Source organism: Humulus lupulus, chromosome 3 (assembly GCF_963169125.1).
Source record: "Humulus lupulus chromosome 3, drHumLupu1.1, whole genome shotgun sequence".
NCBI classification, from domain to species: Eukaryota; Viridiplantae; Streptophyta; class Magnoliopsida; order Rosales; family Cannabaceae; genus Humulus; species Humulus lupulus.
In genome coordinates, this window is record NC_084795.1 from 67,533,384 (window position 1) to 67,677,562 (window position 144,179).

A 144,179-nucleotide genomic window follows, 5' to 3' on the forward strand; every position below is an offset into this window, starting at 1 on the left:
ACCCACTGCTCCACACAAAAAGTAGGCCTTTGCCCTACATTCTCCCAAATGATGCCTCTTACATCTAGGGCATTTAGGATGAGTCTTCCAGGCCTCGCTGCCACCCTGACGACCCATTGAAATACCACGGGGTCGCCTATCAGGACCTGGAGATGGGAAGGTGTCAAGAACCTTCCTCTTCTGATCATTGGGGCCTCCACCCCTACTAGAACCCACAAATGGAGAACCCGCTCTCCTAAACTCTCTTATTGCTACATTGTCTCGCCATATCTTATTCTCTGCACTCTCAGTTGTGAGTGCCTTCTCAACCACATGTGCATAGGTAGTAACCCCAGCCACAGTGGTAATGCAAACATCTCGGGCTAATCTAGGTTGTAGCCCTTGGAGAAACCCCTCCCTTCTGGTCCCATCAGTGGGCACCAGCTCCATGGAAAACTTTGCCAATCGATCAAACTTCAGGTCATACTCAGTCACTGACAAACTCCCCTGAAGTAACTTGATAAATTCTTCAACTTTTGCAGCCCTAATGGCATCATTGTAGTACTTGTCATTGAACAGAGTCTGAAACTCTTCCCAACTCAGGGCATTGATGTTTCTGGTCTGGGATATAACTTCCCACCAAATTCAGGCATCATCCCAAAACATATATGTGACACAGGCCACTCTCTCATTACCAGTCACCCTCATGAAGTCAAGGATGATGGTAATCATGCTCATCCATTGTTCTGCTTTAGCAGGATCTGCACTGCCCTAAAAAACTGGAGGTTGCTGCTTCCTTAACCTTTCATAGAGAGGCTCCCATTTATTTCCAACCTCTGGCAACTAGTCAACTACTGGCACCAATACAGGGGGTGCCTCAGGTACACTGGCTGCTGCAGGAACCTGTTGTTGTCTCAGGAGGCAGATTTCTTCTCCCTGCCTCAATACTATGGCCTGCAGATCATTAAACAACTGCTGCCAGTTCTCAGGAGCTGGCTATGGAATCTGATTCTGTTCATTCTCTTGACCCTGATTGTTATCTTGGCCTTGATCACCTTGGCCAGCTGATGAATCTGTTTGTCTTGGAATCATTCTTATCAACTTAAACCTTGCTCAAACAATCAATGCGGCCAGTTAAGCAGTAATAATAAAACCTCTTGCCGCCTTACGGTCCAAGATCAACAGATAATCACATATTCCACAATTATTCAGATATACAAATAGATACATGATTATAGCATTTAGCATTTAACATGTATCAAATAATAATTCACAATGAACAATACTAATGATTATGTTCCAGCAATATCAGTACTAATTAGCACACTTTTGTTAAAGATGCAGTAGTTAAGGCATAGCCTTATCAAGGTATCTCATGTAAACAGGTAAAGCATTTACACTATATTTAAGCAGTTAAATATATAACCACATAAATAGTTACCAAACCATGAGTCGAGCTTGTCTTCAATGGTCAGTGTACATGCCCAGCCAGTCTATAGGAACCCTAAACCTTGGCACGCTCTGATACCAAGTTGTAACGCCCTGGTTACTCCAAGACCGTTACTGTGAACTTTGAACCGTGCTTAACTCGCTAATCGAGTTCTTTGGTTATAAACGTGCATCTAGGTGTTATTAATAGGTTAAGGTGAAAAACCAATCAAAAAGGGAAGGATATATTTTATTTAAAACATAAAACTGTTCATGGGCCCATAAAAATGTTTACAAGTTATTTACAATACAAAATGGTCATTGCATTGTAAAATTTACAACCCGCCGACCTAAGCAGCAAAAATAGGGTTAACCCCCTAGTTCCTCCGAGAAACTCCTTGGTCGTGGTGGTCAAGCGACCGCATATGTACACATCACCACCTAAGCTCTCCACTCAAGGTTGGATGAGCTTTTCTTTCATAGCACCCATGAGCCAAAGTCCTGCAAGAAAACTCAATACTGCATGTATATAATATCATATGATGATCATGATAATCATACAGAGCTTATAGCCCTGAACAGATGAGTGAATATCACTTTGTGGTTACGTTAACCATGAAGGAGCGTATAGCTCTAATCAGATGAGTGATTTAACACTTGAGGTTCTGTTAAACCATAATGAGTGACTGACGAGCAAGTCACTACGGGGCTCAGCACCCACAGCCATGTGACAATCCAGCCACCTGGACCTTCTGGCCCTGGCACCAATCAAATGAGTGACTGTTGGTTAAGTCACTTCGGGCTCAGCACCCATAGCCATGTGACGAAGCAGTCACCTGGGACCTCTGGCCCTAGCTCTAAGTGAGTAGCCATAGCCTAGACAAGCACTTTTAGTTTTCATCGAACTTGAGGTCGATTTGGCATTAATGCTCATTTGAGTCATTCTATGTAGATGTCGATTAGATCTAATCCTTGTCAGCTTGCGTTAAACACGCTAAGACCGTTATTGACTTATTAGTCAATACTAAGTGACAAGTGTTCAGTACTACCGCCGAACTTGACTAATGAGTCACAGATTCACAGTTAATACTAACACCATTGCCAATTCTGACTAGTTAGTCAGTGCCATGCATAAGTGAGCAAGATTGCTAAGCATTTGATATGCAATCAATGTCCACATTTAAACACTGAACATGCCTCATGAATAACCATGCATGTCACATATGGGATGCAGTTTTCTTACCTCTGGTTCGAGCGAGAATTAGTAAAAGAATGACCCTTGAGAACGATCAACCTTTTAGTTCCTTGGCAATCACCTGGTCATGAACAATTATGGGATTCCATCAATAAAATGAATCACAAAAGGTTCCCGGACCAAAACATAGCCTCTGGGACATCAAATCCTACTAAACCGGGTAGTAGGAACAATCCTGAGGCCTAAGGTTTGGATCCCCAAGCCAAAAACATCATTCTGGCCAAAATGCCACTAAGGGTCATGGCCCTACACTACCATGTCGTGGCTCGCCTCCTCAATCAGAAGCGGCCAACCTTCCAAACCCCAACACGGGCCGCGGCCCTCCTTCTCCATGCCGCGACTCAACGACCCTGCAGCTCCACCCTTCCTCTGCTACAAGCTTGGGCCGCGACACTCTAGAACAGAGCTGCGACCCCACTTGAAACTCAGCCAAAAACCCCTGTTTTTCTCCTTCAAACTCATTTCAAAACTTCATTAAAACTCTCCCAATATCACAAAGCACAGCCACCAACCATTACCACAACTTATCTACCATACAACCATCAAAACCTAAGCCTTACACCAATCAAAACTTCATCAAATTCCCATTTCAATGATCAAAACTCCAACCTCAAAACCAACCCAAAAATAAAGAAAGGAGCCATAAAATGGAACTAAAACCTTACCTTAAGCTTAGGTTGAATCCTCTTCAGTGGCTGAACACTAGCCTAAGACCTCAAGCTTCAATCTCCAAGTTTGAATCCCCAAACTTGTTTCAAAATTCAAAGGAAGGAGAAGAGAAATAGATGATCTTGAGGGAGGTAGAATAAGGCTCTATTTTGGCTAACCTTCCACAGCCTTTGGCTTATATATAGCCTAGGTCAAATGACCAAAATACCCTTCAAGCTTAATTCATCCCTTAACAGCCCCCAAGGGCAAAACCGTCATTTCCCACCTATCTTGTTAATCATAATTAACACTTTCCAATTCCCATCATTCTCAAATACTAATAAAATCATATCTCATTACCCTTTAATTCCCGATAATGCTCTAGTCATCAAATCACCCCGAGACTCACCCCGAACTTTAAACTTTAACTTGTTATGACCAAACCGCTAACTTGTTACTCAAAGATTGTCTCATGCCGAATGGCTCGAACAAATCTACATTATTATGTGGCCTCAACAATAATTCACCAACATGCATGAAAATACACAATTACGCCCTCAACGGGCCAAATTACGAAAATGCCCCTATGATGAAATGTGGACCTACATGCATGCATTTAACATCATATTATAATATAATTCACATAAACATGCACGTAATCATTTAATGGCATAATAAATCAATTATGCCCCTCCCGGCCTACTAATCCAACCATTAAACCGCATTAGGAATTTTGGGGCATTACACCAAAATACCCTTAAGTCTATCTTAATCCTTTAGTGCCACCAAGGGCAATCCCGTCATTTTCCACATCCCGCTAAATCCTCGAGTGTTCCTATAAATCTCCATTTAATCCTGACATACTTAATCAGTTACTAAACCACTACCTATTACCCGGTGAATCCCGAACACCAATTTTGTTCCCAAAATACCCCTTGGCTCCTCCTGAGCCGGGTACTCGACCCCGTTGTGATTATTTTGCTAATCCGCTCCCTAGGACCGTCTCAGATCGCACACCACTAATATATCACCACACTCTTGTAGTATCAAGCACATCATACAAATATATTGCATATATGTCATCAACGGGCCAAAATTACAAACATGCCCCTAATAACCAAATTGGGCCCACATGTATATTTAATTCACCTAAACATGCATTTATAATCACATAATCATTAAATTCACATATTAGCAATTAAATCAATTATTGCCCTCCTATCACGCTAATCAAGGCCCTAAGCCTTATTAGAAAATTTGGGACGTTACAACCATCCCCTCCTTACAGAAATTTCATCGTCGGAATTTACCTGAATAGCTTGGGATACTGATTCTGTTAGGAACGAATTTCCTAATACGCAACAGAAAGGTGGTGGGGTTGGCCCAGTGTACAACAAAAATTTTGTAAAATATTTAAACTACCTTTAAATATGCGGATCCATTAATATACATACATTAATCATAAGCAAGTTAATGATAGAATTCATACCTCTTGAAGCCTATCAAGTGTCATTGCTATCTTTTCGTATTTAGAATGATCTTCCTATCCAAGCCGCTCTCAGGTAATCACACCAAGATTTTCCAAAGCGTTCTCTACACCTCAAGAAGTGTGTGGGCACTTAGAGAATGAATGATAGTTTATTTGTGATTCTACTTGATGTACTCAACACATGAGATCAAGAGAATAGACCTGAGAATTTGTTCTTTATTTTTCAGGGAGAGAAAACTATCGCTCTATTTTTCACAGAGCGAATGTTCTGAGTTATCTCGGATATCTGAATATTTTCAGATTAGTCATACTTAAAAGAAAATATTCAAATTTTAAAAAATAAATCTGTAACCAACTTACAATTTACTTTTTAATTAATTATTTATTTTATTAATGAAAATATCCAAAAACTAATTTTTTGAATTATCCATTAATTAATTAATTAATTAAATAAAAATGAAAATCCTATCCCTAAAAAATAGCCCTACACGCCACACACAGTCCATAGACTGTGTGTGCACATGAAGCATCCCTATTTTTAGGGATGTTGGTTTTTTCAATTTTTATTTAATTATTTATTCAAACTACTTTGTCAAATAAAATCTAACAACCTAATAACTAATTCAAATTTAAATTAATTATCTTTTTAACTAATTATCAAATATAATTAATTATTTGAATAAATATTAATCTTTTACATTCAAATCCAATTTGAACTTATCAGATTATTATCTCCCACTCAAATAAAGATATTTAATTAATTCTACCAATTAATTAAATCCAATATTTTCAAAAATAAATATTTAATTTATTATAATTTCGAAAATTATAATTAATTAATTATTTAATTAAATTTAAAAATTAATTCAATTATTTAATATGATTTCAAAAATTATAGAATAATTAAATATTAATTAATTTTGTTAACTACAAGTAATTTGTAATTAATAACTATTATCATATAATTGCATATTTGGCCTGAAGAACGAATTTCTTCTTAAATATGTCTTTAAACTACTTTTCCCTTCATATCAACTCTTACCTTAAATAGTGTTGATAGAGCCGCTATGGGGACCTATGGATCTATAATTCCAAGCTCCAATTAATTTAGATTATTAATTAAACTCTTTAATTAAATAATCTTAATTTATTAATCTCATAATTATTCCACTATAAATATGAGACTGCACTCTTGTAATTATAAACATTTCATTTATTGAGTACTTTATAATTATAAAGTGTCCATTGATGTAATCATTGCATACAACTTGACCCTCTAATAATGTTCATAATTAATCGAGAATAAAATTACCGTTTTACCCTTTTAATTATCTCTTGTTTCCTTAAGTACCATTGACTTTACTAGTGAAGGTTAATTCATAACTAAATTATGAATTTGAGCTCAATAACCTTTCAGTCCCAAAAGTCAACCCTTAAGAGAACCATCATTCAATCTCTTGTGAGAAGGCATAGATTCCATATCTGTATACTATGTCCCCAGCCATCTACATTAATAAGTTCCCAAAACAAAAGTTTCTAGCCTGATCATTCTGACAGACCATAACAAGTGAATCAAAGAACTCATATAACATAAACAAGAGTTCATAGTAACTTCATGATTAAGATCTATTTGTATATGATCATCAATTGATATATTTAATTAATACTTCAAAACGGTATTTAACTAAGTATTAATAAACATATCTGGTCCAGTTCTATATATTCTCTAGCCTGATCATTCTGACAGACCCTAACAAGTAAATCAAAGAACTCATATAACATAAACAAGAGTTCATAGTAACTTCATGATTAAGATCTATTTGTATATGATCATCAGTTGATATATTTAATTAATACTTCGAAACGGTATTTAACTAAGTATTAATAAACATATCTGGTCCAGTTCTATATATTCTCTAATATATAAAGCACCTCCACTAAAGTGTCCTACCACACTAGTGATCCGGATCTAGATCACATTTATTCATAATACTAGTGAACCGTACTTGCAGTAATTAATCTAAAGATTCCATAACTTTATTTTATTGCGAACTATTCAAGTTCATTTATCTCAAACACAATCCTCTCATACTAATACGTGTTTGAGATCACATATATGAACTTAGGAATTTTTCTGATATTTACATAATATTATTACATAATAATATAGTCCATAAAATATATGCATAAAAAAATCAATTCATTTATTTATTTCACAAAACAATGTCTACTACATATGCTTTCAGTGCACAATTCCCAACAGATCCCGCATCTCAGTCTCAAGCTCCCAAGTCACCTCTTCCACTTTGTTGTTCCTCCACAACACTTTCACTAAGGCGATGGTCTTGTTCCGCGAGACATTATCTTTTTGGTCTAGAATCTAAACTGGCTTCTCCTCATAAGATAAATCTTGATCCAACTCCATGTTCTTGTAACTCAGCACATGTGTAGAATCCGATACAAACTTCCGGAGCATGGATACATGAAATACATTGTGAACCACTGATAGAGCTGGAGGCATCGCCAACCTGTATGCTACCTCTCCAACCCATTCCAGAATCTCAAAGGGACCAACAAACCTAGGGCTTAACTTTCCCTGCACTCCAAATTGTTTCACCCCTCTCAAAAGAGAAACTCTGAGAAACACGTGGTCGCCTACTTGAAACTCTACACTCCTGTGTCTGAAGTATGAGTAACTCTTATGCCAACACTGGGAGGCGAGCATTCGAGATCTAATCTTCTAAATCGCCTCATTGGTCCTCTGAACAACCTCAGGACCTAGATACTTTCTCTCACCCGTCTCATCCCAATGGATGGGTGATCTGCACTTCCTCCCATAAAGCATTTCATACGGAGCCAACTAGATAATCGCCTGATAAATGTTATTGTATGAAATCTCAATCAAAGGGAGATACTTACTCCAAGATCCCCCAAAATCCAGCACGCAAGCTCGCAACATATCCTCAAGTATCTGAATCGTGCTCTCAGACTGTCCATCCGTCTGAGGATGATAGGCGGTACTAAACCGCAACTGTGTACCCATAGCCTTCTGCAGGCTCTCCCAGAACTTGGAGGTGAAGGTGGAGCCCCTGTCAGATACTATCAACCTCGGAGCCCCATGCAATCGCACAATTTCCTTAACATACAATTCAACATACTACTCCACTGTTTAAGATGTCCTAACAGGAAAAAAGTGGGCTGATTTGGTGTACCTATCCACAATCACCCACACCAAATCATACTGTCCCACAATCTTCGGTAATCCAACCACGAAATCCATGGTGATATCCTCTCATTTCCACTCTGAAATCCCTAAAGGTTGCAGCAACCCTGCTTGCCTCTGATGTTCAACCTTTACCCGCTGGCAAGTCAAACACTTGGCCACATAACCCACCACATCCTTCTTCATTCCCAGCCACCAATACGAAGTTCTCAAATCTTGGTACATCTTCGTCATACCCGGATGTAAGGAATAGGGAGTGGTATGAGACTCATCTAAAATCTCTCACCGAATACCAGAATTCATCGAAACGCAAATCCGACCTTTATACCTTAGTAAACCCACCTCTGAAATAGAAAAGTCCTTAGCCGTTCTGGCTAAGACATCCTCTATGTGCTCCCTCAACTGGGGATCCTCCCCTTATGCTTCCTTGATCCTCTCAATGAGTGTGGACTGAAGAGTGATATTGGATAGCTGACCAACTACCAATTCAACCTGCTCTAGTCATCTCCTCATGTAACTTATCTGATATCTACCTCGAACTAAATAATTGTCTTGGGTCCTTCCTACTCAATGCGTCGGCCACAACATTGGCCTTCCCAGGATGGTGTAGAATGTTGCACTGGTAATCGTTTACTAATTCCAACCAAAGCCTCTGGCACATAGTTAGATCCTTCTGAGTATAGAAGTACTTCAAACTCTTATGGTCGGTGTATATTTCACACTTCTCGCCATACAAATAATGCCTCCAAACCTTTAGTGCAAATATCACTGCTGCCAATTCCAGATCATGTGTGGGATACCTCTGCTCATACTCCTTCAACTATCTCGATGCGTAGGCTATCACCTTTCCAGCTTGCATCAATACACACCCCAAACCCGCCTGGAAGCATCGCAATGGACTACAAATTCTCATTGTGGAGCGGTGATCAGTCGCCGCTTCAACTCCTTGAAACTGTTCTCACACCTGTCTGCCCACACATACTTAGTCTTATTACGTGTCAGTTTGGTCAACGGTGTCGCTATTATGGAGAATCCCTCAATGAACCACCAATAGTACCCCGCTAATCCCAAGTAACTCTTAACCTCTGGTACACTGCTCGGCCTGGGCTAATCTCTCACTGCCTCAATCTTACTTGGGTTCATCAGAATCCCCTCCTTACTGACAATATGGCCTAGAAATGTTACTTGGGGTAACCAAAACCCACACTTGCTGAACTTAGCATATAACATATTCTTTCTCAACCATTGTAGTACCAGGTGAAGATGTTGGTCATGCTCTGTCTCTAACTGATAGTACACCAGTATATCATCGATGAATACAATCACAAACTTGTCCAAATAATCCTTGAAGACCTTATTCATCAAGTCCATAAAATCTTATGGGGCATTGATTAATCCAAAGGACTTGACCAGGAATTCATAGTGTCCATACCTTGTGTGGAATGCGGTCTTTGGTATCTCCTCCTCTTTAATCCTTAACTTGTGGTAGCGTGATCGAAGGTCAATCTTGGAGAACAATGTCTTCCCAAGTAGTTGGTCAAACAAGTCGTCGATCCTGGGTAGTGGGTACTTATTCTTGATGGTCAACTTGTTCAACTCTCTATAATCAATGCACATCCTTAAGGATTCATCCTTCTTCTTGACAAACAACACTGGAGCACCCCACGGTGAAAAACTCAGTCTGATAAATCCTAAGTCCAGTAACTCCTACAACTGAATCTTCAATTCCTTCAACTCTGTCGGAGCCATTTTATATAGTGTCCTAAATACTGGCTCTGCCCCTGGCGCCAACTCTATGACTAACTCGATCTCTCAGTGTGGTGGAAACCCTGGCAAGTCTGCTGGGAACACATCAGGAAACTCACATACTAATCTGGTCCCATCCGGTCCAACCGAAACAATCCCAGAGGTATCCACGATGTTCGCTAGGAATCTTATGCAACCTTCCTGCATTAGGTCTCTAGCCTTCAGTGCCAAAATCATAGGTACTCGTGGTCCACTCACTGTCCCCACAAATACGAAGGGTACCTCCTCTTCTGGTTCAAAGGTCACCATCTTGCGCTTGCAGTCAATCGTTGCCCCGTACTTTGATAACCAATCCATCCCTAGGATCATATCAAATTCGTCCATTGCTAACTCAATCAAGTCCACAGGCAACTCTCTATTATCTGTCTCTACTGGAAATGCTCTAACCCATTTCCTAGAGACTACCAGTTCTCCAATAAGCAACAAAGTCCCGAATCCCCTAGCATACAAATCACTAGGTCTACACAAATGATATATCACTCTAGTAGATACAAATGAACGAGTAGCTCCTGAATTAATTAATGCAGTAAATGAAGAACCGGCACTAGAAATCTAACATGTCACGACCGAGGGGCTAGCCTCAGCCTCAGTCTGGGTCAAGGTAAATACTCTGGTAGGAGTGAGGTTGTCGCTCTACTTCGGTTCTTCTTTCCTGGCTTGTGGGCAATCCTTCCTCAGATGATTGATACTCCCATAAGTAAAGCAAGCTCTGATTCTGCACTCTCCTTGATGTCGTCGGCTACACTGAGGACACACTGGGAAACTCCTCTAGTTGTCTCCCCCACCCTGACGACCACTGAAAGCACCCCCTGCCTTCCTATCTGAGCCAGGAGGAACAAAAGAATCTGGGACCCTTCTCTTTTGCTCACTGGGGCCGCTACCCCAGCTAGATCTAGTAACAGGAGGCACCGTCCTTCGAGCATCATGCCTAGCAGCACCCTCTCTCCATATCTGATCCTTGGCCCCCCAACAGTAAGGGCCTTTTCCACTACTTGTGCATAGGTGGTAGTCCCCGGGTCCAATGTTATCTTGACGTCACGAGCTATCATAATGTTCAACCCTCGCACAAACCGATCTTTTCGTGCCATATCAGTAGGCACCAAGTCCTGCGCGAACTTCGCTAACCGGTCAAACTTCAAAGCATACTCTGTAACCATCATTCGGTTCTGAGTCAGATTAACGAACTCCTCCACCTTTGCAGCTCGGACTGCAACGCAACACTATAATATTTCTCGTTGAAAATGTTTATGAATTCTTCCCAAGTCATAACTATCACATCCCTCCTCTGGGACACAACTTCCCACCAGATGCAGGCGTCTTCTCTTAACATATATTTGGCACATGCCACTCTCTCATTTCCTTCCACCCTCATGAAATCCAGAATGGAAGAAATCATGTTCATTCGTTGCTCTGCTCGTAGTGGGTCTGGACCACCCTCAAACGTGAGAGGATGTTACTTCCTGAACCTCTCGTATAAGGGTTCCCACCTATTTTCCATAGCAGGCTAGGCTGGCACTTGTGCCACAGCCTGTGGAACCTGTAACCCAATACCCCGAGGAGGGGCATGTTGCCTCAACTATCGAAGCTCCTCCTCTGTTTGATTTAGTCTAGCTTCTATTTCAACAAACAATTGTTGCCAATTCTGTGGGGCAGGTGGAGGGTCCTGACCCTCGTTGTCATCCTCAACCCTATTGCCTCAGAGTCGGATCGGTCACCGAGGCATAACTGTAATATGCCTGCAATCAATGACGCCGCACATCAAGCATGATAACAACATCCAAAAATCCACCTCTCAGTTATATCAATCTATCACAATTAACAGATCAGCACATCGCACACAACATATAATATTCAAGGGGGCCATGCCCTAGCATCATGCATATATAAGCACATTCATCATGCTTTATCTATACATTCAGGAAAATAGGGCAGCTTAAACAAGCAGTTAAGCATATAATTCATTAAATACCAACCAACCCTGAGTCGAGCTTGTCACTGGCAGCGAGCGTTCGATCAATCTCTAGGAACCATAAACCTTGGCACACTCTGATACCAAGTTGTAATGCCCTACTTCCTTAGAGTCGTTACCATGTGATTTATAAATGTGCCATTAGCTCGCTAATCGAGGTATTAGGTTAAGACGTATGATTAAAATTGAAATAAAGATCCATTTGACAACATTTAATATAAAGATTTGGACATTCATTAAAATCATAAAAGTTATACATTTGGGATCCCAAAATACTGTTTAGAAAATATACAACTCAAAAATATAATTACGGTCGACCTAAGCGACAAATAAATTTATTACAATACATTTCCCAAAATAACCCTGGCCGTGGCGGCCAGGTAGGACGAAATGTACCCGTCACTCCACACTCTCCAAGTCATGGTCGGTCGACCTTTCCTTTGCCCTTACCTACACCATAGAGCATCCGTGAGCCGAAGCCCAGCAAGAAAACTCAGCATATAACATATCACATATCAATCCAACAATATACAACAAAACAGTCAGCAAACTAAACACATAATGGCCTAAGCCGACCCAGGTCCTTTACCAGGCCCTGGGTTCGCAGTCTTCACTGAGCGGGTGGATACAGCACCCTTGGAAGGTCTCGCACTAGCAGCTTGCACTCAGTGTGCTTAACGCTGATCCTGACCCCTCGCCGTACCCAGCTTCTTGCCGTTCTCGGCCTTCGCCATTCCCATCCTTCGCCGTTCTTGGCCTTCGTTGTTTCCAGCCTTCGTCGTTCAGTCATAAACATGCATAACAAAGCATAACATTCATAGATATTCACACGTATATTAAATACAATCCATAGGGCCACACCCTAAAACACAAACAATAGGGCCATGCCCTGCTCTACGGGTACGAGAGTTTTCTTACCAATGTCCCGAGCTGACTGATTACCGCGATCCCGAGCATAGTCACCTAATCTGAGCTTTGACGTAAACCTAGTCACAACGCATCCATAATAACAATCCATCAAGCCCTAAACCAAATAATAACTTTGGAATATTATTCTAGCCTCTAGGACTTTGAATTCCACTAAACCGGGTAATAGAACCCTTCCTGAGCCTTAACATTTGGGTTCTTGAGCTTAAAAACCCACACTTGCCCTTTTTCCCTATTTTGAGCCACGACCCACCCCCTAGGGTCGCGGCCCGCTACAAGTCAGAGAGTAGAGCTCTCTTTGCTGAAGGACACAGGCTACAGCGTGTCTTACCCTGCGCCGCGGTGCCTGGGCAATCTCAGGGGCTCCCCAGATCCTTTCACCACACGGGTCGCGATGCCTGTAGAATAGGGTTTTGGCCTGAGCCCCAGAAACCAGCCATTTTCCCTATGTTTTCCTCAAGCCTAAATCCATAATTCATACTCCAAACACCAGCCAAACTTAGAATTAAGCCTAGAATCCTCATTCACACAACCTAAACATCTCAACAATTTAGAAACAATTGCATATCCTCACTAAACACTCAAAACCAAACCAAAATCCAACTCCCATGCAAGCTTAAAGTTCTGACAGAATTCAACAGAATAAACAACTTAAAATTCTTACCTCTAAGATATCTCCAATCCCCGAGCCGATTCCCAAACACAGCAAACCTTCAATCCTTCAATTTCTTAGCCTCAAGTCCTCAAAACTCAACAAATTCCAAGCACCAAAGAGAGGGAGAGAGAAAGCCGAGTGAGAAAGAGTATTGAGAGTTCCTACTTTTTGTCTTTTCTTAATTCTAGAAGTGTATTCTTTTTTTTTTATCAGTTAAGCCTATCCTCACCAACCTAAGTCCCCAAAATGCCCAAAATACCCTTAAGTCTATCTTAATCCTTTAGTGCCACCAAGGGAAATCCCGTCATTTGCAACATCTCGCTAAATCCTCGAGTGTTCCTATAAATCCACATTTAATCCTGACATACTTAATCAGCCACTAAAGCACTACCCATTACCCGGTGAATCCCAAACACCAATTGTGTTCCCAAAATACCCCTAGGCTCCTCCCGAGCCAGGTATTCGACCCCGTTGTGACTATTTAGCTAATTCGCCCCCTAGGACCGTCTCAGACCGTACACCACAAATATATCATCAGACTCTTGTGGTATCAAGCACAACATACAAATATATTGCATTTATGCCCTCAACGGGCCATAATTACAAATATTCCCCTAATAACCAAATTGGGCTCTCATGCATATTTAATTCACCTAAACATGCATTTCTAATCATATAATCATTAAATTCACGTATTGGCATAATTAAATCAATAATTGCCCTCCCGGCACGCTAATCAAGGCCCTAAGCCTTATTAGCAAAATTGGGATGCTACATGTATGACCTTAACATTTCAGGTACAAAAAGAAGATAATTGTGGCTGGACCTAAGGTGTTCAAAAATGTATGATGAGCCTAAGTTGATGTCCGGTAGGCTCGGTTGCCAAAATTGTATGACAGACTTATGTCTGGGGCTTAATTGCCACCCCTATATAAGCACTTATCTTTCTCTTATACATGTCTTGTTATTATGACATATGATTATGATTATGGCCTATGACTATGACCAATGATTATGACATCTTATGACCTATGGTTAAGATCTAGATTATGTTTATGGTTTAGGGTATTATGAACTTTTGTATGAGTTGTGATATGTCTATTATGATTACTTGTTATATGACTTTTGTTTGTATTTTCTTTACTGGGCTTAGAAGCTCACTCCTTATTATGTTGTTGTGTAGACAATTGAGGATAGAAATGTCGGTGGCGAGTGGGACCTAAGAGCTTAGTGATGTATTCGTGGGGACCATAGCCGAGGAATGATCTAGCGAGCCTATTTTATTAAAGCATTTTCTTTTAAGTTTTATTTTTATATCTTAATGTTGCTCATTTTATTTTGTTACAAACCTTATTTTATTTTTGTAAAGACACAGGATCCCTTTGCTTATTATGATTTTCTTAAATAAAGGAGCAATATTTATGTTTATGATCCAACATTGTGTTCTCAATAATATTATGAGAAATTAGGGTGTTGCAATCTAGCTACGACATATGTCGTTGCTAGATCCTTTGTTATATCAGGGGCTTCGTCTTCCCTATTTCATTTTAGACGGAAAAAAAAAACCAAAGCTTTTTCTATTCCTATAGCTCCACCACACCTCCACTGTTGATCACCCAAACTTCGGGCTCTTCCTCTTTCTCTCTGACACACCTCCTCTGTCGCACTAGTCCCTAAGGGTAAGTTTTTTCCTATAGCCATTTTTTATTTCTCACTTTCTCTCTCTAAAAATCTCTCTATCTCTCTCACCTTTGAGCGCCACCACAGAGCTTCCCAAGCTCCGAATCGACGACCACGTCTGCCACAACTAAAATCTAAATATATGTATAGATTTTTTTCTTTTTAATTTTTTTTATATGGATGAAGAAGACCACCACCATCGTCCACCTCCATTGGCCACCACCAAGGTATTTATATATAATTTAATTTTTAATTATATATTTTTTATGTTTTTTTTTATATATTGTGATTCTATTAGAAAATGTATTATGTGGTATTAGTATTTTTTAGTTGTTTTTGTTTTTATTTTTTAGGATTGAATTCTAAGTAATTAGTTAGATGTAAAAAAATTAGTATATTAAAAAAATATGATTTTGGTGCGAAATTGTATATAAAATTTAGATTATCCTTATTTAAGAAATATAATTTTAGAAAATGTATTTTATATTGTTAGTTTTGATTAGTTATTTTTTTTAGAATGAATTGTTATTGTTAGCTTTTTAAATAAATATATAGATTAGTGTCGTTGCAAGATCAGTAGGTAGTCGTCATTAGAAGTCCATGGTTATTTAATATTGTGTGATCTCCAACGATGAAAACAATACCTTCTAGCTAGCGACAACATATTTCGTAGCAACAAGCTCAGGCGATGATAAATTCGCCATTGTTGCTAGAAAGTAGCTTCTAGCGACTGATTTCTAGCGATTATATGCAGTTGTTAGATCTTCCATTGACAAAAAACTCGTATTTTGTAACGAAAAAATTTCATCATTAAATCCAAATTTTATGTAGTGATTATAAACCAATGAAGAAAAAAGTAGCAAAATTATTAATACATTAAAATTTTAGGTTTGTAATTATTTTAAAGTTGGATTTTAAATTTTGGAAAATTAAATTAATTTTTTAATATATTAGATATATAATGTAACTAATATAAAGACATTTTTATAATATTAAAAAGGAAAATTAGCAGCTAAAATCAGTAAGTGTTCTAAAGGTTGCACATAAATCACTAAGTAGTTTTTTTGTTACAAAAATCAGTAAGTAGTTTAAAATGTTACACTTAAGTTGCTAAGTAGTTTTTTTATTTTTTGCAGTAAAATTCAGTGAGTAGTCTGAAATGTTGCTCTTAAGTCACTTATTAATTTGTTGTTGCAAAAGTCATATTTTACATCAATTTTGTCTCAATTTTAATTAATTAATAAAAATCTAAAAATATATATTTCTAACTTAAAAAGAAATATTTTAAATATGATTTAAATATAAAAAATATTTTAAAACTTCTAAGATGAAAAAATTATTTAATTTTACTTAAACTAAGTTTGAATTCAATTTAAAATTCCAAATTAGTTTAGCAAACCAAAAAAAAAATCAAAATCACAAATGAAAACTAACATCTTAAATCAAAATCATCCAAAATCAACATCAAACATCTTAATCAAAACATGAAAGTCCAATCATCCCCAACCAAAAACTTGACGCCATCTGTCATCAATCAAGCTCCAAATCCACCACTACTTCACATCAATCCACCTCATCCAATATCTCGTGTCGATCTCACCATGCCCAATGCCACGGGCCGACATTCTGACAATGGAAATGCCCGTGCAGCACCTTGACTCCTCTGAGCCAAGGCCAGCCTTCCAACCATTTGAATAACAATGGGCACATTTTTCGCGCGATCGTGTGCCTCTGCACACTTCCGTCTCTCGAACAACTCTCGTTGAGTCATGTCTTCAAGAATCTATGAGTACATCTGCGCATCAAAGCTCTCTAGCTAAGATACTCACACTGTCCATAGGTTCTCACTACGACAAGGCAAATCTCAAAATTGATGCTCACCCAGACATTCGAAAGCCAAGGTAGCATGTGTGGCCAAGAGCCAACACCAAGCTGACGTACCAACACCTCTCGTCATATGCCCCATTCGATACTATCTGAATGTCACGGTACAAGGACTCTCATATGTCCATGGTCCAATCCTCAAGGCACCATGCCTTCACTCATGTTGGCAGGCCCCTGAGACTCGTTGACAGACTAGTAGCACACGCTGGACCTCTGTCCTTCTCAAGCATTGTGCACCCTTCAATGCATGTATGCTAACAAGTCCCACAAATGACTTCCCATGTCATCTCGTGTCCAGACTCGTTGCCATGGCACACCACGATATCTCTTGGAGGTTTGGGCCACGTTTGATGCAAGCAGCATACCAGCAAACCAAGGGAACCGTATTCATAAACCTCTAGGATCACACTTCAATGCACTACCGGGGTAGCTTTGCAATGTCAATGAGTACTCCTACTCATGGAGACATATGAATCCCCTCGTGGTCCTCAAATGCCCGCCCTACTAGCCCTCCAAAATAGTAGTAGCTCACTTGACGTACCTACGCCAGGGGGTGGTGGAGAACTGACACCAGGTGCTCCCCCTACAAAGAGCCTTATGAACTTTTAGCCTTCTACCAAGAACATATATGATTTTTGGTTGGGAGACATATTTGGGTCTCAGATCGTCAATTCTCTGAGTCTCGCAAATCCAATCACATGATTACGTTCATTGACCCTTCAATATAGGAACCACCAAGTTTCGTCCATTTCAGGGAAATATTGAAGATATTTACAAAAATGTCACTGTCGTACAAATTGTTGGGGTTTATACTTTGCAAATCAACAATTAATAGTCGGAATAGTTCAATATTAGTAACCCTAATCACTAAGCAAGAACTTTATTCAAAGCATGAATATAAATCTTGATAATCAAATAAACATGTTCATAATATGAATATCAATCTTGAATATAAGAAACTAAATGATGATAAGATGAACTTAGATACATTTAATCATCAATACTAATAATGAAAACACAATAGAATGACAAAATACAAGATTATAACAAAATATTAGATTATGGTGAGAGAGAGATAACCTTTGTATTGAGCAACTTGAATCTTCAAACTTGAGGAACTTCTAAGGCTTATACACAATAAGAATATTGTTGTCCAAAATCTCTATTCCAAGTCTTCCCTTATTGCTTGAAGCTTCAACTAAGTAGAATGAGATTTGGGATTTAACAAGCCTTGAAACTCATCCAAGTCAAGCAATGCTTGATGAGTTTCCTCGAGAAAACTAGTAATCTTGATAGCTATAGAGGGAGGGTTTTAGAGAGAGAGAGAGAGAGAGATGAGTGATCAACCCACCAATTAACTCATATAAACCCCTTAAATAGTATAGGACCCTCATTAGACTCAACCGATGAGATTAGAGCATTTAAATTTAAGTTTTTGAGTTATTTTACATAACTGTATAGACCTTTCATAACAACCTAGGCGACCCATCACCTAGCACCAGGCGATACGTCACCCTATACCAGACGACGCGTTGCCTGGTACTTCTCTCTTAAGGGTTTTGAGAGCCCAGGCGACGTATCGTCGATGCCTCTATAATACGGCTCCATGAGATGTCTTAAAACATCTCCAAATGCTCCCAAAATTTTTGGGTACTCTTATACACTACAAATAAACATTTTGGACCCAAAAGTTTGATTTAAAAATGCCTATACTTAAAGTCAACTTTCACATGTTGAATTTTGTGAAATCATTATTGTTTTAGCACCTCTTCGTGCCTAAACAATTCCACCATGTATTTAACCAATCTCAACATTCTCCCACTTGGTTAAATACATCCTCTCTTTTCCATCCAACGATATTAGCGCATAAAGTAAAGTACCTTTTGGGTTTTAACTTTTCCTTAGTGAAAACACTACAAAGCTTAAATCGAAATGCTAAGGTATTCGGGAAAGAATGAACCCGTCATTCCTAGTGATAAAAATCGGTAATGTCTCACACACCTCTATCTGATTACTTGTGTATTTCCACTGTTCGCGCTTAGCACTTTTAATGGCCTTGTACTCATCCATTTCATGAACTTTCCGAGGAGAAACTCCAACTCCCTTGAGAAGCGGCACCACCTTTAAGTTCACATAGGTGAAGTTCTTACAACATTTTTGCTACCTTTATAGATGCTTGTTGCACACAACTGAACTTCATTAAAAGCCCTAGGCTTAACCCTCACTCGGTAGCAACCAACATTAACCATCCTTGGATGGAACTCATGACTATGTTAGTGTTGAAACTATTCACTCAATGACTTGTTCTTACCCATTGAACGTTTGCCCCTGACGTATACAAGTTTGGAGTTGGGTTGTTATCATTGATGAATATATTATTTTAGGAGTTTCAGTCCCATCCCTTTTGAAGTGGAACTTACTAACCTCTTTGCAAGAGGTTTTGTAAATGGATTTGCTAAGTTCTCACTTGTCTTTATACATGAGATCAATATGATTCCTCCTCAAATCAATTGTCTCACATACTCATGACTTATTAGACTTATATATCTAGACTTCTCATGTCATTATAAGCTCTAGATAATGTGGCTTGTTTATCACCATTGGGATATTCTTCATGAAATCCCTAAGCCACTTGGCCTCTTTGCCATTTTTCGCTAGAGCTATAAACTCATTCTTCATGGTTGAGTGAAATATATGTTTGTTTCTTTGGGCCCTAAGAAACTGCTCCTCGTTTGAGCACAACACCCAACTGATGGGAAGAGATTGTCTCCCACACTTGATATCCGACTTGCATCAGAGTATCCCTCAAGGATCTTAGAAAACATTGGAGATCTAGCTTCTTGGTCCTCTATAGGTACCCTAGAATTCTCTCAATTTTCTTCCAATGTTCAATACTTGAATTTCTAGTAAACCTACTTAGTCTACTAAATGCAATATCTGCTCTTGTATAATGAGCGACGTACATTAGACTCCCTAATGAACTTGCATACTCAAGTTGAGTCATCAGCCTACCATTATTCTTTCCAAGCTTTATGCTTGAATCGAATGGTATATTATCCTCTTTGATTTTGAGATTACTAAACTTGTCATGCACTTTCTCGACAAAGTGATCTTGACTTAAGGCATAACCCCCACTGTTCCTTCTCACTTTTATACCGAAGAAGGTATCGACCTCTCAAAGGTCCTTCATCTAAAAAGTGGAAGATAAAAACTTCTTCGTTTCTATTATGCCTCTCATCTCATTACTCAAAATCAACAATCATCAATATATAGACACACCAAGATGACATAGCCATTACAAGCCTTAAGAGTATAAGCACTTGTCCATTATTGTGTCTACATCCATCTGAAACAATTGCTTTATCAAACCTCTTATGTCATTGTTTTGGTGCTTATTTTAAATCATATAAAGATTTAACAAGCCTATACACTTTATGTTCATTTCTCCTTAGAAAAAAACCTTCTGGTTGTTCCATATAATCTCCTCAGCGAGATCTCCATTTAGGAATGTCATTTTTGACATCCACTTCATGAACATATAGGTTATATATTGATGATAATGCAAATAGTACTCTTATAGTGGTTGTCCCAACAATCGGTGCATATGTGTCAAAATAATCGATTCATTCCTTTATTTAACCCTTTAGCTACTCATCTAGCTTTGAAAGATTGTATATGTCATCGGTGTGATATTTCCTCCGAAATACCCACTTGCACCTAATTGGTTTTGAACCTTGTGAAAGGTCTACCAATTCCCATGTATGGTTTGACATAATTGAATCCATCTCATCATTTATTGTCTTCTTCCAAAGAACATAGTCTCTCAAAGACATTTCTTCTTGGTCGGTTTTGGGATCATCCTTAACTTGAAGAATCATAGGAAATTTCCATGTGACTTCTTCAAGCTTATCATAGTGTATCTCTACTAGAGAAAATTTCTCATTTGATCCCAACTCTTTACGCCTTTGGCTTCTCCGAGGCAATATAGGTTGCTCATCAACCTTTGGATATTTTTCTTTAAGAGATTCTCCAACACCTATGGGTTTTTGAGAATTGCTATCACAATAACATATTCTCAAAGAAATCCACTTCTCTTGATTCAATTATCACATTAGACTCCAAACCTAATAGCATATAGGATTTGCTGTTTGAGGCATAACCAACAAATGCACACTTTACGACCATTGGACCCAACTTGGTTCTTTTAGGCTTCGTTCTCTTGCAATAAGCAAGGCACCCCCACACTTTAAGTAGCCTAGGTTAGGCTTCTTTCCTCTCCATAACTCATATGGAGATACATTGTTCTTTTTCATAGGAATTCGATTCAATATATGACACGCAACAAGCAAAGCTTCACCCCACAAATTATAACACAATTTTGCATGTAAAATCATAGAGCTAATCATCTCAAGATAAGTCCTGTTATTTCTTTTATCTATTCCATATTGTTGTAGAGTGTATGATGCAATACATTCATGTATAATATCATGTTATTCATAAAACACATTGAAATTATTTGAAAAATATTCACCACCTCTATCACTTCTAAGGGTCTTTATTTTCCTTTCCAATTGATTTTATACTTCAACTTTATAGATTTTAAATGCATTAAATGCCTCATCCTTACTCTTAAGCAAATGCACATAAGTATATCTACAACAATAATCTATAAAAATCATGAAATATATATTTCATTTTCTAGTCAACGTGCCATTCAATTCACATAAATCACTATGTATTAATCTAGCAAGTTTGAACATCTATCAACCCTTGAAAAATGTTTCTTTACCATTTTAAATTTTAACACATATTGGCATTTATCATGCTCATTCACATCACAATTAATCAATCCACATTTAATAACTCTTTTAATTGTGCTATAACCTATATGAGAAAGTCTATTATGCCACAAAGTAATAGAACTAGAATTAATCACATTACAAGATTTAGATGCCATATCATTATTGTCACTATACAGAGTATAAAGTTTTATCATTTCATCACATGTATAACCAATTCCCACAAAAAGTGTCAAATTTAATCATATTGAGTTTATCGAATTCAAACACCATTTTGATACCGGATTTACTCAATAGACTTCCACTCATAATGTTTCTAGTCATATCATGGTGGCACAAGTATCATACCACCATCATTGTACCTTTCCTTGGGTTGCATTAACTTCACTCAAGGTTGCAATGATCTCAACATTAAGTGCATTGGCCTTGGTATCTTTACTTAGGTTTGCAATGAGCTCAGCATCAAATGCATTGACCTTAGTATCTTCACTTTCTTTTGCAATGATCTCATCGTCAATTGCATTGACATGTTCACCTGATCTTAAGGTTGCATTAGTCTCATCACTACATGCATGAACCATGCAAATTCTCTTTAGGGTTATCATACATTCCTCATCGAATGTATTATTCTCAATTAGGGTTACAATACATTCCTCATTAAATGTATTAAATTTAATTAAAGTCACAAAGATCTCATCATCAATTGAAGTGACTAAATTAAATTTATTTAGAAGTGCAATGATCTCAACATCAATTGCCTTAACCCTAATCTTATCATGGTTAATTTTACAATTACCATATCTCATATGATGATTAATAACTTTACAAACAAAACAAGTATAATAATAAAACTTGAATTGTTTATTAACATTTACCATTGTACTCTTAACATAAACAATAATCTCAAACTCACAAAAATATGGCAGCAAACACATTTTATTCAAATTATTAAAATCTACACATTTAGATATAGGGATTTGATGATAACAATCTTCTTAAGCATGTAATCCCATTGAGTTGTCTCATCCTTTGTTGAAGAAGACTTTGAATCCATATCCACATTCATGTAGAGCATATCTAAATAGAACTTTCTTTGATATTTCATGGTCTTGTGTTCAACAGAAACCAAATCTTGAAGCAATGATTTAAAAGTTGTAGAAGATGAACCAATTTCCCTCATTGTTGATTATGAAAAAACACAAAAAATGAAAGTAGTTGGAATAGAGATTTTGATTGTTGGGAATATATGGTTGTATACTTTGCAAATCAACAATTAAATATTGGAATAATTCAATATTTGAAACCCTAATCACTAAGCAAGAACCTTATTCAAAGCATGAATATAAATTTTGATAATCAAATAAACATGTTCATAATATGAATGTCAATCTTGAATATAAGAAACTAAATGATTAAATGATGATAAGATGAACTTAGATACATTTAATCATCAATACTAACAATGAAAACACAATAGAATGACAAAATACAATATTAGAGTTAGAGAGATATAACATTGGTATTGAGCAACTTGAATCTTCAAAATCAAGGAACTTTTAAGGCTTATATACAATAAGAATATTGTTGTCCAAAATCTATACTCCAAGCCTTCCATTGTTGCTTGAAGCTTCAACTAAGTAGAATGAGATTTAGGATTTAACAAGCCTTGAAACCCATGCAAGTCAATCAATGCTTGATGAGTTTCTTGGAGAAAACTAATAATCTTGATAGATAGAGAGAGAGGGTTTTAGAGAGATAGAGAGAGATGAGTGATCAATCCACCAATTAACTCATATGAAACCCTAAAATAGTATAGGACCCTCATTAGACTCAAACAATAAGATTAGAGCATTTAAATTTAAGTTTCGGAGCTATTTTACATAACTATACGAACTTTCAGTAATAGGCTAGGTGACACATCACCTGGCACCAGGCGATACGTCACCCTATACTAGGTGACGCATCACCTGTTACTTCTTCTCTAGGGTTTTGAGAGCACAGGCGACGCGTTGCCTCTTAGGAGGCGACGTATCACCAATGCCTCTATAATACAGCTCCATGAGATGTCTTAAAACACCTCCAAATGCTCCCAACTTTTTGGGTACTCTTATATACTCCAAATAAACATTTTGGACCCAAAATTTTGATTTAAAAATGCCTATACTCAAAGTCAACTTTCACATGTTGACTTTTGTGAAATCGTTATTGTTTTAGCACATCTTCGTGCCTAAACAATTCCACCATGTATTTAACCAATCTGAACACAAACTAGGCATCAGTATGCTCACCATCTTGCACCCTTGCGTGTGCATCTGACCAAGCACAAACCTAGCTTGTAACATGCCTTCAAGGTTGACAAGTTACAGTCTCCCCACTTCGCGCTTCATCCGAATCTCAAGTATACACTAGTCCCTCTACGACTGTAGAATCACCCACTTGGTGACAATCTCCCACTCCAGTCTTGGACTCGATCAAAGACCATGTGCCACTGTCGTTATCCAAATTCATCTAATGAAGTAGTGTCTCTACACTCGAATACTCCTTGAACACATGAACTCTTCTCAGTCCATCACAACGCCCCTCCAATCAACCAAGTAGCCCTTGCAACATTGACCCCGAAGAAAACACTATACCTTCCCCGTCAATCTTCCAATGCATACTCTTATTGACAAGGACAATGTAATGTGCACCCCCGCAGGATGAGGTTTGCAAACCAACCATTCCCAACGGCACCTACGAAACACGCTTCGACTGAAGACATATCCTTCTTAGATAAGTCTCTCTAGACATTTCTAATGTGTCCATTTCCGGACACATCACTCATGCCAATTGTAGCCTTTATGCAGCATCTAGTGCACACTTGCACACAGACTTCGCGAAGTAGTCTCTCTAACTTTTGGCCCTCCAGCCCTGCTGCATCTCTACGGCTTGATGCAAACGACCCCTTATGACCGTAAACTCAATTTCTCCTCTGAAATTATTTTTCCAAGCTCCAACAATGTTGTGACCAATGATCTATTCATCATTCAAAACCACGCAGTAAAGCTTTGGCTCTTGTTAATGCTAGCTCTCTAGCACTGTGCTCCAAGTTCTATCCCCAAATCAATTATGCGTCCCTCTAAACAACTTACTAAATCTTGACCAACTTGGCTACACACTACCTCACTCTTGAGGTTTGAAGTCATCCCCAATCCAATCTCATCGTCATATGTTCTCTTAATCATTCAACTTGTGTTCCCATAAATACATGTCCCCATAAAACACGAAACATGCCCCATAACATGCTGCAAAACCTGCCCAATCTTGATCTCAGTCTAAGCCAATGCATAGTGTCTATCTGCGGCTTTACTTGGTCCCTTGGCCCACTCGCAACAGTCATGCGTGCTTTCGCACTGTACAACCCATCTGTTGTTGTGTTTCCTCCTAGATTCACACACCAAAACTGAACAAGTACCTTGACTCTTCGAACATATGAATTAGTGGGCTCCCCCACTTAAACTTGGGAATAACTTCCTTAGAGGCGTACCTTTCCTTAAGGCATAGCTCACAAGCTAACCGCTTTTACACTGTGATCCCTCCATTCTCCTAGTCATTTTTATGATGAAGGTGTTGATCTAATGCCTCGGTCATTCTGACTCTGTCCCACGACATCTCTAGGTTGTCTTAGTACCTGAGTCTTACTAACTTTTACCCTAGGCCAATGTTGCACTGATGTTACCTTAGTCCCTGAGTCTAGCTAACTTTCACCCTAGGTAACTTAGCTCTGTCCATGGCTCTGAGTCTTGACTTTACATTCTGAACAACAGTTGATCTCAATCATAACTCATCTCGATGCTTTTGTAATGGAACATTGGCTTGTTATTTGTATGTTTGAACAGTGAAGGTCTCTCCCCCACTTCAACTGTTGAGGTCCTCAACAACTTTCCCACGTGCAAGAACATCCTACCACCCCAACTCTTCATGCACACAATAAATCTAGAAGTGCACCCCGCAGGATGTGACTCTCGAGCCAACTACTTGATGTAGCACCACTGTCAATTCCCATATGTGCGCATTGTCCACATAGCCATCCAATTGATCCATCATACTAGCATCTCGCCCCCCCCCCCCTAGGCTTCCAGAAGCACTAAGTTCCTCTCGACGTAGCCCTCTCTAGCCACATGGAAACTCCTATACCATTCTGACCTCCGAACACGGTCTCCTCAGCCCTACTAACATTTGATGCTGATATTCCACAACTTAGCATCTCCTTTGATGCCTTAGTGTTGCTCACATCAGCTAATGTCTTTGTGAGCCAACATGTCCCACACAATTTTCTCGACGCCTCCCTTCTGGGTCAAATTAAGATAACATGTGAACACCTCCAAGTACAATCATCCTCTAACAACCACGACCACTGCCACCTTGGTCTCCTTGTGATGCTCTTTAGCACATAAGTAGCAACTGAAGCATTCAATATCCATCTCTATTTTATTCATCAAAGTTGTCCACTCTCGATCACTTTCGTGACTAATAAGTGTTTGACGAACACTATCATACTTCCACACTCTTGCCCCCGAGTTTCCTCTTCAACAAAAGCGCCTCTTGCGGCTTACAATGTCACTCAAGAAAACCCGGCGTAGTGCACCAAGTATATAGTTGTGACCTCTCGATCAAACCTTAACCCACGTCTACAAGTTCCAAACTCTTCTGTAGCGCCCCTCCACAATGGCACATGGTTGTTGTTTTTCCAGCATCACTGAACTTTTGATTCGAAGCAACCATAACATGTCTCATTTCTAGGATGTCTAATATTCCCACAAAGAAGAGCAACCAAGTCTCATTCCGTCTCAGCCTACTGATCCTTTCTAGGTGACCAAATGGCTCAACGACATTTGTTCAAGCATCCAGACCTTTCTGGTCCTTCTACACGCCCACATCCACTTTAGGATGGGCCAACCACCCTAACTTGAGATGAACCTAGCTCTAATACCAACTGTCACGGGCTGACATTTTGACAACAGAAATGCCCGTGTGACACCTTGACTCCTCTGAGCCAAGGTTAGCCTTCCAACCATTCGAATAACAATGGGCATATTTTTCGCGCGACAGTGTGCCTCTTCACACTTTCCTCTCTCGAACAACTCTCGCTGAGTCACGCTGGCAAGCATCTATGAGTACATCCGTGCATCAAAACTCTCTAGCTAAGATACTCGCACTGTCCATAGGTTCTCACTATGGCACGGCAAATCCCAACACTAATGCTCACCCAGACATTCGAAAGTCAAGGTAGCATGTGTGGCCAAGAGCCAACACCAAGCTGATGTGCCAACACCTCTCGTCATATGCCCCATTCGATACTATCTGAATGTCACAGGTCAAGGACTCCCATACGTCCATGGTCCAATCCTCAAGGGACCATGCCTTCACTCATGTTGGCAGGCCCTCGAGACTAGTAGCACACACTAGACCTCTGTCCTTCTCAAGCATTGTGCACCCTTCAATGCATGTATGCTAACAAGTCCCACGAATGACTTCCCATGCCATCTCATGTCCAGACTTGTGGCAATGGCGCACCACGATGTCTCTCGAAGGTTTGGGCCACATTCGATGCAAGAGGTATACCGGCAAGCCACCGTACTCATAAACCTCTAACAGCACACTTCAACACACTACTGGGGCAACTTGGTAATGTCCATGAGTACTCTTACTCATGAAGACATATGAGTCCCCTCGTGGTCCTCAAATGTCCGCCCTACTAGCCCTCCTAACTAGTAGCAGCTAACTTGACACACCCATGCCAGGGGGTGGTGGAGAGCTGACACCAGGTGCTCCCCCTACATAGAGTCTTCTGAGTTTTTAGCATTCTACCAGGAATATATATAATCTTTGGTTGGGAGACATATTTGGCTTTCAGCTCACCAATTCTCTGAGTCTCCCAAATCCGATCACACTATTGTGTTCATTGATCCTTCAATATGGAAACTACCAAGTCTCCATTAGTGTTCCTAGTGGGCTATGTCGATTTGAGAATTGTATATGGAAGTACGGGTCATTACCATATTTTTTACTAGAATGTATACATCTTATCATATGTAATGAATTTTTAAAATAAAAAAAAACTACTATACCTAAATGACTGAAGGGAGTGTAAATTTCATATTTTATAGATTTTTCCGTAAATATTCTATATAAATACACATATTATATTAATACTTGAACAAAAGTAAGAAAAGTTTAATACTAAATAAATCACTCAATATGTAGTGAGAGTCCGACTTGGCCACGTCCATGAGAACCCTCGAGATCGTGCTCGTTCTAATATCTAACTAAACTCATGTCCTAGTTTTGTTTTAGTTTGGCAAAGACTAGAATTAGAATCGCTCAAAATGGCTTCATTTTCTTCTTCTCCACTCGTCTTACGAACTCCCATTTCTCCCTCAAGCTCTGTACGCAGAAGAAGGGATGCTTCAGTAGCGATCCTGGCCATGGCAACAGCCTCGCAAAAGGATGATACTCTTTCTTCTCATGAATCGACCAAGTTGGTCACTTTCTTGGGTAAAGGCGGGTCTGGAAAGACCACTTCTGCTGTATTTGCTGCTCAGGTAATGCTCTCGAGACTTTATTGAAAAAATAAAAGCTTTTACGATCCGTCAAAACTGGGTTGGTTTTTAATTCAATCTGTGAGTTTAGGAACATGGAACTAGAATACATTTGAGACTGATTGATTGGTGAGTTAAGACCTTATCTTTTTTTTAAATGTGACAGTTTGATGACTACCCAGAAGTGAAAACAATGAATATGAAGCTAGTTGAGCTCAAATGGTCAAATTGATTGAATTCCTGATTCTGAGCAATTTTAACAAAACTATGTTTTGGATAAGCTTTCCATGTGTCTTAACTTCTTAAGTAAAATTTTGTGAGAATGATTCATTTTGTGGAAATGTTCGGCTTCTCCGCTGGTTTCCATATTATTAAATTTCTGTGAACTGTGTGGGCGTTTAGAATTGGGATTATGTGTTATTAAATAACATGTCATTTGAGCTGAATCAGAATTTAGTTTACAGTTTCACTCAAGTGTATTTAGTTTACAGTTTCACTCAAGTGTATTTAACAAATTGGGCAATTTCTGTATATTATTTCTCATAAAAAACCATGTATTTAACATGTACAAAGGATCCCTTAAAAAGGGAAATAAAATCAAATAATAATTACAGAATAAAACTCTTAACTATACCCTAAAAATATGGAACAATAAATTACAATAGCTGACTTACAGCCACACAAGAATAATACTAAAAATAGAATGATTTTCTTACACTCCCCCTCAAGCTCAAGCTAGACTAAAAGTATTCTCCATAGCCAGCTGCCAGTTAGAAAATCAAACTGTTTTTTACATAATCCTTTTGTAAAGATATCTGCCACTTGTTGTTCAGTAGGGACATAAGGCATACAAACTTGACCACTCTCAATTTTCTCCTTAATAAAGTGCTTGTCTACTTCAACGTGCTTTGTGCAATCATGAAGTACTGGATTATGGGCAATTGCAATTGCTGCCTTGTTGTCACGGTACAACTTCATGGGAGTTGACTGTGATGACTTTAGTTATTCAAGCAATCTTTTTATCCAAATCATTTCACAGATACCATGAGCAACAGCCCTGAATTCAGCGTCAGCACTGCTTCTAGCTACCACAGTTTGTTTCTTGCTTCGCCAAGTAACTAGATTCCCACCAACAAAGGAGCAATAACCTGATGTAGATCTTCTATCTACTATACTTCCAGCCCAATCTGCATCGGTATAAGCTTCAATTTCTAGATGTCCTCGTTGTTTGAACAAGAGACCTTTCCCAGGCGTTCCCTTAAGGTACCTTAGAATTCTGTAAACAGTATCGAAATGCTTTGAACCAGGTGAATGCATAAATTGACATACCATGCTCACAGAGAAAGCTATGTCTAGCCGTGTATGGGACAAATAAATTAGTCTCCCTACTAATCTTTGATACAACTCCCGGTCCTTCACATTCGTCAAATCTACAGGTTGAAGTTTAACATTAGGTTCACTAGGTGTTTCAGCAGGTTTACAGCCCATCATACCTGTCTCATTGAGAAGATCCAGTACATACTTACGCTGGCTAACAAAAATACCTTCTCTAGACCTTGCAAACTCCATTCTAAGAAAGTATTTCAAATTACCCAAGTCCTTGATTGCAAACTCTTCACCAAGTCTTCTTTTCAACTTTTCGAGTTCACTAGAATCATCCCCAGTGAGCACAATATCATCCGCATATACAATTAGAACAGCCACTTTACCTTCTTCTGAATGTTTGTAGAACATTGTGTGATCTGCTTGACTCTGAGTATACCCATAACACTTTAACACCTTTCCAAAACGTTCAAACCAGGCTCTAGGAGATTGCTTGAGTCCATATAAAGACTTTCTCAGCTTGCACACTTTTCCTACTCCATAGTGATCTTCGAATCCAGGTGGAAGACTCATAAACACTTCTTCTTCTAGATCTCCATTAAGAAAGACATTTTTAACATCTAACTGGTGTAAAGGCCAATTAGAGTTGACTGCTAGAGATAATAACACACGAATAGAATTAATTTTAGCAACTGGAGCAAACGTTTCTTGATAATCTATTCCATGTGTTTGAGTAAATCCCTTAGCCACAAGCCTAGCTTTGTATCTCTCAACACTTCCATCAGCTTTGTATTTTATTGTAAACACCCACTTACATCTTACAATTTTCTTCTCTCCTGGCAACACTACAATTTCCCAAGTACCATTCTTTTTTAGAGCATTCATTTCCTCAAACACTGCTAGCCTCCAATTCGGGTCATCTAGTGCTTCCTGAATATTTCTAGGCACAACCAGTTCAGAAATTTTAATAGTAAATGCTTTATAGGGTTCTGATAGGTGATCATAGGATATGTATTTGGTAATAGGATGTTTGGTACAGGCAAGGGTCCCTTTTCTAAGAGCAATAGGAAGATTATCTACTTCAAGATTTTCTGGGGCTAACTCTGGGGTAGGCTTAGGATCAGAATTTGAATTTAAAATAGATTGAGATGGCTGAATAATATGTGGATTTGAATGATAAATAGGAGTAGAAGATGAAGAATTACCTGGAATACTTGAAGTGCCATTGTCCAAGGCTGGCAATTGACTAGGCGCAGGGATGATAACATGATCTCTAACTCTTTCAGCGACATTCTTCCTTGAATAAACCACAGGTTCAAGGTTGTTACGATTTTTAATTAATCGTAGCATTTCTTTTTCTGACAAACCAATTTCAGATTCAACAATTATAGGATTAATCTCCTTAATACTAGTGTCAAAAGTCTTAGCTAAAGGTTGAACAGTTTCCCAAAAATTTGATTCCACTAAATTCTCCCCCTGAATTAAATTTTTCGAAAAATAAGGGATATTTTCCACAAACAACACATCCATAGTTATATAAACACGTTTAGTAATAGGATTAAAGCATTTATATCCCTTTTTATTAGGAGGATATCCCAAAAAAACACATTTTTCAGCTCTAGGATCTAACTTAGACCTAGACCTTTTAGGAATGTGGACATAAACAGTACAACCAAAAATTTTCAAAGGTAAATCAGAATGAATCCTAGAATCTGTAAAGAATTTTTTGAAACTTTGCAATGGAGTAATATAATTCAAAATCTTGGTAGGTATCCTATTTATCAAATAAGATGCACTAAGAATAGCATCACCCCATAAATATTTTGGGATCTGCATATAAAACATTATAGCACGAGCTGTTTCTAACAAATGTCTATTTTTTCGTTCAGCTACACCATTCTGTTCAGGTGTATCTGGACAAGTAGACTGATGCAAAATACCTTTTTCTTTTAAAAAATTTCCAAGAATTTTATTAAAGTATTCAGTTCCATTATCAGTTCGTAAGATGCTGATTTTTGTTTGAAACTGAGTTTCAACCATTTTGTAAAAATCTGAAAAAATGTACTCCACTTCATTTTTTTCTTTCATCAAATAAACCCAACAAAGACGAGTATGGTTGTCTATAAAAGTTACAAACCATTTTTTTCCAGAATTTGTGGTGACTTTAGATGGTCCCCAAGCATCACTATGAAAAAGATAAAAAGGTTTGGAAGAATGATAAGCAGTTTTAACATAAGATTTACGTTGGCTTTTGGCCAATAAACAACTTTCACATTGAAAAGACAAAGGATTCAACTTTTTAAACAAAGTGGGAAACAAATGTTTTAAATAAGAAAAACTAGGATGACCTAGCCTATAATGCCAAATCATTATTTGATCATAAACAGAAGAAGAATTGGTGCTACTAAGCCCTTGAGCAATTTTATTCTTAGAAATATTATCTTCAAAATAATAGAGACCATTTATCATCCTAGCACTGCCAATCGTCTTCCCCAAACTCTGGTCCTGAAAAAGACAATAAGATTCATGGAAGATTACACAACAATTAGAATCCCTTGATAATTTACTCACAGATAGAAGATTGCAGGTTAGATTAGGAACATGAAGAACAGATTTAAGATTTATTCCTTCAGATAATCGTATAAGACCTTTTCCTACAATAGGTGAGAAATTACCATCTGCAATTCTAACTTTTTTATCACCTGAACAAGGTATATAGGAGTCAAACAAATTAGAAGAATTTGTCATATGATCAGAAGCTCCGGAGTCAATTACCCAAGGAGCATAAGCTGGAAAGAAACAATTTAAAGCATTTATTTCTTTACCTGATTGTGCAACAGAAACATTAGGGATACCAGATGAGGACGAAGTAGATTTCAGCAATGCATGAAGTTGAGCCATCTGCTCCTTAGTGAAAGGACTAGCCTCGACTTCAATTGCAGTAGGGGTGCGACTATTTCTTTCAGCCTTGCTCTTCCAATTCGCTAGTTTTCCATGGATTCTCCAGCAGGTTTCTCGAGTATGGCGAGGTTTATGACAGAAATCACACCAAACACGGGGTTTCTCATCAGGTTTTGGCAGATTTGAAGTGTTCTTACTGTAGCCTCCTCCAACAGCAAGGGCTGATCCTTCAATAGTAGTGCCAATAACCTTTTTTCCCAGCATAACACTCCTCCTACTCTCCTCTCTTCTAACCTCAGAAAAAACTTCACCAATAGAAGGTAAGGGCTGCCTTCCAATAATTCTCCCCCTTACATCGTCAAACTCAATGTTGAGACCAGCCAAGAATTTATAAATCTGGGTTTTCTCAATTGTTTTCTTATGGTGTTTACCATCTTCCACAGATTTCCATTCATAGGTATCGAAGAGATCCAAGTCTTGCCATATTCGCTTCAGCGAATTAAAATACTTCGTAACGCTGTCCTCGCCTTGCTTTATTTCTCCAAGTTTAAGGTTCAATTCGAATACTTGAGAGTGGTTTTCGAGATCAGAATACATCTCGATAACATTGTCCCAAAGTTCCTTTGCTGTAGGATAGCACATATAATTCGAGCTGATATCTTCCTCCATGGAATTAACAAGCCATGCCATAACCATAGAATTTTCAGCATCCCAAGTGTCGTAGGTTAGATCTGCCTCTGCTGGAGCCTTTTTCTCACCATTCAAATACCCCATCTTTCCTCGACCTCTCATATACATCTTAACCGATTGATACCATCTCAGAAAGTTGTCACCATTCAAGCGAATAGTGGTAATTTGGACAGTGTGGGATTCAGCAATGGTAGATTTGGCTGGAACAATAGTGGTCTCGGAGGGATTGATTTTTGTGGTGGCTGACTCGCTACTATCAGACATAGCGGAGTGGGATTAGAGAGAGGCAGGCTGCGATTAGGTTTTAGGGTTGCGTGTTGGCTCTGATACCAAGTCAACAAAGAGGGTAATTTCTGTATATTATTTCTCATAAAAAACCATGTATTTAACATGTACAAGGATCCCTTAAAAGGGAAATAAAATCAAATAATAATGACAGAATAAAACTCTTAACTATACCCTAAAAATATGGAACAATAAATTACAACTGACTTACAGCCACACAAGAATAATACTAAAAATAGAATGATTTTCTTACAAGTTTACAGTTTCACTCAAGTGTCTTTGTTTAACTCCCCCATTCCCCCCCATAACTACATCGGCAGCACTATGCAATGGCTGGGCTTAACACATGCTTGGTGATACATACACAAGACCCCACTGCTGAGTTTCTGTTGAACTGTAAGATTGGAAGTTCTCCTATAGCATGCAACAGCAACCTTTCAGCTATTAGGTTTGAAACCACCAAAGTGTGTTTTTCAACTTCTTATTTTCTTCTGTCTTTCATTATGCGTTGATTTGGATGGCTGTAACTTAGATTTATCATTTTTGATAATCCTAGATGCTCCTTGAACCTCTTAATCGCCTGAAGCAAGCAGACGCCCGTTTGAACATGACCCAAGGAGTCCTTGAAAAGGTGGGTACTTGATACTTTCATTAAATATTGATTGGCCTGGTGTCATTCATAGAGTACAGTTTCATTTGAATGCTTTTTCTGTGGATGATTTTGTGATCATTTTTCTTGCTTTGGTAAGGTAGATAGTTGGAGAAGAGCTTGGAGTGCTTCCTGGGATGGATCCTATTTTTTCTGCATATGCACTGGAGAAGCTAGCTGGATTTTTTAGGAAGGTTGCAAAAAAAAATCACAATAAAGATAAATTTGACATAGTAGTATATGATGGTATGAGCTCGGAGGAAATTCTAAGGATGATAAGTGCAGCCAGTAAAGCAAGGTTGGGAAACCTTCTTCCCTTCCTCCCTCCCTCCCCTCCCTTTGTCTCTCATATGTGAATATGTAAATAACAAGACTATACACAGATTGTACTTAAAATATCTCCGGAACATGGCTGAAAAGACTGACCTTGGGAGGTTGGCTGGCCCTTCGCTTCTGAGACTTGTTGATGAAGCCATGAGTATTAATGGCAGTCAATCCTTTATGAGTGGGCAATTAAGTGCAGAAATATGGGACACTCTGGAACAAATGTTGGAGGTAAATGTTTTTCTCATTCTTTACAGGGGCAGCTATCAATCCAATTCACCTCTACATTGGCTTTTTGTGTTGCAGAGAGGATCTTCTGCATTCTCAGACCCCCAAAAATTCGTCTGCTTCCTAGTTATGGACTTAAACAATCAAATCTCTGTAAATTCTGCATTTAGATATTGGGGTTGCGCAATTCAAGCTGGTGCATGTGTTTCTGGTGCGTTAGGCATTGGTTCTCCAAATTCAGATGCAGAGTCCATAGAAAGAGTCAAGGAAACCTTTTCTCCATTACCATATGCTTTTATTCCACAACTCTCTATTGGTTCTACTCTAGATTGGAAGACAATTATTTCAAACAATGTCAATGAAGGTGCAAGAAATCTTCTTTCAATGCCAGCAAGTGGCAGTAGCGGGTTGATATCTCCCGTAGAGTTTAATGCAGCCAAAAGGACAGTAACACTCCTGTTGCCAGGTTTTGATAAGTCAGAGATTAAGCTTTACCAAGTACGTCTATTTTCTTCTTAACTACAAGTTAATCTCCATTTTTCACTTCCGGTTTCTGGAGATTCTCAGTCTACAAATTAATGTTTTCCTTTTCCAAATTTCTAATTAAGCTATATAGATGATTAACCTAAACAAGGGTACTTAAGATACTGCATTACTTGCGGATACTTTAAGATAATTCATTGCAGAATTCTACACAACCAGGGAACATTCATGATTTCCTCTCAAATCACTGAAAACAATGTGCTTTAATTTATTTTCCAGTTGTCAATTGAGCTGTTATCATCATGGTTCTTAAGTTGGTGGCTTTTACCTTGATGTGTACAATATCAAGCTAGTTAAAATAAAGCATTGATTGCTTAATTATTTACTGATGCAGTATAGGGGAGGATCTGAGTTGTTGGTGGAAGCAGGAGATCAACGGCGTGTGATTCGATTACCATCTGAAATTCAAGGGAAGGTTGGTGGTGCCAAGTTCATAGATAGAAGTCTTTTAATCACAATGCGATAACTTATTTGAATTTTAGTCTTAAAACAATTAATATGATAGTCTCATAATATGCCATCTTTTTATACAAAAATTCATGTAAGATGTCATTGACAAGATATTAGCCCAGCCTGTTCCCTTTGGAGATTAATTTTTAAAGAAGAATTTTTAGCTACTATTCTGTAAGATTCTCTTTTTCTTTTGTTTATTGTTCATTGTACAAATTCAAATATATGATACTCTTGCAACATCGATGATCATGATGAAATGGACAGAAGAAAAGGATTGGATAAATGAAAAATAGAGGAGAAACTAAAAGAAAAATATGACAAAGAAACCTAAGATTCTGGTAATTCCAGCTTGTTATCTCCTCCGGCCTGTGTATTCATACGGTTTCTCAGATCCTCAAATGCCTTCATGCTTTCTATGTCAAAGCCTCCAGCAAACTGAAACAATCCAAAGTCAGCATCTCATTGAATCAGTCTTATGTTTTGTTGGGATTTTAATATTGCAAGGACTAGAAACATAACACTGTTAGGTAAACAGGTGGTACTGTATAGTGAAACAGTTGTTTTCTTACAATATATTTTGCAAGAATGACTTCAAAATTAAATTATAGGATTGCACCATGGAACAGGAATAGGTTCTTATCACAAAACAGATTATACCTGATGAACCCGGAAAGCAAACCGTACACCTTGCAGCAGTAAAAATTCTCTATTTGGTTCTTTTTCAGGTCCACTTAACGCATCAAGCTCTAATGCTACACGTTTCATATACTTCTTTGCCAATTGAACAGAAGAGAGCTTAATCTGCAATGAGAAGAATGTTTAACTTTTAACAGTAACTATGGCGCATGAAATTGCTTTTTCTTCTTGCCTCAACTGTTCATATAGGGCTACTAAGCAAACTAAAACATTAGCAGAACAAAGATACAGCTTTCCATTTGGACCATGAAACAGAAATCATCTCTGATTTTATATGGTTAACTTATGCAGTGACTATACGTTTACTAATCATCTGTAATTCAATTTAAACTCCATGTCTATAGATGAATGTAGAATAGATGAACGGTGAACCAACTGCAAGAATGATTTTCATTACTTTTATATTTTTTTCTTAAAGAATTACGAAGCACATACCTTGCCAACAACTCCTGAATCTAACAACCAATTGACTGGAATTCCAAATTCTTTGTATCTTGAGATAGCCATGTCCCTTGTACGTAAGAGTGCATACACGCTCTGTTCTACTCTGGAAATATAACAAAGACAAATAATAATATATGAATATCCAAAGCTAATGAAAAGCTAAAATGGCGGTACTTGGTCATCCATAACGTGTATGAGAAAAATTCTTACTTTTCAAGCAAGGAGTACATCTTCTTCAGAGCAGCTTCACATGGGAGTTTCGGATCGTCAACAAAGGAGGTGACACGTTTCTCTAATTTCATCAGGTCTTGGAATTCAAAAGCTGCTTCTCTGAAGGCGTCTGCCTTTCCCTCTGGCCAATCAAAGTGTTTGAGAACTGCCCGCTCATCAACCTTAAGAAGGCAGGAAAAGGAAAACATTACACAAACTGGTCTACAATCACGAATATATCTAAACTATTAAGTTTAAATGTTGATTAACTTCAATTAACCAGCAGAATAATTAACATCTTAATAAAAGGCATACCAAGAAAGAAAGTTCCTCATCTAGCCAGTTTACAAAGGCCACAAGATCTTCAATGTCGGTGAATGCAGCTGCTCTGATTTCAGTTGCCAATGACATGACAAAATCACCTTGTGTTTCCACATCAGCTTTCACCTACATCAGTTCATACAATTATAATCTCTCAACCCAGCATTAAACATCTAAGCTTTCATTCCCTAGAAAAGAAGTTAATTGACACGGAAAGTAAAGAGGAAGTTCCACATACAGCTAAGAGGAATGTCGATCTGTTTTCAATTTCCCCAATCATATTGCTCCTTGCTTCAGAAGTATTGTTAGATCCTGTAGAAATCAATGACGAGGTATCCTTCTTTGCCTCACGTTTCATCAATGACTGATAGAATTCAACCAATTCTGGAGCCCTGTGGACCTTGTCACCACTGCCTGCTCCCCTTGGGAGACTTCCAGGTGGAGGAGGTGGACGAGGTGGTCCACCAGGAGGCGGAGGAGGTGGAGGGGGGCCTGGTGGAGGAGGCGGTACACCAGTTGAGGGGTTTGAAGTTGTACTAGAAGGAGAACTCCCAGATGCTCTAGGAGGTGGCCTAGGTGTCCTTGGAGGCCTCTTCTCAATTTCAGATAGTTTCATCTTGCTTATTGATTGAGAATCAACAGCCTTACCATCAGCAGTTTGGTCATTTGCATTACCAGAAACAACTGGCTTCTCCTTTAATTGAGTGAGTTTTGGAGGTAATATTATAGTGTTCTTGGCTCTAGACTCAAAGGTTGAGTTCACATTTAAATTATCAGCAAACCTTGCTGCTCTTGCTTTATCTGCTTTTTCTTTGATATGCTTTTCCCTCTCTAATGCTAATTTATGACGATCTTTGTACACAGGATATTTCTCATCTGGAGTCCCTTCAACTGACTTGGACATCAATTGGAATGATGTTGCAACAGAATTGAGTGAGTCACTCGAAGCTTGTCTTTTGAGGTTTGATTGAACTGGTGTTTCAGGTGAGCCTGCAAGTTCCTGCTCCATCATTCCATATGAAGTGATAGCAACACTGTCACTTGCATTACGCAGCATCAGTGATTCCAGTGGACCCCTGGGTCGAACACTCATACTTGCCCTGCTTGAAGAATTTCCAGAGAAAGATCTGGATGGAGATAAAAAAGCACTCGAGTCATCTTTGCTTCTGCCCCATTTCTTCAGCTTTTGAATTAAGCTAGCTTTCTTACTTATACTACTGAATCTACTGGTAGAACTATCAATAGAAGCATTGTCAAAGTCCTCACTTCCTGGAGAGGATGGGTGTGAAAAGTTGCTTTCAAGATCTGTATCCCCTTGCCCGCGTTCTGATCCTGCATACTCTAACATAAGCTGTTTAGCTTTTTCTTGGGATTTGGGGCTCAAATTCTTATTAAGATCACGAGCGGACACCTTTCCTGATGGAATCTGGTAATTTCGGAGCTCATATCTCAAGCATGCATTGACCCAACGAAGGTACACTAGTTCTTCAACTTCACTAAACCTGTTCATCTGAAGACCTTCCACTTGCTTTAACAGGTCTTCATTTGCATGCCTCAGATTATTTACCTCCTCCCTTACTTTTGCTACCTTATCACTCTGCAGGGAGCATTATCAATATCAAGTGAGTTTACCAACACATGTAAGTATGATCAGTTGACAAAAACATTTTCAATAACAAAAAAAAATTATAAACTTAACTAGTTTTAACAAATGCATTAACGAAGACATTATTGTATCCATGAGGAATAGTTTTTACTGAAAAGTCTCATGGTCGTCTCTTGGGGTTCTTCAGTTGACCACAAAAAGAAGACAAAGCAGAATTTTAAACAGTTTCATAGCAAAAGTACACAGCTTATTATTCCCTTTCCACCAACTTCCAACTAAAATTTCTCAAATTAAGGAATAAGAGCGGATGTTCAAAATCTTATTGCAAAGAAAGTAAAATTCAATAAAATAAGCTATTCCCTGGCATAATAATAGAGAAACAGAAAGTACTTTTAAGAAAACGAAAACGACAGAAAGAAAAACACTGGCATTTATAGAAGATTGAGAACTACAGATATCATTTAGCTCTAACCTCAGTCATGTTGGAGAGTACTGCTACTCTGGATTCAGCAGCATCCAGCTTAATGACCAACTCTCTCTTCTCATGTTGAAGTTCTTTATTTTTTCTCTTGAGCTCCACAACTTCCACCTCTAACTCCTTGACAGCTTTTAACTTCTTATCGATGTCAGCATCTTTCTTAACAGCTTCTTCCTCCTTAGCCTGTAGGCCAGAAACTTGTTTCTTGAGCAACAATAATTGGCCTTTTGTCTGGTTAGCATCAAGTTGAATCTGCCTCTGAAGCTCTTTAATCTTGTTCCTTGATACCTCCAGCTCCTTCTTTGCTGCAACTCCCTGGGAAATCTCTTCTTGAAGCTTCTTCCTCTCAGACTGCAAAGAGTTGATGGTAATATTGAGCATGTTAATCTCCACTGATTTGATCTTGAGCTGCCGTTGTAACTCATCAATGTCTGATTCTTGCTCCCTCAATCCATAGTATTCTAGTAATTCACCTTCAAGCTTCACTTCCCTTTCCTCCAGCTCCTTTACTAGTTGGCGCAACCGTTCCAGCTCACTTGCATTGTTTGCCATCTCAGTTTCATACATTCTGTCTTTCTCTGACTTATCAATCTTGTTATTGGGTAATGGAAGTTCAATCTCCCCGGATAAAAGATCTTCAAATTCTGGTAAAATATCGTCATCTTCAATGCTACCAGGAGGATTATCACTAGCTTGGTTAAATATGCTGTTAATTAATTTAACCTCTTCTTCTTCCTCTTCCTCCTAAAGTACATATAACTCAATGTTAATTCAAGAGAAAGACAACTAAAAATAGCTTTATTTTTGTTTTTTGTTTTTCCAAATGAGGGCCTATCAAGTCTGCATGCTAGTGTCATAGATGGAAATTTGCCAGAAGCTATCACTAGTACTTACATCATTCCCTTTGCGGTAATCATGAGAATATGCAATCTGCTCTTTGTCTTCCGCCTCGCTTTGATGATCAAAAGTTGCTTCGTCATTTCCTGTATCACCATAATAATGACATGAGCATATAGAGAATGAAATTTACATGAAAAGGAAATGTTAGTATCATCTCTAATTTATTAGGCAGCAATGATTAATATTCAGCTGCAATAAATCAAGATGACATGCTGCTGCAATTCTATATTGAATTTTATTTTTATTGTCAGAAAAACAAAAGATGAATTGATATATATATATAAAACTCATGGACATGAGTACCTGGACGCCGGTTTCTTGAGGCTGACGACCCGGCTTTTTTTGCATTCCGCTGGTTCACAGCATAGGCTGCAACCGAAGCAGCAACCAGAAGGCCAAACCTGACTATCATGAAGGTATTGTAGGCAGAAGAAGCTCAACTTTCTGCTCATCTATGGAGAAAACCTGATGTAATATCAACCCAGCTCCCATGTCTTTCCACCCCCATACCTGACAATTCAAAGCAACAGAACCCAGCAAATGCATTCAACAATGACAGAGAAACTGTAATTTTCAGGCGAGCTTAACAAGAAAATCATAACGTCCTAGCCATATCCAACTATTGCCATATCTGCATCAAGTTACAGGAATTGCGTTTATTCGGCTATCCAATATAGCCATATCCAAGTATAAAACATTCTCACAACATCAGCTTTATCATCTTTTTGTGTTTCACAAAGCAAACATGCTTCTATGTGGTGTCCCTGGTGAGTGGAAACAACTCTAGTGCTACGAGATACAGCAACCACCAATAACTAGTGGCCAAATTTTCTCCAAGAGGATTGAAAATCCGTAATAGGATGGGTCTAAGCTTGTTATCAAGTTGTTTACGAAGAATATTTATATATATATATATATATATAAATGTGCAGTTAAAGTATACCAACAGAAATAAAACTGAAAAAGTGCTTATCAGCAGTAAATTTCAACAAGGAAAAAAGGGTGCCCAAGTCTCTTCCTTGTTTAAAGAAAGTAAGTTGGAGTCAAGGGGATAAGAAACTTGTCTTATCTCCTTTTCACCACTAAAAAAAATCAATTGGCTATTATCCACCACTTATTATCTATAGATTTAATCAAAATCCTATATTGATCAAACTCAAATACAAACCTTGACATTGACACTTGTAGACAAGCATCAAAAGAGAAAACATTGATCAAAGGGTTCAGAGTTTGTGGAATGCGAGATGGTACAAAGTCTAAGGAAGCAATATCAGAAGGTGGGTCCCCGTGAACTTGTACATTAAGGGCACACTTTATTTGGGTTGTCCCGAAAATGAATGGGGAATGTTGAAAGTTGGTTAGATGAGTTAAACTTGTGTGTGAAATTTATATCTCAGCCAGTATCTTGGTGGACTGGAGCCTACGACACACGTAGCCAATCTTAAAATACCAAACTTTTCCAATTTTGACCCCTACTCTAACACACATACACTAGAGCCTTTTTGGCATTTCTCTGGAACTTTGTTCCCTTATGGCTGTGCTGATTAGACCCAAAAAAGAAAAAGAGAACGTTTTTAAGAATAACATTTCAGATATATAGTAAAGTTTTGGGTCAAAATATATAATTACTCTCATAATAAGTAATGAATTGGACCACCAATGTGACTAAAAACGATTCCTAAGATAATCCTACATCTAATTATGATGTGAGGAGATATGGGCAAAAAATGAATGACGTGAATTAATCATGACAAGGATCAGAGATGTTGCCAAGTAAAGCACATCCCTTCTCTGGCCAAGGAATTTTTTCGGTATGAGCTTGCCCAGTTTGGATATTATAAGGAAAATAAAATAGAAACAACATAAGAATACAAAGTGAAAAGGAGAAATCGTTATCTGGGTCATAAATTTGGTGGAGTCCACTGAAGCAGTGGCGGCCAAATTATTATCCAAAAGACCAGTGGCTCTGGGGCACTTAGTCGTCCCTGCCACTGAATGAGTGAAAACAGGAGCACCCAGCTGGTCCTTAGTAGAGAACAAGCTTAAATAGATAAATAAACACTCTAAAATATGAATTTAGTTATCGCAATGTAACAAAAACCAGTAAAAGGTAAACTGCATCTCTTGATTGAAAAGGAATGAAAATTATTATTATTTAAAAAAATAAAAAATAAAATGAAAGAAAAAAGAGTAAGCTAGAAGATTCCATACCGAGCGGAGTGGTTGGGGAATTTTAAAGCAGCGCACTAAAAGAAAGCAAGAACAGAGCATAGCCATAGCTGGTTTGACATTTGGTTGTACATTTTGAGGCCAACCCTTCGAAATGGGAAGTGGTTCATAATTGCTAAGCGGGAAGCACCTTCTTCCAGGCTAAACATTTTAAACAAACGCACATTTCTAATACCTAATATCTTCTTTTGGTCCATCAACTTTCAAACATTTCTACTTTGGCATCCAATATAGTTAAGTGCCTCATTTTAACTCCTTTCATAAATATTTAAGACAAACCAAAAAATGTATAATAACATTATTTTGTTCAGAGTAAATGTAAAATGGTTGCAACAACTTATTACAATAAAAATATAAATTAAAACGATTAGTTTAAGAAGAATTGTGGACTTCTTTCTTCTTTCTATAAACGCATCATACTCGCCAATCCTCTAAAACAAGTTTAAGACTAATTAAGATGCCTTGTTATTTTAATACAATTTCCTTTAAAAAAATGTGTTTATTATAAGTTAATGTTTTGCTATGTATTTATATTCAAAATTATTATAATATTTGAACAAATAGTTAATTCCTGCTTCAAATTTATGAATTGTTGAATAAATATATTAAAGCCAAATAACAATTATAATTTATTTTTAAGGATTCTTCATTTGTCAAGATTTAAAAAGGATATGCCCCTATATTCCTAAATTTGTTTGGGGAATTGTTCAATTTTTCTCATCTACTTTCATTAATAAATATGTATATCTTTAATGTCACCCTCCATCTAATTTGATCAAAAATGTAACAGTTTTTTTTAATTGACCAATACATCCTTAAAACTAAATATTAAAAAATATATAATTAATTAATTTTTCATTAAATAGTTTTTTCTCATATGTTGGTTGTGAAGTATAAAAACTGGAGAAAAAGATTGTATTTTATTTCTGTGTATTTTCCAACCTAACAAAGAGAGTATATATAGGTAATCGTTGCTCGCCATCGAGCAAAGAAAACAAAACTTAAGAAAAACTAAACAAATAAATACAAACACTAAACAAATGAATCAAGATAACTACAATTTTTTTTAAGCCTCAAAATTAATGAATGACAAACATATATAATTTTCGAAAAATAACTGACAAGTAATCCAGATTTTCAATCCAACCACTTCTTCAACTTACCTTAACTCATTGATCATTTTTGTCTACTCAATCATGAACAGTAAATAAACCATATTTAAAATAATTTACACATGCTGAACTCTCACCATCAATCCATCAAATCCCAAATTTCCATATGCTTGCTAACTTATTATTCTCCACTAATATAAATCAATGTCCGTTCAAGAATCAAAAAGTCTTTTAAAGCTTGTATTGAGAGGCTTAGGGAACGGTAGATAAGATAGTCATTTAGGCTCATATATACCATAAGCAATTAATCCAAACAACTCAAACCTGATATCCACATTGTAATCCAAACAACCCTAAATTTCTCTTTATTTTCCAAGATTGAGAAAAATTCACACTAGATGTATCTTTTTTTTTTCTTTTTTTTTTCAACTACACTACCCCAAACTTATGTTTTTCAATGTGAACAAACATAAGAAGTGTAGTTTATTTTCAATCTTTTTTTTTTCTTTTTTTTTCTGAATTTTCCTCTCAATCTTTCCTTTTATTTTTTTATTGTCACAACCAAATCAAACAATAACACCCATTACAAATCAATCCTCATTTATATGTTTATATGCTCATGGTATAGATCAAGGGAATGAAAAATTTATAATGAAGTGTTCAATTAGGCTCAACATAAGTGGTTAACAATAAAAAGTTATACTTTTAGGCTCGCAAAAGGGTAACTAAGGATAAACTAATCAAGGATGGCTTGAAAGGCTCAAACGTTCCAAAAAAAAATCGCCTAAATCATTTTTCTAAACAAGCATTGTCTATTATTTCGCCTCAAATAGTAAGCAAGCAAGTTCTAGAATTATTCATACAGTCTTTCCACATTCAAAATTCAGCAAGTGTAAATATTTTTAAATACAAGAATTTACCAATCATGATCAAATATTCAATTTTACAATGAATTAAAGTAATCCAAAGAAGTGGTCAAACCAAGCACACGGATTTTTTTTTTTTTTACAATCAAATATATTTTTCTCGAATTATATTACAAGTCATTCACGTATTCTCATCAGCTAATCATTATTATCTTGATTCGACAAACTCTCTCAATACCCTAACATAGAACACTATTAACACAAAAAAACCAAACACAATTTAACAAAACACAAAACACCAAACGAAACAGCCACTTGACTCAACTAACTTAACACAAGTAACTAAAAGAAAATCCCCCTTCCCCAAACTTACCAAAAACATTGTCCCTAATGTTTAAATAAAAGATAAGGAAAGGAAACTTACCTGACTCGACTCACGATGAAGGACCGGCCTCGTCATCCCCCTCAGGTGGAGGATACGCAAAATTGGGTGGTTGTGGATATGGTGGAAATCCACTTGTGTCAATGCCAAAATGAGTGGCGAAAGCTTGGTTGTAGGCATATTGGTTCTGCGCCACATTGACACTCCACAAGTGGTGCTGGAACTGTGACACCAAAGTGTCCAGCCTTTGGTTGACATTCTGAGTTCTTGGTGGTGGATGAGCAGACTGTCTTGAGGTACCTGAACTAGGAACAGCTGAAAAAGTTTTGACCTTGTTAATCATGACCAAATCATAAACTAGAGGGGGAAATTTCTCCTCTAAGTCATTAATGGGGACCCCTGCTTGCAGACACAAACTAGTGATGAGGCTAGGAAAATAAAGCCCCACATAACCAGTGACACAACACTCATTTAAATTAGCAGTAATAATATTGCCAACATCTATAGATTTCTTGTGTAAGACAGCATACAGCAATACCGCTTTACTAGGGGTGACAATGGTAAAGGCTTCGGTGGGTGTCAGATTCGAACAAATAAAATCCAACCACACTCTTTTCTCCATTGTCAACAAATTGAAGGGAAACCCCACTCAATGAGTGCCATTGAAGGTCCATTCAGTACCTGGCGGGGTTAAAGCTTGCAAAATAGTGTCCCAAGTACTCTCCTCACAAAGTTGGTCCTGTAAGTCCCTATATCATCATTTTCTAAGGTAGGCAATTTGAAAAATTTATTGATATCACTTCTGTGAAATTTCACAGTTTTGCCCCTAATAGTTGTTTGCCAGGTATAGTCATGGTGAAAAGCATTAGCATAAAATTCTCTAACTACAAGGATGATAGCAGCAATTGGAGGAGAACAGAAAACCTCCCACTTATGGGCTCTAATCACTGAGGTATACTCTTCAGGGACAATAAATTCATCTTTCCAATTGGTAGCAAACCCTCTCTCTCTAATAAGGCTACGCTTCTTATCTTGAATGTACCTAGAATTGGCTGTTGGGTTGACAAACCTAGGCACATCCTCAAAATTTAGGTCATCCTCATTCTCTATGGGTAGGGGAGGTGGTTGGTGTTTTTTCGCTTTTCCAGTTTTAGTCTGTTTTCTACTGGTGGACATTATGACACAAGAACCAAAACTACTCAAAAAAAATGCACACCCCACCAACAATTTAATCAAGGGCACCAATTGCAAAAGTGATAGCAATGTTCAATTTATAAAATTCCCCAATCAAAACAAGCACAAAACAATGATCAATTCCTTCAAATTGCAAAAGCCCCAAATTTACACCTTATAATAAGACAATGGCAAAATTCTCCAAATAAATTGAAGGGCTATTTAGGATTTTTACCCCCCGAACTATTACCACTACCGTATCGTGCCCCCTAATTTTTTCATGCCGTTAAAAATTCCCCCCAAAATATTCACAGTAATGTAAAGAAGGACTTCCGTTAACTTTCAACACATGTGGCTAACAGAAGGCTGACATGGCTCTTTATATGTTAATGTGTCTTGGCCATGTCAGCGCCATATGTGTAATTTTAAAATTAAAAAAATCTATAATCATATTAAAAATTAATGAATTAAACACTAAAAAATAGAATTAATAAATTAAACCATTTTTTATACATTAAAAAAAATAAAAACCATATTTAAAAACAATAAAATTACACACATGGCGCTGACATGGCCAAGACACATCAACATGTAAAGAGCCATGTCAGCATTCTGTGTTGAAAGTTAACGAAAATTCTTCTTTACATTACTGTGAATATTTCGGGGGGAATTTTTAACGGCCTGAAAAAATTAGGGGGCACGATACGGTAGTGGTAATAGTTCGGGGGATAAAAATCCTAAATAGCCTAAATTGAAGACCCAATGAAATTGAACATAAAAATAAGCAACTATAGTTCTCAATTTCACCAATGTCAATTCAATTTCACAAAATCACAAAGAAAAATTCAGACCCAAAATTAGGTCAAAATTTCCCAATTGCAAAATCAAGGAATCTCAATACACATGCAAATCCACCAACATGCAATACAATTATTTCAATAATATCTTAAAAATCCAGAAATAACATATATTTATCAAACACTACACACAAATTTCGGATTCAAGAGATTAGCATGAAAATTTTCTTAAGAACACAATGTAGAAATTAAAAGGAGAAAGAGGGAGGGGACTTACAATGGTAGATGATAATGGAGAGAGAGATGAAAATGAGTAGAAAAGGATTAGACTTACAAAACCTTGAAGTGAGATGGCCTCTTGAAAAAAAATTGAAAGAATGAAAGAAGGAGAGAATCAGATTTTTGGGGAGGAAAAGAAGATGAAAAGGAGAAAATGAAAATGTAAATAAGAAGAAAAAAATCTGATGCAAGTATATATATATATATATTTTATTTTTGTTATATATATATAAATTATTTTTTTAAGAGAAATACGAGATCCCCGGCAACGACGCCAAAAACTTGTTGCGAAAATTAAGGCTACGCAAGTATACGTAATTGCTTTTGTAGTTATTTCGGTAAGACCGATATCGTTCCCACGGAGACTGATTATCAAGTACCAATAGTTTATTTTATTTTCTATTTGATAATAAAAAATTGAAATTTTTAAATCTAAAATAAATAAATAACATAATTAATTGAAAAACAACAAAGAACAATAATCTTGCAGCAAACTTGATTCAAATATAGATACGAAATTAGGGATTCTAATCTCCTCTACTATCCCTTTTATTATTTATTAATGCAATCACAGAGATAATTCTTCTCATTAAGATGAAAGACATGCAAAAGTGTTAAATATTCAGATTAAGAAATATAAAACTCGACCTACTGCAAATTCTCTATATTTCTATGAGAAATCTAAACAATAGGAAGCAATGAACTCATCCCTAAATCACATAGACCAATTTGATACTCTCGTTCTAAATTGAAATCTATGTCTATTCAATTTTAGCATATCCAAATCTCACTTCTCAGATTTTGATTTGAATTCATAAATAGCATGTAAAATGTGCACAATCAATCACATACATATTCAACACAAATTGAATAGATCTTAAATGAAGAATAAATTAAAAACTTGCATTAATTCATAATAAAGATTCAAGAGATTCAATTAAAAACCCTAAATAGAACTTAGTTCATGTTTATCATTAAGAAATCCATAAACATGAAATTAACATAAACTAAAAGAAAAAGAAAAAGAAAAGAAAATAACTCTAGATGATCAATCCAATCTTCATCCAAAGCACTCCTTAGCCTCCTTTCCCAGTCCAGATATCAAAAAGTGCCTCCTTCCCTCTCATTTATCGTCATTTAAACCTAATTAGTGTTTTGTTAAACATGAAATGACTAAAACACCCTTAATTAAAAATCTGCGTTTTTCTCTTTTGTAGACATATCCTGCGGTCGCAGGATGCCATTCCTGCGGTCGCAGGAATGCTCTAGAAATGCAGAAACTCCTCTGAAGTTGCAGCCGCAAGACACCCTTCCTGCGGTCGCAGGAAGTGCTCCGAAACACGTTTTCCACCAATTTTCATCATTTTGTCGATTTTTCCACCATGTTTCCACACCTAAGCCCTTCGACACCTGAAAACATACAAAAACAAACGTAAAATAGAACAAAACAAAACAAACACCTAATACTTTTCCTGAAAAACACATAGATAAATGAGTCTAAAACTCATTTATCAATAGGGGAAATACAATTAATCATTCTAAAGAAACTGAAACGATTAGAGCACTAAGTCAATGAAACTATTCCTATTCATAACTGTTAACACCCCCCTCAAGCTGGACTGTAGATATTGATAAGTCCAAGCTTGTTTACAAGAAAATCAAATACTCGCTCGAACAACCCCTTTGTGAGAATATCGGCTAGCTGTTGCTCTGTATGTATATATCTAATACTTATGATTCCTCCATCAATCTTCTCTTTGATGAAGTGACGATCCACTTCTACATGTTTAGTTCGATCATGATGTACATGATTATGTGAAATGTTGATGGTAGACTGATTATCACAATAAAGATGAATGGGAGCTACATACTCAATTTTTAACTCCTCTAGTAGGCGTTTGTATGCCTTAAATATCCACGGGCTATTAGCGAGCTGAGGGATGGAATAATTATATCAGCCACGTGGATGTCACGTACCCGGAGCTGCTGTTACCAAGTCCTACCTCTTTAGCTCGAGGTAACCAAAGGCTTAATGAGATTACTAAGGAGTCGGGTTAGGAGCATGGACACCGCGACCTGAGAGTACATCAAGCTCGAGGTACGAGCTTGAGTTGGCACCTCTGACCCCTTATAAAGTCAACCACGCAATGTAAACGTGCATATATCAGACATCACGTGTCTGATCCATCCCTGAATTCTCGGACACGCAGCATAAACGTGCATGTTCAGGCACCCACGACTGGGTTGGGCCGTGCGGCCCATTATCCCCCTTACCTATTGATTAGACCACACTTCATTGTTAGGTTTTAGGAATTAATCATGAATGTCACAGAAGTGACATGATGGGTAAGAAGGTCACGGGATGACCCCCCTTGCCAACCCCCAGGTGCCCTCTCCCTATTAATATGGAGACCCTGGGAGTTGCAAGGGGTTGGATTTTACTTTGTAGAGAAATACCCTGTAAAGAATATCAGAAAGATAGCAATAATATTGGCTGGTTGACTAGAAGGATTTTAACCTTTGAACCACTTAAAAAAGTATTCGTGTTACCATTTTACTTTAAGATCATTCATCTATTACGGTTCATTATTTAGCACTAATCTCGCTCTTTATTCTATTAATTATCTGTTGCCGAAGAACCACGTTAACAGTTTGGTGCTTTCATTGAGAGGCTGTTAGATTGGTGCTATCGCAAAGACCCTACCATGGTAATCACTCGCTCAAGACATGGTAACGAGGCGGACCAACGTGATGGGCAGGAGGCCCATCATGCCGCCATTTCCGATGATCAGAACCCTGAGGTTCAGCAGCGGCCGGGCAAGCAGCCAATAGGCCAAGATGACACTGGAGGTTTAGCTCCCCGGCCACCTAATCCGAACCCAGATTTTTACACGGCGGTGGAAATGGAAAATGCACAGTTGAGGAGTCAGCTGGCGAAAGCTAACCAGCAGATTCAGGAGGTTTTGGCCCGACTACCCCCTCTTACAACCGACGCTAACGTTGGAAAGAGGCAAGGCGAGACTCATAAGTCCCGCCGGGGTAATCGGTCCAGGCCCGGTTGGTCGGCCAGACCCCTGACATCAAATTCCACTCCCACATCGCACCACCGGGAAACCACTTTTGAGGAACTGCCTAGGGTCGAAAAACAGTACAGCCGATTGGTTCGGACTTCAACTCCCAGCTCATTTCCGCCCTCAAGCGTGCCCAGGAGGGCTCGAGGGAGCTCGCAAAGGAGATCCAGGGAGGGCTCGCGGCGACAGCCCGCCCCGGCCAGCCGTCCTATACCTCGCTCAGACCGCCGAGCACAGGACCCGAAGGATGGTAGAGCGGAGCGGCCCCGACCTAACCTGATCTGCCCTGACGGGGCTAGGATCGCGTCTCCAGTCAGGCATCCTCCTTCACCAATAAGATACCCGTCTCCTCCTCGGCCACTCCAAGACATTCCGGCTCATGGGAGCAGTAGGAGAGATCCACCTTCCGCCGGACCTTCCCATCGTAGCCGAGCGCCCAGAGAAGTCCCGGATCCTTATCCCTAGAGGCAGGCTCTGAGTTTCTCAAATGGGAGCTATTGGACCAGAAGCCATCGAAGTGACCTCTCCGGCGGAGACCTGCGCCAACGTTTGAGCTCGGCGTAAAGTCCTCAGGCCGCCCCGAGGGGCGACCTCCGAGATCATCTAAACTCTCAAAGGGGAGACCCGGTGGGAAACGGCAGTCGTGCTTGCCAAAGGGAAGACCTGTCCGAAGTACGTGACAACGGGAATGTCCCATATAACCTATCTCAAGATAGGAGGGACAATGACCCGCCAAATGCATACAATGGATCCGAAGCTGTTGAACAGCCCCGGAACAACCAAGGAGATCAGGACAAAACCCTTGAGCGTCTGGCTCAGATGGAGGAGCTGATGAGGAAACTCTTATCAGAAAAAGAAAAAGATGAATATGATTCAAGGGACGAACTTGAGCTCTTCGCCCCCAACATAGCAGCAACGGCGTATCCACCTGGTTTTCGTATGCCTCACTTGTCCAAGTTCAACGGAGACGGGGATCCGTCAGACCATCTGGGCATGTTCAATACCTTGATGATGGCCCACAACATTGGTTCCGAGCTGATGTGTCTAATATTTCCTTCCACCTTGACTGGGCCGGCCAGACCATGGTTCAAGCAGAATAAGAAGCAGTCAATCAGCTCGTGGAAAACTTTCTCTGCTGACTTCAAGAGAGCATTCCGAGCTTCCCAGGCTGCCCGTGTCAAGGCCGACACCCTGGCAAACGTAAGGCAGCAACCCGACGAGCCTCTGAAGGCTTACTTGAGCAGATTCGCGAACGTCGCTACTCGGGCCAGAGACGCAGATGACAGCTCCAAGCTCATGGATTTGAGAATGGGAATCCTTGTCGGGGGAGGACTTTGGAAAGAGATACAAAGGAAGGGACTCAACACCGTAAATGAATTCCTAAATAGGGCCTAAGGGTGGATCAACCTGGAGGAGGTGCAAGCCTCAGCCGCGGGAACCAGCCAGGCCCTTGAATAGCCCGCTGGAGTGGGAACGGAGGTCGTGACAGCGACCCAGACCGTTACACAGAATAACCAGTTTGGTGGAGGCAAGAGAAAGGGGAGCGGAGAGGGCAACCAGCATGGCCCAAAGAAAAACAAGTCCGTAGAAAAATTTAAGCTGATCTACGTGACTTATATCGAGCTCACCCACTCTAGGGAGAACATCTTCCTAGCAAATTTTGCTCGCCTCCCCTGGAAGAAGCCGGAACCATTAAAGCACCAGAAGGGTAAGCGAGACCCTTCCAAGTTTTGTCGGTTCCACAACGACATTGGCCACAATACCGATGACTGTAGACACCTGAAGGATGAGATTGAAACTCCCATCCGAGCCGGACCCTTGGCCCAGTATGCGCGGAATAGAGTTCCCACAGGCCATCCAGCTCCGGAAGTCCCGGTCAGTCAGCCCGGGTCTCGGGTAGATCAGGACGTCCCTCCTCCCGTGATAGGAGGAGAGATCTCCACGATCTCTGGATGTCCCCATCTGGTTGGCACGAGCAGAGGTGCCCAGAAGAGATACGTCAACGAACTTAAGGCTCATAATGGAGTGGAGTTCGTCCCTGAGCAGCACCTACCAAAGCAGCAACGATTGGAGAGGCAACCAATCATATTTACTGAAGAAGATGTCAGCCACGTCCAGTTCCCTCATAATGACCCTCTGGTCGTTGCCGTGCAGCTCGCTAATCGGAGGGTTAGGAGAGTGCTGGTCGACAATGGGAGCTCGGTAAACCTATTGTTCTGGTCCACGCTGGAAAAGATGGGTTTGTCTGTCACTGAGTTGAAAGCCACCTCCATGATGCTTTAGGCATTCTCTGGAGAAGGATCGGCGGCAATAGGAACGATCGAGCTGGTGATCACCTTGGGAGAGGGACCTCGGACAGTCTCGAAACTCCTCGAGTTTGTAGTCATCGATTGTCCTGCCGGGTACAATACCATTTTGGGTCGACCTACACTAATAGCGTTTGAAGCCATTACCTCCATTCGCCACCTCGCGCTAAAATTCCCCTCTTCCACGGGGATATGCATGGTCCGTGGCGATCAACTTGCTGCCAGAGAATGCTACAGCATTTCTATGAAGGGAAAATTAAAACCCGGGCAGTTAACGATGACCGTCCAAGGTGGAAATGAGGAATCTCAGCAACTCGTGCCTAATCCTGAGATTGAAAAACCTCAGAGTGTCGAAGGGAAAAATATCATCTTAAGTGATGATATTGACCCCATAATAGGCGAGGACAAATCCGAGCTCCAAGCTATCGAAGAGCTCGAGGAGGTAAATATCGATCCACAGAATCCCTCACGGATGGTAAAGCTCGGGAAAAATCTATGTGGCGAGAGGAAGGCGGAGCTGATTAAGTTCCTGTAGGAGAACCTGGACATGTTCGCATGGTCTCATGAGGACATGGTGGGGATCAGTCCGAGCGTCATTATGCATACCCTCCATTTGGATAAAAGCGTGCCTGCGAAATCCCAGAAACAGAGGCGCCTAGGAATAACCCGAGCTGAAGCCCTAGAGGAGGAAGTAGCCCGGCTATTAAAGTGCGGCTTTATCCGCGAAGCTAAGTTCCCGGTTTGGGTCGCCAATCCTGTGTTGATCCCGAAGCCCAACGGGAAATGGCGGACCTGCATAGACTTCTCCGATCTGAAAAAAGCTTGCCCCAAAGACTGTTTCCCCTTGCCAAGGATCGACCAATTGGTAGACGCCACAGCGGGGCACGAGGTCATGTCCTTTATGGATGCGTACTCGGGCTATAATCAGATCGCCATGAATCCAGCAGACCAGGAGCACACTAGCTTCATGACCCCAACTAACGTTTATTGTTACAAGGTCATGGCATTCGGGCTGAAGAACACCGGAGCTACATACCAGAGATTGGTAAACAGGATGTTTGCCAACCAGATTGGGAAGAACATGGAAGTGTACGTTGACGACATGCTGGTCAAGTCAAAAACTGCCGATAACCATGTTTCCGACTTGGAGGAATGCTTTAAGATACTGAGAGAATACGGCATGAGGCTTAACCCGCAGAAGTGCACTTTCGGAGTCGCATCAGGGAAGTTCCTGGGTTTCATTGTCAACACCAGAGGAATCGAGGCAAACCCCGATAAGATCAGGTCGTTGCTCGATTTGCCCTCACCTCGGTCGCGAAAAGACGTTCAAGGCCTGACAGGAAGGGTGGCAGCCCTTAATTGGTTTATTTCCAAATCTACCGACAAGTGTCTACCATTCTACAACCTGCTGCGGGGGGAATAAGAAGTTCGAATGGACCGAGGAATGCGAACGTGCCTTCCTCGACCTGAAAGCACATTTAGTCGAGCCACCCGTATTGTCCAAACCAATGGCAGGAGAGCCTCTTTTCCTTTACCTAGCTGTCACAGAAGATGTAGCTAGTGTCGTATTAGTCCGAGAAGAAGACCGGTCTCAGAAGCCAGTCTATTACATCAGCAAGAAGCTTCTCGGAGCTGAGTCCCGGTATCCTTTGATGGAAAAGATGGCTTTCTGTCTCATCACGTCCTCCCGAAAGGTCAGGCCATATTTCTAGTCCCATTCAATACATGTCATAACCGATCAACCTTTAAGGCAGGTTTTGCAAAAACCTGAAGCATCGGGACGTCTGTTGAAGTGGGCTATTGAGCTCAGCCAGTTTGAGATTTTGTACACTCCGCGAACTGCAATAAAAAGCCAGGCCCTGGCTGATTTTGTGGCAGAATGCACAGGATTCCGAGAAGATCCTATGGAAGATTCACCCCAGGCCTCCTTAGTCCAGGCCTCATGGAAGGTCTTCGTAGATGGCTCGTCTAACGAGAATGGCTCCGGGGCTGGAATCATTTTGATATCCCCAGAAGGACATAGATTCCACTCGGCGTTGAGATTCGGATTCAAGGCATCCAACAACGAGGCTGAATATGAAGCTTTGCTGGCCGGGCTAAGGGTGGCCCAGGAGCTGAAGGCCAGCTCCGTTCAGTGTTACAATGATTCCCAGCTCGTGGTAAACCAGGTGCTAGGTGAATACAAAGCACGGGGAACCAAGATGGCTGCTTACCTGGCCAAGGTAAAAGTCGAGCTGTCTGCATTTGAACGGGGCTCAATCGAGCAGATACCTCGGGAGCAGAATGCCAACGCAGACGCCCTCGCAAAGCTCGCTACCTCCGGGGAGACGGAGACTGTGGGGTTAGTACCGGTAGAGTTCCTGGAGAAACCAAGCATAGAAGAAGTCGGGGTGGAGGTCGAGATGATCAACGCCAGACCGACCTGGATGACCTCCATCCTCAAATATCTCACAACAGGAAAGTTACCTGAAGAGCGTAATGATGCAAGGCGGGTACTTTACCAGGCTCCAAGGTATACAATGGTAGATGGGATATTATACCGGCGTGGGCACTCTCTACCCCTCCTACGATGTGTTCTGCCCGGCGAAGCGAAGACCATTTTGCAGGAAGTGCACGAAGGTTTTTGCGGAGATCACATTGGGGGGCAAAGCTTGGCCATGAAGATCTTAAGGCAAGGATACTACTGGCTCACTCTGTCAAAGGACTCGATCTCTTACGTCAAAAAATGTGACAAGTGCTAGCGATTCGCCACAGTTGCCCGAGCTCCCCCAGTCGAGCTGAAGATGATCTCATCCCCGTGGCCATTCACGGTCTGGGGAATCGACTTGGTTAGTGCCCTCCCTACTGGAAAGGGAGGAGTCCGTTATGCGGTGGTGGCTATCGACTACTTCACCAAGTAGGCAAAGTAGAACCCCTGGCAGCAATCACTTCAAAAAGAGTCATCGACTTCGTGGTCAAAAGCATTATCTGCCGATTCGGGCTTCCAAAGAAGATCGTATTAGACAATGGAACGCAGTTCGACAGGGACCTCTTCACCGAATTCTGTGAGAGGCACGGCATTGTAAAAAGCTTCTCCTCCGTGGCCTATCCCCAGGAAAATGGGCAGGTTGAGGCCGTCAATAAGATGCTAAAGGTGAGCCTTAAGAAAAGACTAGACGAAGCCAAGGGAGTCTGGCCAGAACAGCTCCCCTAGGTACTGTGGGCGTACCGGACCTCACATCGAACGCCGACAGGTCATACTCCTTTCTCCCTAGCTTTCGGGAGTGAGGCAGTCCTTCATGTCGAAGTAAAGGTAGCCTCGCATAGAGTCCAGGCATTTGACCAGGACCGCAATCATGAATTGCTCTGCACGTCCCTCGACCTGATTGATGAAAGACGAGAAGATTCCCAGCTACAGCTCGCGCACTATCAACAAAACATCACTCGTTATTTCAACTCGAAGGTCAGAAAATGTGCCTTTAGCATTGGCGACCTGGTCCTCAGAAGAATCTTCTTAGCCAGTAAAGATCCCAAAAACGGAGTATTGGGATCGAACTGGGAAGGGTCATACCAAATAACTGAGGTCATAAAGGAAGGAACCTACAAGCTAGCTCGGCTAAATGGAGAGGCAGTCCCACAAACTTGGAACGCCATCCATTTGAAGAAATATTATCAGTGATACCTTTGTAAGGCTTAATCAGAAAGGCCATATTTTGTTTGTTAAGTAATGAGAATTAAATCTTTCTTCATTATTGTGTATGTTTGTGGGTGTAATGTCAAGTAACCACGAAAGACCCTTTCCTAATTACTTGGGGGGCATATGTCCTGGATATAACCAGGTCGTCCTAAAAAACTTAGAAGTTAATTCAAATCGATTGATCGATGTTTTTCTTAAAAAGCACGAGATATCGATAAAGGATTAACGCGAACTAAGTTGTATCCTGGATATAACCAGGTCGTCCCAAAACTTAGAAGTTAATTCAAATTGATCGATCGATGTTTTTCTTAAAAAGCATAAGATATCGATAAAGGATTAACGCGAACTAAGTTGTATCCTGGATATAACCAGGTCGTCCCAAAACTTAGAAGTTAATTCAAATTGATTGATCGATGTTTTTCTTAAAAAGCACGAGATATTAATAAAGGATTAACGCGAACTAAGTTTTCAAATTAACATCCTGGATGTAACCAGGTCCTAAAACTTAGAAGTTAATTCAAATTGATTGATCAATGTTTTTCTTAAAAAGCACGAGATATTAATAAAGGATTAACACGAACTAAGTTTTCAAATTAATGTACTGGATACAACCAGGACTTAACTCTTAGAAGTTGGTTTAAGTTGGTTAATAGATGTTTTTCCCAGAAGAACGTAAAATTTCAATCACAACACCAACAGAAACTAAGATTATTACCAAAATGAGATAGAGGCAAAAGGATGTAAATCAATTTAAAATAAAGTTGAAAAAACCAATTGTCTCGAGGTTAAGAAACCTCATAATATAAAGTTACAAAAAAAATGTAAAGGATAAAAAGAAAAAGAATTCCTAGGCCCCGTCGGGTCGCTTTGTTGAAGTCACCACCTCGCCGTCCTACTCGGTTGCGGCCGGAGTTTCCCCGGTCTCGGAGGGCGCCTCTTGTTGGAGGCGAGCTTTGAATTTCCTGAGGAAGGACTCCCACGCTTCCGTCCTCAAGAAGGAAAAGTCACCATCTGGGTTGAAGGCCCAGCAATGGTACAACATGTTCTCCATGGAGATGGTGGAGGTCGCCTTCTCCGCCGCAAGCGCAGCCTTCTCCGCCGCAAGGGCGGTCTTAGCTCCTTCAAGGTCCACTTTCACAGCATCCAGGGCGACCTTGGTGGACTCGGCCTCCAGCAGCTTAGGTCGAGATGCGTCCAGCTCGGCCCGCACGGCTGCCAGGGCGTCTTTGGCGTCCTGTTCCTGTTTCTGGGTAGTCGCAAGGGCGGCCAGGGCAGTCTGATGCTCGCTCCTCATCTCCTCGAGCCTGGCCCTAGATCGGGATATGCTCCGGTGAAGAGCCAAAGACGCCTGCGAGAAAGAAAAAATGTATAAGGCAGATGCCTTAGAAATAAAGCAAACGAAAGGAAACGAATGGTAGAGCTTACGTACCGTGAGGGTCATCCCCAATGAAGACTCCATCACGTTCTCAAGACTCCTCGTCTCGATCTCCCGCAGGTCCCTCGGGGTGGCGTTGTAATAGTGGTCCACGGTGTAGCTCGCGGTCTCGTAGATCGTCCCCCGAAAGACATCGGGGATCTTCTCCAAGGCTCGGGGGTTCATCGAGACGCGCACCTCGGGGGGCGTATTTGGCAAGATCCCAGCGGCCGCCTTCTTTTCCCGAGCAAGGACGGGAGGTCGCGATGGAGGTGGAGCCATCTCCTTTGCGGCAGGAGGGGGTGGAGGCACCTTTTCAATGGCAGAAGGGCCTGGATTTTTCCCCTTAGCCGGGGACTTAGAGGATGTCCCAACAGCCTGCTTTGTCAACCAAAGCCTCTTCACCAAAGGCCCGGAGGGAGGATTTCCCCCTTGGAACATGGCCCGCAAGCTGTCATCCCCAACCTGCGACATCTCTGTTGAAACAAAGACAAAGCATTAATATACATGTAAAAATATTTGCACAAAACAACAAAAATAGAAGGGAAAACAGAGCTCAAGTATGTATTGAAAGGGCTCCTACCCTCCGAGCTAGAGGAGGAATCTATGGTCACGACCTCCGGCCCCGGAGCTTCAGCAGGGGAGTCTAAGATAACAACTTCACGGGCTAGAAGAGGCTCTGGGTCTGGATCTGCCTCAGGACTGGACTCTTCTACGTATTGCCTAAGACCCGGAGCTACTACACCCTCCAGGAGGGAGGGCCACGACCTAAGAATGGTTCCATACTCCTCAACAAAGGCCGACCTAAAGGCTAGGGTGTTGTCTACTACTACCGTTCCCCTAGGGCGACGCATTTCGTTACGCAGCACGAGCTGGTCAACGCACTGGAGTAAAGTAATGTTGCGGTTTGGGTCTGTTCGGTGGCGGTGGACGATTTGGTCGGGATTAAACCTAGCAAGCCTTAAGTCTGCAGTGGCCCTATCTAAATCCCTAAACAGATAAGGATTACCTTGGCCGAAGGGGCCGGCTACTGCCCTGGACTGGGCCTTCTCCACGTTTTCTTCTTGGGCGACCTCCAAGGCCCGCCTCCGCCGCACGAGGGGCACCTCGTCCTCATCTTCTCCCACGGCCTCCTCCTCAGGGATGGGCGCTATCTCGCGAGCAGGAGGGAGACCCCGCGGTCTCCTCAAGGCCAAAGTCTGGCCCGGAGAGATTAACATGCACGCCAGCATCGTCTCATCGGACACGAGCTGGCGATAATCCTTTTCGCTTGGGGGCAACCCCGCCAAGGTCTCGTATTGACCCCCAAGGGTCACGGACTTGGCCATCCTTGTGAAAATGGCAGCACGATTGTTTCTAAGTCAGGAACGAATAAAAGAGGCTAATCAAAAAATTAACTTACGAGCTGAGAATAGAAGGTACTTACGAGGATGATTGAAATAGTGGTGTTCGCAGTTGCGAAACCCCTTGGACATAAATAACTGGTCTTTAAAGTCGTTGGGGTGGCTGGGCAGCTCGATGACCGCAGCCGAATTTGGAAAACGGGTCAGGTAGTAGAACCCGTCGCCTCGCCCCCGCTGCTCCGGGCTGGCCTTGAGGCAGAAGAAGTAGAGGATGTCCGCCGGCGTGGGGACCTCCCATTCCTGCTTCAGGAATAAATATTTCAGCCCCGCTAGCAAGCGATATGAATTAGGGGGGAGCTAGAAAGGAGCCAGCTTCACGTAATTTAGAAAATCTGCGAAGTACTGGTCCAGCGGAAGAAAGGCCCCAGCCTTGAGGTGCTCGTCACTCCAAGCGGCGTACTCTTCATCGAGCGGCGCGCAGCTCCACTCGCCTTCAAGGGGAGGTTGGGCGTCTAGGGCGCCCCTCCCAATCTCAATGTTATGGGAAAGGAATATTTTATTCACTTTCCCCTGGGTGGTGACCTTCGAGGCGATCCTCTCAGCCTCAAAGAAACCTTCGAGCCCCACCTCGAGCTCCTGCTCCACGGCTGGACCGAAGGCGGGGATCGAGGAGTCCATGACCACCTCCTTTCCCTTGTTGGTTTGCTGGGAAGACGAATTGCCAGCACTTTTCTTGGGTGCGCTCTTCTTTGGTCCCATCTAGTCGCCTACGAACAAAATAAGAAAACTTAGAAAGGGCGACCTAAGCATAAGAAAGAATCTAGCGCGAAGTGTTTCCTTTACACGGGCTGAGGTAATCTCAGCCCGTGGAGAGTGAGACCACGCGGTTCTATGAACACGCACTTGTGCTCCCAACGGGTCCCTGATTACTCGGAATCCGTGTGTCAGGAGGGTCAGAGTAAAAGTTTGCCTTGGAAGGAAAGTTTCAGTAGGCAAACAGTGCAAAACCGCCTGTGAAGTGTGTCCCCTAAGCTACCCGGTTTTTGCACCCTAAGAGTTGGCTATTCCAAACAGGCATACAAAAATTTTACCTAGAGAATTTCCCCAGAAAGTGTACCCTATGAGCCATGCTTCTAAATGGTTTTTCCTACGGCCGGTGCCCCTAGGATAAGAACCTATGCCCAAAATACCAGCAACATGTTGCATGCGACTACAAAAACAACTTACCTAAGCAACAGTGAAGAAATTTTTTTAAACAAGCACAAACGGAGGACTTACAGAAATGTTTTGCTGTAATAAGATGGAAAGGGTCGTCTGGGTTGGAATCCTGCTGGGATTGCTGGTGCCGAAGTCTCGAAGAAGTTCTCGTGCCTGAATTTCTGGAACGCTAAGAACAGTGACCGGAAGAAAGAGAGGGTTTTGAGATTGAGAAGAAAGAAGAAGATGAGAAAATGAGAAAATTTTCAAATGAACGGGTAGCCCATGCGAAAGGTGCCCACCCCTTTTTATATACGTAAACGGCCAAAGGAGGAGGGCCGTTGGATCGCCTTGATGTAGGATACGAGGATCACTACTCAAAAGACGAAACGACGGCCGAGTATAGGCTAGGCCATTTAATGCGGTTCTCGGAAGACGTACCGTCACCAACCACGATGATCCACGTATTCGATACCAGCGTAATGGGCGGAATGTGAAGAGTCCACACAGAAGCCTAAAAGCAACCACTGTGGCCCCAGGTGCGTCATATGCCACGAGCAGGGGCTTGGGGGGAAAATGTACGCCCTAAATATCCACGGGCTATTAGCGAGCTGAGGGATGGAATAATTATATCAGTCACGTGGATGTCACGTACCCGGAGCTGCTTTTACCAGGTCCTACCTCTTTAGCTCGAGGTAACTAAAGGCTTAATGAGATTACTAAGGAGTCGGGTTAGGAGCATGGACACCACGACCTAAGAGTACATCAAGCTCGAGGTACAAGCTTGAGTTGGCACCTCTGACCCCTTATAAAGTCAACCACACAATGTAAAGGTGCATATATCAGACATCACGTGTCTGATCCATCCCTGAACTCTCGGACACGCAGCATAAACGTGCGTGTTCAGGCACCCACGGCTGGGTTGGGCCGTGCGGCCCATTATCCCCCTTACCTATTGATTAGACCACACTTCATTGTCAGGTTTTAGGAATTAATCATGAATGTCACAGAAGTGACATGATGGGTAAAAAGGTCACGGGATGACCCCCCTTGCCAACCCCCAGGTGCCCTCTCCCTATAAATATGGAGACCCTGGGAGTTGCAAGGGGTTGGATTTTACTTTGTAGAGAAATACCCTGTAAAGAATATCAGAAAGATAGCAATAATATTAGCTGGTTGACTAGAAGGATTTTAACCTTTGAACCACTTAAAAAAGTATTCGTGTTACCATTTTACTTTAAGATCATTCATCTATTACGGTTCATTATTTAGCACTAATCCCGCTCTTTATTCTATTAATTATCTGTTGCCGAAGAACCGCATCAACAACGTTTAATCCAAATTGCTTCGCATACTCCATGGGCCATGGCTCTATATTCTGCCTCTGCACTGCTCCTCGCAACTACCGTTTGCTTTTTACTTCGCCATGTAACTACATTACCCCAAACAATCGTACAATACCCAGATGTAGATTTTCTATCATCAACTGACCCAGCCCAATCTGCATCTGTGAACACTTCAATCTTCCTCTCGTTTGTTTTTTTGAAGAAAATACATTTTCTTGGTGTTTGCTTTAGATACCTCATAATTCTATATACTGCATTGAGATGTCCCTGGCAAGGATTATGTATATATTGGCTGACTAGACTTACCACAAAGGCAATGTTAGGTCTAGTATGTGAGAGGTAGATGAGCTTCACTACTAGCTGTTGGTACCTCCCTTTGTCAACTAGACTTCCTTCAAACATTCTCCTCTTGTCTCCAAGCTCAATTGGAGTCTTGCTGGGCTTGCTACCAAGCATTCCTATCGCCTTCAAGAGATCGAGAGTGTATTTCCTTTGGGACACAAAAATCCCTCTTTTGCTTCTAGCAAATTCCATTCCCAGAAAATACCTGAGAGCACCGAGATCTTTGACTTCGAACTCCTTTGCTAACCTTTCTTTAATCATACTCATCTCTTCAGTATGGTTGCCAGTAACAAATATGTCATCAACATACACGATCAGAACTGACATTTTCCCTTCGATTGAGTGTTTGATAAAGAGAGTATGGTCAGTCTGACCTTGCACGTATCCAAGCCCCTTGACAACCTTTAGAAAACGATTGAACCATGCTCGAGGAGATTGTTTTAGACCGTAGAGAGATTTTTTTAGTTTGCAGACTTTAGTTGAATTGAGAGATTCTTCAAAACCCGGAGGCTGACTCATGTACACCTCTTCTTCCAGCTCGCCATTCAAGAAAGCATTTTTTACATCGAGTTGATGCAATTCCCAATCCAAGTTGATTGCTAACGAGAGCAATACTCTGACAGTATTGAGTTTCGCAACTGGAGCGAATGTCTCAGTGTAGTCAATTCCATAAGTTTGAGTAAATCCCTTGGCAACTAATCGAGCTTTGTACCTCTCAATGGATCCATTTTCATTGTACTTAACTTTAAACACCCATTTACACCCTATTATCTTCTTATCTGGTGGTAACTCTACCAATCTCCAAATTCCATTATGTTCAAGTGCTTTTATCTCTTTGAGAACTGCTGCCTTCCATTGAGGAGTATCAAGTACTTCATTGATGTTTCTGGGATTCACAAAATCTGATAGACTAGAGGTAAAAGCTTTAAATAGAGATGATAATTTTGAATAAGAGATGAATTTCGAAATAGGGTGTTGAGTACAAGATCTAGCTCCTTTTCTTAATGCAATAGGAATGTCTAGATTTGACTGAGTGTTTGAGGGAGAAGTACTTGAATCATTTGCGGGAAGTGGTTCTATCACCAGATCGGCCTCTTTGACTGTGATGAGGATTTGTGACTTGTTGATTTCTTCTGGAATACACCCAAATTTATTTTTGTAAGTCTTGAGGAGGTCTTTCTGTTTCTAAGATGTTCTCAGAAGAAGAAGAAGAAGAAGGATTTGTTTTTCCTAGATCTGAAGAGAATGGAGTGTCTATAAGTTTTTCTGGATCTGAAGAGAATGAAGTGTATAAAGGTAATTCTAAACTCCACGACTACTGAGCTTCTTGCTTGTGATGACTGTGCTCCCCCTGAAGCAAGGTGGGGGGTGAAATATGGAACTTTTTCAAAAAAAGTTACATCACTTGAGATGTATGATTTTTTTGTGAGTGGACAATAGCAACGATAACCTTTCTGGGTAGGAGAATAACCTAGGAACACTGTTTTTATTGCTCTAGGATCAAGTTTACTACGATTGTGAGAGTGAACATGAATAAAGGCAGTGCAACCAAAAACTTTGATTGGTAGAGAATTTGAAGAAGTGTGAGGATAGAGTGATTGAAGGACAGAATATGGTGTTTTGAATTGAAGGGGTCGACTTGGAAGGCGGTTAATGAGGTAAGTAGCAGTGAGAACAACATCGCCCCAAAGATATTTTGGAATATGCATAGTGAACATGAGAGCACGGGCTACTTCTAAGAGGTGGCGATTTTTTCGTTCAGCAACCTCATTCTGTTGCGGAGTATCGACACACTAACTTTGATGAACAATCCATTTTGGAGAAGGTAGGGACCAAGAGTAGTATTGAAATATTCAGTACCATTGTCGGTACGAAGTATTCTGATAGAGGTTTGAAATTGTGTTTGGATCATATGATGAAAGTTTTGAAAAACCTGACATGTATCAGACTTATGCTTAAGCAGATAAACCCAAGTAATACGTGTGTGATCATCAACAAACGTAATAAACCAACACTTACCATGAGAAGTAGAGACCTTGGAAGGTCCCCAAATATCACTATGAACAAGAGAGAAAGGACTAGAAGGTGTATACATCCTTGGAGGAAATGAAACACGTGTATGTTTGGCAAATTGACATATATCGCATTGAAATTTAGCAACCTTTTTATTGATAAATAAAGATGAAAACAGATGTTTTAAATACAAAAAACTTGGATGCCCAAGTCGACAATTCCATAACATAATGGTGTTAAAATTGGAATAAGAAACGGAGTTTGAAACATAAGTAGAAAAAGAACTTGGAACTTTGTTGATTGGATGTTGTCTGTTGAAGAAATAAAGTTTGTCACGAAGCAAGGCAATTGTTATCGGAAGTCAATTTGTGAACAGAAATTAAATTGCACTTCAAAGAAGGAACATAAAGAATTGATTTAAGAAGTAAATCAATAAACAATTTAATGGTGTCAATTCCTGCAATAGGGGATTGAGTGTCATCTGAAATCTTGACACTAGTTTTTGTCGAATAGGGACAATAAGAATCAAACAAATGAAATGAACCTGTCATGTGATCTGTTGCACCGAAATTGATTATCCACAGAGTTTGGGCAGCGGAAGAGAAATTACCGGAATGTGCCACTGAAGCACTATGAGATTCGAATCCAGATTTGGGTGCCATGGAAGATCGACTCAAGAGAGTATACAACTGTTCAATTTGTGCATTACTGAAGGAAGGGACAACAGTATTTTTAGTTTCACTTTGAACTTGGTTGGCTTTTTTGTCATTCTGGCGACGAGGAGTCTAGTTTGGTTATTTTTCGTGAATTTCCCAACAGGTAGACCGAGTGTAACCATGACATTGGCAATGATCACACCAAGGTCTAGCCCTTACGGTTAGGTCGAGGATCAGGATTGGATTTGCCAGATGGTGGCGGACCAGTTTTGGAAAGAAGAGCTGAACTTTCAATAGATTGTAGTTCTGGGTTAGTGAGCATGACACGACGGCGTGCTTCTTCACGTCTGACCTCAGAGAATGCTTCTTCAGTATCAGGAAATGGAGAGCGACTAACTAGGTGACTTCTTACTTCATCCAAATTGTTGTTCAACCCAGTAAGAAACTCAAAGACGCGTTCTTTCTCTAATTGTTGTCGCTGGATTGTGGTGCAGTCAACACATAGTGGTGTGGTATCCCGATACAGATCAAGTTCCTGCCATAAGTCTTGTAAATCCGAAAAGTATTGGGTAACAGTTTGATTACCTTGCTTGATCTCTTTGAGTTTGGTGCAGATCTCAACAATTTGAGAAGCATTACCAAGGTCAGAATACATTTTTCGGGCAACATCCCACATTTCTTTAGTAGTCTTAAAGAATAAATATTTGCGACTAATTTTATGATCCATTGAATTAATTAGCCACGCAAGAACTATAGAATTTTCAGCTTGACATACCTTGTACGTAGGGTTAGTGGAAGATGGTGCCAGGAGATCACCTGTGATGTACCCAAGTTTCCCACGTCCACAAATGACAAGTTTGACTAACTGGGCCCACTGAAGGTAATTTTTTCCATCAAGTTTATGGGCTGTAATATGAAGAGAGTTATTGTCATAGCTATACAGAGAGCCTATAGAACCACCGGACTAAGTTTGTGATGGAGGAATAGATCCTCTGGTTTGAGAAGAAACTTCGTCACTAGTCGACATTATTGGGTTGAACAACGTCTGAATAATTTTTGAAAAAAATTTGGCTTAGGCCTACAACAGTTGGGCTTTAGTCCAAAGGAGGTGATAACAATTTTTGAAAAAATGGGCTTGGGCCTAGAACAGTTGGGCTTTGGTCCAAAGGAGGTGAGACCAAGACACTAAGGAAACGAAGGGACGAAGCTTTGTTTGGACAGATTGCAGGTCTGGGGCAGGTGTTGAATGACTTTGCCAGAATGCCTAGAACGTCACCGGACTGCTTTGTTGGAGTGCCTAGAGTGTCACCGGACTGTTTCGTCGGAGTGCCTGGAATGTCGTTGGACTACTTTGGGACGTGCGACTGGAAGGAGGGATGACTTGAGGGTGCTGGAGAGAGACGACCTCGCCTGGAGCACATTTGAACGTTGTCAGAGAGCTAAGGAACGACCGCAGAAAGAATGGAAAAAAACACAGAGTGGTCAAGAGAGAGGGAATCGAGAGCCTTAATTCTCTGATACCATATAAAAACTGGAGAAAAAGATTGTATTTTATTTCTGTGTATTTTACAACCTAACAAAGAAAGTATATATAGTGGAAATACAATTAATCATTCTAAAGAAACTGAAACAATTAGAGCACTAAATCAATGAAATATTAAAAACAGAAACTATTTCTATTCATAACTGTTAACATGAAGTTACAAGCTTAAATATTATTGTATAGTTTTGCATGTTAATTTTGACGAAATTAAGAAGAAAAAAGATGATGTAACTTATTGGTTTGAAAATCCATTGCAATATATTTGTTATTTATTAAAATAAATTGCGAAATTGAGAATTTTGCCAAAACTTGAGGAACTTTTAATATCAACCCTTTTACATATAGTTTCCAACATCTACATGAAATGAAATAAAATAAAACAATGTATAATCTCAAAATTCCATGGACTACAAAAGCTCAAGATTGGTTGTCCCATTTCCACCTTCGCCCTACCTCCTCAAGAACCTTGGCACGTGCCTGGCTTTTTCTTGCTTCATCCTCTACCCAGGATCTGCATTCCAATGCTTCCAATCATAAGAACTATAAATAGCTACTATATGCCATTTATAACAATAGTACATGACTCTAATGATTTAATAACTAAGCTATCCACAATTCAGTAAAATTGAAAAGTTTCAACTTTATCTCAAGAAACTAACTCAAAGTACACCAAGGAACAAATTGATAGGCGAAAATGCTAAAAGAAAGTAAAATGTTGGCAATATTACATCACTACAAGCTCATAATGTTGCTAAGCAAGTTAGACTAGGCATTCTTAGCTCTTCCTAAACAAAACATGTGTGTAAATGTACTGCATGGAGAATTAGATCATACCTCAGAATCCTGAGAGCTTCTATCTCAGCCTCGAGTATAGATTTTGTATCAAGCAGTCTCTCCTGCTTGGACTCTGAATCATTGAGCATGTCCTGCAAATTAGACTGCTCAGCCACATACGAAGCCCTCTCCGATGCAAGAATTTCTGACATTTCCTTGACCTCTTCTTTCAGACTCGCAAGTAATTGTCTCTGACAGTCCATAGCCACAGTCTCTTTGAAATTATTCGCTAAATGTTTATCTTGAACGACCTTCTCCTGCTCCAGATCATCAACTGCAGCATGATAAGCCTTTTCCACCTCAAGACCACGGTTTCTTTCTTCTTTCAGTTTCTCATCCCAAAACATATTTATGTCTCCTCTATCAAGCAACTCAGATCGGATGGCTTCCATCTCAACTTTCCTACTAAAACTTTCAGCTTTAAGTCTTAACAACTCATTGTGTATTTCCTCTGCCATCCTGCCACTTGTTAGTGCCACTGCTGCCTGTGCTTTTGTTATAGGTTTGTTTGGTTGAAGCCGCCTGCTCTGTCCTACACAAATAAATTTCAACATATGGTTTCCAACTATACATGTGCCAGACACGCATTTGTGAGTGCTTATGAAACACTACAAATACATTAATAATGAACTTAAATAGTTGATCTTTTCATTTTCCTCAGCATATTTCAAATGGGTTGAGAAGTATTCATCTAATTTTGATCTTTGACACACCATGGTTGCCTGTTTCCTTCTTCTCCTTAGTCTTCAATCCCGCATTTTTCTTAACAAATTAAATTCTAGCACATCTGACTTTTAGGGATAAATTTTTGTATCATATGTGCAGTTATAGTTGGAATGCTTATTCTTTCCTTGGGTACATACATGCATGCTTGTGTTTTCTCGAGATAGTATAGAAACTGGGGGATGGGGGGCAATCTCTATTTTATGCACTATATTGAGCTATCATTATAGTGAACCACATTTTAAAAAAAGATCAAACAAAAAGAACGAGAGAAATACCAAAAACTTTTCTGATTATGCTCTTGTCACCAGCCAAGATGTCCATATAAAGTCCCGGTGCTACATCAAATGCAATCCCTTTCACATCCATGAAACCTACTTTTGTAGTTAATATCTGGACTGTATAAAAGTCAAATTTTAAGAGAAATGATAGACAGAATAAGCAGCAGGTTTCTCATAATACGTTAAAGGAAAAGAGAATAACAATCCAAAATAATATTCTATATTTTCAGTACCTGTTCAGTTATTCCTTGCATAATCTGATACTCTAGCCGGGCTTTCCATTCAATCAGCTCCTGTCGAGGAATGAGACTGTAGAACCATACATTGTTGTTGAGTAAGAACAAATCTAAACATATTAGCAGAGAGAAAAAAAAAACAGTATATAATCTACCATTCTACCTATCAGGAGAAAAATAAACATGTCCTGGCTCATTCAAATCATTGTAGCTGGAGTTCTGTGATAATTTGCTGGAAACAACACCAGCCTCTGCCAAGGCTGGAGATTCAACAGAAAAAGTTTAAATACTTACTTGTATGAGATACATAAAATTAAATGTTAGGATCAATCCTTACCCTGAATGGAAACAAAGTCTAGGTCTTGAACGCTAACATCATCAAATGCAGCACTTATGGAACCAAAAAGTGAAACTGATGGAACAATTCGATGCCTAGGGTCCCTATAGGTCAAATCGGATAAGTGGTCCATTAAAAAACATACACAGCACTCTAGGAGAAACATTTTCCTAGTTACTATCATGGGCATAGTTCTACCTTTCCAATGAGGAGTTTATTCGCACCAGCCATCTTGCATATTCCCTTCTCGTACACAATTCATTAGCCTTGACATCATCTTCAATTATCTGCATACCTTAATTACAATCAACATAGTCATGCTCAGTACTGAACCCAGAGTTTCATTTAGATCAGTACTGCATCACCAAGTTCATTCAAAAGAATCATTGCTCAAGTGGTTGGGTGGGAGAGTGTGTGTTTGAGTGGTGGGGTTCAAGTCCACATACATATATCTTATAAAAAATAAAAAGTTTACTCAAGAATCATACCTTTAAAATTTCATAAATAAAATCTCAGGTTATTGGCAGTAATTTTTTTAACCAAATGTATGGACATCCCATTAGTTATGAAACCTTTTGATGTTCTAAGACACTATATAATCCAATGAACCGATTACCTATAACAGGAAAATCCGAATAAAACCTCCTAAATTTATCCCTCCAGTCCAGACTTCATACTTTCAGTTATAGCAACAAATAATAGTGGCTTAAATTCTTTTAATTGTTTAGACATTACAAACGGGAATTAAAAAATAGATAAGTAAATATGGAATGTTAATGGAGGCTAAACTAGAGACAGTAAAAAGTTAAGCACACCTTCAGTTTTTTCAGAACTGACAAAGCTTCCTGCTGAGTAGAATCTACGGCCACAGGAATTATAACACATTCGAGCTTTTCTGCAAATGATAAGCCAAATTGAAAGGAAAAAAAAGTACATTTGAATAAAAATAATTCAATAGCCCGTCAATGGAAAGGGCTACAATTCTTCTTTAACATGTGATAACACACAAGCGCGAAGATGCAAAGACGATAACGGTAAGAACATGTCCCCCCCCAAAAAAAAAAATTGGCGTACCTGGAGTAACAATTTCCGTTATAGCAATAGGTTCAGACTCTATACTCGACCCTGACTCGAGAAGGTCTCCATCAGATTCGCTAAATTCCGTAGTACTGCTTTGATTTCCTTTGGAATCAGTTGGATTTAGTATCTCTTGAAAAGCATGTAATGGACTCGTAATTTGGAACTTAAAACCTACAAAATAAATAAAATTGTAATTCATCCTAATCATCACAAAACTCAAAAGGTTCCATTTCACTAATTTTTATAAGAAAACTATAGATGTACATACATATATAAGCTACATGATCGAAGATAATAGAACCATACCCATTTTAGAAATAAAAAAAAACAGCATCAATATTAGACTAACCTTTTCTGGTTATTGAGAAGTAAGCAATTGCAGCTACAAGAACAGCCAATGAAGCCCCAACACTCCCAACCACAAATATAGGCAATCCTGCAAAAAAAATTAATCATTGACGAGTTAATAAATAAAAATTTGAAGCTTAAAAAAGTAGAATTAAGATTGAAAACCTCGCTTCTTGGCGGAAACCGGAGAATCCGAGATGGCCCAACCCCCATAGTCATTGTTGGAATTCGGGTCCGGCGAGACCCACGAGAGTTGGAGATTTGGCTCAACAATTGAGGCAGAGAGACGCACCCCAAAGCTTGAGAATATGGGATTTCTTGGAAATGGCTTCGAGGAGATGAAGATGGAGACCGAACGACGTCGCAGACGAGATAGACTGCAGGCTGGGAGGAACAGATAGGAATAAGATGGGGGAGACAAAGCATGCATTTTTTTCCCCTGCAAGAAAAAATTGGGGCTGAAATTAGGGTTCAGAATTGAAACTGAGATGAAACATGGAAAACGGAATCAGAATCAAGATTAGAAGAAATGAATTGTCTGGAAATTGTTTGTGTTTGTTTAGGGAGAATAAAATGAAGCATTGAAACTTGAGAAATTACAGCAGGATGAGTAGTGTGCTGAATAATCTATTTAGCTTGGTACACACTACACTCCTAACTTGGCTAATGGTGCTCAAAATTATACACAAAGTTCAATGTTTGTATGGTTCATTAAAAAAATTTGCTATTTAGAAAATAAATGTGCATTTGTACAAAAATTAAATAATTGCATATAAATTTTAATAATTATTATAATATAGGTTGTTTTCTATGGTAGGGGCTCTTTTATGTTCCCGACTAGTGAATAATTTTCGGCCTGATTTTTTTTATGACCGTGTATATTGTAATTATTTAGAGTTTTCTGTAAATTTTTAGAAAATTTCGAATAATTTAGAGTGTCGAAAACTAGGTTTAACATGTTGTTTTCCACGTGCATAAAAAAATTAGTCATGCGTGTAACAACCTGTTTTTAAACTAGTTTTTGACATTGTAAATTATTCAAAAAAATTTGAAAATTTACAAGATGCTCTAAATAACTACAATATACACGGTCATAAAAAAAATCGAGCCGAAAATTGTTCAAATCTGATAACACAAAAGAGACCCACTGGCAGTGCTCTTTTTCTAACCCCTGCCATAGAAATTCCCTATAATATAAATAAAACTAGAAAACATAACCGTGCTTCGCGCAGTCTTTTGTAATTAATAAAAAATATATTTTTATAAATATTTTTTTGGAAATTGTGTGGTAGGGATTCTTTTTCATTTTACTTTTACATCATGCTATTTATATGGACACGTGAGAGCATCTTCACCATAAATTTTTTTTATGATAATGTTCATTGTATAACGAACCTCCTGTAAGTTTTTGAGAAATTCTAATTAATTAAAGTGTCGAAAATAGAATTCAAAAAGCTTGTTGTACGTGCTTTTATTTAATATTATTTTTATACTCCTTGCGTGGTTTCTTTTATAAAAAGTATAAATTATGTATAAGAAAATTTATGTTTTGTGTACCCGTTTGAATCCTTTATTTTTAAAATTAACTTTTACATATCGTGTTTTGTCAAAAGGTTAAAAATAGGAATAGATAGATCGATAATTTGAACCCGTTTGTTGATGCTGCTGTTGAGCGGGATCAAACACAGTGTGTTTGGTATTCACCATCTTCGTAGATGACAAAGATTGGTTCAAGCTTTCTTCTAGCTCTCAATGAAAACACCAAAATGTTTACTGAGTTTTTCAGAAACTATAAATATATTAAGAAATTAGAGCTAGTAAGAAATGAAAGAAGTAAACAATGCCAAAGTTTTTACGTGGTTGGAGCGTTAATGAGCCTTAGTCCACTAGTCAATTGTATTGAGCTTTAGAGATGTTAACAATGGAGGTTTTCAGCAAGTTTAGTAGCGTTTTTACATGCATGAAAAGGTTGGATTCAGGATCCTTACTAGAATGCACTAATGGCCCTATTTATAGGTGGTCATGTAGTTTGGGTCAGACTAATCCGAGCCCAATAAAAATATAAGCATAATTACCCTCTAATGGAGCTATAGTACAAATGGAGAATGGGATTACAAAGTGCATAATCAAGGCCCACTGGGCCGACTTAAGCATGGCTGAGCATTACAATTGTCCCTTGTACGTTGATACGGACTGGTGTGCGTGAGCCGTCAGGGGGATTCTGGGGACTGGATCTGTCAGAGTAGTGGCAGTACCGATCCCTAGGAACATTGTACGTTTCATGCGTATCCCCTTTGTAACGCCATGGATAACCAAGACTGTTACACTATGTGTTTAAAATAGTGCAGGACTTGCTAATCAAGACATTTGAATAAAGATGTGATCCTAAATTCATAATCAAGTTAGGGTTAAAAGATTTTGGTCATAAATGGATAATTTTCATTAAAATAAATGTTTAGTACATGGGATCCCAAAAAAACAGGGTTTAAAGGACAAATTTACAAACTTCCAAAAGTTATATACAATCTAGACCATTCTAATGGAAAAATACACATTTTAGGTTTCTGTCCCTGTACAATCCCTCGACCATGGAGGACGAGTAGCTAACAATGTACACCTTGCCCCCAGAGCTCTCTAACTCATGATTGATCCATCTTACCCTTGCCTTTACCTGCACCACGTAGCACCCGTGAGCCAAGGCCCAGCAAGAAAACCATAACAACATAATGTGATGGCAATCAATGAATCGCAAGTCAATCATCAAGATATTCAACTAGTCATAAGCATCAGATTAACAACAGGAAACATATTTATATTCAACAGTTTATCACAATCATCATACAATATTTAGGGTCAATGCCTTTAGGTTGCACCCTTTGTTTAACCCACTGACTCCGGCTCGCTTAGGTCGAGTCCAGTGTTTATCTAGCTGACCCCAGCTCACAGTGCCCGAGCCGCATCCTGTGCACAAATTATCAGCCTCGACACTCTTAGGTCGTTCATTTCATGCTCACATGGCATTATCACAATTTCACAACATATGTATTCAAATACAGGGAATCTCAGTCCAAACATATCCACGCAAGGGTGCAGTTTTCTTACCTTTAATTCTGATCGGAGATAATGGAATGGTTCTTGTTATCCAAAAAATTGGCATTGATGACGTGGCAAGTAATCCCTGGACACGTGGCTGACACCTGGAAGAGCTCTGCTAGTGTATCGACCAGAAGACGTATTAGAAGCAGTAAGCTACCCAGTCTTACCTGCGACCAGTCTGGTCGATAGTTCCGCATGAAACGTAATATTACTATAAAGATCTTTGTAAATCCCGAATTTAACTCACACAATCTCCTGAGTATCCGATTATTCAGGAGAGAATATCTGTAACAATCTTGTGTAATCCCCCTTGAGCCTATAAATAGAAAAAGATAGATCAAGGAAGGGACTTTTTGGCTTTTGAATTATTTGAGACTAGAATAATTCTCCTTGGAATATTGTATTGTTCTTCAGAGGTTAGTGAAACTCATTGAACCCTTGTTCTTTGATCACTCCTTTGATTCTCATATCAATAATAATCTAAGTGGACGTAGGTCATTACCAGATCTTGGGGCCGAACCACTATAAAATATCGTGTTCTTATTACTTTTTGCCATTCGATTCTTGTCAACACATTCATTCACATCAAGCATATTCTGACTCCGTGTCAGTTGACCAAAATCTGGGTCAACATTATGGTGCTTTCATTGAGAGCTTGATTTATCATTGTTGAGAAAACCAATGGCGAAAACTGCAAGGAAAACTGGACAGGCGGCCGCCACTGCACCGTCAAACTCGCCACCTCCTCCTCCTCCTGCAAGCGTGGCTGAGGATGAGCCACAGTTAGATTTTGAGGAGGAAGAAATGGATGATGCGACACTGAAGAGTACTCTGGGAGCGCTGCAAGAAGAGCTGGCTAATCTGAGAGCCAGTCAAGAGACAGCTGCCGAGGTTATGGCACGGCAGCAGCAGGAGATTGAACGGCAGCGCGCGAAGTTAAGTGAAAGGCAGGCGGAGATGGACCGCCGCTAGAGCGAAGCCATGGCAGCCCTTGAGGCAGCCTTGAAACTGGCTAGGAATCAGGCCGCGCCTGTCTCGCAGCCTGACCAACCTGTCAATGGGCCACCCCAGAGGGGTCCCAATCCTAGCCCACCAATCCAGCCCTCAAGTCCGCAAAGGCCCGAGCAGCCTCAGGTGCCCCATGACGATGTTCCACTGGACCCTGGGGCACAGCCACCATCCCCAGCTGCTCGAGGTAATCCCCCGCAACAGAGGCAGAATATGGCCGAGCGTCGCCTTGCAGTCTTAGACGCCGTAGGGGTGATGAGCCAAACTTACCGAACAGAGGTCAGTACCCTCCTGGTAACAGGAGGGACTCAGAGTTAAGCTCTACGGTCCGGGGTCCCCCACGGCATGATAATGCACGGGGACACAACGACCAGCGCAGGTCGCCCTCTAACGCTCGGGACGCTTCAACCAGGGATGGAAATCGAGGGAACAATCAATCCCACCATAGCCAATCGAGGTTCAGAGATGGCCATGGATATAATGAGGCCGACTCAGGCAAGGGAAACGCTGGCCGAAGGAATGAAGAAAGAGGTAAAGGCGGGAGCCAGGTACCTCAAGATGACCAACCCAATAGACGAGATGCTGGGGGGCAGCCTAAGCAAAATAATGTCTGCAACCGGCTCGGGGGTAGCGAGTAGCGGAGAAGAGACGAGGATTTGCGAGACGTGCTCAACGATCGCTGCGAGCGACATGGCGAGAACGTCCCCCCAGCAACAGAGGCTACAGCGATTCCTACCGCTGTACAAGCCCAGATAGACGCCCTCAACCAGGCAGTGCAACAACTGGTCGGGGGAAGGACATCTTATATCGACCACGATAGGAGGAAAGGCACTCCTTTCGTACAGAGGATAGCTAATGCAGAAACTCCAAGCAAGTTCAAAATGCCTACGCTTCCAAACTTTGATGGGTACGGAGACCCAGTATCCCATGTCAATAAGTTTGAAATACAAATGGACATTCAGAAAGTGTTCGAAGACGCTCGGTGCAGGATCTTCCCTGCAACACTTTCTGAAGCCGCGCAGGAATGGTTTTTTAAGTTCCCGCCCGCAAGCATAATTTCCTGGGAAATGTTCGTAAGGGAGTTTTACGGACAGTTCTATGCAGGTCGTGTGCATCCGACCGAAGCAAACCAGCTGGTTGAAATTCGCCAGCAGGATGGAGAATCAGTGAAGGACTACATCCAGCGCTTTATGCGAGCAGCAGCTGGAGCAAAAACGGTGGGAGACGAAGGCAAAATGATGGCCATAACCGCAGGGGTTAGGCGTCACTCCCCTCTCTGGAAAAGCCTTCGAAAGGAAGGAGTAAGAACTACCCAGGAATTCCTAGACCGGGCTGATCGTTACATCAAGCTCGAAGATGCCATTGTCGACGATGGAAAGCCTTCTGGCAAGGATAAGAAAGCAGCCGAGCCCGCCAAAGCCGCCAATGGGTCCAAACCTAACGGCAACGGGAACGGCAACGGCAATGGCAAGAATGGTGGAAAACGGCCGTATAACGAGCCTTCCACCTCCGACAATAAACGAGCGAAGGGTAACCGTTATGAACCTCGGTTCACTAACTACACTGCCCTCGTTGAGTCTCGGGGAGAGGTTTATCAGGCCACAAGCTCTAGTGTGCCTTATAAAAAACCTGGCCCCATTCGAAAGGATATTTTGAAGAGGGACACTACCAAGTTCTGTCATTACCATTACGACTATGGACATGACACCAACGAATGCAACTAGCTGAAAGACGAAATCGAGTTCCTTATTAGACAAGGACACTTGAGGAGATACGTACGGGCCTCGGGAAATTCCCAACGAGAAGCTCCGGGTAGCAACGAGCAGGCTCCCACGCGCCAACGCTCGCCACCCTTACAGCCTACCCCTGTGACTGGCACACTCTTAACCATCTGTGGAGGCCCGCACCTCGCGGGAAATAGCGGAAAGGCCAGGGAACGATATGCTCGGACCTTGCGCCACGACCAGGACATCGAGATGATGACTGTTGAGGACCGTGCACCAAAAAAGGCTCGGTCAGAAGAAGGCGAAATAACCTTCTCTGATGGCGATGCCCAACACGTCCGGTTCCCACATTCCGATTCGCTGGTCGTGGACATCCAAATGGCCAACATGATGGTGAAAAGAGTGCTGGTCGATACAGGATGTTCGGTGAATATCCTGTATAAGTCTTCACTAGAAGGCATGAAGCTGTCCGTTAAGGACCTAGAGCCCTGCAACCAAACGATATATGACTTCTTTGGAGAAGGACTCGCCTCCGCCGGATTGATCAGAATACCAGTGACGACAGGTACATCGCCTGCTACAAGGACATTACTCGCCACCTTCGTAGTGGTCGATTGTCCTTCGGCGTACAATGCCGTCATTGGAAGGCCTATACTAGTTGATCTACGGGCCGTCATCTCTATGTGGCACTTAGCCATGAAATTCCCGATGGACGCAGGAGTAGGACGCGTGTTGGGAAACCAGAGAGAAGCCAGGGAGTGCTACAACGCCTCAATCACAAAGGCGAAGAGCGGAACGCCAAAGAGCACTACCTCGGATAGGTTGCAGATGGCAGTTGATACACAAGCCCAATCCGGTGATGAAGTCACCAAATAGGGTGTTGCCCAAAGTGAGGATAGAGACTTAGATCCTCGCTTTGGGGATTTTGAAGAAAACGTTGGACCCATCGAGGACCTGGAAGAGGTCCAACTCGACGAAAAAGACCCGACCAGAGTCGTAAAGGTCAGGAAGAACCTAGAGCCCACCACGAAGCACGCACTGGTGGAATTTTTGCGGAAGAACCAGGAGGTTTTTGCCTGGTCTCACAAAGACATGGCTGGGATAGATCCTGCAGTTATCAGCCATGTCCTGAATATAGACAAGACTTTTCCACCCGTGCAACAAAAGAGAAGGCTGCTCGATAAGGATAGATCGCGAGCCTTAAAAGAAGAAGTTGAAAGATTAAAGGAGAATGGGTTCATCAGGGTGGCATTTTATCCATCGTGGGTCTCCAATCCAGTGCTGGTTCCCAAGCCTAACGGAAAATGGCGAACCTGCGTGGATTTTACAGATCTCAATAAAGCCTGCCCGAAGGATTGCTTCCCACTCCCAAGAATCGACCAGCTGGTCGATGCTACTGTAGGACATGAGATCCTCTCGTTCATGGATGCATATTCGGGCTATAACCAGATTAGCATGCATCCCCCTGATGAGGATCACACCAGCTTTCGGACCGATACAGGCTTATACTGTTATAAAGTAATGCCCTTCGGACTGAAAAACGCAGGTGCGACTTACCAACGGCTAGTCAACCACATGTTTAAGGAGCTGATCGGAGTAAACATGGAGGTATACGTGGATGACATGCTGGTAAAGTCTAAAAAGGCAGAAGGACATGTAAGGGATTTACAAGAGTGCTTTGATGTATTGAACAAATACCAAATGAAGTTAAATCCCCTGAAATGTTCCTTCGGAGTTGGATCAGGGAAGTTTTTGGGGCTCATTGTAAATTCAAGAGGAATCGAGGCCAACCCCAACAAGATAAAGGCCCTGATCGACATGAAATCTCCAGAAAAGGTCAAAGATGTACAAAGTTTAACCGGGAGAATCGCAGCCCTAAGTAGATTTATTTCGAAGTCAACAAACAAGTGCGTCCCTTTCTTCAATCTACTTAGGGGAAATAAGAAGTTTGAATGGACAGGAGACTGCGAACAGGCATTCCAGGCCTTGAAAGCTCATATGGCACAGCCTCCCATCTTATCAAATCCAATCGAAGGAGAAACTTTGTTTATTTACCTGGCAATTACTGAAGTTGCTGCTAGCGCGGTGCTAGTGAGAAAAGACGAAGGCGTGCAGAAAACAGTCTACTATGTTAGTAAGAGACTGATCGGGGCAGAGTTGAGATATCCACCAATTGAAAGGTTAGCATATTGCTTAATCCTGGCCTCTAGAAAGTTACGCCCCTACTTTCAAGCCCATCCTATCACAGTTTTAACTGACCAGCCCCTTCGGCAAGTCCTCCAAAAACCAGAAGCGGCTGGATGATTATTAAAATGGGCAGTCGAACTAGGGCAGTTCGATATAACCTATTCACCGCGAGCAGCAGTCAAGGGACAAGTCTTGGCCGATCTTATTGCAGAGTTCACCGAACTCCCAGACAGCGAGCAGTGCAAACAGCCTAGTGCGCCTGGGCCTCAAGAGAAAGCTCCTTCGTGGAAGTTATTCACGGATGAGTCGTCCAACGAATCCCACGCTGGAGCGGGAGTGATATTGATAACGCCGGAAGGGCATCGATTTCACTGCGCCATTAGGTTCGACTTCACCACGTCAAATAATGAAGCCGAATACGAAGCACTCCTCGCTGGATTGAGAATGGCAAAAGATATGAGCATAAAGGCGCTTGATATTTACAGTGACTCACAGCTGGTTGTGAACCAGGTTCTAGGAGAATATCAAGCGCGAGGCTTAAAAATGGTGGCCTACTTGAATAAAACAAAGGACCTACTAGCCCAGTTCACGGAATACACCCTTCAGCAAATTCCGCGGGATCAAAATTCAAACGCAGACGCCTTAGCAAAACTTGCGAGCGCAAAAGATGCCGACACCTTGAACATTGTGCCAGTAGAAAGACTGAGTGAGCCAAGCATACAAGCGGTTGAGATCAATATGGAGATTCGAATGGAGGATACGTGGATGACACCTTACCTGGAGTATCTGACGAACGGTGTGCTACCAGCCGATAGAAACAAAGCCAGAACTCTACAAAGGCGAGCTGCTAGGTACATACTGGTCGATGGTGTTATGTATCGAAGAGGATATTCCATGCCACTACTCAGATGCGTTACACCAGAAAAAGCTAAGGAACTCATGAAAGAGGTGCATGAAGGCTTCTGCGGGGATCACACTGGGGGGCAGAGTTTGGCAAAGAAGATTCTAAGGCAAGGCTACTTCTGGCCAACTATGAACGAGGATTCGATGGAGTTTGTACGAAGATGCGATAAGTGTCAAAGGTTCTCCAAGATTCCACGAGCAGCTCCAAATGAATTGAAACAGATGCAAAGCCCGTGGCCTTTTGCAGTATGGGGGATAGATTTGATTGGATCCCTTCCTACAGGGAAAGGCGGAGTAAAGTACGCAGTCGTGGCAGTTGATTACTTCACTAAATGGGCCGAAGCTGAACCCCTCGCCACCATAACGACCAAGAAAGTTCTTGACTTTGTCATCAAGAACATTGTTTGTCGCTATGGCTTGCCCAGGAAGATCGTTTCAGACAACAGAACCCAATTTGACAGCGACTTATTCACCGACTTCTGCGAAAGGCATGGAGTTATTAAAAGCTTTTCTTCAGTTGCGCATCCCCAAGCAAACGGGCAGGTCGAAGCCGTGAATAAGACTCTTAAAGATACCCTGAAGAAGAGACTTGAAGAAGCTAAATGAGCATGGCCAGAGCAGCTGCCTGAAGTCCTCTGGTCGTATAGAACGTCTCACCGAACAGCAACAGGACATACCCCATTTTCCTTAGCCTGCGGATATGAAGCGAAGTTGCCTGTCAAATTAGATCCCCCCTCACATCGACGTATAACGTACGACCAGGACCAGAACAACCAATTGATGATGGAGTCCCTAGACTCGATTGACGAGATACGGGAGAAGGCCCAACTCCGAGTTGCTGCTTACCAGCAAAAAGTCTCCCGGTACTTTAACTCCAAAGTTAAAAAAAGAAAATTCAACGTCGGTGACTTGGTGCTACGACGAGTTTTCTTAAATACCCGCGACCCCACTGCTGGAGTACTCGGACCTAATTGGGAAGGACCTTACCAGATCGAAGAAGTCCTTCATCCGGGCACCTACAAACTTGCACGCCTAAACGGAGATCTCGTTCCACGTTATTGGAATGGAGAACACCTGCGCAAGTATTATTAGTGAACAGTCCTTTTTAAAGGACTGGCTTGTATAAAATTTTACTTTTTACAAGTTTTGCAAAGAGGGTTAGCCACGTTGTATGGCTAATCGCTCGTATATGTAAGATTCTATTTTAGAATCACTCGTAAAGACATGTTTAGTCCATTTTTAATACGAGATTATAAGGGACTGTGCGCAGCCAGTCATTCTTGCCAACCTTTGTAAATTTATATTTACAAGTATTTTTTCATTACGTGTGTTGTTTTGCTGTATTACAAGTATTACTTTTTCACCCGAGTAGAAATGTTCGAACAGGTCATGGTCAAGGCAAGTGACCAAGGACCTAAAGCTCCTCGATCACTTGGGGGGCATATAAGGCACATCGATAGCAAAGCGTACCATGAGGTATGTAAACACATGAACAAAATGAGTGAAAGCATGCTAAGGTACTTAGAGTATTTTTCAAAATTTATATTTTGTTAAATCAAGCCAAAGTACTATGCTAAGTTCGGTCATACGGACAAGTGTTATAATAAATGAAAATATTATAGCATCATGATGCAATCTTTTACACCACAAGCATCACTGCTTGGATGTAACTGTTCAAATAAAAGGAAAAGTTTGCTGCCCATGCAGCGAATTCAAAAAAGGTATTGTCTTTACATCACGACCCGTGGGTCGTGTAATCAAAAGAAAGAAAAAATAATAAAAAAGCTCAAGAGGCATTGGGAGCAGGAGGGTCTTTATCAGCATTCTGATTGGTCGCGTCCTCAACGACTCCTTCTTCTTCTGGACAAGCGAGGCTTGGGGAAGCAGGGATCCTTGCTCTGGCCTCCTCTTCAGCCAGTTGAGCAGTGCAGCGAGCCAGCTCAGCAGTCCTAACATCTTCTGAAAGATAGCTGAAGTCGGCGCCCTGATTGTGTTTCCAGAAGTTGTAGAAACACCAGAGCGTCGTCTTCTTATACCTTTCCAGATTCTTGGAGTTGTCAAGCTTTAGCTGCTCCACTTGGCTCTCAAGGGTGGCGATGGCCTCGTCCTTGAACTTGAGCTCCTCGCCCAGTCTCTTGACTTCGCGATACTGGACTCGGCTGGACTCCTGGTACTCCTCCCTCTGCTTCTTAATAGCTGCCTTCGAAGCTTCAGCCTCCGATAGCTTCGTCACCACGGCATCCCTCTGCTGAACCATTGCCTCCAACTCCTTTGCATGCCTGGCCTCTGCAGCCGAAATTTCCTCGGCCGCTTTCACCTGGTGCCTCTCGATAGCTTTTGCCCGAGCCTGTTCGATGGTGGCTTGGGTGCGAGTACGAGTAGCAGTTGCAGACAGCAAAGCCTGAGGACAGAAGATAAAGTTAGAACCTGTTGTAAAGAATAAAAAAGACCAAGGCCAAAGAGATAAAGAAGCACTTACGCTGGCTATTTTGTTCAGGGTCTTGTTCAGAATTTGGTCGACCCCCATACTCTCTGCCTCAACCATAGCATTTTTGACGCGGTCGTTCTTCACGATGTGCGCAAGGCGGTCTTTTGCTGCTCGTAAGGCATGGCTCGAGAGTTTGGCCCCAAGAGTTTCTTCCCGCTTGTTTTGTTCCCTGCTGGGCGAGCCCGGAGGGTTTGTCGGAGCAAGAGGAGTCGGGGCAGGAGGAGTCTCCTTCTCAGCAGGAGCTGGAGGATGAGCAGAAGTTTTCCCAGATGGCACGTCCTTGGAAGCTTCTGTTCGACTCTTTTTAGTAGGTCCCTGGCTTGTTTTGGCGTTGTGTCTCCTTGATGACTTTCGCCGGAGCTGAGGAACCTCCTCTTCCTCCTCAGCCTGGTATAAGTCGAAGACGTTGGGAGTGGCCATATCTGCACACAAGTAAAAACATGCAAAGGGTAAAGATAAAGGCAGATGAAGACTCTTAATCAAACAGAAAAGAAGGTCACAAAGTTAATACCCGAGCTACAACTACTGGTCGCTATACTATTGACTCTATTAGTCACACACTCATTATCTGGCATGAAGAAGTTTGGCCCTAGATTTGGAGTATATGTAAAGTTGCCCTCCCCGTCAAACAAGTGACAGGGAATTGGCAAGCTATTTAAAAGCAAAATAACTTTACTGTTCTCATCAGAGGATTCCCCCAAGTCCACAACCGGCTCTTTGGCCTTTTGTTTCCCCTTGCCTTGGGGAGCAGAAGGCCTTTCTGCGGAAGGATTGCCCGTGGGCTCCCTGATTGTAACCCCCGTCGGCCTCCTTCGTGGAGGAGACGCAGGAGGTTGCTGCTCGGGAACCCCCTCGGCAGTGGCATCAGCTACCACGGGTCCTCTTGTTTCATGGCGAGGAGCCAGGAGGCCAAACAACCTCAAGTTTTTATCAGTGACCAGGGACTTGACGCTTTTTTCTGCGTCTGTCATCCTGGCCAAAGCATTGGACCTCAACACCATGTCTGGTGTTGGGGTCGGACGTAACCATGGGCCTGAAAAACAAAGTATACTTTAAGAAAGATGAGGGAAATTTCGATGATTGAAAAGTATCGACCAGTAAAACAGCACTTACCTCCTCGAGCGAAGGCCAGGTTGTTGCTGGTCAGGTCCGGCGTAAGGAAGTACTCCTTGCTGTACTGCCCCACGTTGGATATGTGCGTGGTGGCACTCAGGAATGTTCGGTTTGTCTCCTGGTGACAAAGATGGAAGAAGCTCGTCCCATACTGTTGCGGGTTGGACTTAAGGTCAAAGAGATAATTGACCTCATGGGGGGTAGGCTCTAGCCAATTTTTAAGTTTGTACAGGATATAGAGTGCGGCCAGCATTCTATGTCCATTTGGAGTAATCTGGAAGGGGGCGACATCAAAATAATCAGCCACCCCCTGATAAAAAGGATGTAGAGGGAGGCTAGCCCCTGCCTCTATGTGATACCGAGACCAAGCACTATATACACCTCTGGGGAGGTTAGCCCTTTGGTCTGTAGAAGGAATTTTGAGGTTGACCCCTGTGAGGGGATACTTCCTGAGATAGTTGGCAAGCATCCTGGGAGTCACAAGGCTGGTCGGGGAGATATACCACTCGACATCAGGCAGATTCTGATGGCGAGAGCGGGCTCTAGTTTGGATGTTAGGGTCAGGAGCAGGATTGTTTCGGCCACTGGTCGAAGGAACCCTAGCCTGTGAATCTGGCTAGGCAGGATGGTTTGGACTATCGTCGGATTCAGGTCTTTTCTTGCCTACATATTTGGAACGAGCCATTTGAGGAGGAGAAGGACGAAGTCTGGACGAGGATCGAGAAAAAGGAATCTCGTGGATTCGGTCAATCGGTTGTTCTTCACCTTCGAGCAGCTGGGCAAGAAGATCGTCGTCGATGGACCGTTCACCTCCCCACAAATCTGGCATCAAGGTCTGCAAACAGAAGAATGGGGAGGTGAGGATAGAGAATTTTTAAAGGCTTTTTAGAGTAGCGCTGGTCGAGTATAAAAGTCAAGCTTTTATACAACAACATTCTAACAAAAAGCTAAATCTTTCTACACGAACAGTTTGAGAAACGGATCAAAAGGTGAAAGTAAAAAAAATTTCAAAAAAGCTTTTTCAACTCCCCTTAGGGCGGGAAAAACCTATTTTCCAACTAGCCTAAAGATCGAATTTTTACTTCGACTTTACGTCCTAAAAGCATGATCCCGACTATTAAACTAACTCGTAACCTTTTTCGCCTACAAGACATTCTACTCACAAGCCTCTTAAACCAGAAGCAGATGAACTCAAACAGGCAACATACAGAAGCATGCATTATGAAAATTTGAAGCATAAGGATTAAAAAACTTACCTAAAAGATGGTCGTGGAGATTGGAAGAGAGCCTTCGGAAATCAAGGAACTCTCGGACTGAGTCTTGAAATTGCAGAAGAACGGTCTCCGGAGAAGATTAAAGCTCTGGTTTTTAGGGTTTCTTAAGAAGACAATGGCGTGCGTAAAAAGAAAAAGGGAAGTTTGGAGATGTTATATAAGTTTGTCTATGGCATAAAAAAGGTGCAATCATCAGTTTCCCTTTTTCGAAGTATGGGGAAGCGGAATAGCCGTCGAATTATTACTGGGGAACCTAAAAGTCATGATTAGACAGGAGTAGGTTGCTTTTTCCAAGAACACACGAAGGGTTCTGACACGTATGGTGGGGTTACCAAAGAGTCGTTCGCTCAAAAGTTTATTTATTGCTCGTAATAAATAAACTTGGGGGGCAAATGTTATCCAAAAAACTGGCATTGATGACGTGGTAAGTAATCCCTGGACACGTGGCTGACACCTGGAAGAGCTCTGCTAGTGTATCGACCAGAAGATGTATTAGAAGCAATAAGTTGCCCAGTCTTACCTGCGACCAGTCTGGTCGATAGTTCCGCATGAAACGTAATATTACTATAAAGATCTTTGTAAATCCCGAATTTAACTCACACAATCTCCTGAGTATCCGATTATTCAGGAGAGAATATCTGTAACAATCTTGTGTAATCCCCCTTGAGCCTATAAATAGAAAAAGATAGCTCAAGGAAGGGACTTTTTGGCTTTTGAATTATTTGAGACTAGAATAATTCTCCTTGGAATATTGTATTGTTCTTCAGAGGTTAGTGAAACTCATTGAACCCTTGTTCTTTGATCACTCCTTTGATTCTCATATCAATAATAATCTAAGTGGACGTAGGTCATTACCAGATCCTGGGGCCGAACCACTATAAAATATCGTGTTCTTATTACTTTTTTCCATTCGATTCTTGTCAACACATTCATTCACATCAAGCATATTCTGACTCCGTGTCAGTTGACCAAAATCTGGGTCAACAGTCCTGAGCACGATCCTCAATCCCGAACCTTAGCGATAAACCTAGTCATAGTGTCCAATGGGTAATTGTTAACTTCCAATCCAAATAAATACTTAGGAGATAGAAACTAGCCACCGGGAGCTCAATTTCTACTAAACTGGGTAGTAGAAATTGTCCCGAGCACCTAGGTTCGAACCCCCGAGCCTTACCAATTCTAGAAACAATTTTAAGGCTAAAATCCCTAGGCGAGTCGTGACTTGGCTTAGTGGGTCGCGACTTGCCCCCAAGTCAGAGAGCAAGTACCCAAGCCAAAGGGGGAGGCGGGTCGCGACTTGGCCTAGTTAGTCACGATGCGCCCCCAAGTCAGATATCAACCAGTCCAAATAGGCCACACGCGCCGCGGCGCCCCAGGGCTGGGTCGCGGCGCGCCTCCTTCGAACCAAGAAAATTTGGGTTTTCTCCTATTTTTTCCCAACCAAGAACCTCTAAACTTTAACCCAGAATTTTACCCAAACAAGCCTCACCAACCACAATCAAACTAGTTACGGATTCAAGACCTTAATTCACCTATTGAACATAAAACTACCACAATATAGACTGAAGTTTCTATCCCAATTCAGTGACAATTCACCATTCAATTACTCAACTTAAATCCCATCTAATAAACTAAACTCTCCAGAAAAACTAGGTTATGAACTTACCTTAACTATGGTGGAATCCACACAAGTTCCAGCTTGAATCCCCCTAGCTTTCCCTTCTGTTTTCCTTCAATCTCTAGCTCAATTTCCCAGCCTATGCTCCTTCATTTTCCCAAGTCTCAAAGCTTCAACTTCTTCAAAAGTGAGAGAGAGAAATCGTGAGAATGAGAGAGAGAGTGCTTGAGTTGTTTCTACCCCTTTCTACCTTAATCCCAAGTAACTTCTGAGTTTATCCCTTGACAGACAAAAGACTCTTTTGCCCCTCCTTACTATACTAATTCCTTTAATTATTCTAAGGGTAAATTAGTCATTTTCCCCCAGTTCTCACTAACTCCTCAAATGTTCCTAATATTTGTCAATTAATTCCGTCACCCAATTAACTACCAATTATTTATTCACTATCTAATAATTCCCGACATATTCTCTGAATTCCCAAAAATACCCCTAGGCTTCACCCGAGTCGGGTATTAATCCCCGCTGTGACGATTTCAATAACCCGCTCACTAGGACCGTCTCGAGCCATACACTGCAAATATATCCACATAATAATGAGGTCTCAACAATTTATCAAATATAATCGCATGTATGCCATCAACGGGCCAAAATTACAAATATGCTATTATAAGCTATAAATGGCCCACATGCATATCTAATACTCACAAACATGCATGTCACATGGTCATATAATCATATTAATCATGCATCTAAACATTTAAATCACATATATAACCTCCCGACATGCTAATCAAGGTCCTTAAGCCTTATTAGTGATTTTGGGTCGTTACACCTTTTGTAGGTTAGTTGAGGAGACCAACTGTCTGTTGGAAATGTGCCCTGAAAGCATATGTAGAAGACATTGTTTTATGAAATATATAAATAAATTGAATTTGTTATGCATATATTTTATGGACTATATTATTATGTGATAATATTATGTAAATATCAGGAAAATTCCTAAGTTCATATATGTGATCTCAAACACATATTGGTACGGGAGGATTGTGTTTGAGATAAATGAACTTGAATAGTTCACAGTAAAATAAAGTTATGGAATCTTTAGATTAATTACTGCAAGTACGGTACACTAGTATTATGAATACATGTGATCTAAATCCGGATCACTAGTGTGGTAAGACACTTTAGTGGAGGTGATTTATATATTAGAGAATATATAGAACTGGACCAGATATGTTTATTAATACTTAGTTAAATACCGTTTCGAAGTATTAATTAAATATATCAACTGATGATCATATACAAATAGATCTTAATCATGAAGTTACTATGAACTCTTGTTTATGTTATATGAGTTCTTTGATTCACTTGTTAGGGTCTGTCAGAATGATCAGGCTAGAGAATATATAGAACTGGACCAGATATGTTTATTAATACTTAGTTAAATACCGTTTCGAAGTATTAATTAAATATATCAACTAATGATCATATACAAATAGATCTTAATCATGAAGTTACTATGAACTCTTGTTTATGTTATATGAGTTCTTTGATTCATTTGTTAGGGTCTGTCAGAATGATCAAGCTAGAAACTTTTATTTTGGGAACTCATTAATGTAGATGGCTGGGGACATAGAATACAGATATGGAATCTATGCCTTCTCGCAAGAGATTGAATGATGGTTCTCTTAAGGGTTGACTTTTGGGACTGAAAGGTTATTGAGCTCAAATTCATAATTTAGTTATGAATTAACCTTCACTAGTAAAGTCAATGGTACTTAAGAAAACAAGAGATAATTAAAAGGGTAAAACGGTAATTTTATTCCCAATTAATTATAAACCATTATTAGAGGGTCAATTTATATTCAATGATTATATTAATGGACGCTTTATGATTATAAAGTACTCAGTAAATGAAATGTATATAATTACAAGAGTGCAGTCTCATATTTATAGTTGAATAATCATGAGATTAATAAATTAAGATTATTTAATTAATAATCTTAAATTTATTGGAGCTTGGAATTATAGGTCCATAGGTCCCCATAGCGGCTCTATCAACACCATTCGAGGTAAGAGTTGATATGAAGGGAAAAATAGTTTAAAGACATATTTAAGAAGAAATTTGTTCTTCAAGCCAAATATGCAATTATATGATAATAGTGATTAATTAATTAATTACAAATTAGTTGTAGTTAACAAAATTAATTAATATTTAATTATTGTATAATTTTTGAAATTATATTAAATAATTAAATTAATTTTGAAATTTAATTAAATAATTAATTAATTATAATTTTGAAATTATAATAAATTAAATATTTATTTTCGAAAATATTGGATTTAATTAATTGGTAGAATTAATTAAATATCTTTATTTGAGTGGGAGATAATAATCTTATAAGTTCAAATTGGATTTGAATTTAAAAGATTAATATTTATTCAAATAATTAATTATATTTGATAATTAATTAAAAAGATAATTAATTTAAATTTGAATTCAAATTTGAATTAGTTATCAGGTTGTTAGATCTTATCTGACAAAGTAGTTTGAATAAATAATTAAATGAAAATTGAAAAACCAACATCCCTAAAAATAGGGATATTACACGTGTACACACATTCTATGGACTGTGTGTGGCGTGTAGGGCTATTTTCAGGGATATGATCTTTATTTTTATTTATTTAATTAATTAATTCATGAATAATTCAAAAAATTGGTTTTTGGATTTTTTTTCATTAATAGAATAATTAATTAATTAAAAAGTAAATTGTAAGTTGATTACAGATTTATTTTTTAAATTTGAATATTTTCTTTTAAGTATGATTAATCAGAAAATATTCAGATATGAGAGACAACTCAGTCTATTCACTCTGTGAAAAATAGAACGATAGTTTTCTCTCCCTGAAAAATAAATAACCAATTCTCAGGCCTATTCTCTTGATCTCATGTGTTGAGTACATCAAGTAGAATCACAAATAAATTATCCTTCATTCTCTAAGTGCTCACACACTTCTTGAGGTGTAGAGAACGCTTTGGAAGATCTTGGTGTGAGTACGTGGGAGCGGCTTGGATAGGAAGATCGTTCTAAATACGAAAAGATAGCAATGACACTTGATAGGCTTCAAGAGGTATGAATTCTATCCTTAACTTGCTTATGATTAATGTATGTATATTAATGGATCCGCATATTTAAAGGTAGTTTAAATATGTTACAAAATTTTTTTTGTACACTGGGCCAACCCCACCACCTTTCCGCTGCTATTGACGCAGTTTTTCACCAACAGTGAATTATGTGAATAAACAGGATGGATTAGCGCTTAATGGTAAACCGTAATAAGAAAATGATAATGTTCAAGAATGTTGGCAATGAATTATCAAGAGAATATGGAAACTAATTGCAAAGAAATATGGTCACTCCTTTTTTACTTGGTTCGGAGGTTAAAATCTCCCTAGTCAACGAGTTAATATTATTGATCTATCCTTGCTATTTCTTACAGAGTATTTTCATTACCAGAAGAATTCAACCATTTGCACTACCCAGGCTCTTGGTATTTATAGGAGAATGATCCCTGAGTAGGCATTGGGGTCATCCCGTGATCTCTTTATCCCTCGCGTCATCTCTGTGACACTGATGATTAATATCTAAACCTTACACTGAAGTGTGGTCTAATGAGTAGGTAAAAATGGATAATGGGCCGCATGGCCTAAATCAGGCGTGGGATGTCTGATCACGCATGTTTATATTGCGTATCCAGGAATTCGGGAATAAAACATACACGTGATGTCTGTTATACGCACATTTATATTGCGTGGTTGACTTTATAAAGATCCTGGGATATGTCAGGCCTCTGATGTATCACGAGCTTAATGTAGTGCTAGCTCGTGTCTTTTGATGCCATGTTGACAATGGTTCCAAGTGATAAGCAGCTAAATGATCCGCCAGCTCGAGCTATTCGTTTAGGAGATCGTACCAAATTTCTCCGGATGAACGGTGAACACGTGGCACCTTGGTTATGGCCCTTTATTAGTTCGCTTCTCCCTAGCTGCCCAAAAAGGTACGTGCCGATACTCAGGGCGTACATTTTCCCCCCAAGCCCCTGCCCGTGATCTATGACGTCACTTTCGTCTTTCACGGTGGGGGCTTTTAAACTTTCTTTTCAATTATCTAGACCCTGTGCGTTACTTGAGTATCAGACACGTGGAACGCCGTGATTGGCATTTGTTCGGGTTTCAAGGATCGAATTAAATGGCCTGGCCACCTTTTTGCCGCCGTTTCGTCTTTCGAGTTATGACCCTCGTATCTCGCATTAATTTAATCGGACGGTCCTCGTTCCCTCATGCCTCTTACGTATAAATAAGGCTGGTAGTTTTCAGTACTTATCACCCTTCATTCGGAATTTTCCTTTATTTTCTCTCTTTCAAAATTTAAAAAGCTCTTCTTCTTCTTCTTCTTCTTCTTCTTCTTCTTCTGCTTATCATCTCAGGAATCCCCATATTCTTGCCACAAGAACCTTTTAGAAGTCCAGCCTTAAGGAATCTTCCAGGACTCCTACTTCTACGCTGTTAGCAACCTTCGTTTGGAAAATACATTGTAAGTTTCCTACTCGTTGTATGTTTTGATTTCCCTTTTTCTTTGTTATGCAAACCTACATCTCATAGTCGTAAACAATATGTTGTTTTTGGCTGGTTTTTTGGGGCATAAGTTCTGATTCTAGGCATAATGAGAAGACCCAAAACATGTCTAGGATTGCGATGCTCACAACTAGGTAATTTATGGGTAAATTTGTGGGTAATATTTCTGGGTAATTTTAGGAAATACCCATTCAGGATATGGAAGATGAGAGGTTTTTAGGGTGCGAAATCGGGTAGCTTAGGGGTCACGCTTCCTAGGTGGTTTTTCTCTCAAAACCTCTCCCCTAAGGCAAGTAATAACCTGACCCTCCTGACACAAGGATCCCTGAATATCAAGAATCCGTTGGAAAGTCGGGCGCATGGCCTCGCACCGCGGGTTGAGATTACCTCAGCTCGTGCACAAAAAACCCTTGTTCTTCTCACGCTGTTTGTCCTTTCATAGCTTTTAGGTCGCCTACTAAGTTTTTCATCGTTCTTGTTCACTTGGCGATCAAATGGGGCCCAAAAGGAATGTGTCTAAGAAAAGCGCGGCCGACTCGTCGTCCCAGCAATCCAGTAGAGGGAAGGAGGTCGTGGTGGAGTCTCCCATCCCCCAGTTCGGTCCCACAGTGGAGAAGGAGATTGAAGTGGGACCTGATGCTTTCTTTGAGGTGGAGAGGATAACCTCGAAGATCACGACCCAAGGGAGGGTCAATAAGATAATGTTGTCCCATAACATCGAGGTTGGGACCGGCGTCCTTATTGCCTGACCTCCCTTGGAGGGTGAGAGGAGCTCCGCACCCCACGATGAAGACTTCGCGGCCTGGAGTGATGAGCATCTCAGGGTCAGGGCCTTCCTCCCCCTAGATCAGTATTTTGCCAAATTTCTCAACTATGTAAAGTTGACACCATTTTTCCTACCTCTGAATTCCTACCGTCTGCTAGCGGGGCTGAGGTATCTCTTTCTGAAGCACGAGTGGGAAGTCCCTACCCCGGCCGACATCCTCTACTTCTTCTGCCTCAAGGCCAGCCCGGATCAAAGGGGACGAGGTGATGGGTTCTACTACCTAACTCAGTTCCTGAACTCATCCGCGGTGATAGAACTTCCCAGCCATCCCAATGACTTCAAAGATTAATTATTTATGTCGAATGGGTTTTGCAATTGCAAGAACCACTACTTCAACCGTCCTCATAAGCTTTCTATCTTTAGCTCGCGTAATTTTTTTTCTTTTTCTTTTCAGTCGTATACTGACTGGAGCCTCATCGTGCATCCATTTTCACGAGGACGACCAAATTCCTGACCCTTGGGGGTCAATACGATACCCTGGTGGGGCTCTCGCCCAGTGAGAAAGACTACCGCCAACTCGTGTCTGATCACACGATGTTGGCATGTAAGTTAATCTCCGCAGGCCAGACTCTGGCCTTGAGGAGGATGCGGGCCACTCATCCGGCAGCCCGCGTGTTGGCGCCTATTCCCGAGAGCGATACTGCGGATGATGGTGGCGACGAGCAGAAAGAGGAGGCCTGTAATGCCCCGAAATCCCTAATGTGGTTTAATGGCTGGATTAGTAGGCCGGGAGGGCCATAGCTGTTTAATTATGCCATTAATTGATAATATGCATGTATATGTTAATTATATTATAATATGATGTTAAATGCATGCATGTGAGTTCACATTTCAATTACAGGGGTGTTTTGGTAATTTGGCCCGTTGAGGGTGTAATTGTATATTTGTATGCATGTTGGTGATATATTGTTGAGACCACATTATAATGTGGGTTTGTTCGAGCTATTCGGCATGAGACGATCTTGGAATATTAATCAGCAGTCTAGTCATAACAGGTTTAAGTTCGAGGCTCGAGATGAGTCTCGGGGTGATTATAATGATTAGAGCGTTGCCGGGAATTAAAGGGTAACAAGATAAGAATTATTGATGTTTGAGATGATTGAGAATAACGGGAATTGGAGAGCGTTAATTATGATTAACGAGATAGGTGGGAAATACCAATTTTGCCCTTGGGAGCCTTTAGAAATCCTTAATTGATCTAGGAGAATTTTGGTCTTTTCACCCCTAGGATAGATATTAGCCATTTAAGGCTGTAGAAAGGTGGAGAAAAGTAGAGTAACTTCAAGAGCTTCCCCGTACCTATTTTCCTTCCTTGTTCTTTGTGATTTTTGAGCCATTCTTGAGGATTCAAGCTTGGGAAGTAAGCCTTGGGAGTTTGGGAGTGTGTTCCACCATTGAAGAGCATCATAAGCTGAGCTTGAGGTAAGTTTCTAGCCATTAAAATCCCCGCTTTGCTCTGTTTTAGTTTTGGTTTTCAGTTGGGATTTCTAGGTTGGATGATTGGTTTTGTTGGGAGTTGTGGCTAGGGTTCTTGTGGTTGTGATGCTTGGGGTATGTGAGGATGGTTTTTGGGTTCATTTGGCATCAAAAATGGGATTTGGAAGCATTGGAATCGAGTTAGAACTGAAGGAGTCGAAGAAGGAAGTTTAAAGGGGAAACCAGTCTGGGGGTAGCGCTATAGCCCATCATAGGGCGCTATAGCGCTACACAGGTTTTCTGTGGGCGGTTTGGGGGTTCTGAGTATAGCACTGGGGCGCTAGGGAGCAGCGCTACTCTGTTCCTCCAGAATCCCGTTTTGAGTGTTTTTAAGGGTTTTTGGCTCGGGGTTTCAATCCTTAAGGCCCGGGATCGAATCCACTCACCGTGTGGGCATGTTTCGAGGTCCCGAGAGTGGGGTTTAGGTTAAGACCCTTTCATTGTTGATTTTCATTAATGGAGGTTATAATTGGTTATGATTAGGTAACTGCTAAGGAATCAAAAGGTCGATCGTTCTCAAGAGTCGTTCTTGTTTTATATCTCTCGCTCGAACCAGAGGTAAGAAAACTGCACCCTGTGTATATGACATGCATGATTGTTGTTGAGGCATGTTGGTTGATAAATGTGGACATTGATTGCATATTAAATGCTAGCGGGTGTTGTTTACTTGTGTATGGCACTGATTAGTCAGGGACGGCACTGGTCGCGTATTACTAACCTAAGAGTCAGAAACAGCATAAGCGTCCTGAACGCAGGGCTGAATGAAGATTAGATCTAATCGATATCAGCGTTGAATGGCTCTAAGGCATTAATGCTGGACCGACCCTAAGGTCGATGAAACTTATAAGCGCTTGACTAGTCTAGGACTAGTTACCCAGAGCCAAGGCCTAAGGCCTAGGTGACTGCTTGTCACATGGCTAGTTTGTAAATTTGAAATAGCAATGACCATTTTGAGTTGTAAATAACTTGTAAAAGTTTTTGTTGGGCCCATGAACAGTTTTATGTATTAAATAAAATATATCCTTTCCTTTTGATTGGTTTTCCACCTTAGCCTGTTAATAACACTTAGATGCACGTTTTTAAACGAAGGACTCGGGTAGCGAGTTAAATTTTCGGTTCACCGTAACTGTTTTGGGGGTAACCAGGGCGTTACAACTTAGTATCAGAGCGTGCCAATGTTAGGGTTCCTATAGACTGACTGGGCATGTACACACATCACTGAAGTCATGCTCGACTCATGGTTCGGTAACTATTTATGTAGTTATATGTATAACTGCTTAAATATAGTATATATGCTTTACCTGTATGCATGAAACACCATGTTAAACCTGTGCCCTGAAATATTATATTCTCAGCAAATGTGTGCTAAATAGTACTGAGTTTGCTAGAACATACTTATCAATATTGTTGTTTGTTAATTATTATGTGATACATGCTAAGTGCTAAATGCTATAAACATGTATCTGCTTATATAATTGTATGATTGTGGAATATGATAACTATCTATTTGTTCTTGGATTGTAAAGCGGCAAGAGGTTTAGTTATTACTACCTGATTGGCTGTATTGATCATTGTTTCAGCAAGGTATCAGTAATAAGAATGAATCCAGGGCAGACAGATACTTCAGCTGGCCAGAGTGATCAAGGCCAGAATAATAATAGTTAGGGTCAGGAGAATGACCAGTCACAGATTCCACAGCCAGCTCCTGTAAACTGGCAGTAATTGTTTAATGATCTGCAGGCAACAGTGTTGAGACAGGGGGAAGAACTTCGTCTCCTGAGACAACATCAAGCACCTGCAGTGGCCAGTGTATCAGAGGCACCTCCTGTGTCGGTGCCATCAGCTGGGCAGCTGCCTAAGGTTGGAAATAAATGGGAGCCTCTTTATGAAAGGTTCAGGAAGCAGCAACCTCCAGTTTTTGAGGGCAGTGCAGATCCTGCCAAGGCGGAGAAGTGGATGAGTATGATTACCACTATCCTTGATTTCATGAGGGTGGCCTGTGTCACTTATATGTTTCGGGAGGATGGCCGGATTTGGTGGGAAGTGATTACCCAGACCAAGAATGTTAATGCCTTGAGTTGGGAAGAGTTTCAAACTCTATTTAATGAGAAATATTACAATGATGCCATCAGGGCAGCAAAGGCTGAGGAATTCATTAGGCTACTTCAGGGAAATTCGTCAGCCACTGAGTACACCTTGAAATTTGATCGTTTGGCAAAATTTTCCATGGAGCTGGTGCCCACTGATGGGACCAAAAGGGAGAGATTTCTGTAGGGGCTACAACCCAGATTAGCCTATGATGTACGCATTACCACTGTGGCTGGGGTTACTACCTATGCATAGGTGGTTGAGAAGGCACTCACAACTGAGAGTGCAGAGAACGAGATCTAGCCAGACAGTGCAGCCAGAAAGGAGTTTAGGAGGACAGGTTCTCCATTTGTGGGTTCTGGTAGGGGTATAGGCCCTAGTATGCAGAAGAGGAAGGTTCTTGACACCTTCCCAGTTCCAGGTCCTGATAGGCGGCCCTGTGGTATTTCAATGGGTCGTCCAGGTGGTAATGAAGCCTGGAAGTCTTATCCTGAATGCCCTAGATGTAAGAGGCGTCATTTGGGAGAGTGTAGGGCAAGGGCCTGCTTGTCATGTGGAGCAGTGGGTCATCTTAAAAAGGATTGCCCTAAGGCAAGAAAAGAAGAACCCAGGAAAGAGGACAGCTCGGCCCCAGCTCGAGTGTTCGCATTGAGACAAGTAGAAGCTGAGGCTTCTCCCTCAGTAGTTACAGGTCAGCTTCTTAGTGCCAGAACCCCTTATAATGTATTAATTGATTCTGGTGCTATACATTCTTTTGTTGCTAGTAGTATTATTGATAGATTGTGTAGACCCTGTGATTTTTATGCTGTGGTGTTTGGAACTTTGTTACCCACTGGAGAGTTAGTGGTATCCAAGAGATGGATCAGATCTTTGCCAGTGACAGTGGAAGGCAGGGAGTTATCAGTGGACTTGATAAAGTTGGTTATGGTTGACTTTGATATGATATTGGGTATCGATTGGTTAGCAAAGTATGGGGCAACCATTGATTGCAGAAGGAAGATGGTCACCTTTGAGCCTGAAGGTGAAGAACCTTTTGTGTTTGTTGGTACGGTGCATGGACCTCACATACCTATGATTTCTGTATTGAGGGCTAGGGATTTATTGCAAGGAGGTTGTATTGGATTCTTAGCCAGTGTGGTTGATACCACTTAGGTCGTGCCATTGAGGCCAGAAGATACCAGATTAGTTTGTGAATTTCTGGATGTGTTTCCAGAAGATTTTCCAGGGTTGCCACTGCACAGAGAAATTGAGTACGTGATAGAACTGGCACCAGGGACGGAGCCAGTGTCTAGAGCACCTTACAGAATGGCCCCAGCTGAGTTGAAAGAGTTAAAGGTACAATTGCAAGAACTTTGGATTTGGGTTTTATCAGATCTAGTTTATCACCTTGGGGTGCGCCAGTTCTGTTCTTAAAGAAGAAGGATGGTTCTCGGAGGATGTGTGTTGATTACAGAGAACTGAATAAGCTAACAATTAAGAATAAGTATCATTTTCCAAGGATAGATGATCTATTCGATCAGTTGCAAGGTAAGAAGGTATTCCCAAAGATCGACCTTCGTTCTGGTTATCATCAGTTGAGGGTCAAGGAGGGAGATATACCAAAGACTGCTTTTTGTACCAGGTATGGGCAGTATGAGATTTTAGTCATGTCATTTGTATTGACTAATGTCGCTGCTGCTTTTATGGATCTAATGAACCGAGCGTTCAAGGATTATCTGGACCAGTTTGTGATCGTCTTCATCGATGATATTCTGGTATATTCTCTGTAATGCCCCGTATTCCCTATTATGGTTAATGGCTGGATTAGTAGGCCGGGAGGGCCATAACTGTTTAATTACGCCATTAAATATGTTTATGCATGTTTATGAGAATTATATTATCATATGATGTTAAATGCAAGCTTGTGAGTCCACATTTGTTTACAGGGGTATTATGGTAATTTGGCCCGTTGAGGGTCTAATTGAATACTTGTTTGTATGATAATGATATATTGTGAGACCACATTATAATGTGGATTGGTTCGAGTATTCCGACATGAGACGATCTTTAAACGTGATTTATCGGTTTGGTCATAACATGTTTGAGCTCGGGGCTCGGGGTGAGTCTCGGGGTGAATTTAAAGGTTATAGCATTACCAGGGATTTTAGGGTAACAGGTTATGAAATATTGGTGTTCGAGGATATTGAGATTAGCGGGAATTGGGAAGCGTTAATTATGATTAACGGGTTAAGCTAGAAGTACCAATTTTGCCCTTGGGGTGACTTTAGAGGCTTAAGATGACACAAGGGCATTTTGGTCTTTTTAGGGGTGGATATATATGAACTTAAGTGGCTGAAGACTGTAGAATAAAACAGAGTAAAACAAGGGTTAGTTTCTTTTCTCTTCCCGTACAAATTCCTCCATTTCCTTCTTTGGTGTTTTGAGCTCTAGTTGTGGATTCAAGCTAAAGGAACTTAGGGCTGGGTTGGAGACTTGGTTCTGCTTGTGTGGGAAGTTCAAAACAGGTTCTAAGGTAAGCTTTGACCACTGAATTCAAGTTAAGCTCTGTTTTTGTTCTAGCTTTTGAATCATGAGTTTGATGTGGGAAGTGAGAATCAAAGGAGGTTTTTTTGGTGTTAGTTGATTGGGTTTTGGTGAGGAGGTGTATGGGTAAGGTTTAGGGGTTGAATTGGATGTTTGGAAGAGGTTTAGAGAGGGTTAGAAGGTCTGGTTTGTGAAGGGAAATACAGGGTTGAAAATCTGGTTCGTGTGTGGCCGTTCTAGCTTTTCTGGGCTGGGTGCCGCGGCACGGCTTTTGCGTGCCGCGGCCCATGCGCGTCTGGCAGATGGGGGGGGGGGGGCCTCTTTGTTGGGGCGTGCCGTGGCACAGCTTTTGGGGGCCGCGGCCCATGAGGCCAATTTTGCTAAAAGTGGTTTTTAGCTTAGGGATTCAAACCATAGGCCTCGGGGTTGGACCTAGTACCCGGTTGGGTAGTATTTGAGGTCTCGGGGGCTGGAATTTGGTTTGGGAAACCCCGGTTATCATTTTTATTGATGAATCCTATATTTTGGTTATGACCAGGTGACCGTCGAGGAATTTAAAGGTTGATCGTTCTCAGGGGTCGTTCATATAATTATTCTCACTCGAACCAGAGGTAAGAAAACGGTGTTTGAATACAGTTGCACCCTGTATAGGTATATGACATGCGTGGTTTGATACTTGAGGCATGTTGGTTGGTATATGTGGACATGGATTGCATATTAAATGCTATTAAACGCTGATTACCTGCTTGAGACACTGACTAGTCAGGGACCGACTCTAAAGTCGAGAATCATGCATTGAATGGCTCTATAGCATTAATGCCAGACCGACCCTAGGGTCGAGAAACTTACAAGCGCTTGCCTGGCTTATAACCAGATGAATATAGCCAAGGTATATGACCCCGGTGACTGTTTGTCACATGGCTAAGGGACGTTGTCCATAGCTTCGACTCCAGAGTCGTGAGGAAGGTTATGTTGGTGACTAAACACCATACACCTGTCCTAAACCACTTATGAAAGATTCATTTCGCAGTTAAGCCCTGGTGACCCTATCGTCACATGGCTAGAGGGAGCGATACTCATTATTGTGACTTTTGGCTATTGTCACCTATTTGTTGGACTGGTAGTCCTGAATGGTTATTATGATCGTTGTTGATAATATATCATGCTTTATTGTGTTTTCTTGCTGGGCCTTGGCTCATGGGTGCTATGTGGTGCAGGTAAAGGAAAGGAAAAGCTTGGCCAGCCCTGAGTGGAGAGCTTGGGCGATGTGATGTACATACAGGGCCGCTTGACCGCCACGGTCAAGGAGTTCTCAGAGGGACTAGGGGTTTACCCTATTTTTTCCGCTTAGGCCGGCGGGGATTGTATATTTGGAACTGTAGCAACTCTTTTGTAACATGAACTACTTGTAAACATTTTAAAAGGCTCATGAGCAGTTTATTTACTTAATGAAAAGTGCCCTTTCCTTTTTACTGGTTTTACACCTTAACCTGTTAATGACATCTAGATCACGTTTTTAACCAAAGGACTCGGGTAGCGGGTCAAATTTCCGGTTCACCGTTCTCCGTAACTGTTCTGGGGTAGCCAGGGCGTTACATTCTCAGTCTGAGTCAGAGCATGAGCATCATCTGAGGTTGGTTCTGCAGAGACTGAGGGAACACAAACTGTTTGCAAAGTTAAAAAAATGTGAGATCTGGTTATCTCATGTATCCTTTCTTGGGCACATTGTCAGTAAGGAGGGGATTAAGGTAGATCCAACAAAGATTGAAGCGGTCAGAGATTGGCCAAGGCCAAAGAATGCTTCTGAGGTTAGAAGTTTCCTTGGATTAGCAGGTTATTACAGGCGTTTCATGGAAGGGTTCTCAAAGATTGCTTCTGCATTGACTGAGCTGACATGCAGGAGCTAGAAATTTGTGTGGTCAGATAAATGTGAGAACAACTTCCAGGAACTGAAGCAGAGATTGATTACAGCTCCGATTCTGAGTCTTCCAACAGATCAGGAGAAGTTTGTGATTTATTGCGATGCTTCTTATTAGGGTTTGGGTTGTGTTCTGATGCAGTCAGAGAAGGTAATTGCCTATGCTTCTCGTCAGTTGAAGGAGTATGAAAAGAGATATCCCACTCATGATCTAGAGTTGGCGGATGTGGTCTTTGCTTTAAAGATATGGAGGCATTATCTTTATGGAGAGAAGTGTGAGATCTATACAGACCACAAGAGCCTGAAATACTTCTTCACCCAGAAAGATTTAAATATGAGGCAAAGGCGTTGGCTGGAGTTAGTAAAAGATTATGACTGTGAGATTTTGTATCATCCAGGAAAAGCCAACGTGGTAGCTGATGCTTTAAGCCGGAAGGGTCCGGGAGAGATTTATGGTATGAGGTTGATAGCCAGCGAGTTAGCAGATGATATGACCTGAGCTGGTATAGAGTTGCTGGTGGGCCAGTTGGCTAATATTACGCTACAGTCTACACTGTTGGAGAGAATCAAGGAGGGTCAGTTGAGTGATCCACAGCTGATCAAGATCAAAGAGGATGTTTTGGCTGGAGCATCTAGAGATTATACAGTGTCTGAGTTAGGCTTGTTGAGATACAAGGGGCGGATATGTGTTCCGCTAGACACTGCTTTGAGGCGAGAGATTCTGGATGAATCTCATACTACACCTTATTCTTTGCATCCAGGCACCATAAAGATGTATCAGGATGTGAGATCGTTATATTGGTGGCCAGGGATGAAGAGGGATGTAGTAGAGTATGTGGCTAAGTGCTTGACATGTCAATAGGTTAAGGCTGAGCATCAAAGGCTGGCGGGGTTATTGCAGCCTCTGGATATTCTAGAGTGGAAGTGGGAGGACATCACGATGGATTTCGTGGTGGGCTTACCCAAGAATGTTGGTCAGCATGATTCTATTTGGGTGATAGTGGATTGCTACACCAAGTCAGCTCACTTCTTGCCAGTGAGGACTACTTATACAGTTGACTAGTATGCAGATCTATATATGAGAGAGATCGTGCGCCTTCATGGAGCGCCTAGGTCGATCGTGTCAGATCGGAACCCTACTTTTACTTCCAAGTTCTGGGGGAGTTTGCAGAAAGCCATGGGGACACAGTTGAAGTTCAGTACTGCTTATCATCCTCAGACAGATGGGCAATCTGAGAGGATGATCCAGATATTGGAAGACATGCTGAGGGCATGTGTGCTGGACTTTGGTGGATCTTGGAGTAAGTATCTGCCTTTGATAGAGTTCTTCTACAACAATAGTTATCAGTTTACCATCGGAGTTGCACCTTATGAGATGCTGTATGGTAGGAAGTGTAGATCTCCCATTCATTGGGATGAGACAGGTGAAAGGAGATACTTAGGTCTTGAGGTAGTTCAGAGGACCAGTAAGGCCATTGAGAAGATTAGAGCTCGGATGCTTGCTTCTCAGAGTAGGCAGAAAAGTTATGCAGATCCAAAGCACAGGAATGTAGAGTTCCAAGTGGGAGACTATGTCTTCCTTAGAGTCTCACCATGGAAAGGGGTGAAAAGGTTTGGGAAGAAAGGCAAGCTGAGTCCTAGGTTTGTAGGTCCATTTGAGATCTTGGAAAGGGTTAGTCAAGTGGCTTACAGATTGGCTTTGCCTTCGGCGTTGTCAGCCGTGCATAATGTGTTTCATGTTTCAACTCTTTGGAGGTATGTATCTGATGTGAATCATATTTTGAGTTATGAAGATCTGGAGCTTGAGCCAGATCTCTCCTTTGAGGAGCAGCCAGTCCAGATTCTTGACAAAAAGGATAAGGTCCTCAGGAATAAGACGATACCTTTGGTTAAGGTATTGTGGAGGAACAACAAGGTCGAGGAAGTAACCTGGGAGCTGGAGTCAGATATGCAGAGTCAGTATCCTGAGCTGTTCAGGTAAATTTCGAGGACGAAATTTCTGTAAGGAGGGGATAGTTGTAATGCCTCGAAATCCCTAATGCAGTTTAATGGCTGGATTAGTAGGCCGGGAGGGCCATAACTGTTTAATTATGCCATTAATTGATAATATGCATGTATATGTGAATTATATTATAATATGATGTTAAATGCATGCATATGGGTCCACATTTCAATTACAGGGGTGTTTTGGTAATTTGGCCCATTGAGGGTGTAATTGTATATTTGTATGCATGTTGGTGATATATTTTTGAGACCACATTATAATGTGGGTTTGTTCGAGCTATTCGGCATGAGACGATCTTGGAATATTAATTAGCAGTCTAGTCATAACAGGTTTAAGTTCGAGGCTCAAGATGAGTCTCGGGGTGATTATAATGATTAGAGCGTTGCCCGGAATTAAAGGGTAACAAGATAAGAATTATTGATGTTTGAGATGATTGAGAATAGCGGGAATTGGAGAGCGTTAATTATGATTAACGAGATAGGTGGGAAATACCGATTTTGCCCTTGGGAGCCTTTAGAAATCCTTAATTGATCTAGGGGTATTTTGGTCTTTTCACCCCTAGGATAGATATTAGCCATTTAAGGCTGTAGAAAGGTGGAGAAAAACAGAGTAACTTCAAGAGCTTCCCCGTACCTATTTTCCTTCCTTGTTCTTTGTGATTTTTGAGCCATTCTTGAGGATTCAAGCTTGGGAAGTAAGCCTTGGGAGTTTGGGAGTGTGTTCCACCATTGAAGAGCATCATAAGCTGAGCTTGAGGTAAGTTTCTAGCCATTAAAATCCCCGCTTTGCTCTGTTTTAGTTTTGGTTTTTAGTTGGGATTTCTAGGTTGGATGATTGGTTTTATTGGGAGTTTTGGCTAGGGTTCTTGTGGTTGTGATGCTTGGGGTATGTGAGGATGGTTTTTGGGTTCATTTGGCATCAAAAATGGGATTTGGAAGCATTGGAATCGAGTTAGAACTGAAGGAGTCGAAGAAGGAAGTTTAAGGGGAAAACAAGTCTGGAGGTAGTGCTACAGCGCCCATTATAGGGCGCTATAGCACTAAACAGGTTTTCTGTGGGCGGTTTGGGGGTTCTGAGTATAGCGCTGGGGCGCTAGGGAGCAGCGCTACTTTGTTCCCCCAGAATCCCGTTTTGAGTGTTTTTAAGGGTTTTTGGCTCAGGGTTTCAATCCTTAAGGCCCGGAATCGAATCTACTCACCGTGTGGGCCTGTTTCGAGGTCCCGAGAGTGGGGTTTAGGTTAAGACCCTTTCATTGTTGACTTTCATTAATGGAGGTTATAATTGGTTATGATTAGGTAACTGCGAAGGAATCAAAAGGTCGATCGTTCTCAAGAGTCGTTCTTGTTTTATATCTCTCGCTCGAACCAGAGGTAAGAAAACTGCACCTTGTGTATATGACATGCATGATTGTTGTTGAGGCGTGTTGGTTGATAAATGTGGACATTGATTGCATATTAAATGCTAGCAGATGTTGTTTACTTGTGTATGACACTGATTAGTCAGGGACGGCACTGGTCGTGTATTACTAACCTAAGAGTCAGAAACGGCATAAGCGTCCTGAACGCAGGGCTGAATGAAGATTAGATCTAATCGATATCAGCATTGAATGACTCTAAAGCATTAATGCTGGACCGACCCTAAGGTCGATGAAACTTATAAGCGCTTGACTAGTCTAGGACTAGTTACCCAGAGCTAGGGCCTAAGGCCTACGTGACTGCTTGTCACATGGCTAGGGAATAGAGTTCCATGGTTATGACTCTATGGTCATGAGGTAGGTTATGTTGATGACTAGTCATCATGCACCTAACCTGTTTAAGAAAGTGAAAGGTTCACTTATCTGTTAAGCCCCGGTGACCCTATCGTCACATGGATAAAGGGAGTTGTAGCCACCTTAGTGACTTTTCTAATCTTCACTCCTCTATTTTGGACTGATAGTCCTGAAAGATTATTATGATCATTGTTGATATTATATTCATGTTATATTGTGTTTTCTTGCTGGGCCTTGGCTCATGGGTGCTATGTGGTGCAGGTAAAGGGAAAGAAAAGCTCACCCAGCCTTGAGTGGAGAGCTTAGGTGGTGATGTGTACATATACGGCTGCTTGACCACCATGACCAAGGAGTTCTCAGAGGAACTAGGGTGTTTACCCTATTTTTGCCACTTAGGTCGGCGGGTTTGTAAATTTGAAACAGTAATGACCATTTTGAGTTGTAAATAACTTTTAAAAGTTTTTGTTGGACCCATGAACAATTTTATGTATTAAATAAAATATATCCTTTCCTTTTGATTGGTTTTCCACCTTAGCCTGTTAATAACACTTAGATGCACGTTTTTAACCAAAGGACTCGGGTAGCGAGTTAAATTTTTGGTTCACCGTTCACTGTAACTGTTCTGGGGTAACCAGGGCGTTACAAGGCCGAGGTGCCGCTCGTGCAGAAGAGACGAGCTCCGGAGGCTGCTCAGGACCCCGATTTGGACCGAGCTTAGTCAGGGGCAGCAGCCGGCCCCTCCGGCCAAGGTAACCCATACCCCTTTCAGGACTTAGATAGGGCAGCCGCAGACCTTAGGTTAGTTAGGTTTAACCCGAACCAGCTCATGCATCGCCACCAAAATGACCCAGACCGAGACATAACCTTGCTCCAATGTGTAGATCAATTAGTGTTGCTTCATGACATGGGTCGTCCTAGGGGTACTGTAATAGTGGACAACACTTTGTCTTTTAGGTCAGCCTTTTTTGAGGAGTATGGGACCAACCTTAGGTTGTGGCCCTCCCTTCTCGAGGGTATAGTCACTCCCGGACTTAGGCAATACGTGGAGGAATCCAGTCCCGAGGTAGAGCCTGACCCGGAACCTCCCCTAATCCAAGAAGTGGTTGATTTAGACTCTTCTTCCCCTGTAGCAGCTCCGAGGCCGGAGGTCGTGGAAATAGACTCTTCCTCTAGCTCGGAGGGTAGGAATTTTGCTACTTTGTGTGTATTTTTTTTTTTTAAGAACGTACATGCATTCTTAATGCATTTCGCATTCTTTTTTCAGGCGAGGTGATGCCATAGAGAAGGGAACCTGACATCCGCTTGATGTTCCAAGAAGGGAGGTCTAGCGAGGGCCCCCTTGTCAAGAGGCTTCGACCTTCTTCAAAGAAAATGCCGCCCCCGGCTGCGACTGCCTCCCAATCCCCGGCTAAGGGGAAAGACTCGGGCTCAGGAGCTCCGCCCGCCGCTGCTCCCGAGAAAAAAGTCCACCTGCGCCCCTTCCTCGCCTTCCTCTACCTCCTGCTCGGGAATCTGTAGCACCGGTTGGTCCTCATGCTCCAGTGGTCCCTGTCGCCACTGTTTGCATCCCCGTCAACCCCAAGGATCTGGAGCTGATTCTAGACACTTTTCAGGGGACCGTCTACGAGACGGCGAACGACTCGGTGGAGCACTGTTACAAGGCCAAGCCCCATGACTTGAGGGCGATTGAGGAGAGGAGCCCGGAGAATGTCATGGAGTTTGCCTTAGGGATGAACCTCGCAGTAAGCATTTCCCTTGATCTTGCTTTTATTATATGTATTTTATTTTTCTGGTATGTGCCTAACTGTTTCTTTGCTTTTTGTAGGCGGTCTTGGCCCAACACCCCAGCATATCTCGGGCCCGGGCTAGGAAGGAAGAACTCAAGGCCGAGCTGACTGGGCCCAAGCTGTTCTCGCCACCTCTCAACAGAGTGAACAGAGCGCCAAGGCTGCTTTGGCAGTGGCCCATGCGAGTGGACAGGCGGCGGAGGCTGCTTTAACCACTTCCCAAGAAGGCGAGCAGGCGGCAAAGGCGGCCTCGGTAGCCCTTCAAGCCGAGCTCGAGGGGGCCAAGGCAAAACTACTGGAGGTCGAGGCGGCCATTCTGGCGGAGAAGAAGGCATCGACGTCCTCCATGGAGAGTATGCTATATCACTGTTGGGCCTTCAACCAGGACGAAAAATTCTCCTTCATGGCCTCCGACGCATGGGGGCATTACCTTGAGAAGTTCGAGGCTCGTCTGCAACAGGAGTTGCAGGCGCCGATCGAGACGGGGGAGACTTCTGCTACGGGCGAGCAGGAGATTGAGGAGGTGACGTCCTCAGAGCGGCCTGGGGGAGCCTAGAGAGTTTTTTCTTTGTATTTGTACTTTTTGTTTGTAAATATTTAGCATGAGGTTTTTCTCCTTGAAACAATTTATTAATTTTAGTCATTTTAAGTTTTACTTGTTCAATCTTTTTCTCATATTTTATGATGTGTTTGGTAGAAACTTAGTTCGTGTTAGTTTTATTGACCGTTTTTTCTTTAGAGTAGGCAAAACATTGCTAGTCAATTTAACCAACTTCCAAGTTTTTGGAACCTGGTCATGTCCAGGATATTTAATTTTAAAAACTTAGTTCGCGTTAGTTTTATCGACACCTTGTGTTTTTCTAAAAACACTTGGTTAATCAATTTAACCAACTTCTAAGCTTTAGAACCTGGTCGGGTCCAGGATATTTAATTTAAAAAACTTAGTTCACGTTAGTTTTATCGACACCTCGTGTTTTTCTAAAAAACACTTGGTTAATCAATTTAACTAACTTCTAAGTTTTAGAACCTGGTCGGGTCCAGGACATTTAATTTTAAAAACTTAGTTCACGTTAGTTTTATCGGCACCTCGTGTTTTTCTAAAAAAACACTTGGTTAATCAATTTAACCAACTTCTAAGTATTAGAATCTGGTCGGGTCCAGGACATTTAATTTTAAAAACTTAGTTCACGTTAGTTTTATCGACACCTCGTGTTTTTCTAAAAAACACTTGGTTAATCAATTTAACCAACTTCTAAGTTTTAGAACCTGGTCGAGTCCAGGACATTTAATTTTAAAAACTCAGTTCGTGTTAGTTTTATCGACACCTCGTGTTTTTCTAAAAAACTCTTGGTTAATCAATTTAACCAACTTCTAAGTTTTAGAACCTCGTCGGGTGATCTGCCCCCCAAGTAACCAGGAAGTGGACTTGCGTGGCTACTTGAACTAATTACACAAACAAAATCGAACAGACAAAAATGAACTAATAAACCATAAAAGTTTTTTTTATACATATAGCTAATTGGCTTTTATACACAAGCCTTACATACAGGAGTGATTTGATCACTGATAATATTTTCTCAAATGCACAGCGTTCCAGGTCCGTGGCACCATTTCTCCATTAGGCCGGGCTAACTTGAAAGTGCCTTCTTGTACGATTTCGATGATCTGATAGGGCCCTTCCCAGTTCGGGCCTAAGGAACCATCTTTGGGGTCCTTGCCCGCTAAAAACACCCTTTGAAGTACCAGGTCTCCCAATTCAAAAGCACGCCTTTTAACCTTTGAATTAAAGTAACGAGTGATCTTTTGCTGATAATGTGTGAGGCGTAGTTGTGAATCTTCTCACTTTTCATCAATCAGGTCGAGGGACGTGCTGAGTAATTCATCATTCTGCTCTTGGTTGAAGGCTTGGACCCTATGCGAGTCTACCTTTGTTTCGACAGGAAGGACGGCTTCACTCCCAAAAGTCAAGGAAAAAGGGGTGTGCCCCGTCGAAGTTCGGTGCGAGGTCCGGTATGCCCATAGCACCTGCGGGAGCTGCTCGGGCCAAACTCCCTTGGCCTCGTCCAGCTTCTTCTTAAGACTTTCCTTGAGCGTCTTGTTCACAGCCTCGACCTACCCATAAGCCTGGGGGTAGGCCACTGAGGAAAAACTTTTAACTATGCCATGCCTCCCACAAAATTCAGTGAAGAGGTCGCTATCGAACTGGGTTCTGTTGTCTGACACGATCTTCCTTGGCAGTTCGAACCGACAGATAGTATTCTTAACCACAAAATCGAGGACTCTCTTTGATGTTATTATCGCCAGGGGCTCTGCTTCTGCCCACTTCGTGAAGTAGTCAACAACCACAACCGCATAGCGAAGTCCTCCTTTTCCCGTGGGTAGGGCTCCAACTAAGTCAATTCCCTAGACCGCAAACAGCCACGGGGACGAGATCATCTTCAGCTCGACTGGTGGAGCTCGGGCGATCGTGGGGAACCGCTGGCACTTGTCACACTTTTGGACATAAGAAATTGAGTCCCTTGATAAAGTGGGCCAATAATATCCTTGCCTCAATATATTCAAGGCCAGACTTTGCCCCCCAGCGTGATCTCCACAAAAGCCTTCATGCACCTCCTGCAAAATAGCTTTAGCCTCTTCTGGCAGAATGCACCGCAGGAGAGGCAGAGATAGACCGCCCCGGTACAACGTTTCGTCTATGACTGTATACCTCAGAGCTTGGTAGAGTATCTTTCTTGCGTCCTTTCGCTCTTCGGGTAACTTCCCCGTGGTAAGATACTCGACTATGGGAGTCATCCAAGTTGGCCTGACATCGATCATCTTGATTTCCCCTGTATTCTCTACCACACTTGGTCTCTCCAAGAACTCCACTGGTATCAGGCTCAAGGTCTCGGCTTCCTTGGAGGTGGCCAGCTTTGCTAGGGCATCAACATTGGCGTTCTGCCCCCGAGGGATCTGTTCGACTAGGCTGTACTCAAATTCGGACAGCTCCTTCTTTACCTTGGCCAAGTATGCTGCCATCTTGGTTCCCCGCGCTTGGTATTCCCCTGATACCTAGTTTACCATGAGCTGGAAATCGCTATAGCACTGGATGGCCCTGGCCTTCAGCTCCTTGGCCACCCTCAGCCCAGCCAATAAAGCTTCGTACTCGGCCTCGTTGTTGGATGCTTCGAACCTGAATCGTAACGTGGAGTGGAAACGATGTCCCTCTGGGGATATCAAAATGATTCCAGCTCCGGACCCGTTCTCATTAGAGGAACCGTCCACAAAGACTTTCCACAAGGCCTGCATCAGTTCTTCCACCTATTCTTCTTGGAATCCAGTGCATTTTGCCACGAAATCATCCAGAGCTTGGCTTTTGATCATAGTTTGTGGTACGTACAGTATCTCGAATTGGCTGAGCTCGATAGCCCATTTCAAAAGACGTCCCGATGCCTCAGGTTTCTGCAGTATCTGCCTTAAAGGTTGATCGGTTATGACGTGGATTGAATGGGACTAGAAATATAGCCTGAGCTTTCTGGAGGTCGTGATAAGGCAGAAAGCCATTTTTTCCATCAACGAATATCGGGATTAAGCTCCGAGGAGCCTTTTGCTAATGTAATAGACTGGCTTCTGAGATCGGTCCTCTTCCCGGACCAGCACGACGCTAGCCGCATCTTCCGTGACAACTAGGTAGAGAAAAAGAGGCTCTCCTGGTGTTGGCTTAGACAATACGGGCGGCTCGGCTAAATGTGCTTTTAGGTCGAGGAAGGCACGCTTGCACTCTTCGATCCACTCGAACTTTTTATTTCCCCGGAGCAGGTTATAGAATGGAAAACATTTGTCGATAGATTTTGAAATGAACCGATTAAGGGCTACCACCCTTCCTGTCAGACTTTGGACGTCTTTTCGAGACGGGGGTGATGGCATATCGAGTAACGATCTGATTTTGTAGGGGTTCGCCTTTATTCCTCTGGTGTTGAATATGAAACCCAGACATTTTTCTGATGCAACCCCGAAGGTACATTTTTGGGGATTCAATCTCATACTGTACTTCATTAGGATCTCAAAACATTCTCTCAGATCGGGAACATAGTCATCGACAGTTTTTGACTTGACCAACATGTCATCAACATACACTTCCATGTTTTTCCCGATCTAATCAACGAACATTCTGTTGACCAATCTCTGATATGTAGCTCCGACATTTTTCAGCCCGAAGGGCATGACTTTGTAACAATAAACATTGGTTGGGGTCATGAAGCTGGTATGCTCCTGATCCGCGGGATTCATAGCGATCTGGTTGTAACCAGAGTACGCATCCATGAAGGACATGAGCTTGTGTCCTGCCGTGGCGTCCACCAACTGGACGATCCTTAGTAGGGGGAAGCAATCCTGGGGACATGCTTTATTCAGGTCAGAAAAGTCGATACAAGTCCGCCATTTCACGTTGGGCTTCGGGACTAGAACAGGATTGGCGACCCAGATCGGGTAATTTGCCTCGCAGATAAAACCGCATTTTAAAAGCCGAGCAACTTCTTCTTCCAGGGCTGCAGCTCGGGTCATGCCCAGACACCTTTGTTTCTACGACTTCACAGGCATACTTTTGTCCAAGTTGAGGGCATGCATGATGATGCTCGGGCTGATCCCCACCATGTCTTCATGAGACCAGGCAAAAACCTCTAGATTTTCTTGCAGGAATTTCAGCAGCTCCGCCTTTCTCTCGCCCCCAAGGTTTTTCCCGAGCCTAATGATCCTTGAAGGGTCTTGAGGGTCGATCTTTACCTCTTCGAGCTCTTCGATAGCCTGGAGCTTGGACCTATCTTCGCCAATTCTAGGGTCGATATCGTCACTCAGGGTGGTGCCTATGCCGTTGCCCGGCCGAGATTCCTCTATCCCAGAGCTAGTTCTCGTTTCCTGGGGTTCCTCACTTCCACCCTGCATGGTCATCGTTTGCTGCCCGGGTTGTGATTTTCCCTTCATGGAAATGCTATAGCATTCCCTGGCAGCGAGTTGATCACCTCGGACCATACATATCCCCGTAGAGGAGGGGAATTTGACTGCGACGTGGCAGATAGAAGTTATGGCTTCAAATGCCATCAACGTAGGCCGACCCAAAATTGCGTTGTATGCGGTGGGACAGTCGATGACCACAAACTCGAGGAGTTTGGAGACAGTTCGGGGTCCCTCTCCCAAGGTTATTACTAATTCAATCGTTACTATTGCTGCCGACCCTTCGCCAGAGAACCCATACAGCATGATGGAAGTGGCCTTCAGTTCGGTCACCGAAGACCCCATTTTTTCTAACGTGGACCAAAACAACAAGTTCACTGAACTCCCATTATCAACTAGTACCCTCCTGACTCTCCGGTTGGCGAGCTGGGCGGTTACAACTAGAGGATCGTTATGTGGGAACTGGACATGACTGGCATCTTCTTTGGTGAAACTGATTGGCTGTCTCTCTAATCGTTGTTGTTTGGATATGGGTTGCTCTGGGATAAATTCGATTCCGTTATGAGACTTTAATTCGTTGATGTATCTTTTCTGAGCACCTCTGCTTGAGCCTGCCAGATGGGCCCCCCCAGAAATGGTGGTTATCTCTGCTTCTATTATAGGAGGAGGGAGGTCCTGCCCCCCATGGGCTCCGGTTGGATTTGCTGGAGCTTCCGGAGCTGATTGAATGTTTTGCCTGGCGGGCTGATTCGGAGTGACCCGATTCCGGGCATACTGAGCCAAGGTTCCAGCCAGGATTCCGGGCATACTGAGCCAAGGGTCCACCCCGGATAAGTGCCTCGATCTCATCCTTCAGATGCCTGCAATCATCGGTGTTGTGATCGATGTTGTTGTGGAATCGACAGAATTTTGAAGGGTCTCTCATAGCCTTCTGATTTTTCAAGGGCTCTGGCCTTTTCCAGGGAAGGCGGGCAGAATTCGCTAGGAAAATGTGCTCCCTAGTGTTTGTGAGATCGGTGTAAACCACATAGACCGGTTTGAATTTTTCCGCGGGCTTGTTCTTCTTTGGACCGTGCTGGCCGCCCTTGCCGTTTCCCTTCCTCTTGCTTCCACCCCCTTGGTTATTTTGGGCAACGGTTTGAGTCGTATTCGTGACGTCCATTTCCGCTCCAACGGACTGATCAGGGACTTGGCTGGTTCCCGCAACCGATGCTCTTGCTTCTTCCAAATTTATCCATTCTTGGGCCTTGTTCAAGAATTCATCCACAGTGTTGACACCTTTCTTTTGGATTTCTTTCCACAGCCTGCCCCCAACAAGGATTCCTGTTCTCATAGCCATGAGTTTGGAACTTTCGTCCGCGTCCCTAGCTCGGGCAGCAGTGTTGGCAAACCTGCTCAGATAAGCTTTTAAGGGTTCTCTGGGTTGTTGCTTTACGTTCGCCAAGGTATCTGCTTTGACGCGAGCCGCTTGAGAGGCTCGGAATGCCCTCTTGAAGTCAGCAGAGAAATTCTTCCACGAGCTGATCGACTGTTTCTTACACTGCTTGAACCATTGCCTAGCTGGCCCAATCAGGGTCGAAGGGAATATTAGGCATCTCAGCTCGGGCTCGATATTATGGGCCATCATCAGGGTGTTGAACATCCCCAAGTGATCCGATAGATTTCCGTCTCCATCGAATTTGGATAGATAGGGCATCCTGAAACCCGACGGGTATGCCGTTGCTGCGATGTTGGGGGAAAAAAGCTCAAGCTCGTCCCTCGAGTCATATTCGTCTTTTCCCTTCTCTGACATGAGCCTCTTCATTAGTTCCTCCATTTGAGCTAGCCTTTTGAGGGTTTGGTCTTTGACCTCTGGATTGTTCTGGGGTTGTTCAACAACTCCCGTCCCGTTGTTCACGTCAGGAGGGTTATTGTCCCTCCAAGCATGAGCTTGGTTTGGTGGGGCATTCCCGCTGTCGCGTATTTCGGAAGGACCATCTTCTCGGCGAGCACGACTTTCGTTTCTGGACGGCTCTCCCCTCTGCGAGTTGAGGCGATCTCGAAGGTCGATCCTCGAGGCGGCCAGAGGGCTTTGCGCCGAACTTAGATGATTTCGCAGGTCTCCACCAGATCTGCCACTTCGGTGGCTTTCGGTCCAATAGCTCTCATTGGAAAAGCTCAAAGCCTGCTGCTGGGGGAGAGGATCCGAGACAGTCTCGCGCGCTCACGAACGATGAGCAGGAACGGCGGGAGGAGGATTCCTCCTGCTGTTCCTGTATGTAGGAATGTCTCGAGCAGGACAAGGAGGGGATGGATATCTTATCGGCTAAGGGGGATGCCTAACTGGTGAAGCGATCCTAGTCCCGTCTGGCCGGATCAAATTAGCTCGCGGTCGCTCTATCCCACCGCCTCCATCTTCCTGCGCCCGACAATCTGACCGCGGCATGGGAGGGCTGGCTGGAGCAGGTTGTCTACGCGAGCTTTCCCCAGACCTCCTCCGCGAGTTTCCACGAGCTCTCCTAGGTGCGCTCGACGGTGGAGCCTAACTTGGAGTTGAAGTTCTGACTAATCGACTGGCTTGCTGGTGGGCCCTGGGAAACTCATCAAACATAGTTTCCTGGTTATGGTGCGACATGGGCGCATAACTCGGGGTTGAGGTTCTAACCGACCGACTGGGCCTGGGCCGACTATCCCTGCGGGACTTGTGAGTTTTGCTTTGTCTCTTTCCGACGTTAACGTCGGCTGCAAGAGGGGGTAGTCGGGCCAAGACTTCCTCGATTTGCTTATTTTCTTTGGCTAGATGACTCCTCAACTGCATGTTTTCCATTTCTACCGCCGTCAGGTAACCTGGGTTCGGATTTGGAGGTAGGGGCGCTGAACTCCCAGTGTCACCATGGCCCATCAGCTGCTTTCCCAATCGCTGCTGGACCTCTGGGTCTGGCTCGTTGGATATGGTGGTATGGTGAGCCTCCTGCCCATCATGTTGATCCGCCTTGTTACCATGTCTCGAATGAGTGACCACCATGATCAAGTTTTCGTGATAGCACTAATCTAAACCCTCTCAATGAAAGCACCAAACTGTTGACGCAGTTTTTCGCCAACAGTGAATTATGTGAATAAACAGGATGGATTAGCGCTTAATGGTAAACCGTAATAAGAAAATGATAATATTCAAGAATGTTGGCAATGAATTATCAAGAGAATATGGAAACTAATTGCAAAGAAATATGGTCACTCCTTTTTTACTTGGTTCGGAGGTTAAAATTGTAAGGACCGTCGGACACCATCTATTTCCCCATTGGTATGATATTGTCCGCTTTGGGCCTAAGCCCTCACAGATTTGTTTTTGGGCACCTTCCCAAAAGGCCTCATTCCAATGGAGATAGTGTCCATCCTTATATACCCAAGATCCTTCCCATTTCTAGTCAATGTGGGACTTTGGTTGTACACCCAACAATCCTCCCCTCAAACAAAGGACCACCTTGCCTCCCCTCAGACGATTACAAATCTAAACCTGAATCCCTCGATATGAATCCCTTCACCAGCTAGATTCGAAATCCCTTCAAATTAGATCTGAACCTCTGATGGCTCTAGCAGCAAGCTTCACCTCCTTTGTTTTGGCAATCCGAGGATACATTCACATGGCTAATTTTGGGATTTGGCTCTGATACCACTTGTAAGGACCGTCAGACACCATCTATTTCCCCATTGGTATGATATTGTCCGCTTTGGGCCTAAGCCTTCACGGATTTGTTTTTGGGCACCTTCCCAAAAGGACTCATTCCAATGGAGATAGTGCCCATCCTTATATACCCAAGATCCTTCCCATTTATAGTCAATGTGGGACTTTGGTTGTACACCCAACAAAAATCCCCCTAGTCCACGAGTCAATATTATTGATCTATCCTTGCTATTTCTTACAGAGTATTTTCATTACCAGAAGAATCCAACCCTTTGAACTACCAAGGCTCTTGGTATTTATAGGAGAATGATCCCTGAGTAGGCATTGGGGTCATCCCGTGATCTCTTTATCCCCACATCATCCCTGTGACACTGATGATTAATATATAAACCTTACATTGAAGTGTGGTCTAATCAGTAGGTAAAAATGGATAATGGGCCGCATGGCCTAAATCAGGTGTGGGATGTCTGATCACGCACATTTATATTGCATATCCAGGAATTCGGGAATAAAACAGACATGTGATGTCTGTTATACGCACGTTTATATTGCGTGGTTGACTTTATAAAGATCCTGGGATATGTCAGGCCTCTGATGTATCACGAGCTTAATGTAGTGCTAGCTCGTGTCTTTTGATGCCATGTTGACAATGGTTCCAAGTGATAAACAGCTAAACGATCTGCCAACTCGAGCTATTCGTTTAAAAGATCGTACCAAATTTCTCCGGATGAACGGTGAACACGTGGCACCTTGGTTATGGCCCTTTATTAGTTTGCTTCTCTCGAGCTGCCTAAAAAAGGTACGTGCTGATACTTAGGGCGTACAGCTGCATATTAGGAAACTCGTTCCTAACACTGTCGAATTTCTCGGGGACACGTAAGCCGGATGAGGTATTGGTCTTATTCTACCACGACTTATGGTCCGGGTTCATTTGTCAAGTCGGACATCATTTAGTGATGATAGATCGAAGGGTATATCCTGGTAGCGATTTGAAATGTGAGGATGGACCCAGAAACTCCATCCGGATCACACATGGTGGGATCTGACCCTTGGATCAGAATGGAGGTTGTGTGCACTCATGAAGTTGGTCATGGCCTTCATTTCAGGTCCGGGTTCTCGTTATACTTGGATTATTCGCCAGTTATTGGAGCTAGGATGGGTCTGGGCCTTCAGTTCTTGGTGGAAAATATGGACAATACTTATATATTGATAATTTCAGTGAAATATAAAGTATAGTGAACCTAAAGTTCATTACTTTATTTGTTTTGACATGATCAATTATATGCAATAAAATTTTAATGAAGAACAAGATGATTTTTTTTCATTATTAATTCATATATGGTGCTCAAGAAAATATGCATATATATTTTACAGATGGAAAGTGAAAATAAATTTGAATATCTTGCAATTTTAAAGAAAAATATATATTTCAACTAGTTTTCAAATGTTTTGTTTATAAAGATTTTAACTTGTGAAATTTTATTATTAAATTTCTTATTACATATATATAATTTAAAAAAATGCAACTCATAAGAATGTTAGCATGCATCCATTTCTCAAACTTTTTATATTTGTTTATAAATTGAAATTATATTTCTTTTGAAAATTATTTTGCCCATATAAATTATTTTTCTATATAATTATTTATTTATCCAATATGTATGAGAAAAAATTGCATTATTTTGATGACAAGTATTTGATTATATTCTTTTTACAATCTTGAAGCATTGTTAAATTTATATTGCATAATTTATTATTGATCTGATAAGATCGTATGATCATGGAATAACAAAAATTATAAGTTTGTGTATTTTAAGTTATACATATATATGACTCATTTTTTAAATTTAATAAGTTCATAATTGTGATTTTATTGAACCAAAAGTTCAATTACCCAATAATATATATGAGTGTGAACAATATTGATTTATTGTGATATATTGAAATCCCTACAAGTTGTATTAATTTTTAACAAATTCTCTCGATCATGGGGAGAGAAATGCAGTTAGATCGATAAATATTTTGAAAAATGATACTTGCACAAAATAAGAACCAGAAGTTTGAAATGATAAAATCATACATATATGTATGTCAATTTCAAATCAATATTATTTAAATTGAGTCAGAATGAGTTTAATAATGCTTGAAGCGTAAGTGAACAAAGTAGAAATTATGAAAACAAATGTTCATTTGGTTCGCATTGAAGATGTTGTAAGCAAGAGGTACTCATGAAGATATTTTAATATTATAAAATATAGATAATTTGAACATTAAATGAAAATTGTGCTCCAGAAGAGACTTCCTAAAAGTGTTATAAACATAAAAAATTTGATTATAATTAAAACCCTTGAAGTTGTTATATATGTACCTATAAATAATATACATGTTTGACAAATATGTTGAAAATAAAGAGAACTCTACAAGCTATGTCAATATGGGAAAGAAATTATTATATTATGAATTATTGTCGACAATACTAAATGTTTGCATATATGCAATAAACTAATGTGATATAGTAAGGATCATGATATTAAATATGTTAAGAATTGTCGATGTTCATATCATTTTGGCCAAAGTCATATGACACAAATCAGGCAGTATAAAATTTACTCACATTAAGTGAAGTAAACACATGTAGGGTGTACAAATAATTTTTTGTATAAGAAAATGTGATTTAAATAAATTTTTGTATATTTGTACACAAAATGAATTGATGTACAAAATTTGCATAGATATGCGATTGATTAAAATAAGGCATATGCATAATGTTGTGAGAAAAAAAATCAAAATTTTATTATAGCCTGAAATATATGCTTTGAAAGAATTGATATGTGTCACATAAACATTGCAACAAAAGTTATTTATTTGGAGCTCCTAGTAATATGAGAATTTGAAATATTCCTAACCTAAAAGAATTCTAGAAGAATTTAATATTCCTTAAGAGATATAAATTTAAAGTCGTGCACATTATATAACAAAAATCTTTGTATGGATTAAAAACATGTAAGTGAATAATTATTTGAAATTACAAGTAATATTTTCTATGCAATATGAATTTGTAATTTATACGTTGTAAAAGGCTCCTGAAGAACTTCTGATTATTTTATAAAATATTGAAGAACAAACTATTAGATTGAGGATATCAAATATATTATTTTTCATAAATTAAATTACGAGTAGAGAAGTCCTAAAGAACTACACACGCATAAAGAATCATAGTGTATATGATTACCTGATGTAGAAATTAAAGAACATGTAACAAGAATGCAACAAATATATGGTCTCGAAGTACCATCTTTATTGCAAATGAAAATTGATATTATAAAAGATATTCATTCATGTGTTCATATTTAAATTTCAAACTTTGGGTTGAACATAGTCATAAATAATGAATATCCACAAATATTGTAACGCCTTGGGTAACCAAGACCGTTACACTGTGTATTTAAAATAGTGCAAGACTTGCTAATCAAGTCGTTTGAACATAAACGTGTTTCTAAAGTCAACTGACAAATTAGGGTTAAAAGATTTTGATCATAAAATGGTTGACTTTCATTAAAATAAGAGTTTGATACACGGGATCCCAAAAATAATGTTTACAAGACGGTTAAAGCCCTCAAAAGTAAATACAACTGCAGCCAGCCTAAATGGAAAAATACGATTTTGGCTTTAGTTCCTGTAAATCCCTCGGCCGTGGCGGTCGAGCAGTTGCCGATGTATACACTGCCCCCAAAGCTCTCCAACTCATGGCTGATCCAGCTTTCCCTTGCCTTTACCTGCACCATGTAGCACCCGTGAGCCAAGGCTCAACAAGAAAACTAAATTCAACAATCATAGATAACAACTGTAAATGCATACAAACGATAAGCTAGGCAACAGTAAACAGGTTAATCCAAACATATAATTCAATCTTAATATAATTAGTTAGGTGTTGATGCCCTTAGGCCGAGCCCTTTAGTTATTTAGCTGATCCCGGCTCGCTTAGGCCAAGCTGCATGCAGTACGCTTAACATCAGCCCCGACTCCTTAGGCCGGACTTTCACATCAAACATAGCAGATATACAGGTTGCAAAACACGCAATCGAAAGCAGCACGAGCTAACTTGTCTATCCAGATATTTCCAATCACAAATACATTTATAATCTCACATATGTTCATTTATAGGGGATCTCAGCCCCATTCACAACTTGGGTGCAATTTTCTTACCTCGAGTCCTAAGCGAAGGATGTGGAGCTGTCCCGAGCACAATCCTCAATCTGGAGCCTTAATGGTAACCCTAGTCACAAGCGACAATTGATAACTATTAAAATCTAATCCAATTAAGTGCTTTATAAATAACGTACCAACCTTTGCGACCTCGAATTCTACCAAACCGGGATAGTAGAAACATTCCCGAACACTTAGGTTTAGGTTCCCGAGCCCAAAAACCCAATTTGGCTAAGGTTGCCTGGGCGAGTCGTGACCTGGCACTATGGGTCGCAGTGCGCCCCCAAGTCAGAGGCGCCAGCCCCAAATTCCAGGGGTAGGCAGACATCGACGTGCCCTTTAGGGCCGCAGCGCACCTGCGAAACATGGCTCCTGGGGTCACGCGGGCCGCGACGCCCAAGAACTGGGTCGCGGCGCGCCCCCGTGAACCCAGAAATCCTAGGGCATTTCCTGTGTTGTCTCCAAACCTAATTCATCAAAGTCTAACTCAACATGCATTAGAACCCGAATTTGAGCCTTTATACCTCAACAGTCTACTCAAAGCAACACAACCACTTAAAATTCTAATTAAAATCCTCCTAGGAACTCAGAATTCAGCAAAACCCCTTTGAAACTTAATTGCTTAAGAACACCTATACTAACAGCAGAATTCCACCAAACAATCAAAGCTTAAACCTTACTTTGATGATGTATTCATTCCCTGAGCTGATTCCCAAACATAGCAAACCTTAATTCTTCACTTCCTTAGCCTAGGATCCTAAAAAACTCCACAAATTCCAAGCACCCAAAGAGAGAGAGAGAGAGAGAGAGAGAGAGAGAGAGAGAGAGAGAGAGAGAGAGAGAGAGAGAGAGAGAGAGAGAGAGAGAGAGAGAGAGAACGTGAGGAAGAGAGGGAGATGAGAGAGAAAGTCTTGGTATTTTCTGGTTATTTCCTAAAGTTTCCCTAAACGTATCCCTTACACAAATGACCAAATTTCCCTTATACTTATCTTAGTCCTTTATTGCCCATGAGGGCAAAATGGTCATTAGCCCCGATTCTCACTAATTCCTCAAGTAATCCTACAAATTCCTAAGTAGTCCTGACATGCCCAACTAATTACCAAATACTTACCCAATACTCGATAAATCCCAAATATATGTTAAATTTTCCAAAATACCCCCAGGCTCACCTCGAGCCGGGTATTAACCCCTATTGTGACTATTCCGCTAATCCGCTCACTAGAATCGCCTCGAGCCGAACCCTGCAAATATATCCACATAATAATGTGGTCACAATCATTTTTAACACATATAATCACGTTCATGTCATCAACAAGCCAAAATTACTAATATGCCCTTATAAACAAAAACGGGCCCACAGGCATATTTAATACACGTAAACATGCATATATATATATATTCATATTATCATATAAACTATGTATGCCATGTAGTCTCACATTAAATCAATTAATCACACACACATATATCCAATTATGCCCTCCCAGCACACTAATCAAGGCACAAAACCTTATTAGCATTTTTGGGACATTACAAATATAATGTATATTTATCACATTGTTTATATGATATGATAATGAATAATGTTATATATACATATGTTGACCCAGATTTTGGTCAACTGACACGGAGTCAGAATATGCTTGATGTGAATGAACGCGTTGGAAGAAACGTAATGACGAAAATAATAAGAACACGATATTTTATAGTGGTTCGGCCCCAGGATCTGGTAATGACCTACGCCCACTTAGATTGTTATTGATGTGAGAATCAAAGCAGTGATCAAAGAACTAGGGTTCAATGAGTTTCACTAACCTCTGAAGAACAATACAATATTTTAAGTATAATTACTCTTGTATCAAATAATTCGAAAGCCAAAAGTCCCTTCCTTGAGCTATCTTTCTCTATTTATAGGCTCAAGGGGGATTACACGAGATTGTTACAGATATTCTCTCCTGAATAATCGATACTCAGGAGATTGTGTGAGTTAATTTTGGGATTTACAAAGATCTTTATTGGAACATCATGCTGCATGCGGAACCATCGACCAGACTGGTCGCAGGAAAGACTGGGCCGCCTACTGCTTATAATGTACCTTCTGGTCGATACACTACCAGAGTTCCTCCAGATGTCAGCCACGTGTCCAGGGATCACTTGCCACGTCATCAATGCCAGTTTTTTGGATAACATTTTCCCCCCAAGTTTATTTATTACGAGCAATAAATAAACTTTTAAGTAAACGACCCTTCGGTGACCCTGCCATACGTATCAGAACCCTTCATGTGTTCTTGGAAAAAGCAACCTACTCTTGTCCAATCATGACTTTTTGGTTCCCCAGTAATAATTTGACAGCTATCTCGCTTCCCCATACTTCGAAAAAGGGGAAACTGATGATTACACCTTTTTAATGCCACAGACAAACTTATATAACATCTCTGAAGTTTTTCTTTTTCTTTTTACGCACGCCATTACTCATTCCTGAAACCCTAAAACCAGAGCCTTCTTCTTCTCCCAGAGACCGTTCTTCTGCACTCTCAAGACTCAGCCCGAGAGCTCCTCGATTTCTGAAGACTCTTTGCCAATCTCCACGATCTTCTTTCCGGTAAGTCTTTGAATCTTTTATGTTTCAAATTTTCGTAATGCATGCTTCTGTATGTCGACTGTTTGAGTTCATCTGCTTCTGGTTTGAGATGTTTGTCAATAGAATGTCTTGTAGGAGAAAAAGGTTACGAGTTAGTTTGATAGTTGGGATCATACTTTTAGGATGTAAAACCGAAGTAAAAATTCGATTTTTAGGCCAGCCGAAAAATAGGTTTTTCCCGCCCTAAGGGGAGTTGAAAAAGCTTTTACGAAAAACTTTTTGTTTTCACCCTTTGATCCGTTTTTCAAACTGCTCGTATGAAATTTTTTTTAACTTTCTGTTAGAATGCTGCTGTATAAAAGCTTAACTTTTATACTCGATCAACATTATTCTAGAAGGTCTTAAAAAATTCTCTATCCTTACCTCCCCATTCTTCTGTTTGCAGACTTTAATGCCAGATTTGTGGGGAGGTGAACGACCCATCGACGACGATATTCTTGCCCAACTGCTCGAAGGCGAAGAACAACCGACCGACCGAATTCACGAGATCCCTTTTTCACGATCTTCTTCTAGACCTCGTCCATCTCCTCCTCAAATGGCCCGTTCTAAATCATTAGGCAAGAAAAGACTTGAATCCGACGATAGTCCCAACCTTACTGCCCAGCCTGATTCACAGGCTAGGGTTCCTTCGACCAGTGGTCAAGAAAATCCTGCTCTTGACCCTAATATCCAAACTAGAGCTCGTCCTCGCCATCAGAATCTGCCTGATGTCGAGTGGTATTTCTCCCCGACCAGCCTAGTGACTCCTAGGATGCTTGCCAACTACCTTAGGAAGTATCCTCTCACAGGGGTCAACCTCAAAATTCCTGCTGCAGACCAAAGGGCTAACCTCCCCGGAGGTGTATACAGTGCTTGGTCTCGGTATCACATAGAGGCGGGGGCTACCCTCCCTCTACATCCTTTTTATCAGGGGGTGGCCAATTATTTCGATGTTGCCCCCTTCCAAATCACTCCAAATGGATATAGAATGTTGGTCGCACTCTATATCCTGTACAAACTTAAAAAGTGGCCAGAACCTACCCCACATGAGGTCAACTATCTCTTCGACCTCAAGTCCAACCCTCAGCAGTATGGGATGGGCTTCTTCCATATTTGTCACCAGGAAACCAACCGGACGTTCCTGACTGACACCACACACATATCCAACATGGGGCAGTACAGTAAGGAGTACTTCCTTACGCCGGACATGACCAGCAACAACCTGGCCTTCGCTCGAAGAGGTAAGTGCTGTTTTTACTAGTCGATACTTTTCAATCAGCGAAATTTCCTTCATCTTTCTTAAAGTATACTTTGTCTTTCAGACCTATGGTTACGTCTGACCCCAACACCAGACATGGTGTTGAGGTCCAACGCATTGGCCTGGATGACAGACGCAGAAAAAAGCGTCAAGTCCCTAGTTACTAATGAAAACCTGAGGCTGTCTGGCCTCCTGGCTCCTCGCCATGAAACAAGAGGACCCGTGGTATCCGATGCTGCTACCGAGGAGGTTCCCGAGCAGCAACCTCCCGCATCCCCTCCACGAAGGAGGCCAACGGGGGTTACAATCAGGGAGCCCACGGGCGATCCTTCTGCAGAAAGGCCCTCTGCTCCCCAAGGCAAGGGGAAACAAAAGGCAAAAGAACCGATTGTGGACTTGGGGGAATCCTCCGATGAAAACAGTACAGTTATTTTGCTTTTAAATAGCTTGCCAATTCCCTGTCACTTGTTTGACGGGGAGGGCAACTTTACGTATACTCCAAACCTAGGGCCAGACTTCTTCATGCCAGATAGTGAGTATGTGACTAATAGAGTCAATAGTGTAGCGACCAGTAGTCGTAGCTCGGGTATTAAACTTTGTGACCTCTTTTCTGTTTTATCGAGAGTTTTTATCTGCCTTTATCTTATCATTTGCATGTGTTTTACTTGTATGCAGATATGGCCACTCCCAACGTTTTTTACTTATACCAGGCTGAGGAGGAAGTAGAAGTTCCTCTGGTCCGGTGGAAGTCGTCCAGGAGACACAATGGCGAAACAAGCCAGGGACCTCCTGCCAAGAAGGGTCGAATAGAAGATCCTTCCAAGGACGTGCCAATTGGGAAAATTGCTGCTCAGCCTTCGGCCCCTGCTGAGAAGGAAACTCCGCCTGCCCCGATGAATCCACCGCTCGCAGCTGCCAAAGAACAAACCCAGAGGGATGAAGCTCTTGGAGCCAAACTCTCGAACCGCGGCTTACGAGCAGCCAAGGACCGCCTTGCACACATTGTGAGGTATGACCGTTGCAAGGAGGCGATGGCTGAGGCGGAGACCATGGGGGTTGACCAGATTCTGAACAGGGCCCTAAATGAAATGGCTAGCGTAAGTGCTTCGTATCTCTTTGGCCTTAGTCTTTCACTCTTTGCAACAGATTCTAACTTTTCCCTTTGTCTACAGGCTTTGCTGACTGCAACTGCCGCCCGCACCCGTGCCCAAGCTACCATCGACCAGGCTCGGGCAAAGGCTATCGAGAGGTATCAGGCGAAAGCAGCTGAGGAGCTTCAGGCTGCAGAGGCCAGGCATGCGAAGGAGTTGGAGGCGGTCATTCAGCAGAGGGATGCTGCGGTGACAAAGCTGTCGGAGGCCGAAGCTTCAAAGGCAGTTATGAGGAAGCAGAGAGAGGAGTATCAGGAGGCCAGCCGAGTCCAATATCGCGAATGTAAGAGACTGGGCGAGGAGCTCAAGTCCAAGGACGAGGCCATCACTACTCTTGAGAGCCAAGTAGAGCAGCTGAGGCTTTCCAATGCCAAAGATCTGGTCAGGTACAAGAATGTGACACTCCGGTGTTTTTATAACTTCTGGAAAAACAATCAGGGCGCCAACTTCGGTTATCTTTCAGAAGATGTTAGAAATGCTGAGCTGGCCCGCTGAACTGCTCAATTGGCTGAAGAGGAGGCAAGAGCAAGGATCCCTGCTTCCCCAAGCATCGTTGGCGCAGAGGAAGAAGGAATTGTTGAGGATGCGACCAATAAGAATGCTGATAAAGACCCTCCTGCTCCTAATGCCTCTTGAGCTTTTATTATTATTTTTTCTTTCTTTAATTACACGACCCACGGGTCGTGATGTAAAGACAATATCTTTTTTTTGAATTTGCTGCATGGGCAACAAACTTTTCCTTTTATTTGAACAGTTACATCCAAGCAGTGATGCTTGCGGTGTAAAAGATTGCTTTATAATGTTATAATATTTTCATCTACTATAACATATGTCCGTATGACCGAACTTAGCATAGTACTTTGGCTTGATTTAACAAAATATAAATTTTGAAAAATACTCTAAGTACCTTAGCATGCTTTCACTCATTTTGTTTATGTGTTTACATACCTAATGGTACGCTTTGCTATCGATGTGCCTTATATGCCCCCCAAGTGATCGAGGAGCTTTAGGTCCTTGGTCACTTGCCTTGACCATGACCTGTTCGAACATTTCTGCTCGGGTGGAAAAGTAATACTTGTAATACAGCAAAACAACACACGTAATGAACAAATACTTGTAAATATAAATTTACAAAGGTTGGCAAGAATGATTGGCTGCGCACAGTCCCTTATAATCTCGTATTAAAAATGGACTAAACATGTCTTTACGAGTGATTCTAAAATAGAATCTTACATATACGAGCGATTAGCCATACAACGTGGCTAACCCTCTTTGCAAAACTTGTAAAAAGTAAAATTTAATACAAGCCAGTCCTTTAAAAAGGACTGTTCACTGATAATACTTGCGCAGGTGTTCTCCATTCCAATAACGTGGAACAAGATCTCTGTTTAAGCGTCCAAGTTTGTAGGTGCCCGGATGAAGGACTTCTTCAATCCGGTAAGGTCCTTCCCAATTAGGTCAGAGTACTCCAGTAGTGGGGTCGCGGGTGTTTAAGAAAACTCGTCGCAGCACCAAGTCACCGACGTTGAATTTTCTTTCTTTAACTTTGGAGTTAAAGTACCGGGCGACCTTTTGCTGGTACGCAGCAACTCGGAGTTGGGCCTTCTCCTGTATCTCGTCAATTGAGTCCAGGGATTCCATCATTAGTTGGTTGTTCTGGTCCTGGTCGTATGTTACACGTCGATGTGAGGGGGGATCTAACTCGACAGGTAACATAGCCTCATATTCGTAAGCTAAGGAAAATGGGGTATGACCTGTCGCTGTTCGGTGAGACGTTCTATACGACCAGAGGACTTTAGGTAGCTGCTCTGGCCATGCTCCTTTAGCATCTTCAAGCCTCTTCTTCAGGGTGTCCTTAAGAGTTTTATTCACGGCCTCGACCTGCCCGTTTGCTTGGGGATGCACAACTGATGAAAAGCTTTTAATAACTCCATGCCTTTCGCAGAAGTCGGCGAATAAGTCGCTGTCAAATTGGGTTCCGTTGTCTGAAACGATCTTTCGGGGCAAGCCATACTGGCAAACAATGTTCTTGATGACAAAGTCAAGAACTTTCTTGGTCGTTATGGTAGCGAGCGGTTCAGCTTCGGCCCATTTGGTGAAATATTCGACTGCCACGACTGCGTATTTTACTCCACCTTTTCCTGTGGGTAGGGACCCAATTAAATCTATCCCTCACACCGTAAAAGGCCATGGGCTTTGCATCTGTTTCAATTCGTTTGGAGCTGCTCGTGGAATCTTGGAGAACCTTTGACATTTATCGCATCTTCGTACAAGCTGCATCGAATCCTCGTTCATGGTTGGCCAGAAGTAGCCTTGCCTTAGAATTTTCTTTGCCAAACTTTGCCCCCCAGCGTGATCCCCGCAAAAGCCTTCATGCACCTCTTTCATGAGTTCCTTAGCTTTTTCTGGTGTAACGCATCTGAGTAGCGGCATTGAGTACCCTCTTCGGTACATAACACCATCGACCAGTATGTACCTAGCGGCCTGCCTTTGTAGAGTTCTGGCTTTGTTTCTATCTGTTGGTAGCACACCGTTCGTCAGATACGCCAAGTAAGATGCCATCCATGTATCCTCCATTCGAATCTCCATATCGGTCTCAACTGCTTGTATGCTTGGCTCACTCAGTCTTTCTACTGGCACAATGTTCAAAGTGTCAGGATCCTTCGCGCTCGCGAGTTTGGCTAAGGCGTCTGCGTTTGAGTTCTGATCCCGAGGAATTTGCTGGAGGGTGTACTCCGTGAACTGGGCTAGCAGGTCTTTTGTTTTATTCAAGTAGGCCACCATTTTTAAGCCTCGCGCTTGATATTCTCCTAGAACTTGATTCACCACCAGCTGTGAGTCACTGTAAATATCAAGCGTCTTTATGCTCATGTCTTTCGCCATTCTCAATCCAGCGAGGAGTGCTTCGTATTCGGCTTCATTGTTTGACGCGGTGAAGTCGAACCTAATAGCGCAGTGAAATCGATGCCCTTCCGGCGTTATCAATATCACTCCCGCTCCTGCATGGGATTCGTTGGACGACCCATCCGTTAATAACTTCCACGAAGGAGCTTTCTCTTGAGGCTCAAGCGCATTAGGTGATTTGCACTGCTCGCTGTCTGGGAGTTCGGTGAACTCTGTGATAAGATCAGCCAAGACTTGTCCCTTTACTGCTGCTCACGGCGAATAAGTTATATCGAACTGCCCTAGCTCGACTGCCCATTTTAATAATCGCCCATCCGCCTTTGGTTTTTGAAGGACTTGCCGAAGGGGTTGGTCAGTTAAAACTGTGATGGGATGGGCTTGGAAGTAAGGGCGTAGTTTCCTAGAGGCCAGGATTAAGCAATATGCTAATCTCTCGATGGGTGGATATCTCAGTTCTGCCCCGATCAGCCTTTTGCTAACATAGTAGACCACTTTTTGTACGCCTTCTTCCTCTCGTACTAGTACCGCACTGGCAGCAACTTCAGTTATCGCCAGGTAAATAAACAAAGTTTCTCCTTCGATTGGCTTTGATAAGATGGGGGGCTGTGCCATATGAGTTTTCAAGGCCTGAAAAGCTTGCTCGCAGCCTCCTGTCCATTCAAACTTCTTATTGCCCCTAAGTAGATTGAAGAAAGGGACGCATTTGTCTGTTGACTTCGAAATAAATCTACTTAGGGCTGCGATTCTCCCGGTTAAACTTTGTACGTCTTTGATCCTTTCTGGCGATTTCATGTCAGTCAGGGCTTTTATCTTATCGGGGTTGGCCTCGATTCCTCTTGAATTCACAATGAACCCCAAAAACTTCCCTGATCCAACCTCGAAGGAACATTTGAGGGGATTTAACTTCATCTGGTATTTGTTCAATACATCAAAGCACTCTTGTAAATCCTTCACATGTCCTTCTGCCTTTTCAGACTTTACCAGCATGTCGTCCACGTATACCTCCATGTTTACTCCGATCAACTCCTTAAACATGTGGTTGACTAGACGTTGGTAAGTCGCACCTGCATTTTTCAGTCCGAAGGGCATTACTTTGTAACAGTATAAGCCCGTATCGGTCCGAAAGCTGGTGTGATCCTCGTCAGGGGGATGCATGCTAATCTGATTGTAGCCCGAATATGCATCCATGAATGAGAGGATCTCGTGTCCTGCAGTAGCATCGACCAGCTGGTCGATTCTCGGGAGTGGGAAGCAATCCTTTGGGCAGGCTTTATTGAGGTCTGTAAAATCCACACAGGTTTGCCATTTGCTGTTAGGCTTGAGAACCAGCACTGGATTGGAGACCCACGATGGATAAAATGCCACCCTGATGAACCCATTCTCCTTTAATCTTTCAACTTCTTCCTTTAAGGCTCTCGATCTATCCTTATCGAGCAGCCTTCTCTTTTCTTGCACGGGTGGAAAAGTCTTGTCTATATTCAGGACATGGCTGATAACTGCAGGGTCTATCCCAGCCATGTCTTTGTGCGACCAGGCAAAAACCTCCTGGTTCTTCCACAAAATTCCACCAGCGCGTGTTTCGTGGTTGGCTCTAGGTTTTTCCCGACCTTCACAACTCTGGTCGGGTCTTTTTCGTCGAGTTGGACCTCTTCTAGGTCCTCGACGGGTCCAACGTTCTCTTCAAAATCCCCAAAGCGAGGATCTAAGTCTCTATCCTCACTTTGGGCAACACCCTATTTGGTGACTTCATCACCGAATTGGGCTTGTGTATCAACTGCCATCTGCAACCTATTCGAGGTAGTTCTCTTCGGTGTTCCATTCTTCGCCTTTGTGATTGAGGCGTTGTAGCAATCTCTGGCTTACCTCTGGTTCCCCAACACGCGTCCTACCCCTGCGTCTGTCGGGAACTTCATGGCTAAGTGCCACATAGAGATGATGGCCCGTAGATCAACCAGTATAGGCCTCCCAATGACGGCATTGTACGCCGAAGGACAATCGACTACCACAAAAGTAGCGAGTAATGTCCTGGTAGCAGGCGATGTACCTGCCGTCACTGGTAGTCTGATCAATCCGGTGGGGGCGAGTCCTTCTCCAGAGAAATTGTATATCGTTTGGTTGCAAGGCTCCAGGTCCTTAACAGACAACTTCATGTGTTCTAGCGAAGACTTATACATGATATTCACCGAACTTCCTGTATCGACCAGCACTCTTTTTACCATCATGTTGGCCATCTGGATATCCACGACCAGCGGATCGGAATGTGGGAACCGGACGTGTTGGGCATCGTTATCGGAGAAGGTTATTTCGCCTTCCTCTGATCGAGCCTTTTTTGGCGCACGGTCCTCCACAGTCATTATCTCGATGTCATGGTCGTGGTGCAGGGTCCGAGCATATCGTTCCCTAGCCTTTCCGCTATTTCTCGCGAGGTGTGAGCCTCCACAAATGGTCAATAATGTGCCAGTCACGGGGGCAGGCTGTAAGGGTGGCGAGCGTTGGCGCGTGGGCGCCTGCTCGTTGCTACCCGGAGCTTCTCGTTGGGAATTTCCCGAGGCCCGTACGTATCTTCTCAAGTGTCCTTGTCTAATAAGGAACTCAATTTTGTCTTTCAGCTGGTTGCATTCGTTGGTGTCGTGTCCGTAGTCGTTATGATAACGACAGAACTTGGTAGTGTCTCTCTTCGAAATATCCTTTCAAATGGGGCCAGGTTTCTTATAAGGCACACTAGAACTTGTGGCTTGATAAACCTCTCCCCGAGACTCAACTAGGGCAGTGTAGTTAGTGAACCGAGGTTCATAACTGTTACCCTTGGCTCGTTTATTGTCGGAGGTGGAAGGCTCATTGTGCGGCCGTTTTCCACCATTCTTGCCATTGCCATTGCCGTTCCCGTTGCCTTTGCCATTAGGTTTAGACCCATTGGCGGCTTTGGCGGGCTCGGCAGCCTTCTTATCCTTCCCTGAAGGCTTTCCATCGTCGGCAATGGCATCTTCGAGCTTGATGTAACGATCAGCCCGGTCCAAGAATTCCTGGGTAGTTCTAACTCCATCCTTGCGGAGGCTCTTCCAGAGGGGGGAGTGACGCTTAACTCCTGTGGTTATGGCCATCATTTTGCCTTCGTCCCCCACCATTTTTGCTCCAGCTGCTGCTCGTATAAAGCGCTGGATGTAGTCCTTCAGTGATTCCCCATCCTGCTGGCGAATTTCAACCAGCTGGTTTGCCTCGGTCGGATGCACACGACCTGCATAGAACTGTCCGTAAAACTCTCTTACGAACATCTCCCAAGAAACTATGCTTGCAGGAGGGAACTTAAAAAACCACTCCTGCGCGACCTCAGAAAGTGTTGCAGGGAAGATCCTGCAACGAGCGTCTTCAGACACTTTCTGAATGTCCATTTGTATCTCAAACTTATTGACATGAGATACTGGGTCTCCGTACCCGTCAAAGTTTGGAAGCGTAGGCATTTTGAGGTACCTGGCTCCTGGCTTTACCTCTTTCTTCATTCCTTCGGCCAGCATTTCCCTTGCCTGAGTCGGCCTCATTATACCCATGGCCATCTCTGAACCTCGATTGGCTATGGTGGGATCGACTGTTCCCTCGATTTCCATCCCTAGCTGAAACGTCCCGAGCGTTAGAGTGTGGCCTGCATTAGTCATTGTGTCCCCGTGCATTATCATGCCGTGGGGGACCCCGGACCGTAGAGCCTAACTCTGAGTTCCTCCTGTTACCAGGAGGGTACTGACCTCTGTTCGGTAGGTTTGGCTCATCACCCCTATGGCATCTAGGATTGCGAGGCTGATGCTCGGTCCTATTCTGCCTCTGTTGCGGGGGATTGCCGCGACCAGCCTGGGATGGAGGTTGTGCCTCAGGGTCCAGCGGGACATCGTCATGGGGCACCTGAGGCTGCTCAGGCCTTTGTGGACTCGAGGGCTGGATTGGTGGGCTAGGATTAGGACCCCTTTGGGGTGGCCCATTTGTAGGATGTTCAGGCTGCGAGGCAGGTGCATCCTGATTCCTAGCCAATTGTAAGGCTGCCTCGAGAGCTGCCATGGCTTCGCTCTAGGGACGGTCCATCTCCGCCTGCCTCTCGCTTAACTCTGCGCGCTGCCGCTCAATCTCCTGCTACTGCCGCGCCATGATTTCGGCATCACTTTCTTGGCTGGCTCTCAGATTGGCCAGCTCTTCATGCAACGCCCCCAGAGTACTCTTCAGCGTCGTGTCATCCATTTCTTCCTCCTCAAAGTCCAAATGTGGCTCATCCTCAGCCACACTTGCAGGAGGAGGAGGAGGGTTTGACGGTGCAGCGGCGGCCGCCTGACCAGTTTTCCTTGCAGTTTTCGCCATTGATTTTCTCAACGGTGACAAATCAAGCTCTCAACAAAAGCACCAGAATGTTGACCCAGATTTTGGTCAACTGACACGGAGTCAGAATATGCTTGATGTGAATGAACGCGTTGGAAGAAACGTAATGACGAAAATAATAAGAACACGATATTTTATAGTGGTTCGGCCCCAGGATCTGGTAATGACCTACGTCCACTTAGATTGTTATTGATTTGATAATCAAAGGAGTGATCAAAGAACTAGGGTTCAATGAGTTTCACTAACCTCTGAAGAACAATACAATATTTTAAGTATAATTACTCTAGTATCAAATAATTCGAAAGCCAAAAGTCTCTTCCTTGAGTTATCTTTCTCTATTTATAGGCTCAAGGGGGATTACACGAGATTGTTACAGATATTCTCTCCTGAATAATCGGATACTCAGGAGATTGTGTGAGTTAATTTCGGGATTTACAAAGATCTTTATTGGAACATCATGCTGCATGCGGAACCATCGACCAGACTGGTCGCAGGAAAGACTGGGCCGCCTACTGCCTATAATGTACCTTCTGGTCGATACACTAGCAGAGTTCCTCCAGATGTCAGCCACGTGTCCAGGGATCACTTGCCACGTCATCAATGCCAGTTTTTTGGATAACAACATATATGATCTAATATGTTTGATAAATATTAATGTCTCATTCCACATACATGCTCTAGAAGAGTTATAGGAAATATGTGGTCATTGATAATGTATGGTGAAATTTAAAAGTGGTGATTTATAATTACAATGAAAATCATATGAGATATCTGATCACCAAAGTTACCATGAATATTTGCATGAGGGAGAGATATATGCGTATTGCACTCTTTTTTCCTTAGTTCAGGTTTTGTCCTACTGGGTTTTCCTGACAAGGTTTTTAACGAGGCAAATTTAAATCATGCTGAGATGCTTGCAATTCATAAGGTAAGTGGAGAATGTGTGGCTGAGATCAACAAAACAATATATTCGGAGAACATATGGATTATTACTATAACGCCCTGGTTAGCCAAGACCATTACATTGTGTATTTTAAATAGTGCTTAACTCGCTAAACGAGTCATTAGGCCATAAACGTGCATCTAAATGTGATTAATGGTCCAGGGTTAAAAGTTTCGGTCAAAAGGATTGGATATTTCATTAAAATGTTAATTTGTGCATGGGATCCCATAATAAACGTTCACAAAGTTGTTTACAGTTCCAAAAAGGTCATTACAACTCAAAAGTTACAACCCGTCGACCTAAGCGATAAAAATAGGGTTTAACTGTAATGCCCCAAAATCCCTAATGAGGTTTAATTGTTGGATTAGAAGGCCGGGATGGCCATAATTCATTTATTATGCCATTAAATGATTATATGCATGATTATGTGAATTATATTATTATATGATGATAAATGCATGCATGTGGGTCCACTTTTCATTATAAGGGTATTTTGGTAATTTGGCCCGTTGATGGCATATTTGTATATTTTCATGCATGTTGGTACTTTATGATGAGGCCACATTATAATGTGGATTTGTTCGAGCTATTCGGCATGAGACGATCTTTGAATGCAAGTTAGTGGTTTGGTCATAACGGGGTTAATTCGGGGGCTCAGGGTGAGTCTAGGGGTAATTTAATGATTAGAACATTACTGGGAATTAAATGGTAATGGGATATTATTTATTAGCATTTGAGAATATTGGGAATAATGGGAATTGGAGGACATTAATTATGATTAGCGGGATTAGAGAAGAAAGGACAGTTTTACCCTTGTTAGCCTTAAGAGGGAATTTGATGACCTATGGGCATTTTGGTCATTTTACCAAGGGTTATACTCAACTAGAAGGCTGTAGAAAAGCTTAAACCAAAACAGAGCCCTTCTCCTTCCTCTCTCATGATCATCATCCTCGTTCTTCCTTTCAATTTTTGAAACTTCATTTAAGGATTCAAGCTAGGAGATCAAGGTTTGAAGCTTAGAACCTTAGTTCATCCATTGAAAAGGACTCAATTCAAGCTTGAGGTAAGAATTCAACCAAGAAACTCTGGTTATACTCTGTATTTCTATTAGTTTTCAGCTGAGAATTTTGAAGTGGATAGTTGAGAACTCATGAAGGTTTTTGGGAAAGTTTGCTTGTGTTTTGATGAGATTGAGGTATGGATGAAGGTTTGGGGTTAAATTATAGGTTTGGATGATGTTTGGGGTTGGTTTTGAAGCTTGGTTTTTAGGGGAAATCGCAGGGGAGAAGACCATAATTTTTTGGTCTGTCAGTGGCGCCTCAGTTCTAGGCAGAGCAGAGAATGAGGTTCTCTTTGACTTGGGACAGTGCCCTAGGGCTAGGTCATTTCCAGCAAGACCTATTTTTAGGGCTTAGGATGACTTTGGGGGCTCGAGGGATGATTCCACTACCCCATTTGGATGGATTGGGAGTCCCGAGAGCATGGGATTGGTCCCAGGAGCAAGGTTTTAGATTATAAACCTTTTATTGATTTACTTTATTGATGGAATTCCATATTTTTTATGAGTAGGTGACCGCTAAGGGATGAAAGGACCGATCGTTCTCAAGGGTCGTTCTTTTATTATTTCTCGCTCAAACCAAAGGTAAGGACTCACTCATCAGTCACTTATCTGATTCAAGTTTGTGACTCCATAGTCACTCATCTTGTTTAAGTTCATGACTTACTCATTAGTCACTTATCTGATTAGGGTTTAGAGCCCTAGAGACAGACTTATTAGTCATCTATTCAGAGTATGACTTAATAGTCACTTATCTGATTGGGCTGCAAGTCCCATCATGATTATTAGAATCTCGATATTATCTGATTTGGGCTATAAGCCCAGTATGATTATCATAATCATCAATTGATATTGAATACATGCAGTAATGAGTTTTCTTGCTGAGCCTTGGCTCACGGGTGCTATGTGGTGTAGGTAAAGGGAAAGAAAAGCTCAACCAGCCTTGAGTGGAGAGCTTAGGTGGCGATGTGTACATATGCGGCCGTTTGACCACCACGACCAAGGTGTTTCTCAGAGGAACTAGGGGTTAACCCTATATTTTCCGCTTAGGTTGGCGGGTTGAAATTTTTACACTGTAATGACAATTTTGGATTGTAAATAACTTGTAAACGTTTTTATGGGCCTATTTTCAATAAAATATATCATTTCCTTTTTATCGATATTTTTCACCTTAGCCTATTAATGACACCTAGATGCATGTGTATAACCTAATGACTCGTTTAGCGAGTTAAGCACTATTTAAAGTTCATAGTAACGGTCTTGGAGTAACCAGGGCGTTACAACTTGGTATCAGAGCGTGCCAATGTTTAGGGTTCCTATAGACTGGCTGGGCATGTACACTCGCTACTGAAGACAAGCTCGACTCATGGTTTGATAACTATTTATGTGGTTATATGTTTAAATGCTTAAATAAAGTACAAATGCTTTACCTGTATACATGAAATACATTAAAAAGGTTGGGCCTTGACTACTGCATCATCAGCAACAACGCGCTTATTAGTACTGATAATGTTAGAACATACTTATTAGTATTGTTCATTGTGAATTATTATCAATTGATACGTGTTAAATGCTAAATTCTATGATCATGTATCCATTTGTATATTTGTATAATTGTAACGCCCTTAACTCCAGTGACCGTTATGGTGTACCTTTTAAACAGTACAAAACTCGCTAATCGAGTCATTTGGCCATAAACGTGTAACCAATTATGATTAGCGGGTTAGGGATTAAAATTTTTGGTTAAGATATAACGTTTCACTAGAACATTTACTGTATACATTGGGATCCCAAAAATAAAATTTGAAGGTCTATTACAAGAAAATATTTACAACCAGCCGATCTAAGCGGCAAAACAGGGTTTGACCCTAGTTCCTCTTTCAACCCTCGGCCGTGGCGGTCGAGCAGCCGCATATGTACACATCGTCACCTAAGCTCTCTAACTCAAGGATGGTCTAGCTTTCTTTTACCTTTACCTGTACCACATAGCACCCATGAGCCGAAGCCCAACAAGAAAACTTAATATGCTCGTGAACAGTAATAACATGTCATCAAATCATAAGGCGCATGCCTAGCAAATATAGACCTATTCAAGCAGGCAAATAAGTTCACATAGTGATGAATATAAAACATCAACCGATGATCATAATAATCATCCAGGGCTTTCAGCCCCAAACAGAAGAGTGACAGTTGTAATAGTCACTAAGGTGGGTTTTGTTTCCATTAGACATGTGACGATAGGGTCACCTGGGCTTCACAAATAAGTGATCCTTTCACTAGCTTATCAAGATAGGTATTTGATGAAATTGCCACCATCATAACCTACTGAGTCACAACCATGGGATTCCACTCCCTAGCCATTTGACAAAATAGTCACCTAGGCCTTTGGCCCTGACTCTGAGTAACTAGTCATAGACTAGACAAGCGCTTATAATTTTCATCGACCTTCGGGTCAGTCCAACATTAATGCTCCTAGAGTCATTCAATGCTGATATCGATTAGATCTAATCTTTTATCTGCTCTGCGTTCATGACGCTTATGCCGTTTCTGACTCTCAGGTCAGTAATACGCGACTAGTGCCGATCCTGAATAGTCAGTGCCATACACAAGTAAGCAATGCTACCAAGCATATATCACATGTCAAATATCCGAATACAGGGCATTCAACATGCTTACTTAACAATTGCTAGCATAACTAGGATCATGCACAATCACAAAGACTCAAGCTCTGAACAATATCATATTCAATATTCATGGCATGCCCTAATCACACATTTCTCGTGCATCACATGTGTCACATTTAAACATCCAACATGCATCAAGAATAACGATGCATGTCATATACACAGGGTGCAGTTTTCTTACCTTTGGTCCAAGCACAGGTTATCAATAAACGAGCCGCAAGCACGATCTTTACTCCAAGCCTCTAGTGATAACCTAGTCACAACCATAAATGGTGATCCAATGAGTTCAAGTTCTAAAACCAATCCTGAAACCAAAAACTAGCCTTCGAGACATCAAACCCCACTAAACCGGGTAGTCCCGAGGCCTAAGGTTTGAGTTCCCAAGCTCAAAACATCATTTCGGCCATAAAAACCCTCAAGCGCCGCGGTCCCAAAACCCTGAGCCACGACCCCCAGCCAAAACAAGAACACCAGGGGCAAGCATCGTGGCGCACCATACCCAGTGCCGCGGCCCCCAGAGCTCACAAAATCTCCCACCTGCTTCATCGAGCCTGGGTCGCGGCACCCAAGAACAAGGCCGCGACCCAACCTCGGACCAGCCATTTTCTCCCGATTTCTCCATTTTAAAACCTTCCAAAAACTTATCCAAACATCTCCAAACTCAAAAATCAAAGTTCCCAAACATCCCCATCATCCAAAACCAACAAAACCCAAGTCTCAAACTAATCAAAAAATCATCAAAATATAAAGTCCAATTCACGCTTAAAAACTTTAAGAACTTAGAATTTAAAACTTGGATTACCTTCGATTGAGTTGTTTCCAAATAAATCCTCTGGATAATAAGCTTCTAATCTTCCCTAGGATCGCTATGCCTCGATCCTCGCTTGAATCCGAGTCCTAGAACTCAAGTTTCCTTCGAAAATGCAATCGGGAGACGAAAATGGAACTTAGAGGGAGAGAGAACGTTCTGAACGTTCTTTTTATTTCTTAAAATGTTACTTCAAGCTTAAGTAGCCTCAAACAAATCTTAATGTTCGGGGTCCCGAAAACACCCCAGGGGACAAAATAGTCAAAACCTCCAGAATTTCACCCTGATCTTACTAACTCCCAATTTATCACCAAATATTGATTCCCATTCCTCAATAACCTGGTAATGCTCTAAATACCCCTTGACTCACTCCGAGTCAAGAATAAATCCCGTTGTGACTTTCCCACTAGCCTACCTCCTAGGATCGTCTCTCGTTGAGTAACCCTGGCATAACCAAATAATAATAATGCACCACATACATATCACATATCACATATATGCCAAATATGCCCGAAATGGCCAAAATATGAAAATCACCCAATTAATCAAAAATGGGGTCACAAGCATATTTAATACACCTAAACATGCATATAATCATTTAATAATATAATAAATCTATTATGGCCCTCCTGACCTTCTAATTAAGGTCCTAAACCTTATTAGGAAATTTGGGGCATTACAATAATTGTGGAATACAGGTGATTATTTATTGATCTTGGACCGTGAGGAGGCAAGAGGTTTAGTTATCCCTGCCTAACTTGCTGCATTGACTATTGCAGCAAGGTTTAAGTTATAAGAATGATGCCAAGACATACTGATTCACCAACTGGCCAGGAAGAGCAAGGCCAGAATAAGAGAGAAGCTCAAGAGAATGACCAGAATCAGAGTCCACAGCCAGCTCCTGAAAACTGGCAGTAGTTGTTTAATGACTTACAAGCGAGGGTATTGAGGCAGGAAGAAGAAATTTGCCTCCTGAGACAACAACAGGTTCCTACAGGGACCAGTTTACCAGAGGCACCACTTGTATCGGTGCCAATAGTTGAGCAGCTGCCTGAGGCTGGAAGCAAATGGGAACCTCTTTATGAAAGGTTCAGGAAATAGAAACCTCCAGTATTTGAGGGCAGTGCAGATCCTGCTAAGGCTGAGCAGTGGATGAGTATGATTGCCACCATCCTTGACTTCATGAGGGTTACTAGTAATGAGAGGGTGGGCTATGCCACGTATATGTTTCGGGAGGATGCCCAAATTTGGTGGGAGGTTATATCCTAGACTAGAAATATTAATGCCCTGAGTTGGGAAGAGTTTCTGACTCTATTTAATGAGAAGTATTACTATGATGCCATCAAGACTGTAAAGGTTGAATATTTTACAAGATTACTTCAGGGGAGTTTGACAGTGACTGAATACACCCTAAAGTTTGATAGTTTGGCAAAGTTTGCGATGGAGCTGGTGCCCACTGATGGGACCAGAAGGGAGAGGTTTCTCTAGGGGCTATAGCCTAGATTAGCCCGTGATGTTTGTATCACCACTGTGGCTGGAGTTACTACTTATGCACAGGTGGTGGAGAAGGCGCTCACAGCTGAGAGCGCAGAGAACGAGATTTGGCTGGACAATGCAGCCAGAAGAGAGTTGAGGAGGACAGGTCCTCCATTTGTGGGTTCAGGTAGGGGCGGAGGCCCCAGTGATCAGAAAAGGAAGGTTCTTGATACCTTCCCAGCTCCAGGTCCTGATAGGCGACCACATGGTATTACAATGGGTCATCAGAGTGGTAGTGAAACCTGGAGGACTTATCTAGAGTGCCCTAGGTGCAAGAGGCGCCATTTGGGGGAGTGTAGGGCAAAGGCCTACTTCTTACGCGGGGGCAGTGGGACATTTCAAGAAAGATTGCCCTAAAGCAAGAAAGGAAGAACCCAGAAAGGCGGACAGGTCGGCCCCAGCTTGAGTTTCGCATTGACTCAAGCAGAAGTTGAGGCTTCACTCTCAGTAGTTACAGGTCAGCTTCTTAGTCTTGAAACCCCTTATACTGTTTTGATTGATTCTGGTGCTACACATTCTTTTGTTGCTAGTAGAACTATTGATAGATTATGTAGACCATGTGATTATTATGCTGTGGGGTTCGGGACCTTATTACCCACTGGGGAGTTGGTAGTATCTAGGAGATGGGTCAGATCTTTGCCAGTGACAGTGAAGGGCAGAGAGTTGTCAGTGGATTTGAAAGAGTTAGTTATGACTGACTTTGACATGATTCTAGGTATGGATTGGTTAGTGAAGTATGGGGCAACAATAGATTGCAGAAGGAAGATGGTCACCTTTGAGCCTGAAGGTGAGGATCCTTTTGTGCTTGTTGGTACTGTGCATGGACCTCGCATACCTATGATATCTATTTTGAGGGCTAGAGATCTATTGCAAGGAGGATGCATTGGATTCTTAGCCAGTGTGGTTGACAACTTGACACCACTCAGGTCATGCCAGTGAGACCAGAAGAGACCAGACTAGTCTGTGAGTTTCTGGATGTGTTTCCAGAAGATCTACTAGGGTTGCTACCACACAGAGAGATTGAATTTGTGATAGAATTGGCACCAGGGACGGAGACGATGTCTAGAGCACCTTACAGAATGGCCCCAACTGAGTTAATAGAATTGAAAGTACAATTGCAAGAGCTGTTAGACTTAGGTTTTATCAGACCTAGTTTCTCACCTTGGGGTGCACCAGTTGTGTTTGTGAAGAAGAAAGATGGTTCTCTGAGGATGTGTATTGATACAGAGAACTGGACAAGTTAACAATTAAGAACAAGTATCCTCTGCTAAGGATAGATGATATGTTTGATCAGTTGCAAGGAAAAAGGGTATTCTCAAAGATAGACCTTCGTTCTGGTTATCATCAGTTGAGGGTCAAGGAGGGAGACATACCAAAGACTGCTTTTTGCACTAGATATGAGCATTATGAGTTCTTAGTCATGTCTTTTGGATTGACTAATGCCCCAGCTGCTTTTATGGACTTGATGAACAGAGTGTTCAAGGATTATCTGGACCAGTTTGTGATCGTCTTCATCGACGATATTCTGGTTTATTCTCAGTCAGAGTCAGAACATGAGCAACATCTGAGGTTGGTTCTACAGAGACTGAGGGAACACAGATTGTTTGCAAAATTCAAGAAATGTGAGTTCTGGTTATCTCAGGTATCTTTCCTTGGGCATATTGTCAGTAAGGAGGGGATTAAAGTAGATCCAGTCAAGATTTAGGTAGTTAGAGATTGGCCAAGGCCAAAGAATTCTCCAGAAGTGAGAAGTTTCCTTGGATTGGCAGGTTATTACAGACGTTTCGTGGAAGGGTTCTCTAAGATTTCTACTTCATTGACTGTGCTGACATGCAAGAATCCGAAGTTTGTGTGGTCAGACAGGTGTGAGAACAACTTCCAAGAACTGAAGCAGAGGTTAATTACAACTCTAGTTCTGAGTCTTCCAACAGATCAGGGGAAGTTTTTAATATACTGTGATGCCTCACATCAAGGTTTGGGTTGTATTTTGATGCAGGCAGGAAAGGTGATTGCTTATGCCTCACGTCAGTTGAAAGAGTATGAATAGAGATATCCCACTCATGATTTAGAGTTGTCGGCTGTGGTCTTTGCATTAAAGGTATGGAGGCATTACCTTTATGGGGAGAAGTGTGAGATTTATACTGACCATAAGAGCCTGAAGTACTTCTTTACACAGAAAGACTTGAATATGAGACAAAGGCGTTGGCTGGAGTTAGTAAAAGATTATGATTGTGAAATCTTGTATCATCCAAGAAAGGCCAACGTGGTAGCTGATGCTTTAAGTCGGAAGGGTTCGGGACAGATTTATAATGCGAGGCTGATAGCCAGAGAGTTAGCAGAAGATATGACCAGAGCTGGTATAGAGTTCCTACTGGCCAGTTGGCTAACATTACGCTACAATCTACACTGTTGGAAAGGATAAAGGAGGGTTAGTTGGGTGATCCACAACTGATCAAGATCAGAGAGGATGTTTTGGCTGGAGTGTCCAGAGATTATACAGTGTCTGATTTGGGCTTGTTGAGATACATGGGTCGGATATGTGTTCCGTTAGACACTGCTTTGAGACGGGAGATTCTGGATGAATCTCATACTACACCTTAGGCAGATTCTGGATGAGATGTTGTATGGTAGGAAATGCAGATATCCCATTCATTGGGATGAGACAGGGAAAATGAGATACTTGGGTCCTTAGGCAGTTCAAAGGACCAGTGAGGCAATTGAGAAGATTAGAGCTCGGATGCTCGCTTCTCAGAGTAGGAAGAAAAGTTATGTAGATCCCAAGCGCAAGAACGTGGAGTTCCAAGTGGGAGACTATGTTTTCATTAGAGTCTCGCCATGGAAAGGGGTGAGAAGATTTGGGAAGAAGGGAAAGTTGAGCCCTAGATATGTAGGTCCACTTGAGATCCTGGAAATGATTGGTCAGGTGGCCTACAGGTTGGCCTTACCACCGGCATTGTCAGCCGTGCATAACGTATTTCATGTTTCAGCTCTTCGGAGGTATGTATCTAATGTGACTCATGTTTTGAGTTACGAAGATCTGGAGCTTAAGGTAGATCTCTCCAATGAGGAACATCCAGTCCAGATACTTGATAGAAAGGACAAGGTCCTTAGGAATAAAATGATACCTTTGGTTAAGGTATTATGGAGGAACAACATGGTCGAGGAAGCGACCTGGGAGCTGGAGTCAGATATGCAGGATTAGTATCCCGAGTTGTTCAGGTAAATTTTGAGGACGAAATTTCTGCAAGGAGGGGATAGTTGTAATGCCCCAAAATCCATAATGAGGTTTAATGGTCTGATTAGAAGGTCGGGAGGGCCATAATTGATTCATTATACCATTAAATGATTATATGCATGATTATGTGAATTATATTATTATATGATGATAAATGCATGCATGTGGGCCCACTTTTCATTATAAGGGAATTTTGGTAATTTGGCCTGTTGAGGGCATATATGTATATTTTCATGCATGTTGGTAATTTATGATGAGGCCACATTATAATGTGAATTTTTTTTGAGTTATTCGGCATGAGACGATCTTTGAATGCTAGTTAGCAGTTTGGTCATAACGGGGTTAATTTTGGGGCTCGGGGTGAGTCTCGAGGGTAATTTAATGATTAAAACATTACCAGGAATTAAAGGGAAATGGGATATGGTTTATTAGCATTTGAGAATATTAGGAATAATGAGAATTGGAGGACGTTAATTATGATTAGCGGGATTAGAGGAGAAATGACGGTTTTACTCTTGTTAGCCTTAAGAGGGAATTTAATGACCTAAGGGCATTTTGGTCATTTGACCAAGGATTATATTCAACTAGAAGGCTATAGAAAAGCTGAAACCAAAACAGAGCCCTTATCCTTCCTCTCTCATGATCATCATCCTCCTTGTTCTTCCTTTCAATTTTTGAAACTTCATTTGAGGATTCAAGCTAGGAGATCAAGGTTTGAAGCTTAGAACCTTAGTTCATCCATTGAAGAGGACTCAATTCAAGCTTGAGGTAAGAATTTAGCCATGAAACTCTGGTTATACTTTGTTTTTATATTAGTTTTCAGCTGAGAATTTTGAAGTGGATAGTTGAGAATTCATGGAGGATTTTGGGAAAGTTTGCTTGTGTTTTGATGAAGTTGAGGTATGGATGAAGTGTTGGGGTTAAATTATAGGTTTGGATGATGTTTGGGGTTGGTTTTGAAGCTTGGTTTTCAGGGGAAATCGCAGGGGAGGAGACCAGAATTTTCTGGTCTGTCAGTGGCGCCCCAGTGCTACCCAGCAGCGCCCCAACGCTAGGTCATTTCCAGCAAGACCTATTTTTAGGGCTCGGGGGATCCCCGTTTGGGTGGATTGGGAGTCCCGAGAGCACGGGATTGGTCCCGGGAGCGAGGTTTTAGATTATAAACCTTTTATTGATTTAATTTATTGATGGAATTCCATATTTGGTTATGACTAGGTGACCGCTAAGGGATCAAAGGACCGATCGTTCTCAAGGGTCGTTCTTTTATTATTTCTCGCTCGAACCAGATGTAAGAAAACTGCACCCAGTATGTGACATGCATGGTTATTAATGAGGCATGTTGAGTGCTCTATATGTGGACACTGATTGCATATTAAATGCTTAGCAATCTTGCTTATTTGTGAATGGTACTGACTTGTTAGTCAGAATTGACAATGGTGTCAGTATTGACTGTGTAGCTGTGACTCATTAGTCAAGTTCGACAGTAGCACTGAGCATTGGTCGTATGGTATTGGCTTATGAATCAAGAACGGTATTAGCGTATTTAACGCAAGTCGAAAAGATTAGATCTAATCGACATAAGCATTATCGTCATAAGCATGAAATGCTTGTTCGACCTTAAGTTCGATGAAAACAAAAGCGCTTGTTTAGTCTAAAGGCTAGTTACTTAGAGCCAGGGCCAGAAGGCCCAGGTGACCGCATCGTCACATGGCTAAGGGTGTGGAGCCTAAGTTCATGACTCACTCATCAGTCACTTATCAGATGCAAGTTCGTGACTCCATAGTCACTCATCTGGTTTAAGTCCATGACTTACTCATTAGTCACTTATCTGATTAGGGTTCAGAGCCCTAGAGATAGGCTTATTAGTCATCTATTCAGAGTATGACTTAATAGTCACTTATCTGATTGGGCTGCAAGCCCCAGCATGATTTTTAGAATCTCGATATTATCTGATTTGGGCTATAAGCCCAGTATGATTATCATAATCATCAATTGATGTTGAATACATGCAATAATGAGTTTTCTTGCTGAGCCTTGGCTCACGGGTGCTATGTGGTGCAGGTAAAAGGAAATAAAAGCTCACCCAGCCTTGGGTGGAGAGCTTAGGTGGCGATGTGTACATATGCGGTCGCTTGACCACCATGACCAAGGTGTTTCTTAGAGGAACTAGGGGTTAACCCTATATTTTGCCGCTTAGGTCGGCGGGTTGAAATTTTTACACTGTAATGACCATTTTGGATTGTAAATAACTTGTAAACGTTTTTATGGGTCCATGTACAACTTTATATTTTAAATAAAATATATCATTTCCTTTTGATCGATATTTTTCACCTTAGCCTATTAATGACACCTAGATGCACGTTTACAACCTAATGACTCGTTTAGCGAGTTAAGCACTGTTTAAAGTTCACAGTAACTGTCTTGGAGTAACCAGGGCATTACATTAACCCTAGTTCCTCGGAGCAACCTTGGCCATGGTGGTCAAGCGACCGCATATGTACACATCACCACCTAAGCTATCCAACTCATGGCTAGTCCAGTTTTCCTTTCCCTTACCTGCACCACATAGCACTTGTGAGCCAAGGCCCAACAAGAAAACTTAAACATGCTCATAAGCAGTTAATAACACATTTCCAAATCATAATAAACATGCCCAATAGTAATAACCCTACTCATGCATGCATGCCATTCATATTACTGACTACAATGTCATATGGGACCATATGCCCTAATTAAATGATTAACTGAATCATATCGGGGCCCATTGCCCAAGTTACATGATTAATAAACCACACTGGGGCTCAGCACCCTAGGATTTGGGACTAATAAGTCATCCCGGGGCCCATTGCTCTATCCTTTGAATAACCACCCTTGGAGCTGGCTCAGCGTACCTGACACTTTAATTTTCCATGACCATTGGGTTGGCAAGCGTATGATGCGTTCCTGGTTAGATCTAACCATATCGACCAGCGCTCTATGCACTATTGCCATCCTTGACTCATAAGTCAATGATTTTCGACCAGCGCTCAGCGCTATTGTCGTCCTTGACTCATAAGTCAATGTTTTTCGACCAGTGCTTAGCACTATTGCCATCCTTGACTAGTAAGTCAATGCTTTTTGATCAGCGCTCAGTGCTATTGCCGTCCTTGACTCATAAGTTAATGTTTTTCAACCAGCGTTCAGTGCTATTGCCATCCTTGATTGATAAGTCAATGCTTTTCGACCAGTGCTTAGCGCTATGGCTGTCCTTGACTGATAAGTCAAGCCTTTCTCAATAATATAATGCTAACAGACATTCATCATATAGAAAATATCCATAGACAGAGCACTCAACATGCTTAATCAATAATCACATGCATAATCAAAATCATGCGCATTTACAGGGGCCAATGCCTTAATCAAGTCTATATTCAACATTTGGGCCAAGCCCTAATCATTTACATCACATATTGGGTGCAGTTTTCTTACCTCGGGTCCAAGTGTAATGTAAAATAAGAACGACCCTCGAGCACGATCCTGATCCTGAGCCCCTAGCGATAACCTAGTCACAACCAAGTATAGAATCCCGTCAATAATGAGCAAACACAGGCTTCCAGACCAACTCCTAGCCTCCAGGACATCATATTCTACTAAAATGAGTAGTAGGATTGATCCCGAGCCCTAAGGTTTGAATTCCTGCACTCAAAACCTCGATTGGCCAAAAACTGCCATTTGCGTCACGACGCACCCTGTTAGGGTCGCGACGCTCCACCATTTAGAGTTGCGACTCTCACAACCAGAGAGCCCAGCCCCAAACACACAGAACATGGGCCACGACACAGCCTATCAGGTGCCGTGGCGCTACCCAGCTTCAAGAAACTGCCAAACGTCTGAGTTCATGAGGGCCGCAGCGCCCAAGAACAAGGTCGCAGCGCGACCCCGCGAACTCAGTTTTCTCAGCCAAAAATCCTCTAAAAAATCATCCCAAATCTGTATCAAACTCACTATTCAATCACACAACATCCCTAGAATCTCTCAAATATTAAAACCCGCAGTTTCGATAGATCAAAAACTCACAAACCCGTAAAATCCAAATCAAAACTCAAGAAACTTAAGAAATGAAACTCAGAAATTCAAAGCTTAAATTACCTTTGATTATGTCGTTTTTTCGCTAAATCCTTCGGCTATCAAGCTTCTAGTCTTCCCTAGAATAGCTATGACTTTATCCTGGCTTGAATCCGAGCCCTAGAACTTAAGTTTCCTTCAAAAATGCTAATGGCGTCAAATGAGAGAACGAGAGTGAGAGAATGAGAGTGTTGAGCGTACTTCTGTTTACTTAGGGCTTAAGTAACCTTAAACAAATCCCAAGGCTTGGGGTCCCAAAAATGCCCTTGAGGGTAAAATAGTCAAAATCCCCAGAATTTCCTCCTGATCTCACTAACACCTAATATATCAT

The 144,179-nt window shown here is 41.6% G+C and overlaps 4 protein-coding genes across 7 annotated transcripts; 1 reads left to right on the forward strand and 3 right to left on the reverse strand.

The window, feature by feature from the left end:
- The first annotated feature begins 27,970 nt into the window (after positions 1–27,970).
- Positions 27,971–35,894, forward strand: LOC133822789 (uncharacterized protein At1g26090, chloroplastic). Of its 3 annotated transcripts, none has more exons than XM_062255232.1 (7): positions 27,971–28,326; positions 33,843–33,986; positions 34,079–34,153; positions 34,276–34,469; positions 34,555–34,726; positions 34,802–35,221; positions 35,606–35,894. In XM_062255232.1, the coding sequence occupies exons 1-7, from the start codon at positions 28,111–28,113 to the stop codon at positions 35,615–35,617; spliced, it is 1,233 nt and encodes a 410-aa protein (XP_062111216.1). In that variant the 5' UTR covers positions 27,971–28,110; the 3' UTR covers positions 35,618–35,894. The 3 variants fall into 3 exon arrangements, with proteins under 3 accessions (XP_062111216.1, XP_062111217.1, XP_062111215.1); XM_062255231.1 differs by having other exon boundaries at positions 27,973–28,326; positions 35,601–35,894; XM_062255233.1 differs by lacking the exon at positions 33,843–33,986 and having other exon boundaries at positions 27,972–28,326; positions 35,601–35,894.
- On the reverse strand, positions 35,860–41,274 carry LOC133822788 (protein CHUP1, chloroplastic). The gene is made up of 9 exons (XM_062255230.1): positions 40,678–41,274; positions 40,369–40,457; positions 39,469–40,218; positions 37,629–38,987; positions 37,385–37,516; positions 37,070–37,251; positions 36,851–36,962; positions 36,377–36,520; positions 35,860–36,154 (listed from the first exon to the last, which is right to left on the reverse strand). Exons 1-9 carry the CDS (start codon positions 40,784–40,786, stop codon positions 36,047–36,049), a joined length of 2,985 nt encoding a protein of 994 aa, XP_062111214.1. The 5' UTR covers positions 40,787–41,274; the 3' UTR covers positions 35,860–36,046.
- Positions 41,275–56,990: 15,716 nt separating this feature from the next.
- LOC133821176 (uncharacterized) lies at positions 56,991–58,138 on the reverse strand. Its single transcript, XM_062253639.1, has 2 exons — positions 57,695–58,138; positions 56,991–57,613 (listed from the first exon to the last, which is right to left on the reverse strand). Exons 1-2 carry the CDS (start codon positions 58,118–58,120, stop codon positions 57,158–57,160), a joined length of 882 nt encoding a protein of 293 aa, XP_062109623.1. The 5' UTR covers positions 58,121–58,138; the 3' UTR covers positions 56,991–57,157.
- An 8,228-nt stretch (positions 58,139–66,366) lies between these two features.
- LOC133822790 (uncharacterized) lies at positions 66,367–70,651 on the reverse strand. Of its 2 annotated transcripts, XM_062255235.1 has the most exons (12): positions 70,559–70,651; positions 70,124–70,397; positions 69,960–70,046; positions 69,605–69,781; positions 69,346–69,425; positions 68,729–68,817; positions 68,531–68,634; positions 68,357–68,453; positions 68,191–68,266; positions 67,955–68,069; positions 66,954–67,485; positions 66,367–66,630 (listed from the first exon to the last, which is right to left on the reverse strand). In XM_062255235.1, exons 2-12 carry the CDS (start codon positions 70,386–70,388, stop codon positions 66,537–66,539), a joined length of 1,716 nt encoding a protein of 571 aa, XP_062111219.1. In that variant the 5' UTR covers positions 70,389–70,397; positions 70,559–70,651; the 3' UTR covers positions 66,367–66,536. The 2 variants fall into 2 exon arrangements, with proteins under 2 accessions (XP_062111219.1, XP_062111218.1); XM_062255234.1 differs by lacking the exon at positions 70,559–70,651 and having other exon boundaries at positions 70,124–70,552.
- Between the last annotated feature and the right edge of the window lie 73,528 nt (positions 70,652–144,179).

Coding starts and splice junctions, on each gene's coding strand:
- LOC133822788 (XM_062255230.1), bottom strand. CDS start 40,786: ATGATAGTCAGGTTTGGCCTTCTGGTTGCTGCTTCGGTTGCAGCCTAT. Junction 37,252..37,384: donor ATGAGGAACTTTCTTTCTTG/GTATGCCTTTTA, acceptor TGCCTTCTTAAG/GTTGATGAGCGGGCAGTTCT. Junction 36,963..37,069: donor ATGTACTCCTTGCTTGAAAA/GTAAGAATTTTT, acceptor TTATATTTCCAG/AGTAGAACAGAGCGTGTATG.
- LOC133822790 (XM_062255235.1), bottom strand. CDS start 70,388: ATGCATGCTTTGTCTCCCCCATCTTATTCCTATCTGTTCCTCCCAGCC. Junction 70,047..70,123: donor GGTTTCCGCCAAGAAGCGAG/GTTTTCAATCTT, acceptor TTTTTTTTGCAG/GATTGCCTATATTTGTGGTT. Junction 69,782..69,959: donor CTTCTCAATAACCAGAAAAG/GTTAGTCTAATA, acceptor TTTATTTTGTAG/GTTTTAAGTTCCAAATTACG.
- LOC133821176 (XM_062253639.1), bottom strand. CDS start 58,120: ATGTTCCAAGGGGGAAATCCTCCCTCCGGGCCTTTGGTGAAGAGGCTT. Junction 57,614..57,694: donor CATTGGGGATGACCCTCACG/GTACGTAAGCTC, acceptor TCTTTCTCGCAG/GCGTCTTTGGCTCTTCACCG.
- LOC133822789 (XM_062255231.1), top strand. CDS start 28,111: ATGGCTTCATTTTCTTCTTCTCCACTCGTCTTACGAACTCCCATTTCT. Junction 34,154..34,275: donor CCCAAGGAGTCCTTGAAAAG/GTGGGTACTTGA, acceptor TTGGTAAGGTAG/ATAGTTGGAGAAGAGCTTGG. Junction 35,222..35,600: donor CAGAGATTAAGCTTTACCAA/GTACGTCTATTT, acceptor TTACTGATGCAG/TATAGGGGAGGATCTGAGTT.